Below are 143,760 nucleotides of genomic sequence, written 5' to 3' on the forward strand. Positions count from 1 at the left end.
GGAAGTTGTTGTGAGGAGGTTCTTGATATGGCTTCGTTTTGCCATCTCTTCTTCTTCGATTAACCGGATTAGGGGCACGTCCGATAGTGTTGGGTCTGGAGGAGGTGATGGAGCATGGAGGAAGTCAGTGACCTTACTCCGGCGCGGAGTTGAGTATCTATATGTTGGGACGTAACCGAGTAGCTCGTTACAATCCCGGTGGTGGTAGCGGAGCATGGTCTGGATGGCTTCTTCGTTGGGGTAGTGGTAGTTGGCTTGTAAGGCTTGGATCGCTGCAAAGGATAGAAGAAAAATGTTAAAATACAGAATATGGAACAAAAGCAATTAACCGAGCCAGTTAGCCTGGCTTACATGTCTCGCTGAAATTCTTGCTAATGAACCAGCCCGGTACGTCGGCTGTTTCATAATTGCCGGACACCCAGAAGAAGTTGTCGTCGTGTAAGTCTTTGTCTGGGGTACCGGTCACTATTTTTTCTTTGCCTGGCCTAATCTTTAAGTAATAGGTGAGGCCATCGCCGGTGTGCCCAAGGGTGTACTGTCGCAGCATCTCGGCTAAACCTAAGTTGGTCCCTAGCCGGTTATTTAGCTCATGGATGCCGTTGATTATTCGGTAGGTGTTGGTTGATACTTGTGTGGGTGCTAGCCCAGTACGGCGCAGGAATTTGGTCAGCAGAGGGTTGACCGGGAAGCAGAGGCCTCCTTTAATGATGGAAAGCACGGTGAAGGGGCACTTGTCTAATCTGCTCCAAGGGATTGTCTCAATTTCGGCGAGCTCTAGGTGAACGTCTGCCGGGATACCGTAGTCTTCCTGGAACGCAGCCAAGGCAGCCGGAGTGTCAACCAGGAAACGGAAGCGCCCCATGTGTAGCCGGCTAGATTAGCTCGACCGAGGTGGTTTGGCACAGACTGGTGTCTTGATGGCTGTTCGGTCTTTGAGAGCCTCAATATTTGGTCAGTGGTCCCCTTGGACTCTGCAGGAAAATGATGGCAGTTGAAAGTGTGAGCGCGGTCACGCAAAACGAGCTTGACTTTAGCTCGGTCATGAAGAGTGCCAACCATCTCGGTTGTGAAGGTGAACCAAGGAGCTCGGTCGCTCAAGCGGACCAGATGTTAGCCCGGTCGAGCAGCTAAGTTCCCTGCCTACCCCAGTTTCTGCTAAAGGTTTTGGTAAACTAGTAAATTGCTCGGTCTTATTGTATTTTGGGATCAAAAGGCGACCTGGAGCCCGATCCGTCCCAGTTCTTCGTGTATTCATGTGTTCATTACTGGGATTGAAGAACAACGAAGAGAATAGGGGCGAATGTGGGTTTTGAGAGGGTTATGTCCTAAAACCTACGGATTTGGTGCTCTAAAAGGAGTAATATCAAATGAAATGACAATAAGAAGAGTTGAACGACTTACCAGTTGAGGGCAGGGATTACTTCTTCGAGCACGAGTGCAAGAAAGGGCAGGAGTAAAGCTTGCTGGGGATGCTTGAGCTCTGGAACGTTGAAGGTTTAAGGTGAGACAGTAAGAATGGAAGGAAATGAGATGGGGTATGTTTATAGGGGTGGAAAGGCCACCCAAAATTTGAATTGAAGGGACGTGACTGTTGGCGGCTTGAGGCCAATCAACGCACGACGCGTGTCTCCATTAATGGCAGTGTCAAAGCTGAAGAGACAGGAAGGTCAGACGAGGCGTCGACCGAACAAGTCAAGCTACAAGAAGGTCAGACGAGGCGTCGACCGAGCAAGACAAGGAACCGAGCGCAGAAATTAGCCCGGTCGACTTCTTGCAAAACTGAGAACCGAGGAAGTGTTTACCCCGGTTATACCAGGTAATCCCAGTCACACTTTGGCGAACAGAATTAAGGGGCAATTGAGAGGGAGATTTATGGTCTGGTTTGGGCCGTGGAAATGGCCGGGCAGATTTGGGCTGAACAAGTTTGGGCCGCGGTGAAACAGCCCTATCCTGAAGTGTCTTGCTCGGTTAAGGCAAGGCGTGGTTAGACCGAGCTATTTGGCTTCATGGTATAGAAGCCGGTCAAGCAAGATGACCGGCGCCAGGCAAGGCGTGTAGGTTCCACGGTTCATGAGTTAGCTTGGCAGGAAAGCCGGTGGCAAACTAATATGAGCTGTCCCGAGCTTGGCTATGCCGGGATGCAGCCGAGCCCAGTCCTCAATGAGCTTGGTTATTGGAACGGTTGGGCTTGAAGTGCAGCATGGCCGTTGGCAGCCGGGATGCTACAATTCCGCTGCCGAGCTCCCAGTAGAGTGGGCTGGCAGTTGGGTTAGGTGATGTTTAGCAAGATTTGTGCTGACAGATGGGATATCAGCACCACGTGTCGAGAGACTAATGAGAGTAGATTTGGAGCGCAGAAGGTATATAAGCGAGTCTGCGCCCCCCATACTAGACAGATGACATTTTGGTGAGAAAAACACTAAACACAACTCAGTCCTCTCTCTCTCTATCCCTGTGTGTGTGTCTAACTTGATCGTCGGAGGGGTTTTCCGGCCACACATCGCCGGGTAGCTCACCACCGTTGTGCTCGCAGATCGATCAGACAGAAAGGGACTTGAAAGAAAAGAGTGCGGGCTTGTCTGAATATTTACTCCCTGCACAATGATAATTCCAATTTAAAAAAAAAAAAAAAAAAAAAAAAAAAAAAAAAATAAGAAATCCATGAAATTCCCAGTGAACCAATCCTAAAAAGCAACAGGGTTCTTTCTCTATACATTCTATACGGGTTCAACAGAAGTCTCTAGAATCCGAAACGCATCTCTCTCTCTCTCTCTCTCTCTCTACCTCTACACATACACAGCCCTGTGTGTATATATATATGTATCTATAATTTCTCTTCAACTTCCGAGTCTGTTGGTTTCCTGAATTCACAGTTGTTTCGTGGTTTCTCCAGAGAAGCTTTCTGTGCTGTAATGGCGACTGATCTCGCAGAAAAAGCTAAAGAAGCATTCGTTGACGACGATTTTGACTTGGCCGTCGATCTCTACACGCAGGCGATTAATCTCGACCCTAAGAGCGCTGATCTCTTCGCTGACCGCGCTCAGGCCAATATGAAGCTTAACAACTTCACCGGTACTACAAATCCCCTTCTTTCTCTCTCTCTCTCTCTTCATATATGTATGTGATGAATTGCGAGATTTGATCTTCGTCTCTGTTTGTGGTTTAATTTGAATGTATTATTGTTAAATTGGAATTTGCAATTCGGTTAATTGTGTTTATCTCTATATTGTAATTTACTTGCATGTATATTGTATTATATATGGTTCATACTTGTTACTTGGAGCTTGTGATATGAAATACTTGATAGTTTATGACAGCTTGTTTGTGGATTTTATGTTAATTATACTATATCTGCTTGGTTCATACTTGTTACTCCGAGTTTGTGATATGAAACGCTAGATACATTTACATTTATAAATATGGATTAAAAAATAAGTATTTTCATATAAATAATATATATATTGCAAAAATAAGCTAATAAATCATATAATCAATGACCAAATTGTTCAGTAAGGTGTATATAAATTCAATCAAATTAGATTCAAGCTACCAGCTTTACGAGTCCTTGATCCGTATCTTTTTTTATACAACATGTAATGATGTGTCATACGATTTTGACAACACTTGTTTGTGGGTGGATTTCTGTTAATTCTTCATCCTTTTATTTTGTTGTTTTGAAGATATTGTTCTTTCCATAAGAACATCCGTGCGGAGGTGTATTAACTAGAAATGTGCCTATGTTTATTTTTTTGCTACGATCTTCATTTCGAGTTCTGAAATTAACTTGCAATTTATGTGCATCCGATGAGCAGAAGCTGTTGCTGATGCGAATAAAGCAATTGAGTTGGATCCTTTAATGGCCAAGGCATACTTTCGCAAAGGGTGAGTAAACTATACTCCCTTTTCCTTAAATTTTTTATGCATGAGATCAAGCTCGAACACACATATAACTCATCACTTCCATCAGAATTAGTTCTTGTATTAGTTGTCTATATCTATCCTTGGCTTTGCTTCCTGTGCAAAATGGCTAAGATTCTTTGCAAACTGGTGTAGTTGTCTACATATCCTTTTCTGAGTTGTCTACACATCTAACTCACTTTTTGTACCCATTGTGAAGCTGCTCCCCCCCCCCCCCCCCCCCCCCCCCCCCCTCAATTTTTTAATCTACTTTATCTAGACCATTTATGTTGTGATATGAATTGATTCCATTTAAGTAGTTGCATATTATACCCCTCAGATTTTTCTTGAAGTGGATTAATATTATTCTAACTATCACGCAACTGCATGATATCAAACATCCCTCTTCAAAACAATCCTTTCAATAATTAATTTTGTAACTTACCCTTTTCTCCAGCACTGCATGCTTTAAGCTTGAAGAATATCATACTGCCAAGGCAGCTCTGGAAAAGGGTGCTTCTTTAGCACAAAATGATTCAAGATTCACCAAATTGATTACAGAGTGTGATGACCGTATTGCAGGTATGTACATGCCCATACCTACATTTGGAACTAGCTTTGATCATCTGCTGTATACTTATCCCATACAATCACAAACACATACAAAATGAAAAATTAATTTGCAGTAAGCTATATATTATTATTCTAGGTCAGATGTCAGATTGTGAAGCATCCCTCACCTAGAGCACACTTGTTCGGGAGAGTTTTCTTGTAAGTTTAGAATCTTACCATGTAATACTGATCTAATGGATTTTATTTGCTGTTTCAGAGGAAACCCGTGATGTGACTACATCCTTGACACGGAATGTGCCCCCAGTTGCTGCACATGCTTCTGTGGGGTCTCAATCATCAGATAAAACGGTTGGAGATCTGGAGGAAGCTGAGCAAGGACACAGTGCACGTGAGGTGAAAGAGTTTGAATCAGTCAAACCAAAGTATAGGTAATGCTTAACATGCCATGTTACTTCTATGTTGAATAACAGAACAAGCCTTTAATATATAGTTTTTAGTTCCTTCTTATTTTCTGTTTAACTTATGGGCATAACCTCTCTTTTTTTCTGCACTACAAAAGTGCATTGCAGATCTTTTTTCCCCTTTTGTTGTTTTTTTTTGTTTTTTTGGAGGATGGGGGGAGGTAGGGGGAAGTAGACTTGTGTAATGGATATTAATGGTTTTTATTGGTCAGTTTTTTTTTTTTTTACTAAATTATTTTTCTGATATGCATTAGAAGTGTAGTTCTTTTTTTTTTATTATTTATTTTTTGTGTATTTTATTTTTATTTTTATTTTTAATCTGTTGTTTCAATTGCTGCCTTTATCATTAGACCGCTGCTAATGCTTGCTGCCATTGTGATGGCAGCACTCTCTTTGCTTCTGTTGCTGTCAGCACCAATGCCATCATTTATTTTCCTTGATTGATGTTAATTTATTGTAACCGATATCAGTTTGTTAGATTGTTTTTTAATCCTGGATGCAGTATTCTGCCTCTGGAGATACTGTCCCAGCTCCATACAGTTTTTTTGACAATGATTAGTTAAACAGGCATTCATACTATCAGAAGCCTGAAGAAGTGGTGGTGACAATATTTGCAAAGGGTGTACGAGCAAAAAATGCTTCTATCAACTTCGGAGAACAGATAGTATGTCAGATCTACTAGACAATTTCTTTTCTTATGTCTTGTTAAATACTTCTTCCAATCATTATTCTTGAATTTTCAGCTGCCTAAGACTTCATTATCTTCTAATGACAAGTTGGTAGGCTAATCAATTCTATTTAACTTTTTTGTGCAGCTAAGTGTTGCTATTGATGTCCCTGGTGAAAATAAGTATCATTTTCAGCCAAGACTATTTGGAAAGGTATTGAATTTTACTTTTTTACATGTTCAACTCTTTGTTGTCAAGTTCTGCTACCCTTCTAACACCTATCGCACTATGTTGTCCCTGGAGAGTTAACCTTCTCTTTTAGCCTAGCTTCCTTCAAAGTCATCCCCATAATAGCTACGATGGTATATCTCTATATTTAGATCCCATGAGGAGGGGAAAATTGGTTTAAAGCTACGCAATCTGTCATTGTTACGTTTATCGTTTCATTATCCTAGCTAGCCTGTTTTTGAAGCTACAAGCTAGTTGTCATTCTGAATATTTTTACCGCACTTCTGTTAACTGAACTGCCAAGTCCTATTACCAATGTAAGGTTTTCAGTGTCCATACAAAATTGATATCGTTGCTTAACTCTGATTGTGTTGGGCTGCATGGAAAACAGATAGTACCTGACAAATGCCGGTTTGAGGTATTATCGACCAAAATTGAAATCTGTCTTGTGAAAGCAGAAGCAATTAACTGGACATCTCTTGAATATAGCAAGGAAGTTGCAGTAGTACCACAACGCATAAATGTATCATCAGGTAGGTCTTCAAACTTGTATGATACTTGTATGTATGTTAGGTTGGTCAAATTTGCTTCGATAGCCACAGGAACATCTGTACTGTATATACGGTCTTTGTTATAGCCCAGTGAAATAAACAAGTTGTCCAATATTTCTTTCTGGTACAGTAGTTCTTTTGTTCATGAATTTGTAGGTCCAGGATTGCAAAGGCCAAGTTACCCATCTTCAAAACCAAGGACCACAGATTGGGATAAGTTGGAGGCCCAAGTAAAGGAGGAGGTTTGCAGATCTTCACCATCCTTTATTTTATATTGGAGAATACTTCTTTTATTTCATTCATTTTCAATTTTGTCTGCAATTTTGTTTCCTTCAAACCACTTCCTATGCAAGGCATTGATTGCATGCTAATTTGAGTTTCAGGAAAAAGAAGAGAAGCTAGATGGTGATGCGGCTTTGAATAAATTGTTCGGGGACATATATAAAAATGCAGACGAGGACATGCGAAGAGCCATGCTGAAATCTTTTGTGAGATCTTCATCCCCCGCTATCCATTTGTCTAGTTTATTATGTCTTGCAGGTTGAGTGTGTATCAACTAGAAGGGTGGTGTGGTATATTAAGGGGTGGTGTGGTATATTAAGGGGTGGTTTGGGATGATCTAAATAAGTGTACTTTTTGACTATTTATGAAATATGGGTTGGGTATGGGTTGGGTTTGAAATGATGTGTTAAAAGGTAATGTGACTAATATAAGATGATGTGGCTTAAATACGATAGTGACTTTTTAACTTTTTGGCTTTTTTAGATCATGCCAAACAAGGCCTAAATCTATTTTTTTTTGGGGTTCTTTTCCTTCTAATTAGTTATTTTTACTTTTTCTCCCATTAACCCATCTCCTGATTCTTTTCCTTCATAATCTAGTCATTACTACTTATGCTCTAATTAACCCACTTCTCATGAGGGACTTATCCACAAAATGTGGGTGGTTGACTTATAAATTACAGGAAGAATGTGGAAGTTTTTCTATTAGCACATATTTTATCATTCATTAGTAGTTATGAAATTACATCTTTTAATCTTTCACTAATTAAAGCACAACATTTCTTTTCGTAATACGCCCTTGCATTAATTCACTAACACCATGTTTGGTTGGGAGATTTGGGAAGGGGTTTGAAAAGAAAAAAAGAAAAGGTAGGTGAAATATGAATAAAATATAGTTACATTTCACTTAGTTTCACACAACTTTTCATTTTTTCTTTCCAAGTCTCTTCTCAAATAATTGTAGTTGGCTTAAAATTGGTCTTTTGGCATTGCAGGTGGAGTCTAATGGGACTGTGCTGTCAACAAATTGGAAAGAAGTGGGCTCTAAGAAGGTGGAGGGTAGCCCTCCTGATGGTATGGAGTTAAAGAAGTGGGAATATTGATGTCTTGCTCTTGTGGAATTTTACAGTTTGAAGCATATCTATTTCTGTTTCTCCATAGACACTTTAAAGTACTTGCTGTTGTGTTGTGAAAATCTTTTCTCGTTATAGGAGTTGGGAAGGAACCGGAGTTTTGTTTTGATAGGTGCATGACAATATATTTGGCCTAGCTTTTTGGATTATTTATAAATTTTTCTTTTAACTGAGAATATATGGTTTACTATGGATTTTCCAAATACCTTCAACGCTTTGTTTGGAAACTTAATGAAACTGAAGAAAAGAAGTGCTTACATAAGTTAGGAAAGGAAAAAGAAAAAAAAAATTGTGCTTTTTTTTTTTTATTTGCATAAATAGGAGAGATTCCTCTTTAATTGTGTTTGATAAAAACTACATAAAAGGAAAAAATAAGGGCAAATTGTACTAGTGTACTTTGATTATTCCTGTGTCATTTGTTTCTTCTTGTGTCATTTTGAGCTTTCTAATTTTAATTAATTTTGATTTTGAATTTATGATTTTTTAAAAAATTAGTCTTATTAATTACAATTATTAGTATTTTTGATGAAAAATGTGGACATGTGCTTGACATGTGCTGTGTTTTTATAGGTAAATTTGTTCAACAAAACTCAGTAATTACTTACAAAAATCGGCATTATTAATTGAATTAAATTAATATAAAATTTAAAATTAATGATAAAAAACAAGTTGATTGAAGTACTATAAATTAAAATGATACAAGAGATAAAATATAAATTTTTTATATAAAAAAAAATAAATTGTTTCCTGTTATATTTGAAAATAATCTTTTACAAGTGTCATATATATATTTTATGTTATAAAAAGTATGTATTATAAAACGATAGTAAGTTGTTGGTTCTGTCTCGTAATCTCTCTGCTTTTTGAGTACCCTAGCCAAAAGGATGCATCATCACCTTTTATTTACTTATTTATTTATTTTTTTTTTTTAGGGGCTGGTTTCCTCTCAGTCTGGTCTGCACTGGAGGGTGGCATTGGATCTCGTTTTGATAATTTAAATTGTTTAATGTGTAAAATTCATTGAGTGTATTATATGTCTATAAAAAATTACGTTGATCGAATATTAATAGCTATTCTATCGAATCAATTTTTCGTTAACCTTTTATTTTTTTACTGTTCATTTTTTTTCAAAAAAATACTTGGAATCTTTTTTTTTTTAAAGACTCACAACCACCTTTGAATCTTAACTATTGATGTATGTATAAGACACACTCATGTATATATGAGACTCACATCATCAATGATTGAAATCCAAAAGAATTTGTAAATGTCCCCAAAAAAGGTCACAATCAATTTTTTTTTTTAAATACAAAATTAATTTAATCACGTAATAATCGATATCCAATAAATATAATTTTTTACAAATATATAATACTCAACAAAATTTACACATTAAACAGATGAAATTATCGAAATGAGACCATAATAAGCCCTCACCCAACAACACCCTCCAGTACCAGGGAGCCAGTGCCTTTTTTTTAGGCATGCCTTCTTCAATTATTATAAAGTTCAGCTGACATGACTTGCTACTAGAAATTTGCAACTAAAGTTTTTGCCAAGCAAAAATGAGATAAGGTAAAGCTGATTGGTGCCACAGGCACGAGTATCGATTCGACTTAAAGCTCATGCAGGCTTTCAGCAGTTTTTACTAATCTGTTCCCTCCTCAAAATCATGTAAAAACAATCATCACTGGTCATAAAACTTTCAAAAGACACATCCAACCACAAACAAAATGCTTCAAAACCACAATTCAAAATAAGAAACGCAGCATAATAATTCCAAAATAGTAGCAAACCAACATAATCAGTTGCATTAAAAAGGTGTTACCCATTTGGCAAGTAACAGAAAATGAAAAATATCACAATAACACAAGATTGTGTCGAGAATAACAGTTCAACCTAACAAAGTCAAATTCCATTTTGCACAATTTAAGAAACCTGAATTGTACATTTAGCAGGTGCCTGAGCTTTTCCCAAAATGGCCCAGTTTTCCATGCAAACCATCAGTCTGAAAAGATGGCACACACTTAACCCATCAACTTTACGATTAAGGAAAAACCCTGCGCAGTGCCACAAACACCGCACAAAATGATTCAGTAGACTGCAGCCGGACAAGAGGCATCAAATGGGGTTGGTCCTGTTTGCTGTGCTCTTTTGATCATATGGCAAGTGCTGGTGCAGATTATTCAACCCTTCCCGCCCTGAAAATGAACCATCAAACACACGTGTACATGTAAGAAAATCCACAATTTTATATTTGTAATGGGAAAAAATGCTCCTGTCATCATATTTCTCCATGTTGAATGTGTGAAGCACGATTTGCTCCTGTCGTGAGTAAGCAACACGACAAAAACCAATCATAGTTCATGCATCAATCACAATCAAGGATATGCCTAATATATAGAAAATAGACTCAATCAGAAAGATGAGTCACTGCCTGAAATTAAGCAAAAAGATTTACCCAGACATGAATGTGATATACCTTATGCGGTGGCGTTCCTGGTCTCAACATGTTGCCAAATCCTGTTTTCCCTTTCTTATCCGAGGGTTTAAGAATCTGAAAGGAACATGTTAGCGTATCATCCACACTCATCATTGCACCAGCATTATCAAACTCACCACAGTAATTGGGTGCTGAGAATATGGTCACAAGCTGTCGTTTAGCAAAAAATTCGTACCCATCTTCCACAACCTGATTAATAGTAGCAAAGGTCAAAGCCAGAGATAAATTAATTTAACGAAATAAAAAATTATACACAAAAAAAAGACCACCACACCACGAAGTTACAGATCAGCCATCCTCCCAAAACATAAACAAATGATGCTACATTGCAGTCCTCACATCATCTATACAGAACTAAGGCATAAAATAGCAAGATATCATCCTTCTTTTCCCTTTTTTTCATTTTTGCTCCACCAAAAAGGTAAATCTATATATTGGGGCTGTCACAACAACTCACTCCCAATGGAAGACACACAGGAAATAAATAATATTTCTCAATGCAATATTGCTGAACATTCACTATTGCACAATAAAAATCACCTAAGCAAACAGTTTCACTTAGCACCCACCAAAAGAGGAGGGGGGTTACAAGAAACTGCAACTTTTTCAGCAAATTTCCCCCCTTTTTCCCTATATTTTTTTGGGTACAGCAACACAGCAGTAATGTATACAGGGGGGATAAACAGTGTTAATTGTTAATTTTTCCCCCTTGCATTTGGTGAGACGAGCAACTGAAGCAAGTCTGGCTTTAACAACAGGTGCAGATGTGTGTGTGTTTTTCTCTTTCCACCCCAAAGCTCCCAAAATTCCTTTCATCCCCTTGCCCCCTTAAAAGAAAAATTATAATAATATAAAAGCAAAATAAAATGTCACATATTTTCACTAGTGCCCAATGGTTCAATGGTTAAGATCTGGCCTAATAACCTTAAGGTTATGGGTTCAAAGTCTTGGACCACCATTTTGTGCATTATGCCAAAGGTTAGGTATTCATTCAATCTTTCTCCTCCCAAACACACATTAATGTGTACTACTTTGGGAGTTTTTTTTTTTTTTTATATTATATTTTCACTAGTGCCCAAATCTCATCATTAGATATTTCCCTAAGGGAAAGGTTTTTCTTGCAAATGGCCCTAAGTCCACATCGCATTGCAGATTCTTAGTGATCTAAGTTTCTAACAGCGTGTGCATGCAAAGACCAAAAATTATAAAGTACACACGCATGCATGACTAACGAATTTGATTAATAGGTGGCTCCAGATATGTTTACCTGGTGAGCTCGGCAGACGAGATCCAGATCATGCTTCTGAAGGAACTCGGAAACCTTATCAGCCCCAAAGGTATATGACACACCCCTGTCATTCTCTCCCCATCCTTCAATATCTTTATCAGGGTCAGCCCACAGTAGGTCACAGATCAGGCCCTGATCTGGCACATCAACAGGGCGAGCTATATTCCTAATTTGATCCAAGTTTCTTAAGTCGGGGGACAATCCTCCATGCATGCAGAGGATCTTCTCATCAATTAAAGCAGCAACTGGCAGGCAGTTAAAGCAATCAGTAAATGTCTTCCAAACACGGACGTTAAACCTCCTCTTGCACTCATCATAAAACCCATATATACGGTTAATGGAAGCACATTCATGGTTGCCCCTGAGAAGGAAAAAGTTCTCCTTGTATTTGATCTTGTACGCAAGGAGAAGGCATATTGTTTCTATGCTCTGCTTACCACGATCAACATAGTCCCCCAAAAATAAATAATTTGCCTCAGGTGGATAGCCCCCATACTCAAACAGCCGCAGAAGATCAGAAAACTGACCATGAACATCCCCTGCACAAGTAATAGAAATGACATCACGTCACTATCTTATCAAATCAACAAAATAGAAGTACACTTCAAAGAACATATGTAACACCGAACAGAAACAGGAGAATGTTGTGTATACCATAAATGCACATCATTTAATGAGCCCCCAAAACAAAATTTTATGTTCCTTCGCCCAAAGGTGGTGATAATACACATGAAGAGACCATAGGCCATAGACTACAAACTATTCATTATATTATTCATTGAAATGAAAAGGAAATCAAAATTCCAATCCATACTCCAATACAATATCAATTTCTGAAATAACCAGAATATCAAAAGATAATAACGAAACAGAACAGTTCATTCATTAATCACACAAGCAGTTCAGGCTCAAGTAGCAACAACAGCTGCTAACTTGTCGAGCTACTTTTGTCACTTAATTCATTCAAAAGCCTAAAGAAGCCAGACAAAACTCAAGTTTCAAGCTCAAAGATCAACAGGCCACACTTTCAGGCATGATCAAAATCTATCTCAGCCTTGCACCTCCCAAAAGAGTTCAAACTCTAACACATCCTGATTTTGCTCATCCAAGTTCAAGGTAGAACTCATAAAAATGGAATAAAACAACCTGTCAAGTAAACTTGCACAAACAAAAAATACCTAAGAGAATTCAATCAGTAGATAAAATAAAACTAATAATTTATTATGGATAGCTTTTGAAATAAGTAGTATTCAATTTGCACAGGTAAACATTGAGGTGCCAGATCGCCTCATTGTAATAAATATTAATTTACTTATAATGAGCAACCTTTACTAAAGCTAAAGAAAACCATTCAAAACCCCTATATTCGGGCGTGGTAAAGCTAGCTTGCATTAACAATTGAACCCCACTGCTGGGATAGCACTGATTTTATATCAATTAGCTGTCAAACTGTTGTGGAAGCAAGTGTGACTGAAAAAGATCACAAAAATATTTGCCTAGATTTAACTATATTAAAATAAAAACACAACAGATACCATTATGAATCTGCTTGAAGTATCACAAAAAAGCCATGAAGTTGTTAATCATTTCAGGGAACAACCTACTGGAAACAGGATGCAGTTTCATGTAGGATACACCATCTTATATATTTATCAGATGTACTGATTTTATTAATGCAGTCCTGTTCAAACATACAAGTGCATGATGAGAAGTCCAATTAAAGAAGAAATAAAACGTAGCAGCTGAAATTGCACATGAACTCAAAATATTTTGTATCTACCAAGAACACTAGTTTCTGTTATATAAAATAAAAAAATAAATAATGGTATAATCAAAACAATACTAATCTAACCTGATCAACTCATAACTACCCATAATTCATTTTCAAATTTCAGCCTATATATTCAAATTTAGCACATAAACAGCCAATTAGTAATTTCAATCAATTCCAAAAAAAATTAAAAAAAAAATTTATTAAGGACAAACAGATGAATCAATTGAAAACCATAGAGTGTTACCGCAAATTTTGATAGGAGCTTCGAGTTCAAGAAGATTAGGCTGCCTGAGAAAGATTTCCTTGGAAGCGACACAAAGCTGCCGAATCTCCGCCTCCGTAATCTGCACCTGCTTCGGCACACGGCCGTTCTTCGCATCAAGAAGCCTCCGAATGATGTCGTCGATCAACGCCTCATCCATCGCCGCCGATTCAAATTATCAATCGAATACACAAATTATCTAAACCCTAGTTTCTCTCTCTAGTGCAAAAAGAAAAAAGAAAAAGAAAAAGAAAATGTATGGGTTGAATGGTGGTTTGAGAGAGATCGTGGAAGTGTTTACGATTGAGTAATAAAGTTGTAGACTTTTCTTGGTCTGTGTGGATTGTTAGGTCATGGAGTTAGGTCAATAGGGGTGCTTTTGGGGTGTGTGGCCGCCATTGCTCGCACCGTCTCTCTCTCTAGAAGTTGCTCTCTTCTCTGTCTCTCTCTCTCTCTCTCTCTCTATATCTAAAGAGTACTCCTTTTATATATGAGTGGTGGTGGGGAACCTGAAGGAACGAGAGAGAGGTAACCCTATCTGATATGGTTTGTGGAGCACGTGTGACTTGCACGTGATTCACTTGGGTCAACTCGCTTAACATGTCTCGTGTAATCGATGGCCCTTCACAACAGAAGGAAAGCGTGTGCTAAGGGCCTGTTTGGTAAACATCCAAAAGTTTTATTAAAAATTTTATTATGAGTTTCATGAATATTATATATTTTTTATCTTATAAAATTTTAATATCAGAAATTTTTTTTAAAAATTCTTTCATTTTCTATATGTCAAAATAAACAAATAATCATCTTGCATAATGGCAAAAAATATTAAAAAATTAAAATTAATTTAGCTCATAATAAAATAATTATCATGAGTAATATACATTATGCACTTTGTTACATACTATCAAAAAAAATTAAATGTAAATTTGTGTCTTAAATTATATATATATATATATATAATAACAATCACTATAGGAATTGTTCTAGGGTATTGTGATTGATGAAAAAAATAGAAACGATTTTGTGTTGAGTAATTGAAAAATATAAAAAGATATAATGTATAATGATTAGTGGAAGAACATAAATACGTGACGCTTTAAGAACACGTAATAATTTTTTGAGTTACTCCCATATACGAACCTCAATAATTCATCACACACTCATCATATTTAGTTTCATAATCCAATGAAATTTTAAGCTGTCTTTGATGTAAGTTACTTTAACAATGTCACTTAAAAAAAATTCTAGGATTGTCAAGTTCAGTTAGTCATTGAAGAACATAAAATTGAGCTTTGGCAATAACAAGTCTTTTAGCATACCATTAGAGAAGGTAGGTGGGTTACCAAAATTCAAATGCAAAAAAATTATCTTTAGTTCTATAAACTAATGTAACGATATTTTTTGAAAAAAAAAACAAAAAAATCCTGAAAATTACAAACATGAAATAGGCATTAATATATTAATTTCATTTATTCAAATTGAGATATAAGATACCAACAAGGATAACACAAGATAAATTAAGTTCAAAACTACAAGACTGTAAAACCCATAAATATTCTTATCCAACAACCAGAGACATACTTTAAAAGGAAAAGAAAGATTCAAGAACCACAAGGCAAGAAGATTAAGCAGCTTTCAATGTATTCCCTATATCAATCACAAATCGATATCGAACATCAGCTTTTACAAGGCGCTCCATTGCAGTATTCACATAATTCACTGGTATCACTTCAATGTCTGACGTTATGTTGTGTTTTGTTGCAAAATCTATCATCTCTTGCGTGTCTTTTATGCCTCCAATGCCATTTCCAGCCACTATCTTTCTTCCTGTCATTCGAAGAGCCAATAAGAATTAAAGACATAGAAATGTGGGCATGGCATTTTCAAAATTAATTCATTAAGCAACAAACACCAACTTTACCGATATGTTTATGCCCAAGAAAAGTCAGGTACACAGAATTCAATCTATATTGAATGCTCACATGGGTGCATGTGAATGTTGAATTTTTTGTATGTAAAAGTGAATCATGAATCTATTTACATTCCTAAAAACAAATTAGTTTATGTTAAATGCTTACCCATGAGCAAGGGAAAGACTGGAAGCTCAAGTGGCTTCTCTGGTGCACCAACCAAGATGAGCTTTCCATGAGATTTCAACAGACCAATCAATGGTAGGACAGGGTGAGATGCAGAAACAGTATCTATGATACCGTCCATTGTACCCATAGCAACCTATTTACATAATCAACAAGAAAATAAGTATCTAATCAAGAATACCCGAGAATTTGTAATCATAACAATATTCTTAACTTGAAAAAATCTTATGAGCTACCCAATATACGAGACTCCTGCTAGAGTGGGGTAGAGGGTAAAATGTACCCCAAAAAAAATTTCTCCATTTTTGGAAAGTGTTCCATGACTTGGGAAAAAAAAAAAAAAAGGGCGGTTACCTGCATCTGATCTGGGTCATGGCTAACCAAAAATGAATCTGCACCAAGTCGTTCAACAGCTTCCTTCTTCTTGCCACGGGAGGTACTAATCACTGTTACTTTAACACCTAAGGCCTTGACAAATTTCACAGCTGCATGGCCAAGACCACCAAGACCAACCACACCCACCTGCATACCAGGCTTGTCGAGTCCAAAGTATCGTAGAGGGCTATAAGTTGTGATTCCAGCATAAAGAAGAGGAGCACAGGCATCAAGAGGAAGGTTGTCGGGGATGCGAATCACAAAGTGCTCATCAACCACCATGATATCAGAGTAACCTCCATAGGTTGGGGTTCCATCATAGTATGTGGAATTGTATGTGAGTAATACTTTGGGACAATAGTTTTCAAGATCTTTGGCACAACCGTCGCAGAAATGACATGATTCAACCATACACCCCACCCCAACTTTGTCCCCAACTTTAAATTTTTGTACTTTTCTACCCACCTCAGTTACTACACCCACAGTCTCATGTCTGCATTTATCAATTCAATAGACACATATCAAATTGTATTAACTAAGGAGTACAGAGTAAGCATTGTCATGTCCATTCATATATAGGATTTCATTAATTAATTGATTAGAGTTTCATCACTGGAACTCAACAGTGTGCATAATTGAAGAACTCGCATGAGACCTGTTGGATCCCATCGCTATTGATGCTATGGGAGTCAATTGGGAAAAACTTGTTTGATATAAAAATAAATAAATTATATACCAAAATTTATATCTATGAAGGGGCTAAATAAGAAATGGGTCGGACCCAAGCCTTGGGCCGGTCCAATCCCCCAAGCCCAAATCCAAATAGGTCAGATGAGCATGTGGGCAACCCAACTAAGTCCAGCTCCGTTACTAATAGTCCACCCAAGTCCTCAAGCACTTGGGGCCCAACTCGCAGTGGAAAGGCCAGTCCAGCTGTGATACTGGGCTAGGGTCAAGCTGAAGGACCCATTCTATGGGCCGAACTGATAGGTTGAACCCATCATCAGAACCAAAGTAGGCCGAATGCGTACACAAATATCTGAATGAGCCAGTCCATCCCAACAGAAGCCTCGCAAAGGGCCGAGCCGGGGTATTACGGTGCCGAGCTAAGGGAACCTCTCGAAGAAACGTGGAAGTTATGAGTATATGCATGTGCAAGTTGCCACCTCAGCTGGTCCTAGGGATGGCAATCTGAAACCGGCCCGACGGTGACCTGACCCCCCGACCCCGAATTCAGCGGTTATTCACCGAAAAATATCCCCTACGGGCCGGGGACGGTATTCAAAAATCCATCCCCGATGATATCCGGGCCGGGGACGGGGATATGTGTTTCAGAACCGGACCCGCCCCGGCCCCTGACCCCGGCCCCGCCCCGCATGGTCCCCGATGTAAAATGACCCTTTTGTCCCTGGATATATATATAGGCATAAGCTTGTCTTTGTTAGGGTTTCACTTTCACAGACACACACACTTAAGCCTCCCACACTCACGCCGCTCCTCTCTCTTTCTCTCTCGCCACTGGTCTGTTCCTCTCTCTTCCTTCCGTCACCGCCGCGCCTCCCTCCGTCACCGGCGATCCTCCCTCCGTCACCGGCGATCCTCCCTCCGTCACCGACGATCCTCCCTCCGTCACCACCGCGCCTCCCATCTCTGTTTAGGTATCTCTCTCTCTCTCTCTCTCAGCTGGATTTGTGTTTTTTTTTAATCTATTTTATAGATCTGTATTTTTTTTAATCTATTTTATAGATCTGTCCCTGGATATATATAGATCTTTTTTTTTTTTGAATCTATTTTATATTAAACCTTTTTCAACCGGATTAGGAGTCTTTGAATCTGTTTTTTTTTTTTTTTTGTCTTTGAATCTATTTTATATTTTTTACAATATAGATCTGGTTTCCCAGATTTCAATCTATTTTATATTGATAATCAGTTGGATTAGGAGTCTCTCTAATCTTCTGGATGCTTTGAATTTTGATCTTGATCATGATATGGAACAAAGATTGGTTAGCTAATCTGTAGATTTACATTTATGGAGCTTATTTTTGTTGTTGTTGTAGGTTTACAGGTTTGGCTTGATAGAAGATCAATCTTGTGAAGCTCTTGAAGTGGATTTTGCTAACAAGTATCTTGGAGGTGGTGCTCTTCACAGAGGTTGTGTACAGGTTTGCTTTCATGGAAAAGATGAACCCTTATTCTGATTATCAAATTATTTGGTCAATTAGAATTGTTCATGACTTGTACTACTAGCCTTGTTTTATTCTCCTGCACATGTTCATGAAACCAGATTTAATTCAATTTCACTTATCCATGAAATAGCACTAATTGATTGTAGAGTTTAAGAAAAATTTAAAATAGGTTCAAATCTTAGTCTCCAGAAATGTAAATTATTTGGTGAAGAATGGGAAAGTTTCTACAAATTGGCTATGTTTCAGTAAAGTAAAGCTAGTTTTACACTATGTTTGGCAAGCTAGAATAGAAAAGAAAAGAAATAATTTGTCAAGTTAAGAGAGAGAAGAAAATAAGAGAAAAGATTGTGTTTTTTTTTTTAAACTACATAAAAAAAAATTTAAAAAAAAAGGCCCTCTTACAGCCAATATTACTAAATAAACTTTGATGTTTTTATGCATCACAACACTTCTTAGAAAACAAGGAACGATTATTGAGTACCAAGTGCTCTACTTTTGTAGGTCACAAAATGTTTATTGGTAGGAAACAAGAAAGGCTTATTGAATATCAAGTGCTCTAGTTTTGTAGATCACAAATTATGTATTTCTCTTTCAAGGGCATAGAACATTCATTTATTTTTCTTAATTTCTTAATCTGGTTTCTTTGCCTCTTTAATTTATATTGTAGTGTTTTATTATCTTCATGAGAGATTAGTTGTTAATTCTATGCTTCCATGATTGCAATTTCTTTTACTTAGTTGGATTAGTGTCTTCAATGGTTAGTTTTCATCCAAGTTTCATTATTTCAAATTGATATTATATATTACAGTGTGGTAATTTCTTCCCTTGTTCTTTTTGAGACCTCAAACAGCAGGTCTATTTGTTGTAATACAAGCTTCTACATGATGTAATATAGGCTTCTAATGGTTAGTTTTAATGTTGTGTGCTTTCTTCCTATTTTGGGGATATTTTTATTTTTATTTTTAATTTCAATTTTTGGGTAACTTATCCCTTGCGGGTTGTGCTTGGGATTAATTATTCTCTTTGCTACTTGTTGAATTTTCTTCTGTGATGCTGGACACATGTTTTGGTTGTGTTATTTTGTTGCTATAGGATGCTTTGTGTGTGGGTTGTGTATGTATGGGCTGCTGAATTAATGTTTATTGATGTTTTGCTACAAGATGTTTATTGATATTTATTGATTTAAATGGATGTTGCTACAGATTTATGGATGTTGCTACAGATTTATTGGTGTTGCTACAGATTTATGGATGTTGCTACAGATTTATTGATGATAGCTTCATTTATGGATGTTGCTATAGAAGATGTTTTTTAAATGGATGTTTATTGATCTTATTAATTAAAAAAATGATATTCCAACTGATGGATGTTGCTACAGATTTATGGATGTTGCTACAGTTCTAATTAATTAAAAAAATGAAACTATTAGGGTTAATAAATTTCAAAATTTATACATCCAATAGTGAAGGGTGATTGAGAATGTTAATTGATGTTTATAGATTTTCACATATATAAAAAAAAAAAAACCGGGGATTATCCGGGGTCGGGGATCCCCGATCCCCGATCCCCGATCGGGGGCGGGGATGGGGCCGGGATAGGGGTCCCCGTCGGGGATCGGGGACGGGGACGGGGGGAGTATTACTTTCGGGGATCGGGGACGGGGGGGTAGTCCCCGGCCCCGCCCTGCCCCGCCCCGTTGCCATTCCTAGCTGGTCCCCTATACCTAGAATCACAGAAACAGTTAAACAAAAAGAATGTGGTTTGTTATCAGCATGACCACAATGAGTATAAGCACCTTTTGACAACTGCCAGATGGTCCCCCACCGAGGGCCATGCTAAAAGGAAATTGGGCAGTACCAAAGCTCCATGAAATCATCTTGGGAAACAAGCAAGGAACTCTATATATATTACATAAACTTCATATTGAAGGTAACCGATTCAAGCTGAACCCTACTTACTTACAAACTCAACTCTCTACACTTCTTCCCCGATCACTGATTCCCACACCGGAGGGGTTATCCGGCTAACCCCGGCCTGGTAGCTTTTACGGTGCTTCTTGCTGCAGGGACCTCATTCCCTGGATAGTCCAACCGAGTGTGGAGCCCTGATCCACTTTCATCTAGTGCGGTATCCGGTACGCACAATTGGTGCGGTGAGCGTGGATCACTTTGTCTCTGAGCTCTGCACTCAGTTCCGGCGATGGGGATTGAGGACATCCCACCTTCGGCACATACTCCACAGACAGAGAAGACAAAGGACAAAGGCTTGGCACTTCCGACAGTCTTAGAAGAACAAATTGGAAACAATAACCGGACTCCTGAATCTGTTGAGCATCGATTGCCCTTCGCTGGAAGTTCTTCTCATCACTTTCTACTGGAAAAAGATTACAGAGATCGTATCATAGATTCTATGGGGATGAAGATACAAGAGCTAAAAGTGCAACTTAAAAGGGTGCTAGGCGATCCAACGGAGAAGAGAACTGAAGCAGAGCCCTCTCGCTTACGACGGAGGAGCTTATCCAGAGAACCACCAGTGAAGAAGTTTCCCAGAAATGAGTCTGGGCAACAAAGCCAACCAATCCCGGTACAGAGTGAAGCGGCGAGCAGCCACACTCGTGGGTCACGCCGGAGAAGGGCTAAGAGCATCTCCAACGGTAGTAGCCATTTTACCTATCCAAATATTACTATAAAGTATATATTTTATTTTGCCTATCAACTGTTTTATGTTTTTACTCCAACCATGCTCTTTATTTTAGCTATTTATCCAAATACTATTAATTTTATAGAATGCCACGTCAACAATAAAGATGGAGGGAAATGATCCTAATGATTGAATACATTTTGCCTAGCGTTGAAGGCTAGCTACATGTAGCTAGTGAATATGAGTTGAGCCAAAATGCCTAATCATATGCCTAGTGCATTGGAATTGAAAAAAGTGAATCACACTAGGCATTTTAACTAATAAGTATTATATGCCTAGTGCATTGGAGATGCTCTAAGAGGTAGAAAACAGTTAGCCAATAGACTGAGTACCCTCCTTAAGACCTTCTTACTTGGCTAATGGGCAACAAGTAGAACGAACAACGCCGAGATCATTTAGACCATACCATCCACCAGAGAGAGCACCGAGTGTTGGATAGGCTTGTCTCCTCCTCATTCTCCCCGGAAATTGAGGCCATGAGATCCCCAAAGAAATTCACCGCGCCAAAGTATACGTCGTATGATGGGAAGTTAGACCCATTGACGTATATTAGTCATTATAGACAGATGATGTCTCTATGGAGCCGAGATGAGGCACTGATGTGCAAAGTCTTTCCATCCAGCTTGGGGGAAACTGGACTTCGATGGTTCGATCGACTCCCAGCTGGATCAATTTATAACTGGAAGCAGCTCTCCGAAGAGTTCTTAGCCAGGTTTGTCTCCAACACTAAGATCCCGAAAGAGTCGGATACACTGTTCGGTCTCCGAAAGGAACAGGAGAAAACGCTGCGCAGTTATGCTAGGAGGTATTGGGAAGAATACAATGACTTAGAGGAAAACGTTTGCAGTGAGCAGATGGCTGTTATGTCCTTCAAATATGGACTGCGCTCGGAAAGTAAATTGAGACAGTCACTTACCAAGCGCCCGCCTACAGCACTGAAAGATTTACGTGCCAGGATTGAGCAGTACGTTCGCCTCGAAGATGACCAAATCCCCATCAAGGAAGCATCTGTGGAACAAACAGCTCAGCACAAGAAGAAAGTAGACCGAGGAGAACACCAGGGACTCACAGTGAATGAGGTAGATAAGTCCAAGTCTCATAAAACAGTCATGACTGTATTCAAGGAACCCATCTATCGTATCCTAGAAAAGATCAAGAGGGACCCCTTCTTTATTTGGCCGCCGAAAATGTTGAGAGATTCCGCTCGGCATAATCAGAAGCTTAGATGCACCTATCACCAAGACAGGGGGCACATGACTCAGAATTGTAGAGCACTGAAGCAATACTTGGAAGACCTAGTAGCAACTGGACACCTCTGGGATTACATTGATCAGCACTGAAGCAACACTTGGAAGACCTAGTAGCAGTTGGACACCTTTGGGATTACATTGATCAGGATAAAGCAGTGACCGAGCCCGGGAACCCACCACCAGAACCGAACACTGAGCACCCACCTCGGCTGATAATAAATGTGATCCATGGAACAGCGACCCAGGAATGTGAAGAGGTACTGAAAGAAGAGATTGCAAAGGCTGTGCAAATTTAGCAGGTCATGTCAGTAAAGCCTGCATCGAAAAAGGTACGCACGGCACCCAAATTCCCCTTGTGCACAGTTTCATTTACTAGAAAGGATTTAGAAGGCATATAGCACCCACATACTGATGCACTGATTATAACTATGGGAGTTGGGAAACGGTTTAACGTAAAACGAGTCCTGGTAGATCAAGGCAATGCAACAGACATATTGTATTATGACTTGTTTAGAAAGCTTGGCCTCTTCAAGCAACATCTCACCCCAGCGGCAGCTCCGTTAGTTGGCTTTAATTCACAGCCAGAATGACCGCTTGGCAGAATAGTGTTGCCAGTTGTGGTAGGAACGAAGACCCTCCAGACAGAGCTTCTAGTTATTAATACACCTTTCCCTTACAACGCCATACTAGGCCGTCTATGGATTCACCAAATGGAAGCGGTCCCTTTAACTTACTACCAGCTCATCCGTTTCCCAACGGAACACGGAGTAGAGCAGATCTCAGGGGATCAAGTTGCGTCCAAACATTGCTTCATGGTAGCATTAAAGGCTAAGCAACTTTGTAACCGGGTACAGACAGTGGAAGTGGCCAAGCAGCTAGCCTTGGAAGATGTAGGGGGAGCCCTAGAGGAAAAGATGGTAGAGGATTTGGAGAAAGTCCTGGCAAAGAAGGATGATCTAGAAAAGTACTTCCTTATCGGTACCTCGCTAGGCGCTGATGAGAAACTTCGGCTGCTTGAACTGCTGAGGGAAAATATGGAGGTATTCGCGTGGTCAGCATATGACACCCCAGGACTGAACCCAAAATTCACTTGCCACAAACTCAACATCAACCCTTCCACTCGGCCTGTCGTACAGAAAAGTCGGAGATTCTTAGTTGAGCACTGTCACGACCCAAACCCGTCCCTATGGGTTTAGCACTGTAACCGGCCAGTAATCCGAGATTACCGAAGGCCTGCTTAACAGTAATACAGAGTACAGGGGCTGGCGGAAGCTAATACAGTAAATAAACAAAGTCCAATGAGCTGTGATAATCTGTATGCAAAAAGACTTTTCATTTAAATATATACAGTCAGACAAAACAGTATGTACATATATACAATCATTCAGTCAGGGACCTAATCCCTATTAAACAGTACAGTACAAAAAACAAACAGTTACAGAGACAGAAGGGGGGGGGACTAAAACACCCCTAAGCCATAACTAGACAGGCTCGGAACCTCGCATTGAGGCACATAGGCTGGCTCAACAAAACTGGAGTTTACCCCGACGCTCCTAGCTACGGTCTGGTGCTTGTACACCTACATATATATATATATATAAGCAGTGAGCTAAAGCCCAGTGAATAACACAATGCGTAAAGGGGTTAAGAATGAATGTCCTTACAGTAATGAAAATAGTTTATTAAACCAGTATTTTAGTCGTTTAGTCAGTACAGTCATATGTGGTACATCCATTAGCATAACATTACAGTGAACAGTAGGTCTTAAAAGACCGAGCAGTAAACGATGGCCATCAATCAGTAAACAGTAGTGGTTCCAACAAAGGGACCGACAGAGATCTCTGTAACAGTAACAGTAAACAGTAGGTGCTAAGGATGCCATAATACAGTTCAGAATATAGGACATACATTCAGTCAATTAACAGTATCAGTTCAGAAAGCAGTACGATTCAATTGTTCAGAAGATAATCATTTTGAACATATCTTTACACAGTTGTTACTCACAGAGTTCTGGGCTACAGTAAAGCTAGAGCGCATCCCCCGTCGCCAACCCTACACAGGTACAGATTGAACACACACTAAGCTACACAGTTGGGAAAGATAACAGCTTAATCCCTAATTTGCCTCAGTGTGGTTCTACATCTATATCCTCATTAAGATGTCTTAAACTAGGCCTAAGAATGCCTAGAATGAGATGAGGATGTAAAGAAGGTTTCCGCTCGGGCGTAGACTTACCCGCTCAAGCGGACATGCAAACGAAGGTTTCCGCTCGGGCGTAGACTTACCCGCTCAAGCGTTCTGCAAAACAGTCAAAAGTGCTGGATAGGCGAAAATCACGCTCGATTGGGCGCTCGACACCTGCTCGAGCATGAGACACAATGTCCCGCTCGAGCGTCAATTATTCCGCTCGAGCGGACTTCAAAACAGAACAAAATGCTGGGAGCACGATTTCCACGCTCGAGCGCCAGTCACCCAGCTCGAGCGTGAGTCCAAGTTCTGGAAATTCCAGATTTGAACCTCAAGCTCAAAACCACGTTTTAAACCATAAATTTCGATCCTCTTGGGCCAATTTTTCCAGAAAACACATCAAAACTCATACTTTAACATGATTCAAAGCTCAATTTGTAAAATCAAAACCCAATGGTGTTTCAAATAAATCCAATTTAAACCAATTTTCATGAATATGAGGAACATGCAAACATGCATGAATTTAAACACTTCAAAGCTTCAAATACTAGCTCAATTGAGTCAATTCTTTCTAAAAACACGATGAAATCATGGACTACTCTTAAAACATGGACATGCATGTGAGGAATGTGAACTACAACCTCAAAACTTCAATATATATACATGCATGCAACAATTAAGCTTCAACACAACAATTTGAGCCATAAGTTGGCTCTAGTCTCCAACTTAGGTCTAAACCATGCAAGAAACAATTTAAACACAAGAATGAGAAAATGAATTTCTACCTTAAGTCTCCAATTCAAGGAAGGGAAGCTCAAATATGCAATTTCTTCTTCAATTCTAAGCAATTCACAAGCTAAAGTGAGATGAAATCCAACTCTCCCCCTTATCTCCCTCTCTCTAGTCAGCAAAGGCAAGGAATGAGCTGAGCAAAAGTGTGCCTAGGTGTATACTAAGGCTCAAATGTTGATCATGGTGTGGGCCACTCATGTGGCAAAATGGTAAATAAGGCCAATTATGCAATTTAGCTCATTTTAATCTAATTTAATTGTACCTAATCAGTTCTCAGGTAACTACACCATAAAATCACATAAATTACGATGATCATAAAACACTAATCGGTTTCCGGTTCGGCTGCCGATAAGGCCTTCAATTAGTAGTTTAAATATAAAAACTGAACAGATAATTAAATAGTCAACAGATAGACATACAGTTAAACAGATATACTTAGTCAATTCAATTCCATATTTCAGTCAGTCTGTTCAGTATTTCAATCAGTTCAATTATCAATCATAATCAGTTTCAATTTAACGGTAATCAGTGGTTATTCGGTAAACAGTGACGAGGGTTGTTACAAGCACACTGAAGTAGTAATTGTCGAAGTTGAAAAAATCCTAGCTTCGGGAGCGATCAGAGAAGTTCAGTACCCACAATGGTTGTCCAACACAGTTGTAGTAAAAAAGAAGAACAGAAAATGGACGGTCTGCGTTGACTTCACCTGCCTAAACAAAGCTTGTCCCAATGACAGTTTTCCTCTGCCTCGTATCGATCAGCTGGTAGACTCAACAGCAGGGCATGAGCGCATGAACTTTCTAGACGCTTATAGCGATTATCACCAGATACCACTGTTCGGTCTGGATTAAGAGAAAACAACATTTATCATTCCAAGGGGCACTTATTGCTACAAAGTAATGCCGTTCAGCCTCAAGAACGTTGGAGCAACCTACCAGCGAATGATCACTCGAATGTTCAAGGACTAACTCGGAAAGACCATGGAAGCATATATAGATGATATGGTAGCAAAAAGAAAGCTCTCTACAAACCATCTTACGGACTTAAGAGAAGTCTTTGGTAGCCTGAAGAACCATCAACTTTGCCTTAATGCCTCGAAATACACTTTCGGGGTAGGAACAGGAAAGTTCTTGGGGTATATGGTCATTCACAGAGGGATCGAGGCAAATCCAGATCAAATCAAAGCAATACAAGAGCTTGAAGTGCCAATAAAGGCTAAAGAGCTACAGAAGCTAGCCGGAATGGCGGTCGCCCTGAATCGGTTCATCAGCAAGTCGTCAGATTAGATGAAGCCTTTTTTCCAGCTGTTGAGAAAAAAGACAGCGTTTGAATGGAATCCCGGGTGTATTGAAGCATTGCAAAGTCTCAAAAGATACCTCAGTACTCCACCTCTTTTGTCCCCTCCAGAACTAGAAGATGAGCTGTACCTATATCTAGCAGTCTCAGATCACGCCGTAAGCACAATATTAATTCGAGAAGTTAACAAGGAACAGAGGCCAATATACTATGTTAGCAATACTTTACTAGATACCGAGACATGATATCTACCATTGGAAAAGTTAGCTTACGCGCTGCTTATCACCATAAGAAAATTGCAACACTACTTCTAGGGGCATACCATCAATGTCCTCACTGAATTCCCCCTCAGATCTGTATTCAGCCGAGCTGATTTTTCTGGCCTAACAGCAAAATGAGCGGTAGAACTTGGTGAGTTTGACATTCGGTATCAACCTAGGACAGCAATCAGGGCCCAGGTCTTAGCAGTTTTTTTCGCAGAATTTGCTCCCACCCAGAGTACCGAGCTAGGGAGCCCCAGTCCAGCACAAGTGCCACGCACCACCGAATAGGGAAAGCATTGCGCTTCGGAAGCATAGAAACTCTTTATTGGGAACATCTGACAGCTTTATGTCGATGAATCATCCAATAAGCGAGGCTCGGGGGTAGGAGTAGTACTTATCTCACTAGAGGGATTTATTTGGGAACAGGCTCTGAGACTCGGTTGGAAGGCTTCCAACAATGAGGTGGAATACGAAGCATTGTTGGCTGGCTTACGTAGTGCCAAACACTTCAGTGCAGAATAACTTCTTATTTTCAGCGACTCACAACTGGTGGTAAACTAGCTTTCTGGGGTCTATGAAACACGAGATGAAAGAATGACTATATACGCAGGCAAGCCAAAGATCTACTCAAAAAATTTCGATCCATATGAGTGGAACGAATCAGTCGGGGCAAAAATAGCCACGCTAATGCTCTGGCTTGCCTCGGCTCATCAATAGATACCAAAGATGCTAGAAAAGTTTGGGTTGAGTTCGTACTAGAATCAAGCATTGCATCTCCAGTCCTCTGCAGCAAATTAGAGCCAAGCTGGATGGATCCGATGCTTGTTTTTCTGAAATCTAGCACTCTCCCCGAAGATAAAAAAAGCCAACAAAATCAGACATAGGTCAGCTCGGTTTTGGGTCTCACCATCTGGGAAGCTGTAAAGACGCTCCTATCTTGGCCTTTATCTTCTTTGTGTGCATCCAAATCTAGTTGAGAATGTTCTCTACGAAATTCACGATGGGATTTGTGGATGGTACGTTAGTGGAAGGTCACTGGCGCACCGAGACCTCACTCACGGGTACTGGTGGCCACGGATGCAACAAGATACACAACAGTACGTTCAGAAGTGCGATAAATGTCAGAGGTTTGCTCCACTAATTCATCAACTAGCCAAAACTCTCGCTCCACTCACCAGCCCATGGCCTTTTGCCCAATGGGGTCTAGATATTGTCGGACCGTTGGCACGAGGCACTGGGAACAGACGATTCTTCATTGCTGCAACCGACTATTTCACCAAGTGGGTTGAAGTCGAAGCGCTGGCAAGTATCAAAGAAGCGGACACAAAGCGATTTGTCACGAGGAACGTTGTGGTGCGTTTCGGCATCCCGTGGGTACTGATTGCGGATAATGGAACGCAATTTGATGGAAAGATCTTCATAAAGTTTTGCACCGACCTCAGAGTCGAGTATCAGAACTCTTCTCCAGGGTATCCACAAAGTAATGGACAAGCAGAAGCGTCAAATAAAACCATCATCAACGGAGTAAAGAAACGGCTTGAGCATGCGAAAGGAAAATGAGTTGAAGAATTACCTCACGTACTATGGGTATACCGAACCACAGCACGACGCTCAACAGGGGAAACAGCTTACTCCTTGACTTATGGAATGAAGGCCATCATCCCACTCGAAGTAGGTCTCTCAACCCTTCGGTCTGAATTGTTCGAAAGCACCAGTAATGAGGAAGCTATTGCACAGGCATCGGATATGACAGAAGGCTGAAGAGAAGCCGCATTGATCAGACTTGTAGTATATCAGCAGCAGCTCATCAAGAGTTTCAACCAAAAAGTTCTCCCAAGGCAATTTGCACTTGGAGAACTGGTTTTGAGGAAAGTTATGGATCATAAAAGAGTGCCTGGCGAAAGCAAACTTCGGCCTAACTGGGAAGGTCCGTACAAAGTCACAGTTGTTACTGGAAATGAGCTTACTACTTAGAGGATCTCAAAGGTAGAGCCATACCTCGGCCTTGGAATGTAGCAAATCTCAAGAAATATTATCAATAGAATTAAACCCTAACTTCTTTATCAGCATGTAAAGACATTTACCTTTTGGCCAATACAGACGCCTCCCCACTTCTCTCAAGACTATCAAATTTTTGTAATTAGCTTTTGGTGCTTACCAAATGGAAACAACTTTGATGTTTATCAAACAGAATTAGCTTTGGTACTTACCAAACGGAAATAGTTTTGATGTGTATCAAACGGAATTAGCTTTGATGTTTATCAAACGAAATTAGCTTTGGTTTTAACCCAAATGGACTTAGTTTCAGAACGACTGAATGGAATTAAAATTTAGTTAGCACTTAAACATGCTAAGTGGAACTACTTGGTGGAATTATGTTTGGCAACTAAATTGGACTGTAGCCAAATGGAATTGCTTGGTAGAAACCGCACTAACATATCTTAAGTAAACATCTTTGAGTCTACAAAATCTCTTAAGTATCATCACATCAACACTTCGGTACTGTTGCATACAAACAGAGTTGGAACAAACTAAGCTATATTCTATCGGGAGCAAACTTCCAGCACTAGTCTTACTCAACTCCAGCTGGGGGCAAACAATTGTTTTTTCAAACCAACCTGGACCTGAGTAAGACACCTCTTCATGCCTTTATCCCATCCAAATGTACTCATGCTATCAAAGTTGAAACAGACTTAAGCAGTTCTACCTAAGAGCACAATTTTCAGTACCAATCTTATTTTGCTCCAGGTGGGGCAAACAATTGTTTTTTAGAACCAACCTGAACCTAAGTAAGACCCTCTTCCTTTCATTACAAAATCAAGCACAGCCATGCAAGATATTCGTTAACCAAACCGAGCATCTGTTCGGCCCCGAGGTCCCAACAGTGCTCGGCCGGGGACAAGCAGTACAGAACTAGACAGAGCATCTATTCCAAGCAGTACAGAACTAGACAGAGCATCTATTCCAAGCAGTACAGAACTAGACCGAGTATTTGTTCGGCCCCGAGGTCCCAACAGTGCTCGGCCAGGGGCAAACAATGCAGAAAAACATTCAGATGTAAAAGCCAGAAAGCATTAGATTGCAAAATCAAAAGAAAATTTCCATCATCTACCAAAGGCACAGATGACCTCATAGCCAGCAACAAAGAAAAGAAGAAAAATTGTCTTGGCAGCATAAAGAGAAAACTCGTCAAGAGGACCGAGCCACAGTACATCAGAAACATGAAAACAAAAGAAAGTCCAGAAAACAGAAACTTCAAATCTTTCCAAAGAAAACTTCAGCTTTCATCAACAGAGGGAACCTTAGGAGCAGCGTCCACAATCTTGTCCAGGTCGTCTTGGGGAGGAAAAGTAGAGGCAACTCCAACTTCCTGAGAAACAGAAGTTTCTTTAACCACATCTCCCACGGCTTTAGTCTTCAGGGTTCCACCCCCTTTAACATTCACCGTTTCAATGGCAACATCACTCTCTTGAGTCTTGTTTGCAGAATCAATTTCTGGGAAAACCTCAGCCGGAAGAACTGTAGGGGCAGAGACAGAGACAACCTTTGAACCCAAGGACTTTGAGGGAACTGGGACATCCTAAAACAGGGGAGAGCCTTCAGGAACCAGAGCAGCAGCTAAAGCATTCGTCCAACCCTTCAGAAAGAGCTTGTCTCGCATTACCAGCACATTCTCTTTATAGGCAGCCCCAGCCTCATCCCAACCTTGTTGCCAATACTTGGCCTCCAACATAGAACGCTTAGCAGCCATCACCGTGATAACAACCTCCAGCTCTGCCACTTTTCCTTCAAGCTGGGCCTACGCGCCAATGGTAGCCTCCTTTGACTTTTTAGTCGAAGCAACAACCTTGTTCAGACGGAATGCCTCCCTCTCGACAGTTTTGCGTCCTTCTTTCTCAGTCTCCAGGCTCACCGTCAGTCTCTCAGCGTTCATAGCGGCCTCCAGTATGGCCTTTCCTAGTTCCTCCGCTTGGGTGATGGACAGATGCATCTTCTGAATACACTACAACGAATTACAAAGTATTAAAAGAAAGAAAGCAACAGTATAACACCAAAAACAAGCAAAACAAGAAAGCACTTACAACAGTCATCACCTTAAGGGTCCCCTTCAGAACAGGAATATCGCGGGGCCTGTTATGGTCAGCCATGTCCACCGGCATCAACAGAGTCTTAGTCAAGTCAAAAGCAAAATCTTTGGAAGCAACAACCGAATTAGAAGTAGAAATGGGCCTACCTTGATGCAATATTGGCGGCTCCCACTTCTCAAATACCTCGTCCTCAACAGGATCCTCAGAAACTTCCCTAACCATTGCCTTGCCAATCTCTCTCATTTTCTTCTTTGCTCTCACAACAACTGAAGCGGAAGGCTCAACAGTAGTAGCGTGAGTTCCAGAAGCTCCCACCTCTAATATCACATCCATGAGGCTCTTCGCCTCGACCATCAACAAAGGAGTCTCTAAAGCACCAGAGGCGCCAAAAGCCTCAGCCTCCAAATCCACTAGCACTCTTCTCTTCGACACAGACCCGCCCCTTACGAAACTAGGGGTAGGAGAAGGCGTCCTTTCAGATGGTGCACCCTGGCTTCGGCGGCGATTCATAACCAGAGGGATGGGGGATGTATGAGTCTCAGTGTTAGAATCTAGAAGGGATGCAACAAGCCTCGCCTTCTTCGGAATGGTGGAGCGATAAGTCGATTGGTAATCCAACAGCTCGGGCGCGGATCTCTTTTTGTACCTCAGAGCAGCTTTGATGGCCTCAGTGTTTTCCCGGTTCGGCCTGCGCTAGAAACGGGAAGCCTCTGCAAAAAAGAAGTAACACATTAAAGCAACATCCAAAATAAGACAAGAAATACAAAAGACACTAGAGGGAAGAACCTGAACCTTGGTAGCCATCTTTCTGAGGCATCCATTCTGACTGGAATTCAGTCCCAGCAAGGAACTCCTAATTGCCACCAACTTACAGAAAATCATTGTTATGTTTGTCCGAATCAAGCAAACCAGTCACCAGATGACAATCGACTGAACGAACTCGCATGTGGTACGTGCTGTGGTCCTTGTTGTGTGAAAGAGTGTAGCAGCCTAAAATGTCCCAGATATCAAGATTCAAACCCAACCGCCTATTGAGAATGGACGCACCACAGACGACATGGAACAGGTTCACGAACACTTGCATCGCGGTAAGTTGAACTTGGTGCAGAAATCAGCGCACCAAAGGATCGAGGGGAAACCGAACCCCTCCCTCAACGATGGCTGCTATCGGAAATGCAATGGTACTCCTAGTGCCCATACGCTTGGTATCAACCTTTGCCAGCGAAAGGGTCACATCATCGGGGATATTATAGTCAAGGTGAAACATGGCCATGGCCTCGGGAGTATCAACTAATGAACGGAACTTCCCCATCAAACAAACCTAATGGGACATGAGTAGAACTCAGATAATAAGATGTGGAACACAACGGTGCAAGGGCCAAATGAGACGATCAAAACAGAAAAAGAGAGGGAAGCAGAATCACATGAGAACTTACGGAGATCAGAGGAGCAGTGGTGAACAGGCGGCGGTGAAACAAGAACGGCAGCGGAACGTCTGGACAGAGCACCAATGAGACTGGCTCAGAGAAATGGAAAGGGTTTTTTGAGACTCTCTAGAAGAATGAAAAGCAGATAAAGGGTTTTGGATTGACAGCCCAAAGCATTTATTGCAACAGCTGGTGTGAAGGTACACGAAGCACGACCGTCGATATGGAATCGACGCACTATCTCTGCGCACCTATCCCACGCCGCCACGCGTCACCATGAGAGGACGCATGCAGGGGTTATGTGTCAGGATTGAACCGTCACCAAGGCCGAACTGGGGTAAGCAATGCGACGCTTGGAGTACAGAACCGTAGTTCCCCCCAAGGAGAACCTTAGCGCGAGCTAAGAGGCAAATAAAATGGGCTAAATAAGAAATGGGTCGGACCCAAGCCTTGGGCCGGTCCAATCCACCAAGCCCAAATCCAAATAGGTCAAATGAGCATGTGGGCAACCCAACTAAGCCTAGTTCCGTAACTAACAGTCCACCCAAGTCCTCAAGCACTTGGGGCCTAACTCGCAGTGGAAAGGCCAGTCCAGCTGTGATACTGGGCTAAGGCCGAGCTGAAGGACCCATTCTATGGGCCGAACTGATGGGTTGAACCCATCATCAGAACCAAAGTAGACCGAATGCGTACACAAATATCTAAATGGGCCAGCCCATCCCAACAGAAGCCTTGCAAAGGGCTGAGTCGGGGTACTACGGTGCTGAGCTGAGGGAAACTCTCGAAGAAACGTGGAAGTTATGAGTATATGCATGTGCAAGTTGCCACCTCAACTGGTCCCCTATACCTAGAATCACAGAAACAGTTAAACAAAAGGAACGTGATTTGTTATCAGCATGACTACAATAAGTATAAGCATCTTTTGACAACTATCAGATGGTCCCCCACCGAGGGCCAAGCTAAAGGGAAATTGGGCAGCACCAGAGCTCCATGAAACCATCTTGGGAAACAAGTAAGGAACTCTATATATACTACATAAACTTCACATTGAAGGTAACTGATCTAAGCTGAACCCTACTTACTTACAAACTCAACTCTCTACATTTCTTCCCCGATCATTGATTCTCACATCGGAGGGGTTATTCGGCCAACCCCGGCCGGGCAGCTCTTACAGTGCTTCTTGCTGCAGGGACCTCATTCCCTGGATAGTCCAACCAAGTGCGGAGCCCCGATTCACTTTCATCTAGTACGGTATCCAGTACGCACAATTTAAAAAAGTGAACACAACTTGTAAATTTTAGCTTGGTGTGGTATATCCTGTCAAATAAGTCTAATTCACACATTTAAAATTTTAAATTCTTATTTGAATAAACATTTAGAATTCGTAGAATTGCTACATCTTAAATGACATTTACAATATAACATTATAGATGCACCAAATACATAAAGTGGTAAACAAAACACAGAAAGTGATACAAATCTCTTTGTATCCTTGGGTTGTTTGATAATTCAGATAAAGTTCATCCTTTTTAAATTTAAATCAAAATTCGCAATTATGGTCTATAACTACAAAAAAAAAAAAAAAAAATACTACTACATATGAAAAATCAGAATGCCAATTGTATACTTATTAAATGTTTAGAGTAGAACACATAGAGAAATTGCATGCAATCATACCAGGTAGGGAAGGATAGCTAGTGTTGCCCCATTCATTTTTGATCATGTGAAGGTCAGAATGACAGATCTTACAATATAATATTTTCAACGTCACGTCTTTTTCCCCAGTCGCCCTGCCACACACAAAACAATGATGCTCAATTAAGATCGATAAATACACATTTTGTTTTGTGTCATTTTCATAATATGTTTTTTGAAAGACACTAAAAATTAATTTGATGAAAAAAGAAAAAACACTCATCATATTCTTTCTTCTTCTTCTTCTTCGTCTTTTTATTTTTTATTTTTATTTGTATTTTTATTTTTATGGTGCAAAATAATTTTCAAAGTAATAAACATATCATGTTAGTGTTTATATTCACTGAACTAGAAAATTTTCGATTACACAGTACCACATAATACTATATCAGAATCCAAATAAAGAGAATAGTAATAAATTAGCTTCTGGAGAATTTGAAAGGAAAGAGGACACCCTGTGTGTCTCTTGCTGCCCATCCAAAGGCCTCCACTGGGTGTGATTTTTGCATGATCTACCTCTTGTTTTCACCACTAGATTGATTGAATATGTAAATAGAGCGACAGAGAGAGTTATGTAATTTATAGAGAGAGAAAGAGAGCTACTGCAAAGCACTGACTTGTGTGTTGAAGGAGTTTCATAGCTATATATTGGGGCTATTTGCTACGACTTATAATATTCTTCTTCTTTTTTTTTTAAATTTTAAAATTAAAATCGCAAGGAATAATTTTGACTTAAATTTTTTAATTATTAATTTTTTATTCATGATAGGTCTATTAACTTTGGCTTCTTATAGGACTGTTATAAATTAAAATAATTCAAAAGTACTTATCTCATAACTTTTTAGTAATTAATTAATTTAAATTAAACAAAATTATAAACAACTCAAAACTGGCCCGTATAGAGATAGGTGGGGGATGAGATGACTTTGTCGGTAGGTTTGGCAATTCTAAATGTCTTTCATATGGAAATGGAATAAAGTCCTTGACTTCACCGTCCCCATAGCAGTAGTGGATCTACTTTCAGATTCGATTGAGAATATTTGGATGCATTGCATTTTTTAGCCAGCCTTCTAAACCTGAAAACTTAGCCCCGTTTGGAGACTTACTTTTTTAGTCAATTAATCAAAAAATTATTAAATTAGTCAAAAAGTCAACAATTCATACAAAAAAGTCAAAGATTTTCTTTTCTCTCTACTTTTTGCACATCTTTTCGTAATTAGCCAAAAAATCATTCCAAACATACAAGTTTTTTTTATCTACCTTTTTAGCCAAATAGCCAAAAAGTTACTAAATTAGCCTGTTCCCAAACGAGGCCTTATACTCGTTTTGGTGTTTGGGAAGTAATTTATTTTAGTAGATTATTTTAATTTTTAGTTATTTTAGTAGGCTAAATTTTTTGTGTTTAGAAAGATGATTAGATTTTTTTGTAATTAGATGTGATATTTGTGAGAGAAAAAAATGAAATGATTATAAATTAGATGTGACATTTTGTCTTATTAACTATTTTAGCCTATGTTATCTTTTGTGAATTTTCGCTAAAAAATATCTCAAACCCAACTTGCCAAACAACCTATAATCTAAATAAATTAGTCAACTTTTATTTTGTATAGTTTTGGAGAAAAGGGACTGATCAGTTAGTTTTACAGGGTGCTCTTTTTTTCTTTTAATTCAAATAAAATAAATATGGCATCCCTTGTAACCCTAAGAATACAATTTGGGAAGTGATTTTATTTACCGGAAATCATTTGATTGGTGTTTAGATCGGGGATCAATCATGTGTAACCAATTACTTGATCGACATAAGAACTATGGCCATTGTTCCTCTCATAGTTGCCAATTTTTTGAATAATTTTAGGAATTATTTTTTTTTTAAAAAAATAAAGAGTTATTGGTGTGAGGTTTGATTCTTTCCTATTTTTCAAGCATGCTTAAAAATTCCCCTCTTTCATTCCCATACCAACACCATGAGCTCGCTCCATCAACATTCAGCTAGAAAAATCTGAGATTTGTATATGAATTGTAAGTAAATGAGTTTTGTTTTGGAGAATAAATTGCAGAGCTTTATTCTGACAAAATTAACAATATATAGTTTATTGAATATGATACTTAATACATTGTTGAAAATTTGAGTGCCAAGAAGTAAATCCCAACAACAGCAATACAAGGCAAATTAAGTTTAAAACTTCAAGACTCTAAAATCTCTGCATATCTATATCCAACAACATGACACACTCCTAAAATAAAAGTAAAATTCAAAGTCACGTGTCAAGAAGATTAAGTGATTTTTAATGTATTCCCTATATCAATCACGAATCGATATCTAACATCGGCTTTCGCAAGACGCTTCATTGCAGTGTTCACGTAGTCCATTGGTATCACCTCGATGTCAGCCGTTATGTTGTGTTTTGCTGCAAAATCTATCATCTCTTGCGTCTCTTTTATGCCTCCAATGCCACTCCCAGCCACTATCTTCCTCCCTATCATTTAAACATTGTGTATTATTACATATCATTTCTAATTCAAAGAGCCAAGAAGGATAAAAGAGACAGAAACATGAGCATGACACCTTAAAAATTAATGCATGAAACAACATACACTAACTTAAGCCTTTCGATATATTTATGCCAGAAAAAAGTTAGGTACACAGAATCTAATCATAAAAAATATACCGAATACTCCATGGGTGTATGTGAATGTTTGGTATTTTTTACGGTTCAATTCTATGTGTATGAAAGTGTTGTTTATTTATACACACATTCCTCAAAACAAATTAGTTATGTTAATGCTTACCCATGATCAAGGGAAAGACTGGAAGCTCAAGTGGCTTCTCTGGTACACCAACCAAGATAAGCTTTCCATGAGACTTCAACAGACCAATTAATGGTAGGAGAGGGTGAGGTGCAGAAACAGTATCTATAATACCATCCATCGTGCCCATAGCAACCTATTTACATCCAACATATCAAATCAACAAGAAAATAAGTATCTAATCAAGATTCTTAACTTTAAAAAAATAAAAAATAAAAATTTGAGCCACCCAATAGATGAGTCACACTAAAGTGGGGTAGAGGGTAAAATGTATCCAAATTTCTTTTCTCTCCCTTTTTAGAGTGTATCCATGACTTGAAAAAGAAAAAAAAAAATGGTTACCTGCATCTGATCTGGGTCATGACTAACTAAAAATGAATCTACACCAAGCCTTTCAACAGCTTCCTTCTTCTTGGCAGGAGAAGTACTGATCACTGTTACTTTAACACCCAAAGCCTTGGCAAATTTCACAGCTGCATGGCCAAGCCCACCAAGACCAACCACACCCACATGCATACCAGGCTTGTCTAGTCCAAAGTATCTTAGAGGGCTATAAGTTGTGATCCCAGCACAAAGAAGAGGAGCACAAGCATCAAGAGGAAGGTTGTCAGGGATGCGAATCACAAAGTGCTCATCAGCCACCATGATGTCAGAGTAACCTCCATAGGTTGGAGTTCCATCATAGTATGTGGAATTGTAGGTGAGTAATAGTTTGGGACAGTAGTTTTCAAGATCGTTACCACAACTGTCGCAGGAGTGACATGATCCAACCATACATCCCACCCCAACTTTGTCTCCAACTTTAAATTTTTGTACCTTGCTACCTACCTCAGTTACTACACCCACAATCTCATGCCTGCATTTGTCAATTCAATTGGCATATATCAGATTGTGTTAATTAAGCAGTTCGGAGTAAACATTTTCATGTCTATTCATATATTAGATTTTATTTATTGATTCGAATTTCATAATCCAACCAAGTACATTCTTTCTAATTAAGGTACACCAAATATAGAAAGTGTTACACAAAACACAAAAAATGACAGAACTCTAGTATCCTTGGGTTGTTTGGTATTTTAGATAAAGTTTATCTTTTTTATTTAAAACAAAAAATTCACAATTATAGTCTATATTTTAAAAAATACTGCTGTATATGAAAACAAGATTATGCCTAGTAAGTTAGTAACCTTTCAGAATGTTTATATGTATTTCTGCTTGTATAAATAAATATATATAAAGGAAGATTGAGAGAAAGTGCATGCAATTGTACCCAGGAAGGCAAGGATAGCTGGTGTTGCCCCATTCATTTTTGATTGCATGAAGGTCGGAGTGACAGATCCCACAATACAACACCTTAAACGCCACATCTTTTTCTCCAGTTGCTCTGCAACACACAAAACCACCATGCTTGATTAAGATCAATAAATATCGTCTTTCCGATTAAACAGTATCACGCAATTGGATTGTTTGGTACACCTTACATGGCTGCTTACATTTTTTTTTTGGTTAAGACTAAAGTGCTACTGTTAGTTTTTTCATCCAAATTAACGGAATGTGTATTACATACATCATTTTCTAGAGTAGGTTTTATTTTCTAAAAAATTAGAATAAAATTACTACAACAAAAGGGCAATTTTACCCTCACTTTCTCAAAACCTAAAATTATATTAATATGTTAATTAAAATAAAATAAAATATAATATAATTAAGAATTGATCTACAATATAAAACATAATTAAGCATTGATTTAAAATATAATTAAATAAAATATAAAATAAACAATAATTAAGAATTGATCTAAAATGTAATTAGATTAACATGTTACAAATTATAATAAATAAAAAATAATTTAGGATTAATTGTGATCAAAATATAATTAAATTAAAATTAGATAAAAAAGTTAGTAATTACAATAAATAGTTAAGAATTTAGGATTAATTGTGATTTAATTGAATCAATACTAGACATTGTAAATTATGTGTATGAGAGATGAGAGAGAAAGAAAATAACAAAAAAATATTAAGTTTGAGTACATTATAGTTATTTCATATCTATAGTTGATTGTGCTAATAGTTATATTTTAGTCTAAAACCATGAGTGAGGCATATGACTATTTTTAAAAAGAGAAAAGTTAGGCATCATGAAAGAGTTATGATCCTTCGATTATCTTGATTAGTGCGTGGTGCTTTATTCTAAATGTAATCCAAGGGTTACAAAACTTTCATGATTAATTTTATGAAAGGTTTTTCATGATACCTAACATTGCTATTTTAAAAAATGGGGTAAACTGCTATCAAATCATACCACAGAGGTCAAATTAAATTTTCCCCTTTTTTAAAAAAAATCTGTGCTAAAGCTTTTGGTGCATCTTTTGCTTATAATTGACTAGACAAAAATAGCTTAAATATTGTTATTATTTTGTGAGTATTAGCAAATACAAAAAATTGTAAGTATTTACCATTTTATCTACAGTTATTGTTATTATTATTATTATTATTTTAATGGCCAATTTTTAGTTAAAAAGATCAAAAAGTTAATAAACTATTTGCTATAAGCTATAAAAAAAAGTTAAATATCACATTAACATTTTCGCTAAGGTTATGTTTGAATTATCAATTTAAATAGAAATAATAAAAAAAATTCAAAATGGATAAATTTTTATCAACATTTTTCATTCTCCTTTTTAAATTCCTTCTTAAATCCGTAATCCAAATACAACCTAAAACAATAACTATTTTAGTTATTTCCTAAACAAAAGCTATCTTGGCTCATAAAAAAAAAAAAATTAAAAAACCAAAAAATCATAAAAGTAAAGTTGTGTTTAGTTTATGAATTTTGAAAAGATACATTTCACACATTTTTTTTTTATTTATAATTTCTCTTTCCAAATCTTGAACCAAACGCAACATTACTCTGTTATAAAATATGAGTTCACCTAGGCCCCGTTTGTTTTTAGAGGTAGAATGGAGGAAATTAATAGTGAGGAGATTAAGTAAAATTATGTTTGTTTTGTTAAATTATTACCTTATAAAAAAATATAAAATATTAAAATAAATAAAACTATGATTTGTACTTAACAAAAAATACAAAAACATTAAACATTAATGTTAAAAAAAAAAGCTCAATATGTTAAAAAAAAAAAAAAAAAAAAACTAATCCCATGGACTAATTTTCTAATACCACTTCTACCTTCTCCATCTCGATCCTAACACCAAGGACTATCCTAATCCTATGGGATTATGGATCCCCTCTCCATCTCTCAAAACAAACCCAACATATAGTGGATTCCATATCCATCTCAATCTCAATTTCAATCCGACCTTTATCCCCAAAATAAACGGGGTCCTAGAGCGTTCGACAAGAAAAGGGGAAATTTCAATTTCAGTTTGAATTATAAAAAATAATTAGTCATAAAACTTAAAAACAATATTTATTAAAGTCATAATCTTTTTAACATTTTTTTGAATAATTTCCCCTAAGGAGATGGATGTAACAAATTACCTTCTGGAAAATTGGAAAGGAGAGAGGACACCAGATGTGTCTCTTGCTGCCCATCCAAAGGCCTCCACTGGGTGTGATTTTTCCATGATCTACCTCTTGCTTTCACCACTTGACTGAATGAATATGTAATTTAGAGAGAGAGAGAGAATGCAAAACAATTTGGGCATATATACAGGGTTGGTTGCGGTTGGCATTGAATGGGATGACGTAGTCGATGACATCAGCCATTTTCTGGTAGGTTTGGGTACTTTCAAATTTCTTTTCACGAAAATAATTCTCACATTATTCACGTGTCGTTTGGGAAATAGATTCACTTTTTTATTTTTTGATTTTTTTAATTATTTTAACTTGAGCCTAAAAAGTCTGATTTGAGAAATTTTTTTTTGATTTTTTCAGTTTTTTGACTTTTTGGTAAGGTGTTTTCATGTTAAATAACCGAACTGTCCTTAAAGTAATTTTTACATTTCAACTCCTTATCGTCCTTCTTCCACGTCAGCGTCATTGTACTGCTTTTTGTTATTTATTTATTATTTTTTTTATTAGGCGTATTTTTATGGTTCTTTTTTTTTAATTTATGTTTCTTTTCTTTTTTTTGTATACATTAATTTGTTTTTTTTTAATTTATGTTTTTGTCATTTTTATTTTTATTGGCATACATTAATTTGTTTTTATTTTTCAAAAATGGGTTTTCATGTGTTTTATTTATTTTTAAATCATGTGACAAATGCTAATTTCTGTTTTTATTTTTTTGGATGAGGTGTATTTTTGTGGTTGTTTTTTTTTAATTTACGTTTTTCTCATTTTTTTTATTTGTATACATTAATTTGTTTTTATTTTTCAAAAATGGGTTTTCATGTGTTTTATTTTTTTCCAAATTACGTGGCAAATGCTAATTTTTGTTTTTAATTTTTTTTTTTGGATGAGGCTTATTTTTGTGGTTCTTTTTTTTTTTCATTTACGCTTTTGTCATTTTTTTTTATTTGTATACATTAATTTGTTTTTAGTTTTCAAAAATGGTTTTGCACATGTTTTCTTTATTTTTAAATGCTGTGGCAACTGCTAATTTATGTTTTTTTTTTTTTGTTTTTTTTGGAAAAACGTTTTTTCATGTAATTTATTTAAAATGATGTGAAAAATCATAATGTATTGCCATGGCACATGATAATTTGTGATGTCTATTTTGCATTTTTGTTTTAAACAGGTCTTTTTATATTTTTAAATGACGTGGCACATGATAATTTTTGATTTTTTTTTTCCTTATTTGTTTGACCTTGTTCTTTTTTTTTGAAAAGGCTTTTTTCTATGGTTTTTTTTTTTTTTAAAAATTAGGCACGTCACCAACTGAAAGGGATTATATTCCCGTGTAAACACATACATATTGTACATGATAATATATTTGAATACAGTCTGTTCCACATGTGTTACCAATGTTAGAACCCTATGAATATTAGGTGGACTATTATATATTTCCTAACGTTCCGTTATTACGCAACTACACTAACTTGTCGCGTATGCGAAGTCGCACCAATGTCATATGCGGGTCTTCATCCCCAACTATTAAACCATCCTCGTCATGTTCAACTTCTGGTATGGCATTTTCTATTGTCATAGCCTCTTCCTCGTTGCAGATTGGGTGAACAGTTGGATTACTTGTATTTCGCCGTATATAATTATGTAATGCTATTGACACACCTACTAATTGAACTTGCACATTTGCCAAGTCGTACCGAGGCATGTCTCTAATAAACCCCCATCGATTTTTCCAAGCACCGAAAGTGCATTCCATAACACTGCGTAACGACGAGTGAACTTTGTTAAATAATTCCCTTGGGGTTTTTGCCGTCCTGTTCCGTTGACTACTTCGGAATTGTTGTTGGTGGTAACGGCTGCCTTTGAAAGGTGCTAGGTAACCTACCTGCTTTGGATAGCCAGCATCGATAAGATAATATTTTCCTGCAGACAGTACAAGAATTTATGACACGAAAATCAACATTGTACTTCATTTTGAAGTAACAATGTTTGTCGAAAAATTATACCCCCATCGATTTTTCAATGCAATGTGTTACCTTCTTCAGGATGTGGAAATAGGACATTGTCATTTGTTAGTATCTTGTTGAAGATGCGACTATCGTGCATACTTCCTTCCCATCCGCACGAAATAAAGATGAAACACATGTCAAAATCGTACATGACCATGATATTTTGTGTGTGACAATATTTCCTACCGAAATATGTTGCTGCATCTGGCCTCGTAACCTATGCACTTATATGTGTTCCGTCTATGGCTCCAATACAGTCCTGCCAACAACCCAATTGTATTGTTACTCCTATGGGTACATGTAATGGTTATTTTCATACGTCACGTCCACTTAAAAATAAAAACAACATAACTAGACTTGGCACAAATAACTGGGCGAGATTTTTCAATAGTACCTTGAACGGTAGGTATTTCCGTTTAGACCGTACGTATGGATGTATACGATGCTGACTATATGTGGGCCGGCAATGAACAATAGTGAACTCTTTCATGGAAGTTAATACGTTATGCATGTGCCGAGACACAGTCTCCCCCAAATGTTAGAACCGTTCTTGGATTTCCTGATTTTGCATCCCTTTCAACACGTGGATAAACATTGCAATGGTTTCTTCAACAGCTAATCCATGTGGACGTTGCAGTACTTGTAACCCAAAATCATTTACTAATGTCTCACACAAAGCGGCAAAAACTTGCTTCGGCATGCAAACATTTTTCTCAAATCGACTCATATGGCCCGCATATAGTTCTGATATCCATGCATGCCGGGTCAATATAGATGTGCGACATGGCGTTTTAGCCATGTGTTTTTGGTACCACTCTTTGACATACTGGCATGCTTGTAGAAATGTCCAGTTGTTTTGTTATTGCAGCTGTACGGCCATTTGATTAAGCATTTCTCTTAAATCGTCATTGTTGCTTCCATCCCAGGGATTCATTACGTCTTGGTTCTTGCGAAACCTACAACAATGGCACGATTTCAATCAGTTTGCACATGATGCATTGACTCAAATGTAATAACAGTTTGCAATTACAGAATGCCGACATAATTCTTAATGTAAAAAATTTGCGTCACCAATGCCATTACTAACACGTAACATTTCATATAACTGCACGTGCAATGATATGAATTAAACAAATAGTGAACCTGGTCTTAATTGTTTAGAGGGGGACCATTAACACAACAATGGCATTACTAACACAACCACAAAAGATGACGTCAATCTAACATAACGGTTTTGCAAACAAAATAAATAAATACAAAAGCACCACACGCAGCCCGTCATTGTGCATTTCATTTCCATAAATAAAATTCAAACACAGCCATCCCATTCCATCCCAAAAAACCACACAACCATTCTTCCATCCTAAACTCGGACAAACATGCAAACCTTTGTTCACCATAGCTAGCAAAAAAAAAAAAAAAAAAAAAAAACTGAAAGAAGTTTGAAACATGCACACACAACCATCATGTTTTAGTACAATTTCAACAATAACTTAAATAAAAGTTTTGCAAAGCAAGAGAAGGGCAGGCATCGTCAACATTACACCGCTATATCACATTCGGCGAGCCCCAAACAGGTTCGCAAATGGCGCCGACGCAGTACACTGGAGCTGCTTCTGTGTAAGCCACCCTATAATGTGGTTGTCATCAGGCTGACACATCATCACCTCCCGGTAATCTGTGTTATCCATAAGTGTCGAGGCGAAATAAAATAGCAGCGTACCAATAAGGGATGGAATATTCGTCAGCCGATGCATGCACTCCGAAATTGTGTACAGTGATTCGTTACCTGTGAGGTGCCTCACCGTAACCTGTTGATTCTGGGTACGAACCACATTTGTTAGATTGTTCATGCTTTCCGCAATAACTAACGCTCCATTTGTTGCCTTCTTCGACTTTGAAACACTTGTTGATGGCGTCCTTCTCCTTTTTCCCTTTTCAGTCGAAACAGCTTCGAGTGAAGAATCTGAATCCACGTCCTGTACTCCTGCGGGTATCGGATCAGCAAATGGCTGTGCTCCCAAACTGTGCACAGAATCATATGAGTCATCGGTAACTTCAAGAAGTTTCTCTCCTGGGGTCCAATGGTGCTTACCAGTAGCTGATGCCTCGGTAAATACCGTCTCCATTAACTCACGATGTTCCAAAGTTTTTTTCTTGAACTTGGCACACACATTGTTTATCTGCACAATTAGAGATTTATGAAAGCGCAAGACGTTAAATTTCATATAACAAGTAATGCAGTTAACGAAAAAGGTTAAATTTACTGGTAACAGACAAATATAAAACGAAACAAACATGTACTTACCGATTCCATCTTGTCCCACTACTCCTTAGATGCCTAAAACATGCCAGTTTCGCTGTCAAACCCTATCCCTAACACTCATTTGCTTGAATCCATCAACTTTGTCCACGCTTGCCACTCTTTTTTCAAACTCATGTATTTATTCTTCAACAGTTTAAGGCCATGTTTTCTTCCTATTTTTTTCTCAAATTTCCTTGCCAACGACTTGTACCCTGCTTGGCTGAGGACTAGGAATGACCGATTTCCTTTTGTAATCTCATTTGCAATCAATTGCAGGAAAATTCAGATTGAGTCACTGTCCCATGAGGCCTTGTGGCTGAACAGAGTTTGTGTCTCTTCAAGACTGCTTGACTTCTCTGTCACAATGCCTTTGCTTTTGGATTGGGTATGTGGAGAAGTACGTATGGAAGCCATTACCAACAACGACGCAACTAACTAATGTACGGTTACAAAATATCACCATCACATATTTTTGTTGTTATATACAAACGTATAAGCCCATAGCAGAATAATTTAAATTGGTTGCACGATGCACAATCTATGCCCATGAACAATAAACAGACAAATAGGATGGTAAATTTGACAACATATAACCATTGCACATTAATAAAATATATAAATAAACATGCAACTGAGCGGTAGACATAGTTATGATAGTCATTAATACGTCTACCCTTTTCTAGTGGAGGAACGCAAAGCAAGCTTATAGCCATACTAAAACATACTAACAACATACTAACAACCTCCTAACGTTTCAAACATATTAACAACATCCTAATGTTCCTTACATACGCAACAACAAAATTACAACGACAATGCATAGCACAGACACAATGGTCTTAAGGAGACGCAAGAATTGTTGAATGTGTATGACATCATCCCGCAATTACATGACAATGTCGTTTCTGGATGACGCATAGTCCGTGCTCTCTCGCCTTGGTTCTTCGCACCAACCAATCCAACTGACACAGGGCTGATGAGTGCAAATGATGAAACCATTAGTTAATGGGTTCTTAGTGTTCATGCAATTATGACCGGTAATGAATTGGGCACTCACCACAGGATGGGGACATGCAAAGTAGGGACGCCCTGGATTTTTGGTGGACCTTGAAATCTTAACAATACAGGGGCCATGTCCACAGCCACACATTCGACGTGGCCATGTACTGGAAGTTGCACTAGATGTAAACGAAGCCATGCTATGTTTGACAAACATTCGAAAGTAACAATGAATCATAGCAGTAATTAGTTTATGATATCCATATTTCAGGTTAAACATGAATTGAATACGCTGATGCACAAGTTTCATAGGATGGGTATACAAACTCATTATTTTATTCATTTTATATTAAAGAAAAGTAGCCTACCAGTTATGGTTTCACTGTCAACGTGTTTTTAAAATGAAAATTTAAACTAAAATTATGACAAATCCCCTCATTATATAAACTGGATATTTTCCTTCCTCACATTCTCACCTTCAATTAAAATTATGACAAATCGCATGCACTGAAATCTTTTTCTACATTTCTGATAAATATGTCAATGAAAACAAAAATCAATTACTTTCTGCCATATGCAATCTCATGCTCCAATTGCAAGTTTACATTTATGAATCCACAGTATAATAATAGTGTAGTTAAAGTTCCATAGATTTTCTAATAACAGTTTATAATAACAGTGTAATAAGAAGTGAAGTTGAATAACCACACACAAAAAAAAACTCAGATATATGAATCAAGCTAGATATGAAGACAAATTTTTTGAAGAGACATGGAGACATTCTCAGATTTATGAAGACAAAAGCAAAGGGTTTTATTCAGATTTCAGATTATTATCAATACATAAATTTAGATTTCATATTTCAGCAAAAAAAAAATTGATTAGAAATTCCAGATTTCCAAAAAAAAAAAATCAGAAATTCAGATTTCATAATTCAGAAAAATTAGATTTCATTCAGCATTCAGAAATCAATAACACTTTGATATGAATTTTTTTTTAATGAGAATTATAAGAAATCAAATAAAGAATTTACAAAACTCAAATTTGTTTTGTAAATTCAGATTTTTTGAAAAGACATGGAGACATTCTCAGATTTTTGAAGACAAAAGCAGAGGGTTTTATTGAGATTTCAGATTATTATCAATACATAAATTTAGATTTCAGCAAATAAATTGATTAGAAATTCCAGATTTCAAAAAAAAAAAAAACAGAAAAAATTAGAAATTTAGATTTCATAATTCAGGAAAATCAGATTTCATTCAGCATTCAGAAATCAATGAACACTTTGATATGAATTTTGTTCTTTTTTAATGAGAATTATAAGAAATCAAATAACCAATTTACAAAACTAAAATTTGTTTAAGACACATGGAGACATTCTTTTTGTAAATTCAGAATTTTTTAAGACACATGGAGACATTTGCAGATTTATGAAGACAGAAATTTAGATTTTAGATTTCAGCAAAAAAATTGATTAGAAATTCCAGATTTCAGGAAAAAAAAATCAGAAAACATTAGAAATTTAGATTTCATATTTCAGAAAAATTAGATTTCAGCATTCAGATTTTAGATTAGGCACAACAATCAGATTTATGAAGACAGAAATTTAGATTTCAGATTTTAGAAAAAATCATATTAGAAATTCCAGATTTTAGAAAAAAATAGAAAATCAGAATTCAAAAAAAATCATATTTCGTAAATTCAGATTTCATATGTGTAGAACACCTCAAATAATCGTTAAAAAAAATGTGTTTTCCACCACTAATCGGCCGTGACGACCAGTTTCCATGACTGAGCGTCCATCAGAGTGAGGTTTTGCAGTGATTGCCACAGATGTAACAGTGGGTTTCCCATTGTGCAAACTGAAATGAACAAAATGTAACCCAACTAATTGGAGGAAAATTTTGAAGCAGCAACAACAATGGGTTTCAAAGATAAACCGACCAGATCGAGTTAAAGGATAGGCTATTCCGCAAACAAACCAAAAAAAAAAAGAAAAGAAAACCAACCATTACCTCAAAATCAGTCGTGTTTGAGAGATTGAGTTGCAGGGTCGCCGCCGATACGAACTCCGGTGGCGTTGGCCTGTCAGAAGTATCGCTATTCTTCTTTCCTGAGCAATGCTGTTTAGATCGCCTCCTTCGCTTCAGCGGTTGTGGATGACCTAATTGGTGCGAAATGTGTGTGTGGAGGGGGTTAGAGGCTGTGATGGTGTGAACACAGTGCCAGGGGTAGTTTGGTACTTTCACCCCGCCTTGTATGTAAGTTATGCCTGTGAACCCATTTTGTCGGTTAGTGGCTAATTTAGCCTATTTTGGACTGTAGTGGCTATTTTAGCCCAAAACTCTATTGCCAAACAGAGCTTCAAGTGGAAAATGTTATCGACTCAAACAATTTGTCAATTTTTTTTTATTAAGGGTTTGTTTGGCATGTCCATTAAGACTAAAATAATCATATAAGATAAAATTGATTATTTTAGTTAAGGGCAAATTGTAAACACATATGTGATTAAAACACAAATCGCCCTATGTGGTTTTAAAAATTACATTCCACCCCCTGAGATTTTTAATTTCATAACAAATCGTCATTTTTATTAATAAATCATTAAGTCAATTAACAGTTTTTAATGATGTTAAAAATATGTTTCAATTAATAATTTAGGTAATTTTATTATTGTATAGGAGAGCAATTATGAATTTTATTTTTTTAGTTAATTCTATTAAATAAAAAATTCTAATAAGGGATTGTAATTTATTAAACCATAGGGGGTAATTTGTATTTTAAGCAAATCTCAGGGGGTGTATTAGTAATTTACCCTTTAGTTAAATAGGATAAAATATCACATTCAAATCATAATTATTCATTTTTTCTCTTACGAAAGTCAAAAAAACTAAAAAACATATCCCAAACAAGATTTTTTAGTCCCAGACTAAAATAGCCAAAAAGTTAACTCACATCCTAAACGAAGTCTAAATCTGTTATGGTGTGGAATTCATATAAATTCACATGTCATATAAAATATTTTATAAAAAATTTAATAAATTATTTGAGATTCTTAACATAATCCCTCACAGAATTGAAATTGACCACATATCAAATCACTTCACTCTTTTTAACATTTAAAAAAAATGTGTAAAGGAATATATTTAAAAAAAAGGACAAACTTTACTTTACTTCTTGTGATTTGAGTCATGTGCAGTTTACCTCCTAATATTTTGAAATGACCAAATAATCCCTACGTGATTTATGGACTGAGGTGCACTATTAAACATTCCGTCCAACTTAATAGTAAATGTAAAATACGTAGAAGATATAATGAGTTATACACTCATTTTCAAATTTTAAAAAGGTAATCGAATATGGAATAAAGTACGGGGGTTAAAGTGTACTTTACCTTTTAAATAAATGATAAAAATATCCGTAGTTTATGCACTGAAGTTACTTTTATACAGAGTATTTTAATCTTTTTCATTAAATTATTAACGGACCTAACGATGCACTTCAGTTCATAAATAATGTGGGATTATTTGATTATTTCTAAATATTAAGTGAGTAAATCGCACATAATTCAAATCACAAAAAAATAAAATAAAATTTATTCTAAAAAAATTTATTGTGTAATTCAAATTTAATTCGTGCATGGTAAGGTTTAGGCATAAAATATATCTTAGTGGCTGTTTGGATAGATCTAAAAAAGGCAAAAAGTTTATACTATTCACAATTTTTTTTGGCAGGAAAGCACCAAGGTCTTGTCAGATGGTAAAATGACCGAAATGCCCTTTCTTTTGTCCTTTCCTCGCAGAATGGGGGAATAATACAGCTAGGGCACAGAAGTGAGAAACCTCACATGGTCACCTCAACATTTCCTCTTGTTCTCCATACACACGCGTTTATAGTCGCCATTGAAGCCGTAATAGTCCATGACGCACACACCGCCGACTGCCAGAGCTCTACCAAAACCTCCCCCTTACAGTATCACTGAAGCCGTCTCAACACGCGACTGTCCGTCAGGCACACACTGGAGCTCCGCCACCACTTCCCCCTTACAGCATCAGCAGTATTGGATGAGAAAGACCAGCCGGTATGCAAATCTGCACCACCGCTGAATAGATCTTGACCATTTCAGCCCACCCCCCCAATGTAGAAGGTAAGAGCTCTGTTTGTGACTCTATTTTTCCCTATGTACGAAATCCGTAAGAAATCCCCCTTTTGTTAACATTGTTTAACTTTTTTTTTTCCTTACATACTTCGGATTGGCATATGAATTTGTGTTTGCACTTATTTGGGTTTGCCAACCATTTGGCTAAGTTGGTGAAATTTGTGGCTTTTGTTTTGTATTTATGTCAGCTTTCCCCCTGAAATTTGTGGCCTACGTTTTTGTGAATTATTTTGTAATGTTTACTGAAATTGAGTGAAGTGGGAAATTACTTACACTTTCAGACTTAAAACTATTTTTGTTGGCCTACGTTTTGTGTTTTGTAGTTTGTAATTATTTCACAGTTTCATACTTTTACACATTAAGAGTTAAAATTTATATATGAATGATGAATTTTATTTTAGAAAATAACTATATCATCACATATCTTAGAAAATGAATTAGTTAAAGTCAGCGTAAATTTGTCCGTAATGGATGATCAAAAATATAAATAAATCTCTTATGCAGCTAACAGATTAAAGATACAATATGAAAATATCATTTTTTCAATTAAAATCATGGCTTAATCTTTGCTGGAGATAAAATTCATGGTCCTTGTTTTCTAAGAAATTATTATTATTATTATTATTTAGTTTTAGAGGTGTGATATTATTTTGTAATTTGTGGCCTACGTTTTTGTGAAAATTATTTTGTAATTTTTGTGAGTTATTGAAACAATCCTAGTTTTTGCTGAAGTATGAAATTACCTACACTTTCAGACTTAAAACTGTAAAAGGTCACAACTGCCTCACCTTAAAGTGTAAATGGCATGACATATTTGCCTTCTGTTGAATTTTGTGAATAAGTGTATCCAAACACTTGTAAAAGAGGGAAAAAAATTAATAAGACAGTTTGTTGTGTGCAAAATAATTACACTGACTGTTTATTAAAATGTTTTTTTTTTTTTTTTCATGTTTTGCAAAAGACTTTTTCACCTCCAAAAACAGTTGCTCAAATAAATGTTTAAGAATTATTAGATTATATTTATACATTCTTGTTTCTGCTAATATGTACATGAGTCCCAGTTATGGTAGTATGAAATCTAAACTTATAGGCCACTAAAAACAACACTTGATTACCTGTGAAATTAATCACACACACTTACAATCTAACCAAATTACTTGCGGCACTTGAAAGTCTTTGTCTAAAAATTCCCATTATTGTAGGACTAAGGTATTATGAAGAAATAAAGTACATTAACAAATTAATCTCACACATAATTGCACATAGACACTATGTCCACACAAGGCGCATTGCATATATAAGAGAACTTGTAAACCATGTCCATGTTGTCATTTCATTGCTTTCATCTATGGTTGTTCCCAAAACAAACGATGGCTTCGTTTGTTTCCTCTGCCACATCAGTGCGTACAGCGCCGTTCTGTGCCTGTGGCTTTGGGATGTGTGTTATGAAGATTTCAAGATCTTCAAGAAATCTGGGTCGTGCCTACTACCAATGCCCTCGTGCAGTGGTGAGTATTCACATGCACAAGTCCATTTACATGTTTTAGAACTACGCTAATATATGTGTCTATTCAGCCATGTCATTCTTGGATTGGCTGGTGTGACGAATTTGGCCAAACGTCAGTGCCTGACACTCAACAATCACTTAAGGACATGGTCTTCTAGTTACTGGCGGACATCATCAACCTGCAATACTCTTTTCATCTCCTACAAATTGTTACGTTCATCTTGTCTCTTACCGTTGTTATTTTGTTATTTCGTAGTTGATTTGATTCTGTTCGTAGGGAATATGTATGTATTTGCCACGTGATACTTTTCATGTTTTTCGACTAGTACAATGTGTGGTATGCTAGTTTCATGTTGAGAATGCATTCTTCTCTTTATTTGCTTTGCTATTATTTGCTTCTCCTCCATATTCATTAATTCTGATTGTGCATGTTATGTTTTACATTATATGATGCACGTATGCCACAATTGTTGCTCCAATGTTGTAGCCACATGGATCAATCCTGAACACTGTCTACGCAATCAAAAACTTGTATAAGCGGGGCAGCAGTCAACCGCACCCACAGTCCGTATATGTGCAAAAAGTAGTTTGGGACTCCGACACAGTCAGGCTATTCTTGGAACTTGTTATGAAGGAGTTGGAATCCGGTTACAAGGGATGTGTCCATACGGTGACAATGCATGGCTACAGGGCTGTGTCCAAGGCCTTCCAGGAACGTACAGGTAGGTTCCATGAGGTGAAGCAACTCTAAAACAAGTATAGCTTGGTTAAAAAGGACTGGCAGTCCTGGGCATGCCTTATGGACACAAGGCACGCCCCAACCGGCATACGTTACAACAAAGAAACCTAGTTGATACAAGCATCGAACGATTGGTGGGCCAAATATGAGAAGGTAACGTTTCCAACTCTTGTGTTTTCCTTAGCGGCACAATTCCATGTCAAACTATCTGCATGTTAGGTTCAATCTTTTTCACTATAATTGTTTTTTTTCATACAAGTTTGACAATAAATTTTCTATGAAGCACAATGACTAAACTGACCAACAAAAAAAAAAAACAAAATAAAAACATAGGCTATCAATTGTGGTTTTAATTATATGTTTGTGCCGTTGTAGTATGCTACTATAATTTGTAAGGAGTATAGTATGGGTATAATTTGTCTGGTTTGGGGCATCATTTGTCATATGGGTATAATATGGCTTAAGCTACAAACACATAGCTTGACAAGAAAAAACAAATAGCGGGCCCTTTTTTAGTCTTCTAACAGAGATGTGCTGGAGGCCACAATGGATAAAGACTTGTACAAGTTGTCAAGACCAATACGAGTAAATAAGAAAAGTAAATGAAGTAAAAGTGAACGCACTATTTTGCCCTTAATTTCGATCTAACAATTAAAGGGATGCTATCCGTTAGATTGTATTGACACGGTGTACAAAATTCAAAAGTAAAATAGACGCAATTGGAATTACAAAATAAAATTGACATAAGATGAAAATTACTGGAACTATTGGTGTAATTTATGCCAATTTTTAGAGTAGAAAAATAAAATTAATTATTGAGAAGATGAAAGAAATATGTTGATAACTTGTATTGTTTAATTTTCAAATACATAAGTTGTAAAAGGTTGCATCAAACAGAGATAATAATGTTCCACTGTGAGTTGTTTGAGATTACAAATAATGTTTAGGTTTTCCTGGAATTATGTTTCACACATGTCACTAACGGACAGTTTGATGTTAGCTTTGAAATCATTAATATATAATCTATCGGAACATAATATATCAGAAATTATTCATTCGGAGTAAATCTTTGTGATGCTCCAATAGTTGTTGAGTTAATACTATCAATCAGGTACTTTTCAGTTTGTGAGCTATCAGTTAATTAAACCTGACTGCCACATTGTGAGCTGCAAGGTCGCAGATGCAAATTAATGGTATTTTGGTGTTAACTTTATATTACCCAGTTTTGTGCTAGTGTTGTATGGATCCATCTACTCCTCTCAGCAACCATATTGTTGTTAATTTTATTCACAGAAATAAAAGCTTGCCTTAGGTTGAGCCACACAATTATGGTTCTATAAGAGCTCTTATATTTGCATACTTTGACAAGCCCCATTTTATGTGCTACCTTATTTAAAGGTCTTACACATCTATGTGCGCAGGGATATTCGCTCGGAATGAAATTTTTTCCATAGACCTATTGCTAAATAATTTTGTGAATTTGTAATTGAGATTTTATTTCAGTTTTAGGTTGGAATATATTGCTTCCTTTCCTTTCAAGCTACACCAATGCAGAACAACATATTTGAAATGTGGTGCATTGTATGTGTTCTTTGTTATTAGAAATTTGTGAATTATTTTCCATAGACCTGTCGCACTCCGACTGTTGGTTGACAGTTGTACTTATAAATGTGACCTGGAGAATAGCCATTCATATTTTTCTGAACCATTTATTATTTACTTCCATGTGTGTAATGTTGTTTTTTTCTTTTCTTTCCAAATTGATAAGAATGCTGTGAAGTTCAAAACGAAGCCGTTGGAGCACGTGGAACTTATGCGAAGGGTGTACGAAGATGCCACGACAACAGGAAATTTTGCTTGGACACCCAATGCTAATTTCGACCCGGTGGCCACGGATGACGTGCCATCCTTTATGGATGCAGAAGACTGCAAGGATAGTAATGGGCTGCCACCTTTCCAGCCTGCTACCCACAGTGAGCACACAGTTGATTACTGTGTCGTGTCTGTGGAACAAACTCCAATGGCTGGATTGATGAAATGAAAATTCGAAGCAAGTAGTCAGGGGCAGCGAAAAAAAAGGCAGAGCGAGGGAGCTTCGAAGTTGGCGAGTAGCATGGAAAACCTTGCGTTGTCAGTTAAATCACAACAATGCGAGGTCCGAGTCCATCATGATTACCCACATTTGACGCCGAAGGTGATTGGCAAGTGCCTAGCAAGGGTGTACTCCTTCAACGGTCTTGGCCCGGATGACCCGCTCATTGATCTCACTGTTTCCCTAATGGACAACCCAGAAAATCAAGCCATCATGTTGCAGATTCCCACGGACGACGCTGTAATTCGTTGGCTTCGAGTGAAGCAGTCTCAGATTTCGGGAGGTCCATTCGAAATGAGGGGGTTGGTGTTGAGGAGTTGTTAAGCCATCATAGTTCCTGCAGTGGAGTGTAAAACTGTTCAAGAGTGTATGCTAATTTTTTTTTCTGTTTTTTTTTTTTTTTTCTCTCTCTGTTGTGCTTCTATAGCTGAATAATTGTGTGTTGTGGCTTGATGTCTGTTCTAATTTAATAGTAAGCAGGTTACTTTTTGAGTGAAGTGGACTATAAAGCAGCTTGTTGGAGGATTTGCACTTGTGTTGCTTTTGCTCAAACAAATTTGAGTGGGTGTGTTGTATGGTTTATTTCTTGCTTGATATCGGATAGTTTAATGGAGGTGAATTATGTTCTTATTATTGGTAAGATGAAATGTGTAATTTGAAATTAGCAAGTTTGACAGATTAGAGGTGGCTAATGTATGAGTTCTGATGGGTTCAAATGAGTTGGGCATTTAAAATAACTCAAATGAGCAAGTTTTTCTTTGGGGTTAAATTTGATACGAATTGGTCAAATTAATCCAACCAACCCTCTTATTCTAAAGCTCCTAGTAAAATTATAGATATTTTGTGTATCAGGTGACCTTTTATCTTTTATAGGGTTGTGAACTAATGGAATCAAGTCGAGTAATGTATATTGAAGTTTCAAAATATATTCAAGTTTAACTTGTTTATAAAATAAGACAATTACAAATGAAATTTTAACGAGTTAAACACATATCAACTCAAGTAGGTTATTCAAATTTCATTTTAAAACTTAATGGCTCTGTTTGGTTCAATTTTAGAATCAATTTTCTTAAATTTTTTTGAGAAAAAATAAAAATTGATTTAACAAAAATAAAATACCATAAAAGATATTTTGAAAATTTATTTTTATTTTAAAAAAAAGAGAGCAAAATTATACAAAAATGATGAGTATTTTTTATTTTTTTAAATTATTTTTCATTATATTAGTTTTTAGTATTTTTAAAAAAATAAAATAAAATAAGGTTTCTAAAAATCAAATAAAATTAACAAATTTTAAAATATGTTAAAACTTAATTTACTTTCATAATAATTTAATCTTAAATAAATTTTGAACAATCGAATCCAAATTATACTATTATTTTAAATAAATTTTAATCTTGCTCTCTCCAAGCAAGTCATTTTTTTTTTTTGGGGGTAAATTACACTATTATTTTGTTAAGTTTGCAAAAAAAAAAAATTATAGATTTTTATAAGTTTGACATAATTACTTTATGCTGATTTTTATCAATAATTCATTAACTGTTTGGATGAAAAACGTTATTGTCATCTTTTATGTGGTCTCAAACTGAACAAAATATCACTGTGATGTACAAAAATATTACATTTTGTGCTTAAAAAAGTTAAATCATTTCATAATTCATGTACAATTTTTTTTTCCATAACAGTACAGAAATTATTATACACAAAAATGAAAAACATTGGAAAGGCCACCCACGTGGGGCAACAACTTGTGTCCTTACCCATCTTTTCCTTCACATGAAAAAAATCTTCACTTTTCCATGCACTTGCTTTGAACAAAAAAATTATTTGACAAAAAAAATTATTTGACAAAAACAAGGTAATTGAAAAAAAAATTATAATGGACAAAAAATTAAATTGAAAATTTTTTCAACGCAATCCACGTGAGGCTGCTAATGTTGTCCTTGCCCATCTTTTGTTCACATGAAAAAGAATCTTCATTGTGCATGCAAAGTTGTTGAAAAAACAAATTTAATTGAAGAAAAAATAAATTAAAAAAACAAATTAATAATTGCAACAAAAATTTTAATTCACAAAAAAATATTTTTAAAAGATTCAATTTGTTTGTTAAATTTCTATATTTCTATTTACAAACTAACGTAAACTCATTTTTGTAGCTTACGGTTTTTTCCTCAAATTTATAAAGTGAGACAACTATTTACAAACCCCCCCCAAAAAAAAGCAAGTACAAGTTTTTATGACAGCTTTTTTATTTTTTTTTATTTTTGTAAATATAAACTGCAAGAACGGAAAACGAAATGGTTACGAAACAAGTCCTTTATAATTGTTGAAATTATTTTTTGAACATAATGATGAGTACTATGTTTTTTCAAAATCATTTTCGATAAAAATTACAATATATAATGATGAGTATTTTTTTTATGAAGTCCCTGAGTGATTGGTGTTCAGTTCAATTTATAGTGTGTGCCTTACAAAAAAAAAAAAAAAAAAATTATATATGATTGTACTGAATGAAAATGTTTATATTTCAAAGTGAACAAAATATAATTGTCATGTACAAAATTATTATATTTAGTGCTGAAAAAAATTATATCTTTTCAAAAAGATGTAAAATGTTTTTTCATATTAGTACAACATTGTTAGTGTATTATGCACCCCATTGAAATCCTGAACAAGGCAACCCACGGGGGGTTGCCAAAAACTATTGTCCTTGCAAATAGTTTCGTTCACATTGGTTTTAAAATGAAATTTTGGTTGCAAGGTTGGCAGAGGCCTTCTCTCCCTCCTCTCTCTCTCTCTCTCTCTCTCTCTCTCTCTCTCTCTTCCTTCCTCCATTGTTGGTAACCCTTTTAGGTTCGCATACATAACATGGTGGATGAAGCCGATCCTAGTAACATTCACGGAAATGCACCATTAAAGGCAGCAATCGATGAAATTGTGCGGGAAATGGTTGTAGAAACTGACCACAACTTGGTAGAAGCATGGAACATTGCAGCAACGTATTATTACAACAATTACTACAAAGTCCCGCAAAATACATAAATCTTGTCGGGATGATTATGGATGTACGAGTTGTTTAACGGCCACAAGATCTGATTTGAAGATGTAGTAAGTATGACCCAACCAGTGTTCTTGAAGTTGTGCAAAACTCTACACGATTTTGGGTTGACAGTGCCGCAGCGGGAGCATGGGGTGCCGCTCGAAAAGAAGGTAGCGATTTTCATTTATGTTTTGCAGGGAATTTCATGGAGGAATTTGCAAGAACGGTTCCAACACTCAAAGGAGACATTGTCACGGCATTTTCACGAGGTTTTGCAAGTTATGATACCATTTACGTCAATTTATAGTAGGAGTCTTGAGCCTGATCAAGTCCAACAAGGTGGCCATCCACATTTACGCTCCAAGTGGCAATACCGGCCATTCAAGGTGACTCTGTGTAATACTTTTTCTTTGACAAAGTAATTCATAACATTTGCAATAAGAAGTTACATTTTGCAATTTGTACTTGTTTAGGACTGCATTAGGGTACTGGACGGCACTGAACGACACTCACGTTATGGCCCGTGTGCCAAATGAATACGCCTCTTCATTCTATGACCGGAAAGGCGTGCCAACACAAAATATTATTGTCGTATGTGACTTTGATTTGTGCTTCATGTTTGTGTCCGCCGGTTAGGGCGAGAGCATGCACGACAGCAGGGTGTTGCACTATGTCACAACCAAGTCTAAACATTGATTCCTACACCCCGCGTCTGGTAACAAATTCCCGCTTGACAATGCACTTGACAACATGTACAAAATTAATCACATAGATGATGGTAACAAAAGGTTTTTTGGTACAATAAAAACCATCTTATACCAATTTTGTAATATCAACTAAAAAAATTTAGGAGTATGTCCTAACAAAAAACAAGCAGGGGGTACACAGGTACGAACAATACATGTTTTCTTTACTGGTCCCACAAACGATTTGAAGTGTCAAATTGCGACCGATTTAAAGTGAAAGAGTCATTATATGATTTAACAAAAAAAATCATTTCATATTTGTCAGTTATATTGTTGTACATGTGCAGGCAAATACTACTTGGTGGATAATGGGTACAGCAACAAGACAGGATATCTAGCCCCATACAAGGGGTATCGATATCACCAAAATGCCCATCGCAACTGAATACCACAAAACGAGTTTGAACAGTTTAACAAGGCACATTCGTCCTTGTTTAGTTTTATCGAGCGGACATTCGGTGCTTGGAAGTCGAGGTGGGGGGCATTGCGGGATATGCCAAAGATAAACTTTTATGATCAAGTGCCCTTTGTATGTGCGTCGATGGCTTTACATAATTTCATACGCCGGCACAGTGAAGCTGACCCAATCGCACAAGAAATCCTAGACGACGATGAGTACGTTGCGCCGCAAATGGCCAACCACCCCGAATACACCCAGGTTGGCGATATCATGGAGCTAGCAGACTCAGATCCTCACATGGCAACTGTAAGAACGTATATTACATACGCACTGCGACAGCAAGTCCACGTTTAAGGCCAATGCAATTGTTGTTGTGGCGGGTCTTATATTCGCTGTATGTTGTGCAACACTGATGTATGTTATTGAAAGTGATTCTATTATTATATCATTAATTACAATGAAATATTTTGTTATACCAAATTCACAACAACTAAAAAAAATATTGCCATAATCAACACGCTACATTTCTTACAAAATCAAAATAATAAAACATAAAATAAAACTTACCAAAAATAATACATTGTAATTGTTTTTTAAATTTTGTTACATAATTAAAATAATTACAAAAAAATTAAATATACTATTTACATAGGCGGGTGAACATAAAAAAAACAAAGTGGGCCACAAATTGAAGTGAAGTGTGAGAACCATGTACAAACAAAACAGAAAGAAAAATAAAAAATAAATAAATAAAATTGCCAGTTATATTGTTCTCTGAGCCATCCCACCACTGATCCAAAAAGAAAAGGACCCATCCCACCACAGTACTGGCCTTCACGTCAGGCATCGTCTGTACAAAAAGGGACTAGGGGCAATATGGTCATTTGCATATTTATTACAATATTATAATACACATTTTTTCGTAAAAAGTCAAAAAGTTATCCTAAACACTAATCTTTTTTTCCCTAATTTTTTTAGCCAAGAAGTCAAAAAGTGCACTTATATAGATCATCCCAAACAACCCCTTAGTCATATAATAACTTTTTTGATATATTTATGTGGATGAGTTCAGTGTAAATATTATTTTCGATTAAAAAATAGGTGTAATGGTAATGTCTAACTAATGTGGGTAAAGATATAGACTACACGTGTTATAATGTTTTGGGTGTGAGATTTTGAATTTAACATTTATATGAAGAAAAATTTGATATTCTTTATTATGACATTTATTTCTCTTCTATTATGAGGGTTATATGTGATTACTAGCTATTTACCAACTACTAGATTTTGAATAGTTAGTTTTTGCTGTTAGGGTCCAGGCCCGACTCAAAGGGAAAGTGGTTGAGTTGGAGGTGGTTATTGCAATGATGGCTACTGAACGTTCAACCTTAAAGGCCAAGCATTGGCAGCAGGGCTGGGATGAAGCTAGAGCTGCCTATAAAGAGAAGGCGTTGGTACTCCGTGACAAGCTCTTCCAGAAGGGCTGGGTGAGTGCTTTGGCTGCTGCTCAAGTTCCTGAAGAATCCTTTTTGTTTCTGAACGTTCCCGTTCCTTCAAAGTCCATGGGTCTGAAGACTGCTGCCACCTCTGCTACCCTTCCAGCAAGGATTTCCCCAGGAATTGATTCTGTAAACAAGACTCCGGAGAGCGGTATTGCCAGTGAGGCAGTAAATGTTGAAGGGAGTGGGAACTTGGAGATTGAGGTCATGAAAGACGTGGTTAAGAAGGCTCCTACTTCTCAGGAAGTTGGGGCTGCCTGTACTTTTCCTCCCCAAGATGACGTGAACCAAATTGTGAATGTATAACGACCCCACCACGTATAATAATTAGCATTTAATTAATCAAAGAGATTTGAATTTAATTGCCCATTACTTTGATTTAATCCGGGATTTATGAAAATTATGGAGACTGATTCGTATATGATTCTATTAAGGATTTATTTAGAATTAGAAATTGAAAACCTAAATAACTCAAGAGAGTACAAATGGTGAATTGAATTATTTTAATTTGGAGTATCGGACCATATGAGAGTTTAATTAAATATTCGATTTAGATTTATAAAATTGAGATTTGATTAATTGGGTCCGAATTGGAGTTAATTAAGTTAAGAGGATTGGGAATTAAGATTATTACGAATTAAATCCATTTATGTGGTGCCTAATTTGAATATGTAATTTATTGACGGAATTTTGAGTCTGATTAGAAATTGAAGGCTTAAATGATTTAAGAAACCAAAATTGAGGATGAAAATAAGTTTAATTTAATATTTGGAGCTTTTTGGGAGTTTGATTAAAAATCTGATTCGGATTGATAAATTTAAATATATTTAATTAGGCTCTAATGGAAGTCAATTAGATTAATTAAATTATGTGGAATTTATGATTAGTTACGATTGATTTAATTATGCACTAATTAAGATTTATTAAGACTAAGTGTTATTTAATTAAGCTAATTTTAATCATAAACTAAATTATGAGAGAATCTAGAATTATGGGTGAATGTGGGTATGGGTGTAGTGAGCAATTTTGTGGGTGTAATGACAAGTGTGCGTGCACGTGTCATGTTGATGGGCAAGAAGTGAGGTGTGTGTGAGTGTATAATCTGGTGGGTTCAAAACTTATACTCAGCCATGAGTAGAAAACACAAAGTAAGAGAGAAAGAAAAGGAAAATGAATGCATTCATGTGTATGTGCTGGAAAGAACAAAATTGTGTGTGTGTGTGAGAGAGAGAGAGAGAGAGAGAGAGAGAGAGACCAACTCTATGTGCTGGAATCGTGAATGAAAGCAAGGGGAAAGCTTGGGGAAAAGTGAAGAATTGAAGAAAGACTCAAGAAATTGTGAAGAAACTCATCAAATTGAAAGTTTTAGGTAAGAAATTAAAGCTCAAATCTTATAGATAAATTATCTAGAAGTTGAAATTAAGAGGTAATTAGATTCAATTACATGCAATGGAAAATAAATTAGCAAGAAAATGAGTTAGGTTCATGATTATGGAAATTAATTTGGAAAATTAATTATTTTGGGTTTGTTGATGTAATCTTGAATAAATTAAGCCTCATTGTTACATGCATGGACAAACTCTACAAGATTAAGACTTCAATTAAACATGCATTGTAGAATTTCAAGGTTTTGAGATTTTAATTTATGTTTAAAAGGTTTATGGATTTGAATTTGGGTCTAATATGAAGAAAATTAAAAATAATCAAAATTAGAGCTATTCTAATTAAAATTATTTAGTTTTGATCTTAATTTCATACCTGCAAAGTTTCATGACTCCAATTTCATGATTTAAAAGAAAATAGTAAGATCTTGAAGTTAATTTTATGTAATCAAAAAGAAAATGAGAAATTGGAGTTATGTTCGAATTTATGAAAATTTATTTAGAAATTAATTATTTTGGGTTCGATTTTGGAATATCATGCACGAATTGAGTCTAATTTCTACATGCATGGACAAGTTCTACAAGTTTTAATATTCTGATTGTACATACATCATGGATTTCTAATAATTGATTTCTTGTTTTGATGATATAAGAATTAAGCTTTGGAAATTTATGAGTTTATGAACAATGAGCTTAATTTATAAATTAAAGAAGTTTTGATATAAATGATTTAAAATGGATCATATTTTCTTGATTATTTAAGAGTTTGTATGTTTTTAGATAAGCCATGTATGAACCCAAGTCTTGAAATTATTTTGAAAGCTCAATTCAAGTTTTAGAATTCGTGAGTTATGAAGTTTAAGGAAATGAATTTGAAGTAATTTGGGCTTGTATGATGAATCCATGGAGATATGAACTTCGAATCTTATAGAACTGGCATTATATCATGATTACAAGTTGTATGGTTGATATATGGGACAAAACGTGTAAGTTGTATCATTTAAAGTTATGTTTTGAAGCACAATCAACATTTTAGAAAACCCATAAATCGACTTCGTCGCTCGAGCGGAGAAGTTGCCGCTCGAGTGTAGAATACAAACAACCAACACTTTTGCAAACCAAAAGGGTCCGCTTGAGCGGCCGAAGCTATGCTCGAGCGGAGGGCCCTGTTTCAGAAATTTTAAAAAGATGTTTTATGCTTCGTTTTTCGTTTTCTTTCATTTCTAAGCACTCTTAGGCATATATTGAGCATTATAAAAGGATTAAAAGAGTAGAAAAGAAGCATAAGAGAACTAAACAAGTTAAGAACGAAATAAATTGTCTTGTGACTCGATTTCTATGTGTATGATGAATTGTGTAGGGTCAACTACAAGGGCGAACCAGGCATTTGAACGCTGTGAGTAATAACTCTGTAAAGCTATGTTTAATTACAAGTATTTTCTGACTGATATGATACAATCTGTTTTCTGAAATGCTATTTCATGAATTATGAATGAATGTCCATTTTTTCTGAAATGTATTTGTGGCACCCTTAGTTCATGTGGCCCTCGCCTGGGGGTAATAATACCGTGGCCAATATGTACGTGGCCCTCGCCCAAGGGTAACAATATTGTGGCTTATATTCACGTGGCACTTGCTCGGGGGTAACAATACCGAGGCCTGTATTTATGTGGCCCTCGCCTAGGGGTAACAATACCATGGCTACTTGTGCAAGATATGGATCATTATGGTCGTCAGTACTGACTATACATGTGGGTCTCAGGACCAAGTTGATATGAAAGCTAAAGGGTGTATCACGTATGATCTTATGTAAAAGCTAAATATGAATATGAATATGAACATGTATCTTAATCTATTTCTGATTTAAAACCTGAATATGCATAAGACTCTGTTTCTGATAAGAATATGTTTTTGATATAAACTATAATTTCTAACTCTGTGATGGACATCATTCATTAAAACCCTTTACTCTGTTATTATTCACTAGGCTCTAGCTCACTGTATTATTTATGTATGTAGGTGATCAGGCACATGATCAGGCTTAGAGGCATCTGCCTGGAATTTATTTTTGTCAGCCAACTTGTGTGTCTCCTGTGGAAGTTCCGGATATGTCAAGTGGTTTTGGTTATGTGATTAAAATTTAAGTTTTGTTTTCTTGTTTGGTTAAACAAGTCTTTGTTTATTTTGTAAATAGGGCTAAGTCCCTTTTTGTCTAGTTTGTATATATATAATGACCCAAGGATGATGTGTAGATATGTATATAAAAAGTTTCAAATTTTTCTATCTCATGTAAGTCTGCACAGCTCAATGGACGTTGTATTTTTGTTATTTGCTTCCGCTAGCCCCTAATATTATGTTAATCTGTCTCAGAGGCCGTCGGTAATCCCAGGATTACTGGCCGATTACAATGCTAAACCTATAGGGACGGGTTTGAGTCGTGACAAAATATTGCCCCTGAAGTTTCTCATGTTGATGAGAGTTAAAGTGGTTTTTATTTGAAAAGACCTGAAGTTGTTTTACAATTTGCTTTTTCTTTTTTTCGTTTTTTGCTATTCTAGAGCTCAATCTTCCTGACGAGTTACCCCCTGATGCTTGTTAAGACAATTTTTCTTCTTCTTGATGCTATTTTGTGAGGCCAATTGTGCCTTTGTTGAATGATGGAATTTGTTTTTTCTTCTAACTTTGCAATTTGATACTTTTTTGCTTCTATGCTTGCATTAACTATACTGTTTGCCCCCGGTTGAGCATTGTTGGGACTGAAGGCCGAATAGATGCTCGGTCTGGTCACGTGATATGCTTGTCTTGAAAGCGAAGAAGAATATCTTACTTAGGTCCAGGCTGAGTCCAAGAAAAACAATTATTTGCCCCCACCTGGAGCTGAGTAAGACTAGTACTAGAAGTGTGGTCCTAAGAAAATTTATTGATGATAGCTTCATTTATGGATGTTGCTATAGAAGATGTTTTTTAAATGGATGTTTATTGATCTTATTAATTAAAAAAATGATATTCCAACTGATGGATGTTGCTACAGATTTATGGATGTTGCTACAGTTCTAATTAATTAAAAAAATGAAACTATTAGGGTTAATAAATTTCAAAATTTATACATCCAATAGTGAAGGGTGATTGAGAATGTTAATTGATGTTTATAGATTTTCACATATATATATAAAAAAAAAAAAATCGGGGATTATCCGGGGTCGGGGATCCCCGATCCCCGATCGGGGGCGGGGATGGGGCCGGGATAGGGGTCCCCGTCGGGGATCGGGGACGGGGACGGGGGGTAGTCCCCGGCCCCGCCCTGCCCCGCCCCGTTGCCATTCCTAGCTGGTCCCCTATACCTAGAATCACAGAAACAGTTAAACAAAAAGAATGTGGTTTGTTATCAGCATGACCACAATGAGTATAAGCACCTTTTGACAACTGCCAGATGGTCCCCCACCGAGGGCCATGCTAAAAGGAAATTGGGCAGTACCAAAGCTCCATGAAATCATCTTGGGAAACAAGCAAGGAACTCTATATATATTACATAAACTTCATATTGAAGGTAACCGATCCAAGCTGAACCCTACTTACTTACAAACTCAACTCTCTACACTTCTTCCCCGATCACTGATTCCCACACCGGAGGGGTTATCCGGCTAACCCCGGCCTGGTAGCTTTTACGGTGCTTCTTGCTGCAGGGACCTCATTCCCTGGATAGTCCAACCGAGTGTGGAGCCCTGATCCACTTTCATCTAGCGCGGTATCCGGTACGCACAATTGGTGCGGTGAGCGTGGATCACTTTGTCTCTGAGCTCTGCACTCAGTTCCGGCGATGGGGATTGAGGACATCCCACCTTCGGCACATACTCCACAGACAGAGAAGACAAAGGACAAAGGCTTGGCACTTCCGACAGTCTTAGAAGAACAAATTGGAAACAATAACCGGACTCCTGAATCTGTTGAGCATCGATCGCCCTTCGCTGGAAGTTCTTCTCATCACTTTCTACTGGAAAAAGATTACAGAGATCGTATCATAGATTCTATGGGGATGGAGATACAAGAGCTAAAAGTGCAACTCAAAAGGGTGCTAGGCGATCCAACGGAGAAGAGAACTAAAGCAGAGCCCTCTCGCTTACGACGGAGGAGCTTATCCAGAGAACCACCAGTGAAGAAGTTTCCCAGAAATGAGTCTGGGCAACAAAGCCAACCAATCCCGGTACAGAGTGAAGCGGCGAGCAGCCACACTCGTGGGTCACGCCGGAGAAGGGCTAAGAGGTAGAAAACAGTTAGCCAATAGACTGAGTACCCTCCTTAAGACCTTCTTACTTGGCTAATGGGCAACAAGTAGAACGAACAACGCCGAGATCATTTAGACCATACCATCCACCAGAGAGAGCACCGAGTGTTGGATAGGCTTGTCTCCTCCCCATTCTCCCCGGAAATTGAGGCCATGAGATCCCCAAAGAAATTTACCGCGCCAAAGTATACGTCGTATGATGGGAAGTTAGACCCATTGACGTATATTAGTCATTATAGACAGATGATGTCTCTATGGAGCCGAGATGAGGCACTGATGTGCAAAGTCTTTCCATCCAGCTTGGGGGAAACTGGACTTCGATGGTTCGATCGACTCCCAGCTGGATCAATTTATAACTGGAAGCAGCTCTCCGAAGAGTTCTTAGCCAGGTTTGTCTCCAACACTAAGATCCCGAAAGAGTCGGATACACTGTTCGGTCTCCGAAAGGAACAGGAGGAAACGCTGCGCAGTTATGCTAGGAGGTATTGGGAAGAATACAATGACTTAGAGGAAAACGTTTGCAGTGAGCAGATGGCTGTTATGTCCTTCAAATATGGACTGCGCTCGGAAAGTAAATTGAGACAGTCACTTACCAAGCGCCCGCCTACAGCACTGAAAGATTTACGTGCCAGGATTGAGCAGTACGTTCGCCTCGAAGATGACCAAATCCCCATCGAGGAAGCATCTGTGGAACAAACAGCTCAGCACAAGAAGAAAGCAGACCGAGGAGAACACCAGGGACTCACAGTGAATGAGGTAGATAAGTCCAAGTCTCATAAAACAGTCATGACTGTATTCAAGGAACCCATCTATCGTATCCTAGAAAAGATCAAGAGGGACCCCTTCTTTATTTGGCCACCGAAAATGTTGAGAGATTCCGCTCGGCATAATCAGAAGCTTAGATGCACCTATCACCAAGACAGGGGGCATATGACTCAGAATTGTAGAGCACTGAAGCAATACTTGGAAGACCTAGTAGCAACTGGACACCTCTGGGATTACATTGATCAGCACTGAAGCAACACTTGGAAGACCTAGTAGCAGTTGGACACCTCTGGGATTACATTGATCAGGATAAAGCAGTGACCGAGCCCGGGAACCCACCACCAGAACCGAACACTGAGCACCCACCACGGCTGATAATAAATGTGATCCATGGAACAGCGACCCAGGAATGTGAAGAGGTACTGAAAGAAGAGATTGCAAAGGCTGTGCAAATTTAGCAGGTCATGTCAGTAAAGCCTGCATCGAAAAAGGTACGCACGGCACCCAAATTCCCCTTGTGCACAGTTTCATTTACTAGAAAGGATTTAGAAGGCATACAGCACCCACATACTGATGCACTGATTATAACTATGGGAGTTGGGAAACGGTTTAACGTAAAACGAGTCCTGGTAGATCAAGGCAATGCAACAGACATATTGTATTATGACTTGTTTAGAAAGCTTGGCCTCTTCAAGCAACATCTCACCCCAGCGGCAGCTCCGTTAGTTGGCTTTAATTCACAGCCAGAATGACCGCTTGGCAGAATAGTGTTGCCAGTTGTGGTAGGAACGAAGACCCTCCAGACAGAGCTTCTAGTTATTAATACACCTTTCCCTTACAACGCCATACTAGGCCGTCTATGGATTCACCAAATGGAAGCGGTCCCTTTAACTTACTACCAGCTCATCCGTTTCCCAACGGAACACGGAGTAGAGCAGATCTCAGGGGATCAAGTTGCGTCCAAACATTGCTTCATGGTAGCATTAAAGGCTAAGCAACTTTGCAACCGGGTACAGACAGTGGAAGTGGCCAAGCAGCTAGCCTTGGAAGATGTAGGGGGAGCCCTAGAGGAAAAGATGGTAGAGGATTTGGAGAAAGTCCTGGCAAAGGAGGATGATCTAGAAAAGTACTTCCTTATCGGTACCTCGCTAGGCGCTGATGAGAAACTTCGGCTGCTTGAACTGCTGAGGGAAAATATGGAGGTATTCGCGTGGTCAGCATATGACACCCCAGGACTGAACCCAAAATTCACTTGCCACAAACTCAACATCAACCCTTCCACTCGGCCTGTCGTACAGAAAAGTCGGAGATTCTCAGTTGAGCACTGTCACGATCCAAACCCGCCCCTATGGGTTTAGCACTGTAACCGGCCAGTAATCCGAGATTACCGAAGGCCTGCTTAACAGTAATACAGAGTACAGGGGCTGGCGGAAGCCAATACAGTAAATAAACAAAGTCCAATGAGCTGTGATAATCTGTATGCAAAAAGACTTTTCATTTAAATATATACAGTCAGAAAAAACAGTATGTACATATATACAATCATTCAGTCAGGGACCTAATCCCTATTAAACAGTACAGTACAAAAAACAAACAGTTACAGAGACAGAAGGGGGGGGGGACTAAAACACCCCTAAGCCATAACTAGACAGGCTCGGAACCTCGCATTGAGGCACATAGGCTGGCTCAACAAAACTGGAGTTTACCCCGACGCTCCTAACTACGGTCTGGTGCTTGTACACCTACATATATATATATATATATATATAAGCAGTGAGCTAAAGCCCAGTGAATAACACAATGCGTAAAGGGGTTAAGAATGAATGTCCTTACAGTAATGAAAACAGTTTATTAAACCAGTATTTTAGTCGTTTAGTCAGTACAGTCATATGTGGTACATCCATTAGCATAACAGTACAGTGAACAGTAGGTCTTAAAAGACCGAGCAGTAAACGATGGCTATCAATCAGTAAACAGTAGTGGTTCCAACAAAGGGACCGACAGAGATCTCTGTAACAGTAACAGTAAATAGTAGGTGCTAAGGATGCCATAATACAGTTCAGAATATAGGACATACATTCAGTCAATTAACAGTATCAGTTCAGAAAGCAGTACGATTCAATTGTTCAGAAGATAATCATTTTGAACATATCTTTACACAGTTGTTACTCACAGAGTTCTGGGCTACAGTAAAGCTAGAGCGCATCCCCCGTCGCCAACCCTACACAGGTACAGATTGAACACACACTAAGCTACACAGTTGGGAAAGATAACAGCTTAATCCCTAATTTGCCTCGGTGTGGTTCTACATCTATATCCTCATTAAGATGTCTTAAACTAGGCCTAAGAATGCCTAGAATGAGATGAGGATGTAAAGATGCACTTTCAAAACATTTTCAGACTTTTCAGAAAACAGGGGTCACGCTCGAGCGTAGGTTACTCCGCTCGAGCGGACATGCAGACGAAGGTTTCCGCTCAGGCGTAGACTTACCCGCTCAAGCGTTCTGCAAAACAGTCAAAAGTGCTGGATAGGCGAAAATCACGCTCGATTGGGCGCTCGACACCTGCTCGAGCATGAGACACAATGTCCCGCTCGAGCGTCAATTATTCCGCTCGAGCGGACTTCAAAACAGAACAAAATGCTGGGAGCACGATTTCCACGCTCGAGCGCCAGTCACCCAGCTCGAGCGTGAGTCCAAGTTCTGGAAATTCCAGATTTGAACCTCAAGCTCAAAACCACGTTTTAAACTATAAATTTCGATCCTCTTGGGCCAATTTTTCCAGAAAACACATCAAAACTCATACTTTAACATGATTCAAAGCTCAATTTGTAAAATCAAAACCCAATGGTGTTTCAAATAAATCCAATTTAAACCAATTTTCATGAATATGAGGAACATGCAAACATGCATGAATTTAAACACTTCAAAGCTTCAAATACTAGCTCAATTGAGTCAATTCTTTCTAAAAACACGATGAAATCATGGACTACTCTTAAAACATGGACATGCATGTGAGGAATGTGAACTACAACCTCAAAACTTCAATATATATACATGCATGCAACAATTAAGCTTCAACACAACAATTTGAGCCATAAGTTGGCTCTAGTCTCCAACTTAGGTCTAAACCATGCAAGAAACAATTTAAACACAAGAATGAGAAAATGAATTTCTACCTTAAGTCTCCAATTCAAGGAAGGGAAGCTCAAATATGCAATTTCTTCTTCAATTCTAAGCAATTCACAAGCTAAAGTGAGATGAAATCCAACTCTCTCCCTTATCTCCCTCTCTCTAGTCGGCAAAGGCAAGGAATGGGCTGAGCAAAAGTGTGCCTAGGTGTATACTAAGGCTCAAATGTTGATCATGGTGTGGGCCACTTATGTGGCAAAATGGTAAATAAGGCCAACTATGCAATTTAGCTCATTTTAATCTAATTTAATTGTACCTAATCAGTTCTCAGGTAACTACACCATAAAATCACATAAATTACGATGATCATAAAACACTAATCGGTTTCCGGTTCGGCTGCCGATAAGGCCTTCAATTAGCAGTTTAAACATAAAAACTGAACAGATAATTAAATAGTCAACAGATAGACATACAGTTAAACAGATATACTTAGTCAATTCAATTCCATATTTCAGTCAGTCTGTTCAGTATTTCAATCAGTTCAATTATCAATCATAATCAGTTTCAATTTAACGGTAATCAGTGGTTATTCGGTAAACAGTGACGAGGGTTGTTACAAGCACACTGAAGTAGTAATTGTCGAAGTTGAAAAAATCCTAGCTTCGGGAGCGATCAGAGAAGTTCAGTACCCACAATGGTTGTCCAACACAGTTGTAGTAAAAAAGAAGAACAGAAAATGGACGGTCTGCGTTGACTTCACCTGCCTAAACAAAGCTTGTCCCAATGACAGTTTTCCTCTGCCTCGTATCGATCAGCTGGTAGACTCAACAGCAGGGCATGAGCGCATGAACTTTCTAGACGCTTATAGCGATTATCACCAGATACCACTGTTCGGTCTGGATTAAGAGAAGACAACATTTATCATTCCAAGGGGCACTTATTGCTACAAAGTAATGCCGTTCAGCCTCAAGAACGTTGGAGCAACCTACCAGCGAATGATCACTCGAATGTTCAAGGACTAACTCGGAAAGACCATGGAAGCATATATAGATGATATGGTAGCAAAAAGAAAGCTCTCTACAAACCATCTTACGGACTTAAGAGAAGTCTTTGGTAGCCTGAAGAACCATCAACTTTGCCTTAATGCCTTGAAATACACTTTCGGGGTAGGAATAGGAAAGTTCTTGGGGTATATGGTCATTCACAGAGGGATCGAGGCAAATCCAGATCAAATCAAAGCAATACAAGAGCTTGAAGTGCCAATAAAGGCTAAAGAGCTACAGAAGCTAGCCGGAATGGCGGTCGCCCTGAATCGGTTCATCAGCAAGTCGTCAGATTAGATGAAGCCTTTTTTCCAGCTGTTGAGAAAAAAGACAGCGTTTGAATGGAATCCCGGGTGTATTGAAGCATTGCAAAGTCTCAAAAGATACCTCAGTACTCCACCTCTTTTGTCCCCTCCAGAACTAGAAGATGAGCTGTACCTATATCTAGCAGTCTCAGATCACGCCGTAAGCACAATATTAATTCGAGAAGTTAACAAGGAACAGAGGCCAATATACTATGTTAGCAATACTTTACAAGATACCGAGACATGATATCTACCATTGGAAAAGTTAGCTTACGCGCTGCTTATCACCATAAGAAAATTGCAACACTACTTCTAGGGGCATACCATCAATGTCCTCACTGAATTCCCCCTCAGATCTGTATTCAGCCGAGCTGATTTTTCTGGCCTAACAGCAAAATGAGCGGTAGAACTTGGTGAGTTTGACATTCGGTATCAACCCAGGACAGCAATCAGGGCCCAGGTCTTAGCAGTTTTTTTCGCAGAATTTGCTCCCACCCAGAGTACCGAGCTAGGGAGCCCCAGTCCAGCACAAGTGCCACGCACCACCGAATAGGGAAAGCATTGCGCTTCGGAAGCATAGAAACTCTTTATTGGGAACATCTGACAGCTTTATGTCGATGAATCATCCAATAAGCGAGGCTCGGGGGTAGGAGTAGTACTTATCTCACTAGAGGGATTTATTTGGGAACAGGCTCTGAGACTCGGTTGGAAGGCTTCCAACAATGAGGTGGAATACGAAGCATTGTTGGCTGGCTTACGTAGTGCCAAACACTTCAGTGCAGAATAACTTCTTATTTTCAGCGACTCACAACTGGTGGTAAACTAGCTTTCTGGGGTCTATGAAACACGAGATGAAAGAATGACTATATACGCAGGCAAGCCAAAGATCTACTCAAAAAATTTCGATCCATATGAGTGGAACGAATCAGTCGGGACAAAAATAGCCACGCTAATGCTCTGGCTTGCCTCGGCTCATCAATAGATACCAAAGATGCTAGAAAAGTTTGGGTTGAGTTCGTGCTAGAATCAAGCATTGCATCTCCAGTCCTCTGCAGCAAATTAGAGCCAAGCTGGATGGATCCGATGCTTGTTTTTCTGAAATCTAGCACTCTCCCCGAAGATAAAAAAAGCCAACAAAATCAGACATAGGTCAGCTCGGTTTTGGGTCTCACCATCTGGGAAGCTGTAAAGACGCTCCTATCTTGGCCTTTATCTTCTTTGTGTGCATCCAAATCTAGTTGAGAATGTTCTCTACGAAATTCACGATGGGATTTGTGGATGGTACGTTAGTGGAAGGTCACTGGCGCACCGAGACCTCACTCACGGGTACTGGTGGCCACGGATGCAACAAGATACACAACAGTACGTTCAGAAGTGCGATAAATGTCAGAGGTTTGCTCCACTAATTCATCAACTAGCCAAAACTCTCGCTCCACTCACCAGCCCATGGCCTTTTGCCCAATGGGGTCTAGATATTGTCAGACCGTTGGCACGAGGCACTGGGAACAGACGATTCTTCATTGCTGCAACCGACTATTTCACCAAGTGGGTTGAAGTCGAAGCGCTGGCAAGTATCAAAGAAGCGGACACAAAGCGATTTGTCACGAGGAACGTTGTGGTGCGTTTCGGCATCCCGTGGGTACTGATTGCGGATAATGGAACGCAATTCGATGGAAAGATCTTCATAAAGTTTTGCACCGACCTCAGAGTCGAGTATCAGAACTCTTCTCCAGGGTATCCACAAAGTAATGGACAAGCAGAAGCGTCAAATAAAACCATCATCAACGGAGTAAAGAAACGGCTTGAGCATGCGAAAGGAAAATGGGTTGAAGAATTACCTCACGTACTATGGGTATACCGAACCACAGCACGACGCTCAACAGGGGAAACAGCTTACTCCTTGACTTATGGAATGAAGGCCATCATCCCACTCGAAGTAGGTCTCTCAACCCTTCGGTCTGAATTGTTCGAAAGCACCAGTAATGAGGAAGCTATTGCACAGGCATCGAATATGACAGAAGGCTGAAGAGAAGCCGCATTGATCAGACTTGTAGTATATCAGCAGCAGCTCATCAAGAGTTTCAACCAAAAAGTTCTCCCAAGGCAATTTGCACTTGGAGAACTGGTTTTGAGGAAAGTTATGGATCATAAAAGAGTGCCTGGCGAAAGCAAACTTCGGCCTAACTGGGAAGGTCCGTACAAAGTCACAGTTGTTACTGGAAATGGAGCTTACTACCTAGAGGATCTCAAAGGTAGAGCCATACCTCGGCCCTGGAATGTAGCAAATCTCAAGAAATATTATCAATAGAATTAAACCCTAACTTCTTTATCAGCATGTAAAGACATTTACCTTTTGGCCAATACAGATGCCTCCCCACTTCTCTCAAGACTATCAAATTTTTGTAATTAGCTTTTGGTGCTTACCAAATGGAAACAACTTTGATGTTTATCAAACAGAATTAGCTTTGGTACTTACCAAACGGAAATAGTTTTGATGTGTATCAAACGGAATTAGCTTTGATGTTTATCAAACAAAATTAGCTTTGGTTTTAACCCAAATGGACTTAGTTTCAGAACGACTGAATGGAATTAAAATTTAGTTAGCACTTAAACATGCTAAGTGGAACTACTTGGTGGAATTATGTTTGGCAACTAAATTGGACTGTAGCCAAATGGAATTGCTTGGTAGAAACCGCACTAACATATCTTAAGTAAACATCTCTGAGTCTACAAAATCTCTTAAGTATCATCACATCAACACTTCGGTACTGTTGCATACAAACAGAGTTGGAACAAACTAAGCTATATTCTATCGGGAGCAAACTTCCAGCACTAGTCTTACTCAACTCCAGCTGGGGGCAAACAATTGTTTTTTCAAACCAACCTGGACCTGAGTAAGACACCTCTTCATGCCTTTATCCCATCCAAATGTACTCATGCTATCAAAGTTGAAACAGACTTAAGCAGTTCTACCTAAGAGCACAATTTTCAGTACCAATCTTATTTTGCTCCAGGTGGGGGCAAACAATTGTTTTTTAGAACCAACCTGAACCTAAGTAAGACCCTCTTCCTTTCATTACAAAATCAAGCACAGCCATGCAAGATATTCGTTAACCAAACCGAGCATCTGTTCGGCCCCGAGGTCCCAACAGTGCTCGGCCGGGGACAAGCAGTACAGAACTAGACAGAGCATCTATTCCAAGCAGTACAGAACTAGACCGAGCATTTGTTCGGCCCCGAGGTCCCAACAGTGCTCGGCCAGGGGCAAACAATGCAGAAAAACATTCAGATGTAAAAGCCAGAAAGCATTAGATTGCAAAATCAAAAGAAAAATTCCATCATCTACCAAAGGCACAGATGACCTCATAGCCAGCAACAAAGAAAAGAAGAAAAATTGTCTTGGCAGCATAAAGAGAAAACTCGTCAAGAGGACCGAGCCACAGTACATCAGAAACATGAAAACAAAAGAAAGTCCAGAAAACAGAAACTTCAAATCTTTCCAAAGAAAACTTCAGCTTTCATCAACAGAGGGAACCTTAGGAGCAGCGTCCACAATCTTGTCCAGGTCGTCTTGGGGAGGAAAAGTAGAGGCAACTCCAACTTCCTGAGAAACAGAAGTTTCTTTAACCACATCTCCCACGGCTTCAGTCTTCAGGGTTCCACCCCCTTTAACATTCACCGTTTCAATGGCAACATCACTCTCTTGAGTCTTGTTTGCAGAATCAATTTCTGGGAAAACCTCACCCGGAAGAACTGTAGGGGCAGAGACAGAGACAACCTTTGAACCCAAGGACTTTGAGGGAACTGGGACATCCTAAAACAGGGGAGAACCTTCAGGAACCAGAGCAGCAGCTAAAGCACTCGTCCAACCCTTCAGAAAGAGCTTGTCTCGCATTACCAGCACATTCTCTTTATAGGCAGCCCCAGCCTCATCCCAACCTTGTTGCCAATACTTGGCCTCCAACATAGAACGCTTAGCAGCCATCACCGTGATAACAGCCTCCAGCTCTGCCACTTTTCCTTCAAGCTGGGCCTATGCGCCAATGGTAGCCTCCTTTGACTTTTTAGTCGAAGCAACAACCTTGTTCAGACGGAATGCCTCCCTCTCGACAGTTTTGCGTCCTTCTTTCTCAGTCTCCAGGCTCACCGTCAGTCTCTCAGCGTTCATAGCGGCCTCCAGTATGGCCTTTCCTAGTTCCTCCGCTTGGGTGATGGACAGATGCATCTTCTGAATACACTACAACGAATTACAAAGTATTAAAAGAAAGAAAGCAACAGTATAACACCAAAAACAAGCAAAACAAGAAAGCACTTACAACAGTCATCACCTTAAGGGTCCCCTTCAGAACAGGAATATCGCGGGGCCTGTTATGGTCAGCCATGTCCACCGGCATCAACAGAGTCTTAGTCAAGTCAAAAGCAAAATCTTTGGAAACAACAACCGAATTAGAAGTAGAAATGGGCCTACCTTGATGCAATATTGGCGGCTCCCACTTCTCAAATACCTCGTCCTCAACAGGATCCTCAGAAACTTCCCTAACCATTGCCTTGCCAATCTCTCTCATTTTCTTCTTTGCTCTCACAGCAACTGAAGCGGAAGGCTCAACAGTAGTAGCGTGAGTTCCAGAAGCTCCCACCTCTAATATCACATCCATGAGGCTCTTCGCCTCGACCATCAACAAAGGAGTCTCTAAAGCACCAGAGGCGCCAAAAGCCTCAGCCTCCAAATCCACTAGCACTCTTCTCTTCGACACAGACCCGCCCCCTACGAAACTAGGGGTAGGAGAAGGCGTCCTTTCAGATGGTGCACCCTGGTTTCGGCGGCGATTCATAACCAGAGGGATGGGGGATGTATGAGTCTCAGTGTTAGAATCTAGAAGGGATGCAACAAGCCTCGCCTTCTTCGGAATGGTGGAGCGATAAGTCGATTGGTAATCCAACAGCTCGGGCGCGGATCTCTTTTTGTACCTCAGAGCAGCTTTGATGGCCTCAGTGTTTTCCCGGTTCGGCCTGCGCTAGAAACGGGAAGCCTCTGCAAAAAAGAAGTAACACATTAAAGCAACATCCAAAATAAGACAAGAAATACAAAAGACACTAGAGGGAAGAACCTGAACCTTGGTAGCCATCTTTCTGAGGCATCCGTTCTGACTGGAATTCAGTCCCAGCAAGGAACTCCTAATTGCCACCAACTTGCAGAAAATCATCGTTATGTTTGTCCGAATCAAGCAAACCAGTCACCAGATGACAATCGACTGAACGAACTCGCATGTGGTACGTGCTGTGGTCCTTGTTGTGTGAAAGAGTGTAGCAGCCTAAAATGTCCCAGATATCAAGATTCAAACCCAACCGCCTATTGAGAATGGACACACCACAGACGACATGGAACAGGTTCACGAACACTTGCATCGCGGTAAGTTGAACTTGGTGCAGAAATCAGCGCACCAAAGGATCGAGGGGAAACCGAACCCCTCCCTCAACGATGGCTGCTATCGGAAATGCAATGGTACTCCTAGTGCCCATACGCTTGGTATCAACCTTTGCCAACGAAAGGGTCACATCATCGGGGATATTATAGTCAAGGTGAAACATGGCCATGGCCTCGGGAGTATCAACTAATGAACGGAACTTCCCCATCAAACAAACCTAATGGGACATGAGTAGAACTCAGATAATAAGATGTGGAACACAACGGTGCAAGGTCCAAATGAGACGATCAAAACAGAAAAAGAGAGGGAAGCAGAATCACATGAGAACTTACGGAGATCAGAGGAGCAGTGGTGAACAGGCGGCGGTGAAACAAGAACGGCAGCGGAACGTCTGGACAGAGCACCAATGAGACTGGCTCAGAGAAATGGAAAGGGTTTTTTGAGACTCTCTAGAAGAATGAAAAGCAGATAAAGGGTTTTGGATTGACAGCCCAAAGCATTTATTGCAACAGCTGGTGTGAAGGTACACGAAGCACGACCGTCGATATGGAATCGACGCACTATCTCTGCGCACCTATCCCACGCCGCCACGCGTCACCATGAGAGGACGCATGCAGGGGTTGTGTGTCAGGATTGAACCGTCACCAAGGCCGAACTGGGGTAAGCAATGCGACGCTTGGAGTACAGAACCGTAGTTCCCTCCAAGGAGAACCTTAGCGCGAGCTAAGAGGCAAATAAAAGGGGCTAAATAAGAAATGGGTCGGACCCAAGCCTTGGGCTGGTCCAATCCACCAAGCCCAAATCCAAATAGGTCAAATGAGCATGTGGGCAACCCAACTAAGCCTAGTTCCGTAACTAACAGTCCACCCAAGTCCTCAAGCACTTGGGGCCTAACTCGCAGTGGAAAGGCCAGTCCAGCTGTGATACTGGGCTAAGGCCGAGCTGAAGGACCCATTCTATGGGCCGAACTGATGGGTTGAACCCATCATCAGAACCAAAGTAGACCGAATGCGTACACAAATATCTAAATGGGCCAGCCCATCCCATTAGAAGCCTTGCAAAGGGCTGAGTCGGGGTACTACGGTGCTGAGCTGAGGGAAACTCTCGAAGAAACGTGGAAGTTATGAGTATATGCATGTGCAAGTTGCCACCTCAACTGGTCCCCTATACCTAGAATCACAGAAACAGTTAAACAAAAGGAACGTGATTTGTTATCAGCATGACTACAATAAGTATAAGCATCTTTTGACAACTATCAGATGGTCCCCCACCGAGGGCCAAGCTAAAGGGAAATTGGGCAGCACCAGAGCTCCATGAAACCATCTTGGGAAACAAGTAAGGAACTCTATATATACTACATAAACTTCACATTGAAGGTAACTGATCTAAGCTGAACCCTACTTACTTACAAACTCAACTCTCTACATTTCTTCCCCGATCATTGATTCTCACATCGGAGGGGTTATTCGGCCAACCCCGGCCGGGCAGCTCTTACAGTGCTTCTTGCTGCAGGGACCTCATTCCCTGGATAGTCCAACCAAGTGCGGAGCCCCGATTCACTTTCATCTAGTACGGTATCCAGTACGCACAATTTAAAAAAGTGAACACAACTTGTAAATTTTAGCTTGGTGTGGTATATCCTGTCAAATAAGTCTAATTCACACATTTAAAATTTTAAATTCTTATTTGAATAAACATTTAGAATTCGTAGAATTGCTACATCTTAAATGACATTTACAATATAACATTATAGATGCACCAAATACATAAAGTGGTAAACAAAACACAGAAAGTGATACAAATCTCTTTGTATCCTTGGGTTGTTTGATAATTCAGATAAAGTTCATCCTTTTTAAATTTAAATCAAAATTCGCAATTATGGTCTATAACTACAAAAAAAAAAAATACTACTACATATGAAAAATCAGAATGCCAATTGTATACTTATTAAATGTTTAGAGTAGAACACATAGAGAAATTGCATGCAATCATACCAGGTAGGGAAGGATAGCTAGTGTTGCCCCATTCATTTTTGATCATGTGAAGGTCAGAATGACAGATCTTACAATACAATATTTTCAACGTCACGTCTTTTTCCCCAGTCGCCCTGCCACACACAAAACAATGATGCTCAATTAAGATCGATAAATACACATTTTGTTTTGTGTCATTTTCATAATATGTTTTTTGAAAGACACTAAAAATTAATTTGATGAAAAAAGAAAAAACACTCATCATATTCTTTCTTCTTCTTCTTCTTCGTCTTTTTATTTTTTATTTTTATTTGTATTTTTATTTTTATGGTGCAAAATAATTTTCAAAGTAATAAACATATCATGTTAGTGTTTATACTCACTGAAGTAGAAAATTTTCGATTACACAGTACCACATAATACTATATCAGAATCCAAATAAAGAGAATAGTAATAAATTAGCTTCTGGAGAATTTGAAAGGAAAGAGGACACCCTGTGTGTCTCTTGCTGCCCATCCAAAGGCCTCCACTGGGTGTGATTTTTGCATGATCTACCTCTTGTTTTCACCACTAGATTGATTGAATATGTAAATAGAGCGACAGAGAGAGTTATGTAATTTATAGAGAGAGAAAGAGAGCTACTGCAAAGCACTGACTTGTGTGTTGAAGGAGTTTCATAGCTATATATTGGGGCTATTTGCTACGACTTATAATATTCTTCTTCTTTTTTTTTTAAATTTTAAAATTAAAATCGCAAGGAATAATTTTGACTTAAATTTTTTAATTATTAATTTTTTATTCATGATAGGTCTATTAACTTTGGCTTCTTATAGGACTGTTATAAATTAAAATAATTCAAAAGTACTTATCTCATAACTTTTTAGTAATTAATTAATTTAAATTAAACAAAATTATAAACAACTCAAAACTGGCCCGTATAGAGATAGGTGGGGGATGAGATGACTTTGTCGGTAGGTTTGGCAATTCTAAATGTCTTTCATATGGAAATGGAATAAAGTCCTTGACTTCACCGTCCCCATAGCAGTAGTGGATCTACTTTCAGATTCGATTGAGAATATTTGGATGCATTGCATTTTTTAGCCAGCCTTCTAAACCTGAAAACTTAGCCCCGTTTGGAGACTTACTTTTTTAGTCAATTAATTAAAAAATTATTAAATTAGTCAAAAAGTCAACAATTCATACAAAAAAGTCAAAGATTTTCTTTTCTCTCTACTTTTTGCACATCTTTTCGTAATTAGTCAAAAAATCATTCCAAACATACAAGTTTTTTTTATCTACCTTTTTAGCCAAATAGCCAAAAAGTTACTAAATTAGCCTGTTCCCAAACGAGGCCTTATACTCGTTTTGGTGTTTGGGAAGTAATTTATTTTAGTAGATTATTTTAATTTTTAGTTATTTTAGTAGGCTAAATTTTTTGTGTTTAGAAAGATGATTAGATTTTTTTGTAATTAGATGTGATATTTGTGAGAGAAAAAAATGAAATGATTATAAATTAGATGTGACATTTTGTCTTATTAACTATTTTAGCCTATGTTATCTTTTGTGAATTTTCGCTAAAAAATATCTCAAACCCAACTTGCCAAACAACCTATAATCTAAATAAATTAGTCAACTTTTATTTTGTATAGTTTTGGAGAAAAGGGACTGATCAGTTAGTTTTACAGGGTGCTCTTTTTTTCTTTTAATTCAAATAAAATAAATATGGCATCCCTTGTAACCCTAAGAATACAATTTGGGAAGTGATTTTATTTACCGGAAATCATTTGATTGGTGTTTAGATCGGGGATCAATCATGTGTAACCAATTACTTGATCGACATAAGAACTATGGCCATTGTTCCTCTCATAGTTGCCAATTTTTTGAATAATTTTAGGAATTATTTTTTTTTTAAAAAAATAAAGAGTTATTGGTGTGAGGTTTGATTCTTTCCTATTTTTCAAGCATGCTTAAAAATTCCCCTCTTTCATTCCCATACCAACACCATGAGCTCGCTCCATCAACATTCAGCTAGAAAAATCTGAGATTTGTATATGAATTGTAAGTAAATGAGTTTTGTTTTGGAGAATAAATTGCAGAGCTTTATTCTGACAAAATTAACAATATATAGTTTATTGAATATGATACTTAATACATTGTTGAAAATTTGAGTGCCAAGAAGTAAATCCCAACAACAGCAATACAAGGCAAATTAAGTTTAAAACTTCAAGACTCTAAAATCTCTGCATATCTATATCCAACAACATGACACACTCCTAAAATAAAAGTAAAATTCAAAGTCACGTGTCAAGAAGATTAAGTGATTTTTAATGTATTCCCTATATCAATCACGAATCGATATCTAACATCGGCTTTCGCAAGACGCTTCATTGCAGTGTTCACGTAGTCCATTGGTATCACCTCGATGTCAGCCGTTATGTTGTGTTTTGCTGCAAAATCTATCATCTCTTGCGTCTCTTTTATGCCTCCAATGCCACTCCCAGCCACTATCTTCCTCCCTATCATTTAAACATTGTGTATTATTACATATCATTTCTAATTCAAAGAGCCAAGAAGGATAAAAGAGACAGAAACATGAGCATGACACCTTAAAAATTAATGCATGAAACAACATACACTAACTTAAGCCTTTCGATATATTTATGCCAGAAAAAAGTTAGGTACACAGAATCTAATCATAAAAAATATACCGAATACTCCATGGGTGTATGTGAATGTTTGGTATTTTTTACGGTTCAATTCTATGTGTATGAAAGTGTTGTTTATTTATACACACATTCCTCAAAACAAATTAGTTATGTTAATGCTTACCCATGATCAAGGGAAAGACTGGAAGCTCAAGTGGCTTCTCTGGTACACCAACCAAGATAAGCTTTCCATGAGACTTCAACAGACCAATTAATGGTAGGAGAGGGTGAGGTGCAGAAACAGTATCTATAATACCATCCATCGTGCCCATAGCAACCTATTTACATCCAACATATCAAATCAACAAGAAAATAAGTATCTAATCAAGATTCTTAACTTTAAAAAAATAAAAAATAAAAATTTGAGCCACCCAATAGATGAGTCACACTAAAGTGGGGTAGAGGGTAAAATGTATCCAAATTTCTTTTCTCTCCCTTTTTAGAGTGTATCCATGACTTGAAAAAGAAAAAAAAAAATGGTTACCTGCATCTGATCTGGGTCATGACTAACTAAAAATGAATCTACACCAAGCCTTTCAACAGCTTCCTTCTTCTTGGCAGGAGAAGTACTGATCACTGTTACTTTAACACCCAAAGCCTTGGCAAATTTCACAGCTGCATGGCCAAGCCCACCAAGACCAACCACACCCACATGCATACCAGGCTTGTCTAGTCCAAAGTATCTTAGAGGGCTATAAGTTGTGATCCCAGCACAAAGAAGAGGAGCACAAGCATCAAGAGGAAGGTTGTCAGGGATGCGAATCACAAAGTGCTCATCAGCCACCATGATGTCAGAGTAACCTCCATAGGTTGGAGTTCCATCATAGTATGTGGAATTGTAGGTGAGTAATAGTTTGGGACAGTAGTTTTCAAGATCGTTACCACAACTGTCGCAGGAGTGACATGATCCAACCATACATCCCACCCCAACTTTGTCTCCAACTTTAAATTTTTGTACCTTGCTACCTACCTCAGTTACTACACCCACAATCTCATGCCTGCATTTGTCAATTCAATTGGCATATATCAGATTGTGTTAATTAAGCAGTTCGGAGTAAACATTTTCATGTCTATTCATATATTAGATTTTATTTATTGATTCGAATTTCATAATCCAACCAAGTACATTCTTTCTAATTAAGGTACACCAAATATAGAAAGTGTTACACAAAACACAAAAAATGACAGAACTCTAGTATCCTTGGGTTGTTTGGTATTTTAGATAAAGTTTATCTTTTTTATTTAAAACAAAAAATTCACAATTATAGTCTATATTTTAAAAAATACTGCTGTATATGAAAACAAGATTATGCCTAGTAAGTTAGTAACCTTTCAGAATGTTTATATGTATTTCTGCTTGTATAAATAAATATATATAAAGGAAGATTGAGAGAAAGTGCATGCAATTGTACCCAGGAAGGCAAGGATAGCTGGTGTTGCCCCATTCATTTTTGATTGCATGAAGGTCGGAGTGACAGATCCCACAATACAACACCTTAAACGCCACATCTTTTTCTCCAGTTGCTCTGCAACACACAAAACCACCATGCTTGATTAAGATCAATAAATATCGTCTTTCCGATTAAACAGTATCACGCAATTGGATTGTTTGGTACACCTTACATGGCTGCTTACATTTTTTTTTTGGTTAAGACTAAAGTGCTACTGTTAGTTTTTTCATCCAAATTAACGGAATGTGTATTACATACATCATTTTCTAGAGTAGGTTTTATTTTCTAAAAAATTAGAATAAAATTACTACAACAAAAGGGCAATTTTACCCTCACTTTCTCAAAACCTAAAATTATATTAATATGTTAATTAAAATAAAATAAAATATAATATAATTAAGAATTGATCTACAATATAAAACATAATTAAGCATTGATTTAAAATATAATTAAATAAAATATAAAATAAACAATAATTAAGAATTGATCTAAAATGTAATTAGATTAACATGTTACAAATTATAATAAATAAAAAATAATTTAGGATTAATTGTGATCAAAATATAATTAAATTAAAATTAGATAAAAAAGTTAGTAATTACAATAAATAGTTAAGAATTTAGGATTAATTGTGATTTAATTGAATCAATACTAGACATTGTAAATTATGTGTATGAGAGATGAGAGAGAAAGAAAATAACAAAAAAATATTAAGTTTGAGTACATTATAGTTATTTCATATCTATAGTTGATTGTGCTAATAGTTATATTTTAGTCTAAAACCATGAGTGAGGCATATGACTATTTTTAAAAAGAGAAAAGTTAGGCATCATGAAAGAGTTATGATCCTTCGATTATCTTGATTAGTGCGTGGTGCTTTATTCTAAATGTAATCCAAGGGTTACAAAACTTTCATGATTAATTTTATGAAAGGTTTTTCATGATACCTAACATTGCTATTTTAAAAAATGGGGTAAACTGCTATCAAATCATACCACAGAGGTCAAATTAAATTTTCCCCTTTTTTAAAAAAAATCTGTGCTAAAGCTTTTGGTGCATCTTTTGCTTATAATTGACTAGACAAAAATAGCTTAAATATTGTTATTATTTTGTGAGTATTAGCAAATACAAAAAATTGTAAGTATTTACCATTTTATCTACAGTTATTGTTATTATTATTATTATTATTTTAATGGCCAATTTTTAGTTAAAAAGATCAAAAAGTTAATAAACTATTTGCTATAAGCTATAAAAAAAAGTTAAATATCACATTAACATTTTCGCTAAGGTTATGTTTGAATTATCAATTTAAATAGAAATAATAAAAAAAATTCAAAATGGATAAATTTTTATCAACATTTTTCATTCTCCTTTTTAAATTCCTTCTTAAATCCGTAATCCAAATACAACCTAAAACAATAACTATTTTAGTTATTTCCTAAACAAAAGCTATCTTGGCTCATAAAAAAAAAAAAATTAAAAAACCAAAAAATCATAAAAGTAAAGTTGTGTTTAGTTTATGAATTTTGAAAAGATACATTTCACACATTTTTTTTTTATTTATAATTTCTTTTTTATTTATAATTTCTCTTTCCAAATCTTGAACCAAACGCAACATTACTCTGTTATAAAATATGAGTTCACCTAGGCCCCGTTTGTTTTTAGAGGTAGAATGGAGGAAATTAATAGTGAGGAGATTAAGTAAAATTATGTTTGTTTTGTTAAATTATTACCTTATAAAAAAATATAAAATATTAAAATAAATAAAACTATGATTTGTACTTAACAAAAAATACAAAAACATTAAACATTAATGTTAAAAAAAAAAGCTCAATATGTTAAAAAAAAAAAAAAAAAAAAACTAATCCCATGGACTAATTTTCTAATACCACTTCTACCTTCTCCATCTCGATCCTAACACCAAGGACTATCCTAATCCTATGGGATTATGGATCCCCTCTCCATCTCTCAAAACAAACCCAACATATAGTGGATTCCATATCCATCTCAATCTCAATTTCAATCCGACCTTTATCCCCAAAATAAACGGGGTCCTAGAGCGTTCGACAAGAAAAGGGGAAATTTCAATTTCAGTTTGAATTATAAAAAATAATTAGTCATAAAACTTAAAAACAATATTTATTAAAGTCATAATCTTTTTAACATTTTTTTGAATAATTTCCCCTAAGGAGATGGATGTAACAAATTACCTTCTGGAAAATTGGAAAGGAGAGAGGACACCAGATGTGTCTCTTGCTGCCCATCCAAAGGCCTCCACTGGGTGTGATTTTTCCATGATCTACCTCTTGCTTTCACCACTTGACTGAATGAATATGTAATTTAGAGAGAGAGAGAGAATGCAAAACAATTTGGGCATATATACAGGGTTGGTTGCGGTTGGCATTGAATGGGATGACGTAGTCGATGACATCAGCCATTTTCTGGTAGGTTTGGGTACTTTCAAATTTCTTTTCACGAAAATAATTCTCACATTATTCACGTGTCGTTTGGGAAATAGATTCACTTTTTTATTTTTTGATTTTTTTAATTATTTTAACTTGAGCCTAAAAAGTCTGATTTGAGAAATTTTTTTTTGATTTTTTCAGTTTTTTGACTTTTTGGTAAGGTGTTTTCATGTTAAATAACCGAACTGTCCTTAAAGTAATTTTTACATTTCAACTCCTTATCGTCCTTCTTCCACGTCAGCGTCATTGTACTGCTTTTTGTTATTTATTTATTATTTTTTTTATTAGGCGTATTTTTATGGTTCTTTTTTTTTAATTTATGTTTCTTTTCTTTTTTTTGTATACATTAATTTGTTTTTTTTTAATTTATGTTTTTGTCATTTTTATTTTTATTGGCATACATTAATTTGTTTTTATTTTTCAAAAATGGGTTTTCATGTGTTTTATTTATTTTTAAATCATGTGACAAATGCTAATTTCTGTTTTTATTTTTTTGGATGAGGTGTATTTTTGTGGTTGTTTTTTTTTAATTTACGTTTTTCTCATTTTTTTTATTTGTATACATTAATTTGTTTTTATTTTTCAAAAATGGGTTTTCATGTGTTTTATTTTTTTCCAAATTACGTGGCAAATGCTAATTTTTGTTTTTAATTTTTTTTTTTGGATGAGGCTTATTTTTGTGGTTCTTTTTTTTTTCATTTACGCTTTTGTCATTTTTTTTTATTTGTATACATTAATTTGTTTTTAGTTTTCAAAAATGGTTTTGCACATGTTTTCTTTATTTTTAAATGCTGTGGCAACTACTAATTTATGTTTTTTTTTTTGTTTTTTTTGGAAAAACGTTTTTTCATGTAATTTATTTAAAATGATGTGAAAAATCATAATGTATTGCCATGGCACATGATAATTTGTGATGTCTATTTTGCATTTTTGTTTTAAACAGGTCTTTTTATATTTTTAAATGACGTGGCACATGATAATTTTTGATTTTTTTTTTCCTTATTTGTTTGACCTTGTTCTTTTTTTTTGAAAAGGCTTTTTTCTATGGTTTTTTTTTTTAAAAAAAATTAGGCACGTCACCAACTGAAAGGGATTATATTCCCGTGTAAACACATACATATTGTACATGATAATATATTTGAATACAGTCTGTTCCACATGTGTTACCAATGTTAGAACCCTATGAATATTAGGTGGACTATTATATATTTCCTAACGTTCCGTTATTACGCAACTACACTAACTTGTCGCGTATGCGAAGTCGCACCAATGTCATATGCGGGTCTTCATCCCCAACTATTAAACCATCCTCGTCATGTTCAACTTCTGGTATGGCATTTTCTATTGTCATAGCCTCTTCCTCGTTGCAGATTGGGTGAACAGTTGGATTACTTGTATTTCGCCGTATATAATTATGTAATGCTATTGACACACCTACTAATTGAACTTGCACATTTGCCAAGTCGTACCGAGGCATGTCTCTAATAAACCCCCATCGATTTTTCCAGGCACCGAAAGTGCATTCCATAACACTGCGTAACGACGAGTGAACTTTGTTAAATAATTCCCTTGGGGTTTTTGCCGTCCTGTTCCGTTGACTACTTCGGAATTGTTGTTGGTGGTAACGGCTGCCTTTGAAAGGTGCTAGGTAACCTACCTGCTTTGGATAGCCAGCATCGATAAGATAATATTTTCCTGCAGACAGTACAAGAATTTATGACACGAAAATCAACATTGTACTTCATTTTGAAGTAACAATGTTTGTCGAAAAATTATACCCCCATCGATTTTTCAATGCAATGTGTTACCTTCTTCAGGATGTGGAAATAGGACATTGTCATTTATTAGTATCTTGTTGAAGATGCGACTATCGTGCATACTTCCTTCCCATCCGCACGAAATAAAGATGAAACACATGTCAAAATCGTACGTGACCATGATATTTTGTGTGTGACAATATTTCCTACCGAAATATGTTGCTGCATCTGGCCTCGTAACCTATGCACTTATATGTGTTCCGTCTATGGCTCCAATACAGTCCTGCCAACAACCCAATTGTATTGTTACTCCTATGGGTACATGTAATGGTTATTTTCATACGTCACGTCCACTTAAAAATAAAAACAACATAACTAGACTTGGCACAAATAACTGGGCGAGATTTTTCAATAGTACCTTGAACGGTAGGTATTTCCGTTTAGACCGTACGTATGGATGTATACGATGCTGACTATATGTGGGCCGGCAATGAACAATAGTGAACTCTTTCATGGAAGTTAATACGTTATGCATGTGCCGAGACACAGTCTCCCCCAAATGTTAGAACCGTTCTTGGATTTCCTGATTTTGCATCCCTTTCAACACGTGGATAAACATTGCAATGGTTTCTTCAACAGCTAATCCATGTGGACGTTGCAGTACTTGTAACCCAAAATCATTTACTAATGTCTCACACAAAGCGGCAAAAACTTGCTTCGGCATGCAAACATTTTTCTCAAATCGACTCATATGGCCCGCATATAGTTCTGATATCCATGCATGCCGGGTCAATATAGATGTGCGACATGGCGTTTTAGCCATGTGTTTTTGGTACCACTCTTTGACATACTGGCATGCTTGTAGAAATGTCCAGTTGTTTTGTTATTGCAGCTGTACGGCCATTTGATTAAGCATTTCTCTTAAATCGTCATTGTTGCTTCCATCCCAGGGATTCATTACGTCTTGGTTCTTGCGAAACCTACAACAATGGCACGATTTCAATCAGTTTGCACATGATGCATTGACTCAAATGTAATAACAGTTTGCAATTACAGAATGCCGACATAATTCTTAATGTAAAAAATTTGCGTCACCAATGCCATTACTAACACGTAACATTTCATATAACTGCACGTGCAATGATATGAATTAAACAAATAGTGAACCTGGTCTTAATTGTTTAGAGGGGGACCATTAACACAACAATGGCATTACTAACACAACCACAAAAGATGACGTCAATCTAACATAACGGTTTTGCAAACAAAATAAATAAATACAAAAGCACCACACGCAGCCCGTCATTGTGCATTTCATTTCCATAAATAAAATTCAAACACAGCCATCCCATTCCATCCCAAAAAACCACACAACCATTCTTCCATCCTAAACTCGGACAAACATGCAAACCTTTGTTCACCATAGCTAGCAAAAAAAAAAAAAAAAAACTGAAAGAAGTTTGAAACATGCACACACAACCATCATGTTTTAGTACAATTTCAACAATAACTTAAATAAAAGTTTTGCAAAGCAAGAGAAGGGCAGGCATCGTCAACATTACACCGCTATATCACATTCGGCGAGCCCCAAACAGGTTCGCAAATGGCGCCGACGCAGTACACTGGAGCTGCTTCTGTGTAAGCCACCCTATAATGTGGTTGTCATCAGGCTGACACATCATCACCTCCCGGTAATCTGTGTTATCCATAAGTGTCGAGGCGAAATAAAATAGCAGCGTACCAATAAGGGATGGAATATTCGTCAGCCGATGCATGCACTCCGAAATTGTGTACAGTGATTCGTTACCTGTGCGGTGCCTCACCGTAACCTGTTGATTCTGGGTACGAACCACATTTGTTAGATTGTTCATGCTTTCCGCAATAACTAACGCTCCATTTGTTGCCTTCTTCGACTTTGAAACACTTGTTGATGGCGTCCTTCTCTTTTTTCCCTTTTCAGTCGAAACAGCTTCGAGTGAAGAATCTGAATCCACGTCCTGTACTCCTGCGGGTATCGGATCAGCAAATGGCTGTGCTCCCAAACTGTGCACAGAATCATATGAGTCATCGGTAACTTCAAGAAGTTTCTCTCCTGGGGTCCAATGGTGCTTACCAGTAGCTGATGCCTCGGTAAATACCGTCTCCATTAACTCACGATGTTCCAAAGTTTTTTTCTTGAACTTGGCACACACATTGTTTATCTGCGCAATTAGAGATTTATGAAAGCGCAAGACGTTAAATTTCATATAACAAGTAATGCAGTTAACGAAAAAGGTTAAATTTACTGGTAACAGACAAATATAAAACGAAACAAACATGTACTTACCGATTCCATCTTGTCCCACTACTCCTCAGATGCCTGAAACATGCCAGTTTCGCTGTCAAACCCTATCCCTAACACTCCTTTGCTTGAATCCATCAACTTTGTCCACGCTTGCCACTCTTTTTTCAAACTCATGTATTTATTCTTCAACAGTTTAAGGCCATGTTTTCTTCCTATTTTTTTCTCAAATTTCCTTGCCAACGACTTGTACCCTGCTTGGCTGAGGACTAGGAATGACCGATTTCCTTTTGTAATCTCATTTGCAATCAATTGCAGGAAAATTCAGATTGAGTCACTGTCCCATGAGGCCTTGTGGCTGAACAGAGTTTGTGTCTCTTCAAGACTGCTTGACTTCTCTGTCACAATGCCTTTGCTTTTGGATTGGGTATGTGGAGAAGTACGTATGGAAGCCATTACCAACAACGACGCAACTAACTAATGTACGGTTACAAAATATCACCATCACATATTTTTGTTGTTATATACAAACGTATAAGCCCATAGCAGAATAATTTAAATTGGTTGCACGATGCACAATCTATGCCCATGAACAATAAACAGACAAATAGGATGGTAAATTTGACAACATATAACCATTGCACATTAATAAAATATATAAATAAACATGCAACTGAGCGGTAGACATAGTTATGATAGTCATTAATACGTCTACCCTTTTCTAGTGGAGGAACGCAAAGCAAGCTTATAGCCATACTAAAACATACTAACAACATACTAACAACCTCCTAACGTTTCAAACATATTAACAACATCCTAATGTTCCTTACATACGCAACAACAAAATTACAACGACAATGCATAGCACAGACACAATGGTCTTAAGGAGATGCAAGAATTGTTGAATGTGTATGACATCATCCCGCAATTACATGACAATGTCGTTTCTGGATGACGCATAGTCCGTGCTCTCTCGCCTTGGTTCTTCGCACCAACCAATCCAACTGACACAGGGCTGATGAGTGCAAATGATGAAACTATTAGTTAATGGGTTCTTAGTGTTCATGCAGTTATGACCGGTAATGAATTGGGCACTCACCACAGGATGGGGACATGCAAAGTAGGGACGCCCTGGATTTTTGGTGGACCTTGAAATCTTAACAATACAGGGGCCATGTCCACAGCCACACATTCGACGTGGCCATGTACTGGAAGTTGCACTAGATGTAAACGAAGCCATGCTATGTTTGACAAACATTCGAAAGTAACAATGAATCATAGCAGTAATTAGTTTATGATATCCATATTTCAGGTTAAACATGAATTGAATACGCTGATGCACAAGTTTCATAGGATGGGTATACAAACTCATTATTTTATTCATTTTATATTAAAGAAAAGTAGCCTACCAGTTATGGTTTCACTGTCAACGTGTTTTTAAAATGAAAATTTAAACTAAAATTATGACAAATCCCCTCATTATATAAACTGGATATTTTCCTTCCTCACATTCTCACCTTCAATTAAAATTATGACAAATCGCATGCACTGAAATCTTTTTCTACATTTCTGATAAATATGTCAATGAAAACAAAAATCAATTACTTTCTGCCATATGCAATCTCATGCTCCAATTGCAAGTTTACATTTATGAATCCACAGTATAATAATAGTGTAGTTAAAGTTCCATAGATTTTCTAATAACAGTTTATAATAACAGTGTAATAAGAAGTGAAGTTGAATAACCACACAAAAAAAAAACTCAGATATATGAATCAAGCTAGATATGAAGACAAATTTTTTGAAGAGACATGAAGACATTCTCAGATTTATGAAGACAAAAGCAAAGGGTTTTATTCAGATTTCAGATTATTATCAATACATAAATTTAGATTTCATATTTCAGCAAAAAAAAAATTGATTAGAAATTCCAGATTTCCAAAAAAAAAAAAATCAGAAATTCAGATTTCATAATTCAGAAAAATTAGATTTCATTCAGCATTTAGAAATCAATAACACTTTGATATGAATTTTTTTTTAATGAGAATTATAAGAAATCAAATAAAGAATTTACAAAACTCAAATTTGTTTTGTAAATTCAGATTTTTTGAAAAGACATGGAGACATTCTCAGATTTTTGAAGACAAAAGCAGAGGGTTTTATTTAGATTTCAGATTATTATCAATACATAAATTTAGATTTCAGCAAATAAATTGATTAGAAATTCCAGATTTCAAAAAAAAAAAAACAGAAAAAATTAGAAATTTAGATTTCATAATTCAGGAAAATCAGATTTCATTCAGCATTCAGAAATCAATGAACACTTTGATATGAATTTTGTTCTTTTTTAATGAGAATTATAAGAAATCAAATAACCAATTTACAAAACTAAAATTTGTTTAAGACACATGGAGACATTCTTTTTGTAAATTCAGAATTTTTTAAGACACATGGAGACATTCGCAGATTTATGAAGACAGAAATTTAGATTTTAGATTTCAGCAAAAAAATTGATTAGAAATTCCAGATTTCAGGAAAAAAAAATCAGAAAACATTAGAAATTTAGATTTCATATTTCAGAAAAATTAGATTTCAGCATTCAGATTTTAGATTAGGCACAACAATCAGATTTATGAAGACAGAAATTTAGATTTCAGATTTTAGAAAAAATCATATTAGAAATTCCAGATTTTAGAAAAAAATAGAAAATCAGAATTCAAAAAAAATCATATTTCGTAAATTCAGATTTCATATGTGTAGAACACCTCAAATAATCGTTAAAAAAAATGTGTTTTCCACCACTAATCGGCCGTGACGACCAGTTTCCATGACTGAGCGTCCATCAGAGTGAGGTTTTGCAGTGATTGCCACAGATGTAACAGTGGGTTTCCCATTGTGCAAACTGAAATGAACAAAATGTAACCCAACTAATTGGAGGAAAATTTTGAAGCAGCAACAACAATGGGTTTCAAAGATAAACCGACCAGATCGAGTTAAAGGATAGGCTATTCCGCAAACAAACCAAAAAAAAAAAGAAAAGAAAACCAACCATTACCTCAAAATCAGTCGTGTTTGAGAGATTGAGTTGCAGGGTCGCCGCCGATACGAACTCCGGTGGCGTTGGCCTGTCAGAAGTATCGCTATTCTTCTTTCCTGAGCAATGCTGTTTAGATCGCCTCCTTCGCTTCAGCGGTTGTGGATGACCTAACTGGTGCGAAATGTGTGTGTGGAGGGGGTTAGAGGCTGTGATGGTGTGAACACAGTGCCAGGGGTAGTTTGGTACTTTCACCCCGCCTTGTATGTAAGTTATGCCTGTGAACCCATTTTGTCGGTTAGTGGCTAATTTAGCCTATTTTGGACTGTAGTGGCTATTTTAGCCCAAAACTCTATTGCCAAACAGAGCTTCAAGTGGAAAATGTTATCGACTCAAACAATTTGTCAATTTTTTTTTATTAAGGGTTTGTTTGGCATGTCCATTAAGACTAAAATAATCATATAAGATAAAATTGATTATTTTAGTTAAGGGCAAATTGTAAACACATATGTGATTAAAACACAAATCGCCCTATGTGGTTTTAAAAATTACATTCCACCCCCTGAGATTTTTAATTTCATAACAAATCGTCATTTTTATTAATAAATCATTAAGTCAATTAACAGTTTTTAATGATGTTAAAAATATGTTTCAATTAATAATTTAGGTAATTTTATTATTGTATAGGAGAGCAATTATGAATTTTATTTTTTTAGTTAATTCTATTAAATAAAAAATTCTAATAAGGGGTTGTAATTTATTAAACCATAGGGGGTAATTTGTATTTTAAGCAAATCTCAGGGGGTGTATTAGTAATTTACCCTTTAGTTAAATAGGATAAAATATCACATTCAAATCATAATTATTCATTTTTTCTCTTACAAAAGTCAAAAAAACTAAAAAACATATCCCAAACAAGATTTTTTAGTCCCAGACTAAAATAGCCAAAAAGTTAACTCACATCCTAAACGAAGTCTAAATCTGTTATGGTGTGGAATTCATATAAATTCACATGTCATATAAAATATTTTATAAAAAATTTAATAAATTATTTGAGATTCTTAACATAATCCCTCACAGAATTGAAATTGACCACATATCAAATCACTTCACTCTTTTTAACATTTAAAAAAAATGTGTAAAGGAATATATTTAAAAAAAAGGACAAACTTTACTTTACTTCTTGTGATTTGAGTCATGTGCAGTTTACCTCCTAATATTTTGAAATGACCAAATAATCCCTACGTGATTTATGGACTGAGGTGCACTATTAAACATTCCGTCCAACTTAATAGTAAATGTAAAATACGTAGAAGATATAATGAGTTATACACTCATTTTCAAATTTTAAAAAGGTAATCGAATATGGAATAAAGTACGGGGGTTAAAGTGTACTTTACCTTTTAAATAAATGATAAAAATATCCGTAGTTTATGCACTGAAGTTACTTTTATACAGAGTATTTTAATCTTTTTCATTAAATTATTAACGGACCTAACGATGCACTTCAGTTCATAAATAATGTGGGATTATTTGATTATTTCTAAATATTAAGTGAATAAATCGCACATAATTCAAATCACAAAAAAATAAAATAAAATTTATTCTAAAAAAATTTATTGTGTAATTCAAATTTAATTCGTGCATGGTAAGGTTTAGGCATAAAATATATCTTAGTGGCTGTTTGAATAGATCTAAAAAAGGCAAAAAGTTTATACTATTCACAATTTTTTTTGGCAGGAAAGCACCAAGGTCTTGTCAGATGGTAAAATGACCGAAATGCCCTTTCTTTTGTCCTTTCCTCGCAGAATGGGGGAATAATACAGCTAGGGCACAGAAGTGAGAAACCTCACATGGTCACCTCAACATTTCCTCTTGTTCTCCATACACACGCGTTTATAGTCGCCATTGAAGCCGTAATAGTCCATGACGCACACACCGCCGACTGCCAGAGCTCTACCAAAACCTCCCCCTTACAGTATCACTGAAGCCGTCTCAACACACGACTGTCCGTCAGGCACACACTGGAGCTCCGCCACCACTTCCCCCTTACAGCATCAGCAGTATTGGATGAGAAAGACCAGCCGGTATGCAAATCTGCACCACCGCTGAATAGATCTTGACCATTTCAGCCCACCCCCCCAATGTAGAAGGTAAGAGCTCTGTTTGTGACTCTATTTTTCCCTATGTACGAAATCCGTAAGAAATCCCCCTTTTGTTAACATTGTTTAACTTTTTTTTTTCCTTACATACTTCGGATTGGCATATGAATTTGTGTTTGCACTTATTTGGGTTTGCCAACCATTTGGCTAAGTTGGTGAAATTTGTGGCTTTTGTTTTGTATTTATGTCAGCTTTCCCCCTGAAATTTGTGGCCTACGTTTTTGTGAATTATTTTGTAATGTTTACTGAAATTGAGTGAAGTGGGAAATTACTTACACTTTCAGACTTAAAACTATTTTTGTTGGCCTACGTTTTGTGTTTTGTAGTTTGTAATTATTTCACAGTTTCATACTTTTACACATTAAGAGTTAAAATTTATATATGAATGATGAATTTTATTTTAGAAAATAACTATATCATCACATATCTTAGAAAATGAATTAGTTAAAGTCAGCGTAAATTTGTCCGTAATGGATGATCAAAAATATAAATAAATCTCTTATGCAGCTAACAGATTAAAGATACAATATGAAAATATCATTTTTTCAATTAAAATCATGGCTTAATCTTTGCTGGAGATAAAATTCATGGTCCTTGTTTTCTAAGAAATTATTATTATTATTATTATTTAGTTTTAGAGGTGTGATATTATTTTGTAATTTGTGGCCTACGTTTTTGTGAAAATTATTTTGTAATTTTTGTGAGTTATTGAAACAATCCTAGTTTTTGCTGAAGTATGAAATTACCTACACTTTCAGACTTAAAACTGTAAAAGGTCACAACTGCCTCACCTTAAAGTGTAAATGGCATGACATATTTGCCTTCTGTTGAATTTTGTGAATAAGTGTATCCAAACACTTGTAAAAGAGGGAAAAAAATTAATAAGACAGTTTGTTGTGTGCAAAATAATTACACTGACTGTTTATTAAAATGTTTTTTTTTTTTTCATGTTTTGCAAAAGACTTTTTCACCTCCAAAAACAGTTGCTCAAATAAATGTTTAAGAATTATTAGATTATATTTATACATTCTTGTTTCTGCTAATATGTACATGAGTCCCAGTTATGGTAGTATGAAATCTAAACTTATAGGCCACTAAAAACAACACTTGATTACCTGTGAAATTAATCACACACACTTACAATCTAACCAAATTACTTGCGGCACTTGAAAGTCTTTGTCTAAAAATTCCCATTATTGTAGGACTAAGGTATTATGAAGAAATAAAGTACATTAACAAATTAATCTCACACATAATTGCACATAGACACTATGTCCACACAAGGCGCATTGCATATATAAGAGAACTTGTAAACCATGTCCATGTTGTCATTTCATTGCTTTCATCTATGGTTGTTCCCAAAACAAACGATGGCTTCGTTTGTTTCCTCTGCCACATCAGTGCGTACAGCGTCGTTCTGTGCCTGTGGCTTTGGGATGTGTGTTATGAAGATTTCAAGATCTTCAAGAAATCTGGGTCGTGCCTACTACCAATGCCCTCGTGCAGTGGTGAGTATTCACATGCACAAGTCCATTTACATGTTTTAGAACTACGCTAATATATGTGTCTATTCAGCCATGTCATTCTTGGATTGGCTGGTGTGACGAATTTGGCCAAACATCAGTGCCTGACACTCAACAATCACTTAAGGACATGGTCTTCTAGTTACTGGCTGACATCATCAACCTGCAATACTCTTTTCATCTCCTACAAATTGTTACGTTCATCTTGTCTCTTACCGTTGTTATTTTGTTATTTCGTAGTTGATTTGATTCTGTTCGTAGGGAATATGTATGTATTTGCCACGTGATACTTTTCATGTTTTTCGACTAGTACAATGTGTGGTATGCTAGTTTCATGTTGAGAATGCATTCTTCTCTTTATTTGCTTTGCTATTATTTGCTTCTCCTCCATATTCATTAATTCTGATTGTGCATGTTATGTTTTACATTATATGATGCACGTATGCCACAATTGTTGCTCCAATGTTGTAGCCACATGGATCAATCCTGAACACTGTCTACGCAATCAAAAACTTGTATAAGCGGGGCAGCAGTCAACCGCACCCACAGTCCGTATATGTGCAAAAAGCAGTTTGGGACTCCGACACAGTCAGGCTATTCTTGGAACTTGTTATGAAGGAGTTGGAATCCGGTTACAAGGGATGTGTCCATACGGTGACAATGCATGGCTACAGGGCTGTGTCCAAGGCCTTCCAGGAACGTACAGGTAGGTTCCATGAGGTGAAGCAACTCTAAAACAAGTATAGCTTGGTTAAAAAGGACTGGCAGTCCTGGGCATGCCTTATGGACACAAGGCACGCCCCAACCGGCATACGTTACAACAAAGAAACCTAGTTGATACAAGCATCGAACGATTGGTGGGCCAAATATGAGAAGGTAACGTTTCCAACTCTTGTGTTTTCCTTAGCGGCACAATTCCATGTCAAACTATCTGCATGTTAGGTTCAATCTTTTTCACTATAATTGTTTTTTTTCATACAAGTTTGACAATAAATTTTCTATGAAGCACAATGACTAAACTGACCAACAAAAAAAAAAACAAAATAAAAACATAGGCTATCAATTGTGGTTTTAATTATATGTTTGTGCCGTTGTAGTATGCTACTATAATTTGTAAGGAGTATAGTATGGGTATAATTTGTCTGGTTTGGGGCATCATTTGTCATATGGGTATAATATGGCTTAAGCTACAAACACATAGCTTGACAAGAAAAAACAAATAGCGGGCCCTTTTTTAGTCTTCTAACAGAGATGTGCTGGAGGCCACAATGGATAAAGACTTGTACAAGTTGTCAAGACCAATACGAGTAAATAAGAAAAGTAAATGAAGTAAAAGTGAACGCACTATTTTGCCCTTAATTTCGATCTAACAATTAAAGGGATGCTATCCGTTAGATTGTATTGACACGGTGTACAAAATTCAAAAGTAAAATAGACGCAATTGGAATTACAAAATAAAATTGACATAAGATGAAAATTACTGGAACTATTGGTGTAATTTATGCCAATTTTTAGAGTAGAAAAATAAAATTAATTATTGAGAAGATGAAAGAAATATGTTGATAACTTGTATTGTTTAATTTTCAAATACATAAGTTGTAAAAGGTTGCATCAAACAGAGATAATAATGTTCCACTGTGAGTTGTTTGAGATTACAAATAATGTTTAGGTTTTCCTGGAATTATGTTTCACACATGTCACTAACGGACAGTTTGATGTTAGCTTTGAAATCATTAATATATAATCTATCGGAACATAATATATCAGAAATTATTCATTCGGAGTAAATCTTTGTGATGCTCCAATAGTTGTTGAGTTAATACTATCAATCAGGTACTTTTCAGTTTGTGAGCTATCAGTTAATTAAACCTGACTGCCACATTGTGAGCTGCAAGGTCGCAGATGCAAATTAATGGTATTTTGGTGTTAACTTTATATTACCCAGTTTTGTGCTAGTGTTGTATGGATCCATCTACTCCTCTCAGCAACCATATTGTTGTTAATTTTATTCACAGAAATAAAAGCTTGCCTTAGGTTGAGCCACACAATTATGGTTCTATAAGAGCTCTTATATTTGCATACTTTGACAAGCCCCATTTTATGTGCTACCTTATTTAAAGGTCTTACACATCTATGTGCGCAGGGATATTCGCTCGGAATGAAATTTTTTCCATAGACCTATTGCTAAATAATTTTGTGAATTTGTAATTGAGATTTTATTTCAGTTTTAGGTTGGAATATATTGCTTCCTTTCCTTTCAAGCTACACCAATGCAGAACAACATATTTGAAATGTGGTGCATTGTATGTGTTCTTTGTTATTAGAAATTTGTGAATTATTTTCCATAGACCTGTCGCACTCCGACTGTTGGTTGACAGCTGTACTTATAAATGTGACCTGGAGAATAGCCATTCATATTTTTCTGAACCATTTATTATTTACTTCCATGTGTGTAATGTTGTTTTTTTCTTTTCTTTCCAAATTGATAAGAATGCTGTGAAGTTCAAAACGAAGCCGTTGGAGCACGTGGAACTTATGCGAAGGGTGTACGAAGATGCCACGACAACAGGAAATTTTGCTTGGACACCCAATGCTAATTTCGACCCGGTGGCCACGGATGACGTGCCATCCTTTATGGATGCAGAAGACTGCAAGGATAGTAATGGGCTGCCACCTTTCCAGCCTGCTACCCACAGTGAGCACACAGTTGATTACTGTGTCGTGTCTGTGGAACAAACTCCAATGGCTGGATTGATGAAATGAAAATTCGAAGCAAGTAGTCAGGGGCAGCGAAAAAAAAGGCAGAGCGAGGGAGTTTCGAAGTTGGCGAGTAGCATGGAAAACCTTGCGTTGTCAGTTAAATCACAACAATGCGAGGTCCGAGTCCATCATGATTACCCACATTTGACGCCGAAGGTGATTGGCAAGTGCCTAGCAAGGGTGTACTCCTTCAACGGTCTTGGCCCGGATGACCCGCTCATTGATCTCACTGTTTCCCTAATGGACAACCCAGAAAATCAAGCCATCATGTTGCAGATTCCCACGGACGACGCTGTAATTCGTTGGCTTCGAGTGAAGCAGTCTCAGATTTCGGGAGGTCCATTCGAAATGAGGGGGTTGGTGTTGAGGAGTTGTTAAGCCATCATAGTTCCTGCAGTGGAGTGTAAAACTGTTCAAGAGTGTATGCTAATTTTTTTTTCTGTTTTTTTTTTCTCTCTCTGTTGTGCTTCTATAGCTGAATAATTGTGTGTTGTGGCTTGATGTCTGTTCTAATTTAATAGTAAGCAGGTTACTTTTTGAGTGAAGTGGACTATAAAGCAGCTTGTTGGAGGATTTGCACTTGTGTTGCTTTTGCTCAAACAAATTTGAGTGGGTGTGTTGTATGGTTTATTTCTTGCTTGATATCGGATAGTTTAATGGAGGTGAATTATGTTCTTATTATTGGTAAGATGAAATGTGTAATTTGAAATTAGCAAGTTTGACAGATTAGAGGTGGCTAATGTATGAGTTCTGATGGGTTCAAATGAGTTGGGCATTTAAAATAACTCAAATGAGCAAGTTTTTCTTTGGGGTTAAATTTGATACGAATTGGTCAAATTAATCCAACCAACCCTCTTATTCTAAAGCTCCTAGTAAAATTATAGATATTTTGTGTATCAGGTGACCTTTTATCTTTTATAGGGTTGTGAACTAATGGAATCAAGTCGAGTAATGTATATTGAAGTTTCAAAATATATTCAAGTTTAACTTGTTTATAAAATAAGACAATTACAAATGAAATTTTAACGAGTTAAACACATATCAACTCAAGTAGGTTATTCAAATTTCATTTTAAAACTTAATGGCTCTGTTTGGTTCAATTTTAGAATCAATTTTCTTAAATTTTTTTGAGAAAAAATAAAAATTGATTTAACAAAAATAAAATACCATAAAAGATATTTTGAAAATTTATTTTTATTTTTAAAAAAAGAGAGCAAAATTATACAAAAATGATGAGTATTTTTTATTTTTTTAAATTATTTTTCATTATATTAGTTTTTAGTATTTTTAAAAAAATAAAATAAAATAAGGTTTCTAAAAATCAAATAAAATTAACAAATTTTAAAATATGTTAAAACTTAATTTACTTTCATAATAATTTAATCTTAAATAAATTTTGAACAATCGAATCCAAATTATACTATTATTTTAAATAAATTTTAATCTTGCTCTCTCCAAGCAAGTCATTTTTTTTTTTGGGGGGTAAATTACACTATTATTTTGTTAAGTTTGCAAAAAAAAAAAATTATAGATTTTTATAAGTTTGACATAATTACTTTATGCTGATTTTTATCAATAATTCATTAACTGTTTGGATGAAAAACGTTATTGTCATCTTTTATGTGGTCTCAAACTGAACAAAATATCACTGTGATGTACAAAAATATTACATTTTGTGCTTAAAAAAGTTAAATCATTTCATAATTCATGTACAATTTTTTTTTCCATAACAGTACAGAAATTATTATACACAAAAATGAAAAACATTGGAAAGGCCACCCACGTGGGGCAACAACTTGTGTCCTTACCCATCTTTTCCTTCACATGAAAAAAATCTTCACTTTTCCATGCACTTGCTTTGAACAAAAAAATTATTTGACAAAAAAAATTATTTGACAAAAACAAGGTAATTGAAAAAAAAATTATAATGGACAAAAAATTAAATTGAAAATTTTTTCAACGCAATCCACGTGAGGCTGCTAATGTTGTCCTTGCCCATCTTTTGTTCACATGAAAAAGAATCTTCATTGTGCATGCAAAGTTGTTGAAAAAACAAATTTAATTGAAGAAAAAATAAATTAAAAAAACAAATTAATAATTGCAACAAAAATTTTAATTCACAAAAAAATATTTTTAAAAGATTCAATTTGTTTGTTAAATTTCTATATTTCTATTTACAAACTAACGTAAACTCATTTTTGTAGCTTACGGTTTTTTCCTCAAATTTATAAAGTGAGACAACTATTTACAAACCCCCCCCCCAAAAAAAAGCAAGTACAAGTTTTTATGACAGCTTTTTTATTTTTTTTTATTTTTGTAAATATAAACTGCAAGAACGGAAAATGAAATGGTTACGAAACAAGTCCTTTATAATTGTTGAAATTATTTTTTGAACATAATGATGAGTACTATGTTTTTTCAAAATCATTTTCGATAAAAATTACAATATATAATGATGAGTATTTTTTTTATGAAGTCCCTGAGTGATTGGTGTTCAGTTCAATTTATAGTGTGTGCCTTACAAAAAACAAAAAAAAAAATTATATATGATTGTACTGAATGAAAATGTTTATATTTCAAAGTGAACAAAATATAATTGTCATGTACAAAATTATTATATTTAGTGCTGAAAAAAATTATATCTTTTCAAAAAGATGTAAAATGTTTTTTCATATTAGTACAACATTGTTAGTGTATTATGCACCCCATTGAAATCCTGAACAAGGCAACCCACGGGGGGTTGCCAAAAACTATTGTCCTTGCAAATAGTTTCGTTCACATTGGTTTTAAAATGAAATTTTGGTTGCAAGGTTGGCAGAGGCCTTCTCTCCCTCTCTCTCTCTCTCTCTCTCTCTCTCTCTCTTCCTTCCTCCATTGTTGGTAACCCTTTTAGGTTCGCATACATAACATGGTGGATGAAGCCGATCCTAGTAACATTCACGGAAATGCACCATTAGAGGCAGCAATCGATGAAATTGTGCGGGAAATGGTTGTAGAAACTGACCACAACTTGGTAGAAGCATGGAACATTGCAGCAACGTATTATTACAACAATTACTACAAAGTCCCGCAAAATACATAAATCTTGTCGGGATGATTATGGATGTACGAGTTGTTTAACGGCCACAAGATCTGATTTGAAGATGTAGTAAGTATGACCCAACCAGTGTTCTTGAAGTTGTGCAAAACTCTACACGATTTTGGGTTGACAGTGCCGCAGCGGGAGCATGGGGTGCCGCTCGAAAAGAAGGTAGCGATTTTCATTTATGTTTTGCAGGGAATTTCATGGAGGAATTTGCAAGAACGGTTCCAACACTCAAAGGAGACATTGTCACGGCATTTTCACGAGGTTTTGCAAGTTATGATACCATTTACGTCAATTTATAGTAGGAGTCTTGAGCCTGATCAAGTCCAACAAGGTGGCCATCCACATTTACGCTCCAAGTGGCAATACCGGCCATTCAAGGTGACTCTGTGTAATACTTTTTCTTTGACAAAGTAATTCATAACATTTGCAATAAGAAGTTACATTTTGCAATTTGTACTTGTTTAGGACTGCATTAGGGTACTGGACGGCACTGAACGACACTCACGTTATGGCCCGTGTGCCAAATGAATACGCCTCTTCATTCTATGACCGGAAAGGCGTGCCAACACAAAATATTATTGTCGTATGTGACTTTGATTTGTGCTTCATGTTTGTGTCCGCCGGTTAGGGCGAGAGCATGCACGACAGCAGGGTGTTGCACTATGTCACAACCAAGTCTAAACATTGATTCCTACACCCCGCGTCTGGTAACAAATTCCCGCTTGACAATGCACTTGACAACATGTACAAAATTAATCACATAGATGATGGTAACAAAAGGTTTTTTGGTACAATAAAAACCAGCTTATACCAATTTTGTAATATCAACTAAAAAAATTTAGGAGTATGTCCTAACAAAAAACAAGCAGGGGGTACACAGGTACGAACAATACATGTTTTCTTTACTGGTCCCACAAACGATTTGAAGTGTCAAATTGCGACCGATTTAAAGTGAAAGAGTCATTATATGATTTAACAAAAAAAATCATTTCATATTTGTCAGTTATATTGTTGTACATGTGCAGGCAAATACTACTTGGTGGATAATGGGTACAGCAACAAGACAGGATATCTAGCCCCATACAAGGGGTATCGATATCACCAAAATTCCCATCGCAACTGAATACCACAAAACGAGTTTGAACAGTTTAACAAGGCACATTCGTCCTTGTTTAGTTTTATCGAGCGGACATTCGGTGCTTGGAAGTCGAGGTGGGGGGCATTGCGGGATATGCCAAAGATAAACTTTTATGATCAAGTGCCCTTTGTATGTGCGTCGATGGCTTTACATAATTTCATACGCCGGCACAGTGAAGCTGACCCAATCGCACAAGAAATCCTAGACGACGATGAGTACGTTGCGCCGCAAATGGCCAACCACCCCGAATACACCCAGGTTGGCGATATCATGGAGCTAGCAGACTCAGATCCTCACATGGCAACTGTAAGAACGTATATTACATACGCACTGCGACAGCAAGTCCACGTTTAAGGCCAATGCAATTGTTGTTGTGGCGGGTCTTATATTCGCTGTATGTTGTGCAACACTGATGTATGTTATTGAAAGTGATTCTATTATTATATCATTAATTACAATGAAATATTTTGTTATACCAAATTCACAACAACTAAAAAAAATATTGCCATAATCAACACGCTACATTTCTTACAAAATCAAAATAATAAAACATAAAATAAAACTTACCAAAAATAATACATTGTAATTGTTTTTTAAATTTTGTTACATAATTAAAATAATTACAAAAAAATTAAATATACTATTTGCATAGGCGGGTGAACATAAAAAAAACAAAGTGGGCCACAAATTGAAGTGAAGTGTGAGAACCATGTACAAACAAAACAGAAAGAAAAATAAAAAATAAATAAATAAAATTGCCAGTTATATTGTTCTCTGAGCCATCCCACCACTGATCCAAAAAGAAAAGGACCCATCCCACCACAGTACTGGCCTTCACGTCAGGCATCGTCTGTACAAAAAGGGACTAGGGGCAATATGGTCATTTGCATATTTATTACAATATTATAATACACATTTTTTCGTAAAAAGTCAAAAAGTTATCCTAAACACTAATCTTTTTTTCCCTAATTTTTTTAGCCAAGAAGTCAAAAAGTGCACTTATATAGATCATCCCAAACAACCCCTTAGTCATATAATAACTTTTTTGATATATTTATGTGGATGAGTTCAGTGTAAATATTATTTTCGATTAAAAAATAGGTGTAATGGTAATGTCTAACTAATGTGGGTAAAGATATAGACTACACGTGTTATAACGTTTTGGGTGTGAGATTTTGAATTTAACATTTATATGAAGAAAAATTTGATATTCTTTATTATGATATTTATTTCTCTTCTATTATGAGGGTTATATGTGATTACTAGCTATTTACCAACTACTAGATTTTGAATAGTTAGTTTTTGCTGTTAGGGTCCAGGCCCGACTCAAAGGGAAAGTGGTTGAGTTGGAGGTGGTTATTGCAATGATGGCTACTGAACGTTCAACCTTAAAGGCCAAGCATTGGCAGCAGGGCTGGGATGAAGCTAGAGCTGCCTATAAAGAGAAGGCGTTGGTACTCCGTGACAAGCTCTTCCAGAAGGGCTGGGTGAGTGCTTTGGCTGCTGCTCAAGTTCCTGAAGAATCCTTTTTGTTTCTGAACGTTCCCGTTCCTTCAAAGTCCATGGGTCTGAAGACTGCTACCACCTCTGCTACCCTTCCAGCAAGGATTTCCCTAGGAATTGATTCTGTAAACAAGACTCCGGAGAGCGGTATTGCCAGTGAGGCAGTAAATGTTGAAGGGAGTGGGAACTTGGAGATTGAGGTCATGAAAGACGTGGTTAAGAAGGCTCCTACTTCTCAGGAAGTTGGGGCTGCCTGTACTTTTCCTCCCCAAGATGACGTGAACCAAATTGTGAATGTATAACGACCCCACCACGTATAATAATTAGCATTTAATTAATCAAAGAGATTTGAATTTAATTGCCCATTACTTTGATTTAATCCGGGATTTATGAAAATTATGGAGACTGATTCGTATATGATTCTATTAAGGATTTATTTAGAATTAGAAATTGAAAACCTAAATAACTCAAGAGAGTACAAATGGTGAATTGAATTATTTTAATTTGGAGTATCGAACCATATGAGAGTTTAATTAAATATTCGATTTAGATTTATAAAATTGAGATTTGATTAATTGGGTCCGAATTGGAGTTAATTAAGTTAAGAGGATTGGGAATTAAGATTATTACGAATTAAATCCATTTATGTGGTGCCTAATTTGAATATGTAATTTATTGACGGAATTTTGAGTCTGATTAGAAATTGAAGGCTTAAATGATTTAAGAAACCAAAATTGAGGATGAAAATAAGTTTAATTTAATATTTGGAGCTTTTTGAGAGTTTGATTAAAAATCTGATTCGGATTGATAAATTTAAATATATTTAATTAGGCTCTAATGGAAGTCAATTAGATTAATTAAATTATGTGGAATTTATGATTAGTTACGATTGATTTAATTATGCACTAATTAAGATTTATTAAGACTAAGTGTTATTTAATTAAGCTAATTTTAATCATAAACTAAATTATGAGAGAATCTAGAATTATGGGTGAATGTGGGTATGGGTGTAGTGAGCAATTTTGTGGGTGTAATGACAAGTGTGCGTGCACGTGTCATGTTGATGGGCAAGAAGTGAGGTGTGTGTGAGTGTATAATCTGGTGGGTTCAAAACTTATACTCAGCCATGAGTAGAAAACACAAAGTAAGAGAGAAAGAAAAGGAAAATGAATGCATTCATGTGTATGTGCTGGAAAGAACAAAATTGTGTGTGTGTGAGAGAGAGAGAGAGAGAGACCAACTCTATGTGCTGGAATCGTGAATGAAAGCAAGGGGAAAGCAAGGGGAAAAGTGAAGAATTGAAGAAAGACTCAAGAAATTGTGAAGAAACTCATCAAATTGAAAGTTTTGGGTAAGAAATTAAAGCTCAAATCTTATAGATAAATTATCTAGAAGTTGAAATTAAGAGGTAATTAGATTCAATTACATGCAATGGAAAATAAATTAGCAAGAAAATGAGTTAGGTTCATGATTATGGAAATTAATTTGGAAAATTAATTATTTTGGGTTTGTTGATGTAATCTTGAATAAATTAAGCCTCATTGTTACATGCATGGACAAACTCTACAAGATTAAGACTTCAATTAAACATGCATTGTAGAATTTCAAGGTTTTGAGATTTTAATTTATGTTTAAAAGGTTTATGGATTTGAATTTGGGTCTAATATGAAGAAAATTAAAAATAATCAAAATTAGAGCTATTCTAATTAAAATTATTTAGTTTTGATCTTAATTTCATACATGCAAAGTTTCATGACTCCAATTTCATGATTTAAAAGAAAATAGTAAGAGCTTGAAGTTAATTTTATGTAATCAAAAAGAAAGTGAGAAATTGGAGTTATGTTCGAATTTATGAAAATTTATTTAGAAATTAATTATTTTGGGTTTGATTTTGGAATATCATGCACGAATTGAGTCTAATTTCTACATGCATGGACAAGTTCTACAAGTTTTAATATTCTGATTGTACATACATCATGGATTTCTAATAATTGATTTCTTGTTTTGATGATATAAGAATTAAGCTTTGGAAATTTATGAGTTTATGAACAATGAGCTTAATTTATAAATTAAAGAAGTTTTGATATAAATGATTTAAAATGGATCATATTTTCTTGATTATTTAAGAGTTTGTATGTTTTTAGATAAGCCATGTATGAACCTAAGTCTTGAAATTATTTTGAAAGCTCAATTCAAGTTTTAGAATTCGTGAGTTATGAAGTTTAAGGAAATGAATTTGAAGTAATTTGGGCTTGTATGATGAATCCATGGAGATATGAACTTCGAATCTTTTAGAACTGGCATTATATCATGATTACAAGTTGTATGGTTGATATATGGGACAAAACGTGTAAGTTGTATCATTTAAAGTTATGTTTTGAAGCACAATCAACATTTTAGAAAACCCATAAATCGACTTCGTCGCTCGAGCGGAGAAGTTGCCGCTCGACTGTAGAATACAAACAACCAACACTTTTGCAAACCAAAGGGGTCCGCTTGAGCGGCCGAAGCTATGCTCGAGCGGAGGGCCCTGTTTCAGAAATTTTAAAAAGATGTTTTATGCTTCGTTTTCCGTTTTCTTTCATTTCTAAGCACTCTTAGGCATATATTGAGCATTATAAAAGGATTAAAAGAGTAGAAAAGAAGCCTAAGAGAACTAAACAAGTTAAGAACGAAATAAATTGTCTTGTGACTCGATTTCTATGTGTATGATGAATTGTGTAGGGTCAACTACAAGGGCGAACCAGGCATTTGAACGCTGTGAGTAATAACTCTGTAAAGCTATGTTTAATTACAAGTATTTTCTGACTGATATGATACAATCTGTTTTCTGAAATGCTATTTCATGAATTATGAATGAATGTCCATTTTTTCTGAAATGTATTTGTGGCACCCTTAGTTCATGTGGCCCTCGCCTGGGGGTAATAATACCATGGCCAATATGTACGTGGCCCTCGCCCAAGGGTAACAATATTGTGGCTTATATTCACGTGGCACTTGCTCGGGGGTAACAATACCGAGGCCTGTATTTATGTGGCCCTCGCCTGGGGGTAACAATACCATGGCTACTTGTGCAAGATATGGATCATTATGGTCGTCAGTACTGACTATACATGTGGGTCTCAGGACCAAGTTGATATGATAGCTAAAGGGTGTATCACGTATGATCTTATGTAAAAGCTAAATATGAATATGAATATGAACATGTATCTTAATCTATTTCTGATTTAAAACCTGAATATGCATAAGACTCTGTTTCCGATAAGAATATGTTTTTGATATAAACTATAATTTCTAACTCTGTGATGGACATCATTCATTAAAACCCTTTACTCTGTTATTATTCACTAGGCTCTAGCTCACTGTATTATTTATGTATGTAGGTGATCAGGCACATGATCAGGCTTAGAGGCATCTGCCTGGAATTTATTTTTGTCAGCCAACTTGTGTGTCTCCTGTGGAAGTTCCGGATATGTCAAGTGGTTTTGGTTATGTGATTAAAATTTAAGTTTTGTTTTCTTGTTTGGTTAAACAAGTCTTTGTTTATTTTGTAAATAGGGCTAAGTCCCCTTTTTGTCTAGTTTGTATATATATAATGACCCAAGGATGATGTGTAGATATGTATATAAAAAGTTTCAAATTTTTCTATCTCATGTAAGTCTGCACAGCTCAATGGACGTTGTATTTTTGTTATTTGCTTCCGCTAGCCCCTAATATTATGTTAATCTGTCTCAGAGGCCGTCGGTAATCCCAGGATTACTGGCCGATTACAATGCTAAACCTATAGGGGCGGGTTTGAGTCGTGACAAAATATTGCCCCTGAAGTTTCTCATGTTGATGAGAGTTAAAGTGGTTTTTATTTGAAAAGACCTGAAGTTGTTTTACAATTTGCTTTTTCTTTTTTTCGTTTTTTGCTATTCTAGAGCTCAATCTTCCTGACGAGTTACCCCCTGATGCTTGTTAAGACAATTTTTCTTCTTCTTGATGCTATTTTGTGAGGCCAATTGTGCCTTTGTTGAATGATGGAATTTGTTTTTTCTTCTAACTTTGCAATTTGATACTTTTTTGCTTATATGCTTGCATTAACTATACTGTTTGCCCCCGGTTGAGCATTGTTGGGACTGAAGGCCGAATAGATGCTCGGTCTGGTCACGTGATATGCTTGTCTTGAAAGCGAAGAAGAATATCTTACTTAGGTCCAGGCTGAGTCCAAGAAAAATAATTATTTGCCCCCACCTGGAGCTGAGTAAGACTAGTACTAGAAGTGTGGTCCTAAGAGAATTTGGCCAAGTCTATACCAACTTTTTCTTGTATGGAGTGGTACTGCGGTATTGAGGTATTTATACTTAAGAAATTCTGTGATTTCCAAAAAAGAAATGATCAGTAACAAACTCGTTAGTGTGGTTTCCACCAAGCAATTTCTGCTTGGCCAAGATCCATTTTAGTTTGCCAAACATAAATCAACCAAGTAATTCCACTTTAAATTTCGTTCGGTCACTTCGAGACGAAGTCCATTTGGTAAAAACCAAAGCTAATTCTGTTTGGTTAACACTAAAGTTAAGTCTGTTTGATAATCATCAAAGCTAAGTCTGTTTAGTTAACACCAAAACTAAGTCCGCTTGATAATCATCAAAGCTAAATCCGTTTGGTTAACACCAAAGCTAAGTCCGTTTGATAATCATCAAAGTTAAGTCCATTTGATAATCATCAAAGCTAAATCCGTTTAGTAAACACCAAAGCTAATCACTCTTATTTTGAAATATGCCCCCAGGGCTTGGATTAAAATAATTTGTTCTGACCTCAAAGTTGTATGGGTGTTGAAAACAAAAGCTCAAAGAAGTGAAGAAGCATTCTCATTAAGCAACAGATAAATGCTCGTACACCTGACGAACAAATTTTGGGGGTCTAGTCTATTGATAGTATTTCTTGAGGTTCACTACATTCCAGGGCCGAGGTATGGCTTTGCCTTTGAGATCTTCCAGGTAGTATGCTTCGTTTCCAATTATAACTGTAACCTTATAGGGACCCTCCCAGTTAGGTCCTAACTTCCTTTCTCCATGAACCTTTTTGTGCTCCATAACTTTCGTTAGAACCAGCTCTCCAGGTGTGAATTGTCTTGGAAGAACTTTCTTGTCAAAACTCTTGATAAGCTATTGCTGATAGGCGACAAGTTTGATTAGTGCTGCCTCCCTTTAGCCTTTCGCCATGTCCAAGGCTTGTGCGATAGCTTTTTCATTACTTGCATCTTCAATCAATTCCGATCGGAGGGTTAGGAGATCGACTTCTAATGGAATAACAACCTCTATTCCATAGGTCAAGGAGTATGGTGTTTCTCCTGCTGAACGTTGTGCTGTGGTCCGGTAGGCCCATAACACATGGGGCAGCTCCTCGACCCATTTTCCTTTTGCACTTTCAAGATACTTTTTTACCCCGTTAATGATGGTCTTGTTTGACGACTTTGCTTGCCCATTGCTCTGTGGGTAACCTAGAGAGGAATTCCGATATTCAATCCTGAGATCGACACAGAACTTCTTGAAAATCTTTCCATCAAACTGCGTTCTATTATCTACAATCAGTACCCGTGGGATGCCCAAACGGGCCACGACATTCCTCATAACAAACCACTTTGTGTCTGGTTCTTTGATGCTTGCCAGTGCTTCAACTTCCATCCACTTAGTGAAGTTGTCGGTAGTAACAATAAAGAAGCGTCTGTTTCTAGTCCCCCGTGCCAAGGGTCCAACGATGTCCAAGCCCCACTGAGCGAAGGCCATGGGCTAGTAAGCAGAGTAAGATTTTTGGCTGGCTAATGAATTAGTGGAGCAAATCTCTGACACTTATCACACTTTTGCATGTACTATTGTGCATCTTGCCGTATCTGTGGCCACCAGTACCTATGAGTGAGGACACGGTGTGCTAGTGACCTTCCACCAACGTGGCTTCTACAAATCCCCTCGTGAATTTCATAGAGAAAATTCTCGACTAGATTTGGATGCACACGTAGCAGATAAGGGCCAAGGTAGGAGCGTCGGTACAATTTCCCAGACGATGAAATCCAAAACCAAGCTGATCGGTGCCGAATTTTGCTGGCTTCTTTCTTGTCTTTGGAGAGAGTGCTTGATCTTAGAAAAACAAGTATTGGATCCATCCAGCTCGGTCCCAGGTTAGTGTAGAGGACCGGATCTGGAGATGCAATGCTCAGTTCTGGCACAAACTCAACCCACATTTTTTTAGCATTTCTAATGTCCACTGATGAGCCAAGGTAGGCAAGGGCATCAGCATAACTGTTTCTGTCCCGATTGATCTGTTCTATTTATATGGATTGAAATTTCTTAAGTAAATCTCTTGTCTTGTCTACATACATGGCCATTCTTTCATCTCTTGCTTCATAGACCCCAGTAAGTTGATTGACAACCAACTGAGAATCACTGAAAACCAAGAGTTGATATGCACTAAAGTGTTCAGCACTACGCAATCCAGCTAGTAAGGCTTCATATTCTGCCTCATTGTTAGAGGCTTCTCATCCAAGCTTTAGAGCCTGCTTCCAGATGAATCCTTCTGGAGATATAAGTACCACTCTTGCCCTCGAGCCTTGGTTATTGGATGATCCGTCAACGTAAACCTGTCAAATGTCCCTAATAAAGAGTTTCCAGGCTTCCGAAGCACACTATTTGCTCAATTCGGTGGTGCGTGGCACCTGTACCGAGCTGGAGTTCTGATGTTCAAAGCTCTGGGCGGGGGTGAATTCGGTGACAAAATCCGCTAAGACCTGGGTCTTGATTACTGTTCTAGGCTGATATCGTATGTCAAACTCACCAAGCTCAACTGTCTATTTTGCTGTTCGGCCCTAGAAATCAGCTTGGCCAAAGACAGATCTGAGAGGGAATTTAGTGAGAACATTGATGGTATGACCCTAGAAATAGTGTTGTAGCTTCCTCAAGGCAATGAGCAGAGCATAAACTAGTTTTTCCAATGGTAGATACCGTGTCTCAACATCTAGGAGAGTCTTGCTGATATAGTACACTGGTCTCTGTTCCTTTTAAACTTCATGAATTAGTACTACGCTTACCGCATGATCTGAGACTGCCAGATATAGGTATAACTCTTCCCATGGTTCTGGAGTGGAAAGGAGAGGTGGTGTGCTGAGATATTTCTTGAGGTCTCGTAGTGCTTTAGTACATTCAGAACCCTACTCGAATGCAGCCTTTTTTCTCAATAGCTGAAAGAAAGGCTTCATTCGGTCTGAAGATTTGCTAATGAATCGATTCAAGGCTGCCGCCATCTCGGCTAATTTATGTAGTTTCTTGGCCTTTGTTGGTATCTCGATTTCTTGTATTGCTTTGATTTGATCCGGATTAGCCTCAATTCCTCTGTGAGTCACCATGTACCCCAAGAACTTCCATGTTCCTATCCCAAAAGCGCATTTCGAGGCATTGAGGCGAAGCTGATGGGTTTTCAGGATGTTGAAAACTTCTTTTAGATCTGTAAGGTGGTTTGTAGCAAGCTTGCATTTTTACTACCATATCAGCTATGTAGGTTTCCATAGTCCAGCCGAGCTGCTCTTTGAATATTCGAGTTACCATTCGCTAGTAGGTTGCTCCGGCATTCTTAAGGCCGAATGGCATTACTTTATAGCAGTAGGTGCCTCTTGGAGTAATAAATGTTGTATTCTCTTGATCTGAGCTGAATAGTGGTATCTGGTGATAGCCGCTGTAAGCATCTAGAAAGCTCATACGCTCATACCCTGCTTTTGAGTCTACCAGTTGATCTAAGCGAGGCAAAGGGAAGCTGTCTTTTGGACAAGCTTTGCTAAGGCAAGTAAAGTCAACGTAGACTTTCCATTTTCTATTTTTCTTTTTGACTGAGACTGTGTTAGATAGCCATTGTGGGTATTGAATTTCTCGAATTGCCCCCACCACTAGGAGTTTGTCGACCTTCGTAATCACTGCTTCGGTGTGCTCAATTGAAGATCTTCAGCTTTTTTGCACAATGGGCTGAGCGAAAGGGTTGACGTTGAGTTTATGGCAAGCAAATTATGGGTTCAACCCTAGAGTATCATATGCTGACCATGCGAATACCTCCATATTTTTCCTCAGCAAATCTAGTAGCTGAAGCTTCTCATCAATGCCTAGCGAGGTACCGATAAGGAAGTACTTTTTTGGGTCATCTTCATTTACTAAAACTTTCTCCAGATCCTCTACCATCTTCTTAGTTGGGGTTTCCTTGACATCTTCCAAGACCGACTGTTCTGCTACTTCAACTATCTGAACCCGATTGCAGAGCTGTTTAGCCTTCATGGTTGCCATGAAACAATGCTTTGATGCAACTTGGTCCCTTGAGATCTGCTCTACTTTGTGTTTTGTCAGGAAACAAATGAGCTGGTGGCAGGTTGAGGGGACTGCTTTTATTTAATGAGTCCAAGGCCAACCGAGTATAGTGTTGTAAGGAGACAATGTGTTAATAACCAGGAATTCTATCTGAAGGATCTTTGTCCCAACCATAATTGGCAACACTATCCTGCTAAGCGGTCATTCAGGCTGCGAATTAAAGCCAACCAACGGAGCTGTCGCTGGGGTGTGGTGTTGCTCAGAGAGACCAAGTTCCCTGAACAAGTCATAATATAATATATCTGCTGCGTTACCCTAGTTTACCAAGACTCATTTCACGTGAAATTGTTTTCCAATTCCCACAGTTATAATCAATGCATCAGTATGTGGGTGCTGGATGCCTTTTAAGTCCTTCTTAGTAAATGAAACAGTACATAAGGGGGTCTTAGGTATTGTTCGTACCTTTTTTGGTGTTGGTCCCATTGACATGACTTGCTAAATCTATACATCTTTTGCAATTTCCTCCTAAAGTGTCTATTCGTGCTCGCGACTGGTTTGTGCCATGAATTATATTTATTACCAATTGTGGCGGATGTTCATCATTTGGTTTTGGTAAAGGGTTCCCTTTTTCAGTCACTACTTTGTTCGGATCGATGTAATCTTGGAGGTGCCCTACAGCTACCAAATCCTCCAGGTGTTGCTTCAATGTTCTGCAATTTTGAGTCATATGCCCCCTGTCTTGATGATTGGTGCATCTGAGCTTTTGGTTACACTGAGCTGGGTCTTCTAGCATCCTTGGTAGCCAAGTAAAGAACAGCTCTCTCTTGAATTTTTCCATAATATGATAGATAGGTTCCTTGAAGACTGTAGCGATTGCTTCATAGGATTTAGACTTGTCTACTTCATTCACTGTGATTCCTCGGGGTTCCCCTCGGTGCGCTCTTCTTTTGTTCCCCTAAGTTGTCTATTCAGCTGATGCCACCTCAATGGGGATTTGATCATCTTCGAGGTGAGCGTATTGCTCAATCTTGGGGCGCAAGTCCTTCAATGCTGTAGCTGGGCGTTTGGTAAGTGACTGTCTCAACTTGCTTTCCGGTCGCAGACCGTGTTTAAAAGACATTACAACCATCTGTTCACTGCAGAAATTTTTCTTCAAATCATTATACCCTTCACAACACCTTTTTGCATAATTACACAGTGTTTCCTCATGTTCCTTTCAGAGACCGAACAAGGTGTTCGGCTCTTTCGGGATTTTAGTTTTGGAAACAAATCTGGCCAAGAACTCTTCGGAGAGCTACTTCCAGTCGTAAATAGATCCAGCGGGGAGATGATCGAACCATCGAAGTTCGAATTCTCCCAGGTTGGATGGAAAGACTTTGCACATTAGTGTCTCATCTCGGCTCCATAAGGACATCATTTGTTGATAGTGGTTAATATGTGTTAGCGGGTCTGACTTCCCATCATATGACGTGAATTTTGGTGGAGTGAACTTCTTGGGGGGTCTCATAGCTTCGATATCTGGGGAGAAAGGGGAGGAGACAAGCCGATCCAGTGCTCGGTGCTCTCTTTGATGGACAGTACGATCAAGGTGTTGAGTCTAACGCTCTTGTCGTTACTCATTTTGTCTATTCCCGACCAACCAAGTATGGAGATCCTGAGGAGGATTCTCTGTCTATTGGCTGGCCATTTTCTACGTCTTAGCTCTTCTCTGGTGTGAACCACGGGTGTGGCTTCTAGTTGCTTCACTTTGTACTGGGATTGGCTAACTTTGTTGCACAAATTTGTTTCTGGGGACCTTCTTCATTGGTGGTTCCAAGGATGGGCTCCTCGGGTGCAGACAAGAGGATTTTGAGTTGGTCCTCTTCTCCGTTGGGTCGCCCATCATCCTTTTGAGTTGTACTTTTAGTTTTTATATCTCCATTCCCATGGAATCTGTGATACGATCCCTATAGTCTTTCTTCAATAGGAAATGGTGAAAAGATCCACCAGCGAAGGGCTATCAATGCTTAACAGATTTTGGAGTCTAGTTGTTATTTCCGGTCTGTTCCTTCAAAGCTGCTGGCAGTGCCAGACCTTTATCCTTCGTCTTCTCCATTTGAGGAGTTAATGCCAAGGGTGGAATATTCTTAATTCCCATTGCTGGAATTAGATGTAGAACTTTGAGATAAAGTACACGCTCACCGCACGAATTGTGCATATCGAATACTGCACTAAATGATTGTAGACTGAAGATCCACACTCGACCGGACTATCCAGGAATTGAGACCCTACAACAGTGAGCACCGTTAGATCTGCTCAACTGGAGCTAGCCGGATAACCCCTCCGGTGTGAGAGTAAGTGTTTGGAGAAGATGGAATGTGCTCTCTAAGTGTAGAGAGTTGTTTTTCAGTGAGTATATTATAGCTTAACTTAGTTACCTTCAATGTGAAGTCCTTGTAGTTTATATAGAACTCCTTACTGCCCAAGATGGTTTCATGAGACTTTGGTGCTGCCATGCTCCCTTTAGCATTGCTCAAGGTAGGGAACCATGAAGTAGTTGAAAATGGATGCATATACTCGTTGTCACCATCTGATAATAGACCACATTCCCTTAACCAACCATTTCCGTGATTCTAGAGGGAGGGGACCAGCTGAGGTGGCAGTTTGCACATGCATGCATTCATAGCTTCCACATTTCTTTAAGAGGTTTCCTCAGCTCGGTACCGTTGTAACTCAGCTCAACCCTTTGTGAGACTGCTTATAGAGATGGGTTGGCCCATTTAGATATCTTTGTGTAGGCTTGGCCCACTTACGTTTTTTGGTGATGGGTTTAGCGCATCAGTTCGGCCCAAAGATTGAATCCTGCAGCTCGGCCAAGGCCATCGTCATTGCTGGACTGACCTTTCTACTTCGAGTTGGGCCTAAGCACTTGAGGGCTTAGGTGGACTGTTGATCATGGAGTTGGGCTTGATTGGCTTATTCACACATTCACCTGACCCACTTGGACTTGGGTTTACTGGATTGGGCACGCCCAAGGATTTGATTCGACCCGTTTGTATTTTGCCCCTTCACATACTTTAAAAAGAAAAGAAAATAAAAATTCAAGAACCACAAGGCAAGAAGATTAAATAGCTTTCAATGTATTCCTATATCAATCACAAATCGATATTGAATATCAGCTTTCACAAGGCGCTCCATTGCAGTATTCACATAATCTATTAGTATCACTTCAATGTCTGCCGTTACGTTGTGTTTTGCTGCAAAATCTATCATCTCTTGCGTCTCTTTTATGCCTCCAATGCCACTCCCAGCCACTATCTTTCTTCCTATCATTCGAAAAGCCAATAAGAATTAAAGACATAGAAATGTAGGCATGGCATTTTCAAAATTAATTCATTAAACAACAAACACCAACTTTAAGTCTTCCGATATGTTTATGCCCAAGAAAAGTTAGGTACACAGAATTCAATCTATATTGAATGCTCACATGGGTGCATGTGAATGTTGAATTTTTTGTATGTAAAAGTGAATCATGCTTCTATTTAAATTCCTAAAAACAAATCAGTTTATGTTAAATGCTTACCTATGAGCAAAGGAAAGACTGGAAGCTCAAGTGGTTTCTCTGGTGCACCAACCAAGATGAGCATTCATGAGATTTTAACAGACCAATCAATGGTAGGATAGGGTGAGATGCAGAAACAGTATCTATGATACCGTCTATTGTGCCCATAGCAACCTATTTACATAATCAACAAGAAAATAAGTATCTAATCAAGAATACCCAAGAATTTGTAATCGTAACAATATTCTTAACTTGAAAAAAACTTATGAGTTACCTAATAAACAAGAGTCTTGCTAGAGCGGGGAAGAGGGTAAAATGTACCCCTAAACAAATTTCTTCATTTTTGGAAAGTGTTTCCATGACTTGAACAAAAAAAAGAAAAAAAAGAAACAGGGTTACCTGCATCTGATCTGGGTCATGACTAACTAAAAATGAATCTGCACCAAGTCATTCAACAGCTTCCTTCTTATTGCCAGGGGAGGTACTAATCACTGTTACTTTAACACCTAGAGCCTTGGCAAATTTCACAGCTGCATAGCCAAGCCCACCAAGACTAACCACACCCACATGCATATCAGGTTGGTCAAGTCCAAAGTATCGTAGAGGGCTATAAGTTATGATCCCAGCACAGAGAAAAGGAGCTCAGGCATCAAGATGAAGGTTGTTGGGGATGCAAATCACAAAGTGCTCATTAACTACCATGATATCTGTACGAGAGAGAAATATTCGCCTCACTCTGTACCTCCTTGCTACCAAGCTTGTTTCATTCAGTTTGGACTCTATCACACTATGAACAAAACAAAGGTGAGCTACCCGGTGGATGGGTTTGCCGGAGTACCCCTCCGACAGTCAAGTTAGCTTTCTAGGATAAGAGAGAAGGTAGAACACTCTTAGAGAGAGAGACAGTTCAAGATTACTTCAGGTTGCTTACCTCCAACGTCTGCATTTTCCTCATTTTCAAGGCTAGCCATGCAGTCTCAAAGATTGTGTGTGCACTACGCCTATTGTCCTTCCTAGATAGGTGGTTGTGCTCCGCTCTACCTTTCTTACATGTGTAGAGACCGAAACCGCCAAATAGTGTTTGTCGCACCGCCAAACAATATTGATGCATACCAAGAGTGGATTCCCTTCTTCTCGTCATTGGTCCACGTAGAATATTGAACCGAGCTATTACTTGGCAAAATATAAACATCATGTTGGATTGCTTAATGTTGAGCAGAACCAAACAGACCTATCAGCGCCAACCGAAGTCGGGCACATTGTTCGGCATCTCGGTTGCACATCGCGGTCTCATGGACCGTCTATCTTCACAACTGCAGTCCGAACCGTCTACAGCTCGGCCCCCGCGGTGAGCCTGTTCGGCCAAGTCTGGCCTAACACCATAATCCGTGTGGGTCAAACTTGGTCTGACATCGTGTTCCGTGAAGTCTTAGCTCGACCCAATACATCTCAGACAATCCTAATCTGGCGTTACACCATATTCAGTGCGGATGCAATTCGGCCTCACAACGAGCCCCGAGTTCTCCTTTCACGGCCCAACACCATATTCCGTGTTAGTGTAGCTTGGCCTACTGTTCGGTACAAATCTCCCTCTGAATTGCCCTTTAATCCCATCCGCGCTAAGCGTGATTGGGATTATTATTTTTGACCGAGCTATCAGCTTTGGTCAGTCATTGAGACTTACGCCGGTCGTCTTGTCATCAATCAATCAACCATACTGACAAACCATCTTTTTGATGCCATGTGGCCCCCTTTGATTGGTTCCATGCAACCTCACAGCTGTCCCCACTTTCTCTGAAATTCGAAAAGTTGGTGCCTCTTCATCATCATCTATATATATGAAAGGTCAGACCATAAACCCCTTCACTGTTCATCTTCTCTGCGTAAAACCCCAAACTCTTGAGTTTCTGCCACCCTCGCTACCATCGTCGTCGTCGTCACTCCCACTTGTACCGCTTCCAACGTTCTCCATCTTCGTGGACATCCTAGCAGAGGTCAAGGTCGATTGGAACTCAATTTGACACCTAAATCTGTAAGTTTTTCTTGCCTTTAACTGTTTTCCATTGTTGTTCTTCGAGTTTTTTCATTTTTCTTTATTCAGGATTGTCGAAACACTGTCGATGCCCCTCTCATAGGGTAAAATCGATAGGCATCTATAGAAATTAGGCAAAACTGGAATAAAAAAACATACAAGGGGTCACCGTGCCCCTCATTCTCCTTAGCTTCAGTGTACAAACTTCACATTTAGGATGAACAATGTAGATTCTGGATAGAGCTGAGCATAATCCAACTTTTAGATCCAAAAATACGATTTAGCTGGGCTAAAACTAGTTTGTGGTCTTACCAAGGGGCGGTGACCATGCAAGAAGCTTTGTAGGGGGGCAAATGGTCGAGATAAACACCAAGCACTTAGGATGAAGGCCCAGAACCGACCTAACGCCTTAGGCTCCATGACCGAGCTAAAATGGCAATTGAGTTAAGGCTTATAGCGTAGTAGGAACTATTGTAGCCGAGCTAGGCATATTTTGATAGCCGCGCACTTGCTACTGTGCTAATACTTGCACTTATTTTTTAATAATGCAGAACAAACTAGGACCGACCAAGCACATGCAAGATCACGGTCGGTGAGGCTCAAAAACTGAGCAAACGATCAATAGAGTCACCCAATTTTGACCGAGCTATTTATCATACAAAATAAAACCAGGATAAATAGGAAAATACCGATTTATGCTTAGTTCTCCAGGCGCCATGGCCGAGTTCCGAAGGGAATTCAATATTCCAAATGACGTCCATCTTAAGCTAGCCAAGAAAGGGGCATTCCCTGGGGCAAATTGGACTCCTGCCCCTTCGTGGTTGTATCCATTGTGGAAGGCAGCCTACGCTTCCCGGTCCAACCCTTAGTCTGCGAATTTTTTAGGCAGACCAGGCTGTGTCCAACCCAAGTGTCCAATAACACATACAAGATAATAAACGGCGTGGTCGTGCTGAACCAGATCCTCGGTTTGAACCTTGCCCTCGCTGAGATATTCTACCAATACACACTTAGTAAAAATAAAAGAGGCTTCTGCTGGTACCTCGAGGTTAGAAAGGGCCAAGCAAAACTCATAGAGGGCAATCTGGACAAAAAGTTGAATGACAATAACTTTTTGTGGGTGTTTGGAAATTACAAAGACATCGAAGCGCCCGTACCGGGCTGGTACATACGAAAAAACTTTAGGAGCACTGGTGAGCAGCTCAGCACGATTTTGATTTTGTATCTGCTCTGCCTCTGCCGATCTAATACTTGCTTTATTTTTGCAGATTACAAACTCCTAGTAGATGATTATTCTCACGCCAACCAAGAGGCTATCAGGGTTGCTTTGCGGTATCCTGTCGATGAGAGAGGACTCCAAAAGTTACTTAGATATGAACCGAGTTATCGGCACATAACACTGCGCAAGAACAGGGTCATCGATTTTCTTTGTGCCCTCTCTCTAGAGCCAGATCCAACCCTTCTGCTGATCAAACTTGTCCCCTTGATAGCCGAGCAAGAAATGGTGAAAATTCGCGCCATTAAGTCAATGATCACAGGTGAGCCGAGCGATTCGTAGCAGGCCAAAACAGCTGGAGGCCAATCCTCTATGCTAGCTGTGCAGGAAGGAGGACCAGTGCTGGCTCTAGCCAGTGAGCAAGTTGCTGGTCGATTGAAGAAGAGGCCAAGACGAGCTTTGACCGAGCAAAGATTGGTTGACGAAGATTCCTCCAAGCTTCCGTCTACTAAATAGGGAGAGCAGACCGAGCAAGCTATAGTTGATCAATCACGCCAAATCGCTTCCCTCCCAGAGTGTCGCCCGAGCTCAAATATAAGGGCCGAGCTGTGACCACTACTGACTCCGTTTATGTGGATAAGAATTATTCCCTGGGCTTCAACATGACCAAGGGTCTGCTCCTCCCAGCAGATATGAAAAAACACGAGGAACTGACTGACCTAAAGGTCCTCAGGTCGGTGGCAAAGTTGATCATGCTGGTAAGTGAACGAATCTCTGATTTATCTTGTTATTGGTTGGTTTTAGCATATTGACTTCAATTTTGTTTCAGGCCGCGCAGAAAAATTATTTAGCCCACGAGCGCATGATTTCTGTCCGGGAAAGCTTATGGGATGCCATCGCTGACAACAAGGCCAAGACTGCCAAGCTAGAAAAATTGAAGACCACGCACAAGGCATTCGCAGCCGAGCGGGATCAGATGGACAAAAAACTTGCGAAGGCCAAAAAGAATAAGCAAGAAGGTGGTATAGGCCAAGAAGGACAGATATTTGGCTGAGCTTCACAAGCTCCGCACTGCACATAAGGCCGAGTTAGAGAAGCAAGTCGACGATGTGGAAGATAACGGCTATGCTGAAGGAGAGAAGGTGTATGAACTGCAAGTGGAGGGAACAAAAGATATCTTTGTTCAATGCGGCTGGAAAGCTACCGCAGAAAAGCTTGGTCGTGGTCCTGACTCTGATGTTTTCAAGAATCCTCAACTTGCCTTCATTTCACCTTACATGCAGACCTACGCGACAGTTGTACAATAGAAATTGATCAAGGCAGCAAACGCGGCTAGTGCGGCTGAAGCTGCACTCCCCCTATCAACCGATGAGAATCGACAACTGATCAATGAGGAAGACGACTCTTTGGGCGGCGACGGGGCCGAGCTGGGATCTGATCTGAACCCCATTATCGAAAAGGAGGCCATGGTGCACTAGGCACTTTTTTATTCTTTCTTTCTCTTTTTTTTTTTTGTGTGTGTGTGTGTGTAATCAAGCTGGCGGCCCCATTTTTTGTAATCAAACTCCAGTAGTAATGAAAATCACAATCTTTTTGCTCGCCATGTGCATGTGTCTTCAAATCATCTGCTTTGTTTTCAATTAGCTTATCGAAATAAAACTGATCAGTGAACTTTGTTGTGCCAAATTTGCACGTCGTCGAAATAAAACTGCTCGGTGAACTTTGTTGTGCTAAATTTGCATTTGCGTACATGTAAAATTCTTTTTCAAAATTGGGGAGCACAACTGTCTCCCCAGTGATCAAATTCATCTCGGTTCAAAGCAGAAGTTGGGCAAAACATCAACCTTTTCCCAGGGCGAGCAAAACCAGCTCAGTTTGAGGGATCCTTGAGTTTGGACAAAGCGTGTACTCATTTTTGGCGAGCAAAGTTAGCTCTGGTTAACGAGCAAAGTCAACTTGATTTTAGAGCGGAAGTTGGGCAGAACACCAACTTTTTTCCCGGGCGAGCAAAACTAGCTCGGGGGAAAGCGATTGCAGCTCGGTTGATGCAAAGGTTAGGCAGAACACCAACTTGTTTTATACATGAGTAAACTCAGCTCAATGATGGCGAGCAAAATCAATTCAGAGCAAGCGAACTTTTGCATGGCAAACAAAGTTAGCCTGGTTTGAGCAAAGTCAGCCCAGTCTTGTGCCCTAATTTTCTACACGGTGGACCGTCGCAGCTAAGGCTGAATTGCCTCTAGTACTCAATAGCTTAATACTTTAATATAGAAACACATAATACAAGAGAAAGAAGTAGCTATTTTCCATTGCACATCATACATTACATGTAGTAACAAAAGGCAAAGTTTCAAATAAAAAAGGAAAAAAAGATTATATTTCAAAAGTAAAATAGCTTGAGGTTGGCCGTATTCCATGGCCTTGGTATGGCTTTGCCGTTCAAGTCCTCCAGATGGTATGCCCTTTTGCGGGCTAGGCTTACTATCTTGTACGGCCTTTCTCAATTTGCACCTAATTTGCCTTCTACAGGGACTAGTGTGTTACCCATCACCTTCCTCAAAACCGAGTCCCTAACTTTGAACAGACGTGGATGCACGGTCTTATTGTATTTCTTGGAGAGCTCTTGTTGGTAGATCGCAATGTGGATTAGTGCCCGTTTCCTACTTTATTTAGCCAGGTGTAACTCTAGGGCAATAGCTTCACCATTCAAGTCAGGCTCAAAATTTTCAGATCGAATGGTTGGCATGCCGATCTCCAGGGGTATAACTGCCTCCATGCCATAAGCTAGGGCGAATGGAGTCTTCTCAGTCGAACGCCTCGGGATAGTTGGGTATGCCCAGAGTACGTTGGAAAGTTCTTCAGACCACCTCCCTTTGGCCTTCTCTAGCCTTTTCTTTAGCCCGTCCAAGATAGTCTTGTTTGAAGCCTCGACTTGACCATTTGACTGAGGGTAGGCCGGTGTGGAATCGTAGAACTTAATCTTCAACTCATCGCAAAATCTGCAAAATAGTTTCCCATTAAATTGCGTGTCGTTATCCGAGATAAGGGCATTTAGGACGCCAAACCGAATGATGACATTTTGCCAGACGAACTTCTTTACATCTTTCCCTTTGATCTTGGCCAATGGTTCGGCTTCCACCTGTTTGGTGAAGTAATTAGTAGTGGCAATGAAGAACTTGCGGTTGTCCAAAGCCATTAGGAGTGGTCCCACGATGTCCAGCCCCCAAAATGTAAATGGCCATAGGCTAGTCAGAGGGAGCAACTCTCTGGCCGACTGGTGGATCTAATGAGCGAACTTTTGGCATTTCTCGCATTTGTGAACATATTTCTACGCGTCAACCTGTATACACGGCCACCAATAGCCTTGAGAAATGGCTCAGTATGCTAGCGATCTGCCCCCAATGTGGCTACCACACATTCCCTCGTGAATTTCAAAAAGGAAAGCTTCAACCTTGTTGGGGTGGACACATTTTAGGTATGGTCTAGTGAAGGACTTTTTATACAAGGCGCCAGATGGAGAGAGGCAAAATCACTCAGACTTGGCCCTTATCTTTTTGGTTTCCTTCTTCGGTGGATAAAACCTGATCTTTCAGGAAGGCGATGATTGGATCCATCCAGGATGGTCCTAAGTTGGCACAGAGTACCTCAGGTGCCTCTGGTTCCTCAATGCTTGGTCGGGGTAAGAACTCAATCATTAAACGATTTGGAAAGGTGGTTTGCATGGATGCCAAACTGGCCAACTCGTCGGCTGGACTATTCTCTTCTCGGTTGATTTGTTTTATTCTTATTGCAACAAACTTTTTGACCTCAGTGCGTACCAGCGCTTGATACTTGGCCATCATTTCATCCTTGGCCTCATATTTCCCTGATTGACCACCAGTTTAGAGTCACTGAATACCATAAGCTCAGATGCTTTCATTCGTAGAGCGCTCTTCAGGTCGACGAGGAGGGCTTCGTATTCTGCCTCATTGTTGGATGCTGGGAATCCAAGCGTGATAGCATGCTCAATGGTCAATCCATCTGGCGAGGTCAACACGACCCTCAGCCTGGCGCCATGTCTGTTGGAGGCTCCATCGACTAAGAGCTTACACATCTCACTAACGAACAATTTCCAATAGTGGAAGGGGTTTTGAGGGTTTCTCAAATCAAAGGCACTGGTCGGCTGTGTGCGCATCTTTTTCGTATGCGCATTTATTTGGTCGGTTAGTAGGTCGGCCTGCTCTTACTCTGCTTGCTTAGAATTGTCTTGCTTGGTTATTGCTTGCCCCTTATCTTCTTGTGGCAACATCAACATTATGAGCTGTGCAAAATCCGCACTAACCCAAACGGGTGGGTGCCCGGTGCAAATTTCGCAACAAAATCAGCCAAGGCTTGTGCTTTGATAGCTATGGGTGGCTAAAACTTGATGTCGTACTGTCCCAGCTCTACTGCCCACTTCAAAATTTTACCGGTAAAATCTGCCTTCTCAAAGGGCACCTTAAGTAGGAATTCGGTTAGCACTACTATTGTGTGGGTGTGGAAATAGTTTGCCAACTTTCTGGAGGCCATCATGAGGGCTAGAGCCAATTTTTCAAGCAGCAGATATCTTGATTCAGCTGGGAGCAGTGTCTTACTAACATAGAAGATGGGAAGATGTTGAATCCCCTCAGCTCGGACAAGCACCGCGCTTACTGTGTGTTGAGAGACAGCCAGGTATAGATAGAGTTCTTCGCTGGGCTGCGAGGTTACCAGAATCGGAGCAAAAGAGAGATAAGCCTTCAAGTCTGTTAAAGCGTGGTCGCATTCTGCATCCTAAAAAAACTTGGCCTTCAAACTTTTGAAGAAGGGCCTGCAATGATCTAATGACCGGCTAATAAATCTATTCAGCACGGTTACCATTTCGGCAAGATGCTACACATCCTTTACGGAATTTGGTCGCTCCAACTCTTGGATTGCCTTGATTTGTGAAAAGTCGGCGTCTATACCCCCGGTTTGTTACTAAAAAGCCCCAAAACTTTCCTGTACCCACACCAAAAGCGCACTTAGAAGCATTCAAGCACAATTTATGGTGCTTGAGGATTGCAAACATTTTTGCTAGGTCAGAGAGGTGTTGGGACTTAGCTTTGCTCTTCACCACCATGTTATCAATATAGGCTTCCATAATGTGGCCGAGAAGATGAGCGAACATTTTCGTCACCATTCTTTGGAAAGTCGCCCCGGCGTTCTTAAGACCAATGGCATAACCTTATAACAATACAAGCCTCTTGGCGTGGTGAAGGATGTGATCTCTCTATCCGGCTCGTACATAGTGATTTGGTGGTAGCCGTGGTATGCATCAAGGAAGCTAAATCTCTAGTGACTAGCGGTAAGATCCACCAGCTGGTCAATCCTTGGGAGCGGAAAGCTGTCCTTTGGGTAGGCACGATTGACCGTCTTGTAGTCAATGCATACTCGGCATTTCGCATTCTTCTTTGGCACTATTAGCGTGATAGAGATCCATTTGGGGTATTACACTTTTTCAATTGCCTCAGCCTCCAGCAAGTTTTTGACCTTCTCTGCCACTACCACCTCGGCATGGTGTAAGGCCGAGCGTTGTGTTCTCTGTATGATTGGCCATGAGTTGGAAAAGACATTCAACTGGGGGCAAATGAAGCTGGGGTCGATGCCACGCATATCGTAAGGCATGCATGCAAAGACTTCAATGTTGGAGACCAAGAAGTTGACATAGTTCATCCGCTCGGTGCTAGACAATGATGAGCCCGAGAGGAAGAATTTGATTGGATTGTTCTCATCAATTCGAACCTCCACCAAGTCTTCAATTAATTTCTCTTTGGCTTTTCGGCCCACTTCTTCCAGGACCTCCTTGCCTTCTGGTCCTTTTATCATCTGAACGAAACCTTTCGCCGCCTAGCTTCCGTTAACCACGATGAAGCATTATTTTGACATGACTTGGCCTCTCCTGACCTCTTCAATTTGTCCGGTTGGGGCGGGAAAGCACATGACCTAATGATAAATCGAAGCCACTGTCTATATGGCATGCAACCAACCCCTCCCCAAGATCAGATTGTACGTCGATAGGACCTTCAGCACCCATAACTCTACTTGCTTTGTTACTGTCCTCATTTTGACTAGCAAAATGATCTTTTTGATCTGTCATTCTGGTTGTGAGTTAAAGCCGACCAAAGAAGATGTTGCGGGAGCCAAGTCCTTGCCCTCCAATTTCATCTGCTTGAATGCGTCGTAGTAAATGATCTCGATCGAACTACCCTGGTTGATCAAAATTTGCTTGATGTCAAAATCCTTGACACGAAGCGTTACTACCAAGGCATCGTTGTGTGGGGTTTGAATTCTCTCCAAGTCTTTGCTCAAAAAGGTCATGATGTCCTACACCTCGGTCTTCCCTTTTTTCACGGTAGGCTGAATAGAGAGCACTTCCCTCATGTGCTCAGCCTTCTTAATCATCCTCTTGAACTTGTAAACTCGCGCGGGCTCGATGATACCGTGAATAACATTGATGACTCCTTGGGGTGCTACATCCAGGACGGCAAGGCCATTTGGCTCAACTTGCCCTTGTGGAGCGACTCTCATGCCTCTGTCTATGTACTGGTCTAAGTGCCCAGCCGCAACCAGCTCTTCCAGGTGTTGTTTCAGCGGTACACAGTCCTATGTGCGGTGCCCCCTTTCTTCGTGGAAAATGCAACGATATCTTAAGTTGAACCTTCTCTGTGCATTCTCTAACTTTGCTAGCCAACGGACGTATGGTTCACCTCGGATTTCACTAAGGATGCGATAGATTAGAATCTTAAAAACAGTGGTGATGCCGGTCCGTGCCTTCAATTTTCTCTTGGCGTCCTCCTCTTACGTCGCGGAGAGCATTAGCCCAATCACTCTTGCGTCCTTTGTTTTTGTCATTACGGTTAGCACCGCAATGTTGTTCTCTAGCTCGATTATTTGGGCGATTATCCACTTGCCCTACTGAGTGAACCTTCCTAGCCACACGTGTGTCCACCACAACTAGATTTTCCTTCTCGATTGTGGTGGTAATGGCGGCGACGGTGGCATCATCATCAACTCGGATGTGTTCATTTATCCGCTACAACAATGATTCCATGGTTGTGGGCTAGTGCATCGTGAGCGAGTCTCGTAGTCTATGTCCGATTGGCAGACCTCGCTTGTATTAGGTGATTGCCAAACTGGTGGGGCAATCTAGAATCTCATTGTAAGTCTCCCAATACTTGGCATTGTATGCCTTCAAAGAACAGCTTGCCTCCATTTTGATGCCCAGGAGGTGGTCGACCTCTTTAGGCATTCGAGTGTTGGTCTTGAATCTGGTGAGCCTTTCGAACCATTTCAGCCCCAATTCTCCCAAACTTGATGGGGATATGAGGCACATCAAGGCATCGTTGCGCTGATGGCCTGCCATTATTTGCCAGTAATGACTAATGTGCATGTATGGATCCGTCTTCCCATCATACAACGTGAACTTTGCTTGATGGAATTCGATGAGGAGAGATGTGCTCTCTATCTCAGGAGACAGTGGCATGGCGGTGAGTCGTGCCAAGTCTCTGTCCACCAGTGCTGGAATCACCACTCTAGGCGGTGGCATGACCACCTCCTCATCACAACAGATTTGGGGACTTAGCCTTTGCAACGCTGGCACAGTTGGGCCTCTTTGGAACGAGCTCGCTCATCTAGTATGTCCTTTAGGTCCTCTGAACAGGCGGAGTAAGAGTATCTCGACATCGTCGGTGGACGTAAAGGACGGTAACTATTGTTGTGTATGTGGGACCTCTCCACCGGTGGGTCGGAATCGCCAACGCCATAGCTTCTGGTGATGGAGAACGAGGGTGTCCCTCGTTGGTGATGACTATTGGAGCGACAGGGTTGGGTGGGTTCACTGCGGTCGCCCACTCCAGCAACACCTTTCCCTTTGATTTGTCGCTTCAACGTCTCCATCTTAGCTGCCATCTTCCAAATGAGGGCGTCCCGGTCCCTAAGTTTGTGCTCCAGACGCAGAACATGCAATTCTCCTCGTCGTCAGCGACCTTTAGGATTCTTCGAATAGTTAGTGCTCCTCTCACATTTGTCTTATGCATTCCTGGGCTGTCCTCTTAAGGAGGTCTCCAGGCCCGCCATGGTCGGAATAACGGGGGGGCCATCTCTTCTCCGGACTGACTCTGGAGTGATTCCGTCAATGACGGACAACGGTGTTTCATCGATGTTCGCCATAGAAGACAGTCAACAAGGCTAGTAGAACAAGGTTTGTCTATCAAAGAACTTCCCACAGAAGGCGCCAATTGTATACGAGAGAAATATTTGTCTCACTTCGTACTTCCTTTCTACCAAGCTCGTCTCACTCTATTTGGACTCTGTCACACTGTGAACAAAACAAAAGTGAGATACCCGACAGGTGGGTTTACCGAAAAATCTCTCCTATGGTCAAGTTAGCTTTCTAGAAAAAGAGAGAAGGCAGAACACTCTTAGAAAAAGAGAGAGAGAGAGAGAGAGAGAGAGAGAAAGATTGCTTTAGGTTGCTTACCTCCAACGTGTGCCTTTTTCTCCTTTCCAAGGCTGGCCATGCAGCCTCAAAGATTGTCGGCGCATTACCTCTGTTGTCCTTGCTGGACAAGCGACTGTGCTCCCCTCTACCTTTCTTACACGTATAGAGACCGAATCTGCCAAACAGTGTTTGTCGCACCGCCAAATGATATTGACGCATACCAGGAGTGAATTCCCCTCTTCTTGTCATTGGTCCACGTGGAATATTGAACCGAGCTATTTCTTGGCAAAATATGAACATCACATTGGACTGCTTAATGTTGAGCTGAACCAAACCGACTTATCAGCGCCGATCAAAATCGGGCTTCGACATCTCGATTGCGCACTGCGGTCTCATGGACCATCTATCTTCACAACTGCAGTCCGAACCATTTACAACTCTGCCCCCGTCGTGAGCCTGTTCGGCCAAGTCTGGCCTAACACCATAATCTACGTGGGTCAAACTCAGTCTGACATCGTGTTCTGTGAAGTCTTAGCTCAGCCTAATACATCTCAGACAATCCTAATTCGACGTTGCACTATATTCAGTGCAGATCTAATTTGGCCTCACAACGCGCCTCGAGTTCTCCTTTCATAGCCCAACAACATATTCCGTATTGGTGTATCTAGGCCCACTGTTCGACACAAATCTCTTTCTCAATATCAGAGTAACCTCCATAGGTTGGGGTTCCATCATAGTATGTGGAATTGTATGTGAGTAATACTTTGGGACAATAGTTTTCATGATCATCGGGACAATTGTCTCAGGAGTGACATGATCCAACCATACACCCCACCCCAACTTTATCCCCAACTTTAAATTTTTGTACTTTTCTACCCACCTCAATTACTACACCCACAATCTCATGTCTGCATTTATCAATTCAATAGACACATATCAAATTGTATTGACTAAGAAGTACAGAGTAAGCATAAAAGCAGGGCACCCTTGTGGGTTTGAGGTAGGTTCTTTCTTGTGAGCTTAAGTATAATTTGCTATCTTTAAGAGATATTGATTATTAACTTGATCGTCGGAGTGCCGCTGGGAAGTAAACCACCATGGTATTCTTGTCTTTTTGTTATAGGTTGTTGGGCTTAATCTATTCTGTCGGTGCTCTCCAACTGAGTTCCTTCTTTGGTTGTATGGTCAAAAATCAATACCGACAATTTGATACTATCCGTGAGAACTTAAAGAGAATAGATGGCCAACGAAGGGTAGGAAGAAAAGATTGGGGATGACATCCACAGTGAAAGTGGTGAACATACAAACCCTAACGTTGGAGTGGAAAATCGTAATGAAGGAACACAGAATCTGAATCTTGTGTAGAAGGACGTCGGCAAGGAAGGTAACACCTCGAAGAAAGCAGGCTGGGATGAGTATTACAATAAGAGCGACCTCCAGGTATGGAGTAATAGATGCCTGAGTTGGGTCGGCGAGATGAAAGGAATGGCAAACAAGTTGGCAGACCTACAATCAGTTGTCAACTTCATGATGCAGAACAACGTCATGCAACCACGTTTTCGTTGTAGGACACGCCGATACCAGTGGCCAAGACTAATGCCCAAAAAGGGGGGCAGAAAACAATCCCAGCAGTCCCGCAGCATGGCAAGGAAAATGAGCGCTCACATCGGCCTTCTTGGGATGTCGGAGGACGCCTTATGTTAGGGGAACTTATGTCAAAGAACCCCAGCATATCTAGGGGAAGGGCCTGTGTTTTGACACGGTGAATGAAGAGAAGTCCAAGAGGACACATAATGACACCGGGAGCAGTACACTAAAAAGGCTTAAATTTGTTGACAGCCGAGCTCATGGTCGGACGAAAGATGATTTTAGGGACTACCTTTAGAGGAAGCGGCAGAATGCCGAGGTCACATCCCCCGTCAAGCCGAGAACGCTGTTCTCAGTGGAGTTGGATAGGTTTGAGGCCCCAAAGACGTTCCATATGCCAATGTTCCAGATTTATGATGGTAAATCTGATCTGAACTTTCATGTTGGCTTATATTTGAATTTAATGGCTTTGTATACCGGGAACAAGCAGTTGCTATGTAAGGTGTTCCCCTTATCCTTTGGGGAAATCGCATCGGATTAGTTCCACATGTTGCCGAAAGGAACTGTGAAGAGTTAGGAAGGCCTGGCCGAGATGTTTGTGGCCAGGTTTGTTACGAACAAGTTGCAGCCACTAAGGGTAGACTCCCTGATGGCTCTGAACATTAGCGAGGGTGAAAGCCTCAAGGCTTATGCCAAAAGGTATTATGAACTGAATACCGGGATACAACCAAGAGCTGGCGGTCGTTTCTTTTAAGAATGGTCTGCAGGATGAATGCCTTCTTCAGAAATCATTGGTGAAAACTTTACCAAAAAGTATGGAGGAGCTTGTGGCACGGATTGAAAAATATACCAGAGCATAAGAGGATACGTTGGGAACTAGGGGTGCAAAACAAACTGAGCCGAGCCGAGCTTTGTTGAGCTTGAGCTCGGTTCATTTACTTATTGAGCTCGTTTATTGAGCTTGAGCTCGGCTCGACAAGGAACTGGGCTCGAGCTCGGCTCTACCGAAGCAAGGCCAAGGTAACACTGGTTTTAACAGGCAGGAGACAAGGTTGAGGGCTGCACATGCAGTCACCACTGTGTTCCGAATCTCGGTTTACAAAGTTCTAGAAAGAATTAAGAACTAGCCATATTATAGAGCGCCGGAGAAGATCCTTGGTGAGTTTATAGGAAGGAGCCTTGGGAAGTATTGTGCCTACCACAATGAGGATGGATACTTGACACAGGGGCGTAGGGCTTTGAAGATGCACTTGGAGGATCTGATTAGATAGGGTCATTTGAGAGACCTAGTAGATGTGGCCAGAACAAGGGAAGAGCAGGCAAGGCTGCCCAAGGCATCGGCAGCACTACCTCCACCACCGCTACCATAACAAGCAGATGGACCTCGGGTGATCAATGTGATTCACTCGAAGGTCAATAAGAATGAGGTGTGTAAAGAGACTCAGAAAGTGAGGCACCTGCAACATGTGTATTAGGTCTAGTAGAAGAAGCCTAGGACCAATGAGTACCAAGGACCAATGGTCTCTTTTACTGAGGCAGACCTGGATATGGTGCAGCATCCACACAATGATGCCTTGGTGATAACGCTGAAGATTGAGAAGTGCCAAGTAAGGGGCATACTGGTTGATCAAGTAAGTTTTTGTGACATAATGTATGTTAGATGTTATAAGGAACTTGGCCTTCACCCAGATGATCTGGAACAGTCCAACAGCCCGATGGTTGGGTTTAAGGGAATGTCGATGTGGCCTCTAGGAGCCACGAATTTGGAGGAGCAGGCAGGCACAAAAAAGGTAAGCACGGAGTTCACGGTAATTGACACCCCTCCCCTTACAATGTTATCTTGGGTAGACCGTGATTGCATGCAATAAGGGTTATTCCCTCAACATTGCACCAGCTGTTGCGATTCCCAACTGAACATGGGATTGAAGAGGTCAGAAGGGGTCAGGTGTAGGCAAAAGATTACTCCATGGCAGCAATGAAGTCCACCTGTAATGTGCGAGAAGCAGAGATAGTGGAAATTGAAGATGAGGACATTGAGGTCCTAAATGAAGTCAGCAAAGAACCAGCTGATAAGAGTGAGGAGGTTTTGAAGAAAATTCTGTTTTAAGAAGATGACGAGGAGCGCTTCTTTCTTCTCGGCTCAAGTTTAGCCGAAGAGGAAGAAAAAGAGTTAGAAGTTTTCTTGCCAACAAACATAGAAATGTTTGTTTGGACGCCCTATGAGATGCCAGGCATTGACCCCGAGGTCACCTGCCACAGGCTCAATGTAGATAGGTCAGAAAAATCTGTCATTTAGTGGGAAAGGAGGCCGATATTGATTCATATGGAGGCAATAGAGGAGGAAGTGGACAAGCTATTGGAAGCCAAGGCCATTCAGGGGGTGAACTACCCAACCTGGATGTCCAACACAGTAGTTGTGAAAAAAAAAAAAGGGGAAGTAGAGGGTCTACGTGGACTTCACCAGCCTGAATATAGCTTGTCCCTAAGACAACTTTCCTCTGCCTAAAATCGATCAGCTGGTGGATGCCACTTGAGGGCGTAGGAGGATAAGCTTCCTGGATACTTACAGGGGATATCACCAAATAGCAATGTATTCCCCTAACAAGGAGAAGACTGGATTCATCACCCCCAAAAAGGTTGTACTGCTACAGAGTGATGTCTTTCAGGTTGAAAAATGCAGGAGCAACCTACCAGAGGTTAGTGACCAAGATGTTTAAGCATCTGGTTGGGAAGACAGTAGAGGTCTACATTGATGATATGGTTTTGAAGACCAAAGAACTTGAGAATCATCTGGCCAACTTAAAGGCAATTTTTGATATCCTGAGAACATATCGGCTCCGACTCAATGCTTCAAAATGTGCATTTGGAGTAGGGTCTGGTAAGTTCCTGGGATAGTTGGTCACCAGAAGAGGCATTGAGGCAAGCCCAGATCAAATCAAGGCCATCATTGACTTGAAAAACTCGATGTCAGCCAGGCATGTCCAGATTTTGACCGGCAAGGCGGCAGCCCTAAACAGGTTTATCAGCCGAAGTTCTGATAAGTGTAAACTATTTTTTAGTTTGTTAAAGAAAATCACAGATTTTTTGTGGACAGAAGAATGTGAAATCGCCTTAGCCGACTTGAAAATATACCTAACAACAGCTCTAGTTTTATTAAATCCAATACCTGGGAAAGAGTTATTCCTATACTTGGCAGTTTCAGAGCACGCAATGAGTGTAGTGGTAATCAAAGAAGAGAAGGGAGAGCAAAATGCAATATACTATGTAAGTAAGACCCTAGCAAGTGCAGAAACCAGGTATCTGTCCTTAGAGAAATTGACACTAGCCCTGGTGATAACTTCGAAAAAACTAAATCACTACTTCCAAGCCCACAAGATTGTGGTGCTGATTGAGCATCCTTTGAAGTCCCTGTTGCAGCAAGGAGATCTGACAGGCAGAGTAGCCAAATAGGCAGTAGTGTTAGGCTAATATGGCTTGGAGTTTAGGCCCCAAACAGCAATTAAGGGCCAGGTTCTGGCTGACTTTATGGCCAAGTTCACCCCGGGTGCCATCCCACATCGGGCTCCAGTGAGTCGCGGCTTAAGATGTCTAGGAGAACCAGAAGAAACTCAACTGGGGCCAAAGGACCCCACGCTAGCAAAACAAAAGAAGGCAGAGCAAGCAAGACCCTGTGACATCTACATCGGCGATTCCTTTCGCCTGTTTGTTAATAGAAGTTCAAACCGTTAAGAAGCGGAGGAAGGAGTAGTGTTAGTATTGCCAGATGGGCGAATGATAGAGCAACCTATTCATTTGGGATTCAAAGCCTCAAACACTGAAGTAGAGTATGAGGCATTGATTATAGGATTGAAACTAACAGCAACCATGGAAGCTGATGATGTGGTAGTCTTCTGTGACTCCCAGCTTATTATGAATCAAACAACGGGTGAGTATGCAGCCCAAGATGAAAGAATGATAGCCTATGTCAAAGAGGTTGTCAGATTGCTAGCATTGTTCCAGGATTGCTAGCTATAACAGGTTAGCCGAGATAATAATAGCCATATTGATGCCTTGGCTAACCTGGCTAGTGCGATGAAATCAGGAGAGGCAAGGACAATAATGGTTGATTACTTGTTAGGCCCAAGTGTAGAACCACTGATCACAGAATACGAAGCAATATATGTGGAGATGGGTCCAAAGTGGATTGATGTAATAGTGATGTTCCTCAGGGATGGCAAGCTGCCAGATGACCGAAAAAAGAAGAACAAGACTAGATTGAAGTCGGCCAAGTTCAGCCTGACAGCAGAACGTCATCTCTACAGAAGGTCCCTTACTGAGCCCCTTTTGAGATGTATGCACCCATCTCAGGTAGAGGACTTTCTGTACGAGATCCATGAAGGTGTATGCGGAAGCCATGCTGAGGGCAAATCACTTGCTCATAGGGCCATAACTCAGGGGTACTGATGGCCCTACATACAAAAGGATGTTGAAGCCTACATGAGGAAGTGTGAAAAGTGTCAAAGGTTTGCACCTTTGATACACCAGCCAGCTGCAGATTTGAACCCAGTATCCAGCCTCTGGCCATTTGCCCAGTGAGGCATGGATCTTATTGGGCAATTGCCCCAAGCGACTAGACAGAGAAAGTTCTTGCTAGTAGCTACTGATTATTTCACAAAATGGGTAGAGGCAAAACCCTTGGCCAAAATCAGAGATATGGATGTAAAGAATTTCATCTGGAAGAATATAATCATCAGGTTTGGGATTCCAAGAGCCATTGTGGCAGACAATGGCACCCAATTTGACAGTAAATTGATCAAAATCTTTTGTGCCAAGTAAAATTAAGAACTATTACTCTACTCCTAGTTTTTCCTAGAGTAATGATCAGGCAGAAGCATCCAACAAAACCATCTTGGATGGGACCAAGAAGAGGCTGGAAGCAGCAAAAGGACAATGGGTGTAAGAGTTGTCCAATGTGCTCTAGGCATATTGAACTACGTCGAGAAGATCAACTGGGGAGTCTCTTTTTGCCATGGCTTAAGGCACTAAAGCAGTTATCTTGCTGGAGGTCGGCATCCTTGGAATCAAAACCCAAGGAGTGGAGAATGGGCCCAACAAGGCATTCCTGGCCCAAGATCTGGACCTACTGGAGGAAAGAAGGGAGAGAGCAGCAATTCGGTTGGAGGCATACCAGTAGTAGCTTGCTAGGGCTTACAACAAGAAGGTCAACCTAAGGGAGTTCAAGGTTGGGGACCTCGTCCTGAGGAAAGTTGTCAGCAACAAGAAGGATCCTAGGGAGGGCAAGCTTGGCCCAAACTAGGAAGGGCCTTACAGAATTATCTCAGTTGCCGGCAACGGAGCATATCGGCTAGAAGACAGTGATGATAAAGAGTTGCCACGACCTTAGAACACTTGCAATATGAAGTTTTTCTATCATTAGTTTTTTTTTTAGATTTATGTATTGATTTTATTAGCCGAAGTTTTAAAAAAACACTTGTTTGATTTTGTTTTTATTATTGTTAATATTTGTGCGATAAGACTGAAGTAGTCTTATGACGATCTTTCTGAATGAAACATGACGAATAAGTTAAACTTATCGTATGATAGAGTTGAATTATACTTTCCATATGATAGAGTTGAACTAAGTTTGTTATGTTTCCAATTGAAACATGACGAATAACTTAGATTTATCGTATTGTAGAGTTGAATTATACTTGCCATATGATAGAGTTGAACTAAGTTAGTGATGTTTTCGATTGAAACATGATGAGTAACTTAGATTTATCATATGGTAGAGTTGAATTATACTTGCCATATGATAGGGTTGAACTAAGTTGGCAATATTTCCAAATAAAACATGACGGGTAACTTAGACTTGCCACTACGGCAGAGTAAACCTAAGTTTGATCTAGAAACCGAGGTCACAAGACTCGGCTAATCTTTGTTTGAATCAGACCTCGGCAAGAATTGGAGTTTCTTACTTAATGTGAACATAAGTGGTACTTAAGTTCACATTATGGGGCAGGAAGCAGGAATAGGCTTGACACTTGTTGAAATTTTTTAAAATTTACAAGTTGGAATCAGCCAAGGTAAATAGTTAAGGGGTTACCCGAAATATTTGTTACCCAGGATAAGTACATAGTTTGTCAAAGTTTGAAAGGGTTAAAAGAATGAAGTATAGATAAAAGACAGCAAGTACAAGTGAAGGAAGAACACTTGTAAAAATGTTTGAATAAAATATTTTTAAGTGTTGTTTGGCCGAGATCACAGTAAAAGGTGAACTCCCAGGTAAATTGGTCCGAGGTGATACATGTCAGATGTATTCTCACCCGAAATGATGGGAAAATTGCAAAAATATTCTAAGAGTGGAAACATGCAAGGCACAGAAGGAAAGCAATGAAGTAAGCATTTAACACTTAGAGAAAAAAAAAACATGCATTCATAGAAGCAATTTGTTCAAACTACAGAGGAGAGGGCACATCGGCCAAATTAAAACTGTCATTGTTCAAATTCCTAAAAAAAAAATTACAACTGTTCAAGAAAAAAGTACAAGCAAAGAAAAAAATCCTAAGTACTGGAAACATGGGCGTTAACGTTGGATTGCTCAACCTCAGCTATTGGCGTTGTGTCGATCTTGGTTAGCAGAGCTACCTCCTTCTCGGTCGTTATCTCGGCATCAATTTCAAGAATGGTCTGGTCCAAACTCTTCTCGGTAGAAACAGTCTTAGCCTCAGATACAATATTTCAACAGAGATATTTTTAGAGACCTCATCCTTCTCTTCATCCTAAGTTAAGTCTAGGACTTGCTCATTTAGAGTTGGGGACTGGACCCCAACAAATTCCTCAACATCGGCTTTGACCTGGGCTTTTTATTCTCTCTCAACCTCATCCTCGGATTGGCTTGGAGTATGAGGGAATAACATGACAAGTCGACTAGCGTCATGAAGAGGAGAGTCATTGGGAATTGATAGCTCCTTCAAAGTGGCCATCCAGCCAAGGGTGTACCCCTTGTTGCACGCCTGGTTGACTTGCTTCTTATATGCATCAAGGACGTCAGCCGCCCTTTCTGTGTAGGCCTTCTCATCGACGACTTTGATGTCGACCTCTTTTGTGGCAAGCGTTGTTTGAAGCTCGGTCTGGGCCTGTGCCTCTTTCTCCTTTGCTTCTTTTGCTTCAGCCTTGGCCACCTCGGCAACGTTCTTAGCAACTTCAGCATGATCCTCGACTTTACTTTGGGCCAATTGGGCTACTTTGGCCTGGTCCAACAAGCTTTGGATGTGAGCCTCGGCTTAGTTTAGTGAGGTAAGGAGCTTGGCTCCCTCTTTAGTCTTCTTGGTCAACTCCTTTTTAAACTCCTCGGTTTTGACCGCAAATGAGTGACTTTGCAAGAAGGAAAATAGAAAATTCGTTAGTACAAAACTCATAAGTTGGAAAATTGAATGAGAAGGAACAAAGTATAAAGACTTACCAGAACGCAGAGTTGCATCATTAGAGCATAGTTCTCATACTTTGTTAGCTCGGCCATTCGGTTGAGGTCGACTGGCAAGAGAACGACGATAGAAAGGACGGCGCCAACTTCCACGTTGTCAAGCATGCTATCCCCGACTAGCAAAGATTGGTCTCCCACCATGATTGTCGGAGTCCAGGGCTCGTCGGCATGAAAAACGCGTAAATGAGCTGTGTCCCTCAACCTTGGCTTCTTTAAGGAAGGTTCCTCGGATGATCAAGCCTTGAAAGGCCTCTTCTCAGAGGCAGATGATTGTTTCTTGATCTTGGCCAACTTTGAGATTGGCACGGTGTCCTCATACTCGACTTTCATGGCAGTGGCCTTTGCCTTAGCCCTTTTTACCCTTTTGACTTTTGGCTTGGGCTAGATTTGAGAAGGAGAAGAGGAGTGGACAGACACCACCCTAGGGATGTTGGCAAGAAGGTTGTCTGGAACTATTTTTGCGCAGCCCATTATGTCGATTATAGCGGCGACAGTGACTCTGGAGCCTAAATGAATTGATGGTAGGGCAATTGGAGGGTTGGTTAGGTCAATCAACGAGGTGTCGAAACCCCGACGCCTTCTGCTACGAGTTCTTCCGGCTAAGGTGTTAGGTGGAGCATGATGTCGGCGTTGGCGCTAAGGTGGTGGAACCAGTTGAGGTGAAAAGGTTGATGGTTGTTCCACTGGATCAGATTTGGAGGCCTGGTTTGGCCTTGTTGATGAGGTGGTTGGCGGGGTTGTTGCAGATGGAGGAGATTTCTTTTTTCAAGGAACGTTGGGCAAAGGGCTCCAGTATGTTGGTGTAGACGTGCCCTTGGGCCCCATGCTACAGTTCGGACTCGATTTGTGTCGGTTCTTAATCTGATCTCACAATATGCAATGTGAGATTGATAAATCACCAAAGAGTCCAAATCCGGCAAATCGTTTTGGAAAATAGATTTTTGTAAAGAAGTGCCAAACATGGACTACTTTGCCAGATATAGAGTCGTCACCTAAATATTTTATTTTGGGAGAATTTAGGAAACCCTGACTCGTTTGCCTAAGGCCACGTGTCCGTCATCACCAAAGTTGCCTTGGCTCGGGAACTTGGGTACGATTGGGGAAGGTCAGCTATGAGCACCCCCTCTCGCCCGATCCGAAGATCGGTCTCTACTAACCATGATATCTAGTTTTGAAAACACATGCGTTCCTATTTCAGTTAATTAGCCTAGAATTACTATGTGATGCACGCAGCAAAACAAGTATAGACTAGATCGCCTAATTTGGAACAAAGCATCGCATATCCGTTTGTTTGAAAATGATTTGAAATTTGCTACTCACGAGTAGGCTAAAACACAGATTTCAATGAGTTGTTCCAACTTAAACAATCCAACCTTCACCCACAGACATTCAGGCAGTAATATCATGTAAGCATATAGCCACATGGTAGGCATGCTGTTATGTTAACATTCACATTCATGCGAGATGCTAAAGCATAAATACTTACATCGTACTCCGCGCCAAAACAATGAACTAGTCAGTAATCATGCATGATCCTAGTTTAAAAAAATGGCTAATGCATCGCATACAAAATGTCATTAGAATAGGTTCGGCTAATCTAAGGATGACATGTGAAATACAACAATTTTGATGCACGTATTCAAGTTTGGAATTCGAAATACTATGCAGTTAACATGATGCGCCGAGCCTAGTGCATGCAAAACTGATGAATGATGCACGCATGCACAGCATAAGGTATGCTAAATTAAACGTGCCCTAACACTGACCATCAAAGCAGGTATGTAAAAGGGAGAAAGAAGTGGGGGTTGGAAGACATGCACACACGCACCCACACTTATTACAAATTTGCCCTCGCTCGGAGAGACCAAAAGAATAATACAATTTAATTAACCTACAAGCTAATTAAATATTACAGACAATTAACTAGTTAAGCAAATTAACTAAGCTAATTAAGCAGTAAAAATCAGCCTCGAGAAGAGGGTCCAATGCATGCACGCTCGGTTTCGCTCGGAAATCCGCCACCATGCACAAGTTGCCTCTGTTTTCCCTGCTCTGCTCTTCTGAAAATGGCACAATTCCCAAGGAACACTCTCTGGACATTGTGGAACACCACCGGCCAAGGGGAATGGTCACCGGCCATGACAGGGTGGTCATCGACCATCCATGGAGCCATCGGCCATCCATAAATGGTCGATCAGCACTTGGTGTAGTCGACCGACCAAAGCTTTCTGCAGAATCTGTTTTGACAGCAGCAGAGGGCAAAACAAGGCATGGCAATGCATTTCAAGCAATGTTTGCACCAACCACACTCCTTATCATATTCATGACTCAAAGGGGCATGGTACTCGATTCCTGGACCACCAATCGCGCATTTCAATGCGTGATGGCCCAAGAACCAAGTATGCATTTTCAATGTGGGATGAAATGCACACAAACAAACAATGAGCTCAACCTCTATCATACTCAATTCAAGAGGCAAAGCATGCATGCCAATGACATGCAACCTAGGCATGTGAGCTAGTATGCAACATGGCAATGCAAACAAACACACAAGGCATGAAACATCAATGCTAGCCAACAAACATACAAGATGTAATACGGATGTTGAAGCACACAAACAAGCATGTGATGGGCCAAGTATGCAATAACATACAAGGCTAATGGACATGCAAGACATGATGCAATCAAAACATGCAAAGTGTAAGACATGTAACAACATGTAAAGAGTGGGAGTGGACTTAGACTAATTTGGGCAGCTCTCAACTAGGTCCAAAACAATGGCCAAAAGCCATAGAAATGAGGACCAAAACACATACAACCATGCATGCATACAAGGTCCAACACTTAGACATATAGAGACAACTTTTAAGCACACTTAAAAGAGGAACATCATGGGCATATGACATGCATCATAAACTCTGAAATCATGTTATAAAATGATGCCTAATCAATCTAAACAAGGCAATGAAAGCATGCAAGCAAAGTCCGAGGTCTAAGGCTCACCAAAGAGGTATTGAACTACCCTTAACAAAACCAAACATGGCATGAATTGAATGACCAAAATCAGAGTTTTAGCATGCTAAAACAAAGCCAAAAACACAACGACGTGGCATCCTAGAGGCCTACACATGATGGCATACGCAATGGCACATTCATGGAGCATTAAACATGAACTCTTTAAGGCTTTGAAGGAACACCAAATGCAAGCATACAAGCATGCCAAATGGACTGAAATGGCATGACAAGTGGTTCCAAACCACTGAAACAAAGCAAGGATGGCATGCTAGAAGGGTCAATGCTCAAGGCATACAAGGGGAATTACATGGTAGTTATACAAAGCAAAGCATGGATGACCCAAATGACCAAAAACAGACCTTTAGCATGCTAACACACGCATAAAAGCTTCACAAAGCTAGGCCTAAATCATGCTAGAACAAGGCTCAAAGTACAAAGCATGTTAAGGCTAAAACATGGCATTACAAGACAAGTATGCAAGGCAAGCATGGTGTGTCTAAACTAAGTAAAAATAAAGGTAAAACATGGTAAAATACTACCAAATACCTACTGAAACATGGCCAACATGGTCTCAAAAATGTTGCTCACACATGAGGCTTAAATGGCACATATTGAAGACAACAAGGAGAGGGGGTGGCCCTCTCCTTCTTGGGACCTTAAACCATCATCCTCACCACTGAAATCCCTCAAGATTTCAGTGGTGAGGAGGCCCAAACAATGTGGTCCCGGAGCTCCCCAAAATAGCACAAAAATATGGCCTAACAAGGCTTAAGAGGGGTCAAACAACCCCAAAGCTAAAAGTAACCTTAAACAACTATTTTAAGCAGGTAAAAAAAAAACTTTTATATGTTATACACTAAGCTTAAAACAGCAAGCAAGGTAGGCAAAAAGACTATGCAAAGATGGGGTAAAAAGGGCAAGAATCTTACCCTCGAAGACCTTCTTCACAAGGATCACTCTAGCAGCTTTCTTAGCTCCAAACCAGCTCAAAAACTTCAAGGACAACCCCCCAATGCCTCAGCAACCAAGGTAAGGTGTAATGGTAGGTATTTGTGTGCAATAGTAAGGACAAACGCACACTTAACTTACAAGGGAGGGAGGTATAGAGATAGAATAGACACACACTTCTAACCCTTAAAAAAAAACCCAGACCTCTGGAGCTTTTTTTCCCTAACCCTAGAGGAGGGAGGAGAGGCCTCCTCTTTATAGAAGATCACTCTTGCAAAGCTTACAAAACAAGTTTGGCAAGAGTGAAATCCCTCCATACACATGTATGGAGAGGGGAAAAGGTGTATGCCAGCTAGCACAGCTGGCATAAAAATATTTGCAAAAGCAGATGCACAGTGATCGGCCAGCCAAAAATGCTATTTTGACAAAATAAATGGCCGACCGACCACCTAGAGTGCCGACCGGCCAAACATCTGGCCGATGGCAACAAAACACTAGCCGGTGGCCTCAAGCCATGGCCGGTGATGTGTGGGGATGGCATGCAAGCCATTCCCTGCCCCTCCAAGGCAAAACACAAGTATTTGGTGCAAATCCAAACACAAAACAGTCGAGTCAAGAGATCCTGAGGCAAGGCGCGTGGCCGAGACCTCTGGGAACTCAAGACAAACACAAACGTAGATGATCACCGAGTGTTCAAACGGTGACGTCCAAGTCTTGAGGACAGTCAAAAATGGGGTGTCTACAGTTGGTATGTAATTAAAACGGAGTGGGGCTTTACAGTCGTCAATGGGAAGGTGGAGATGTCATGCCCCAGATTTTTGGAACATCAAGGGAAATTAAATAAACAAATGACTTAGTAAATCAAAAAGTTGACATCTTAATTGGACATTCTAACTCTTGTACATAACCAAAGGCTGAAACAACAATAAATAAAAACTTAAAATTATCCAAATATAACATCAAACGAAATTATAAAGTCCTTCATAGTTATTATATAAAATAATAAAATTTATTCGGCTCTAATCAGGGTTTCAAGTTAGCCAAGGCTCTACGTTAGCGTCAACTCCATTTCAGCTTCAATTATTTCCTCGCCAAACCTGGCATAAAATGCCAGGATAACAAAAATATATGCCATGAGTTTTGCAACACAATAAGAAAACATAACCAACCTACCATTCTTTTTAAGAGAAAAATAATGAGATTATAAACATGAGATAACAATATAGTTATAAACATAAATTACTACCATTAAAATAATTTTAATAATTCTAATAAATTAGGTGACACTCAAAATCTCACCAAAGAGATTTAGCTTACCAACCACTAAGTATGACAACGGTTAATTTGAAACCCCCCCCCCCCATGGTCAAATATTCAAGTGTTACCAACCGTAACTACCAGGGATACCCACGTCCGGAGTTATATACCCAAGTAGTGGTATCCGTGGTCTGCCCCAAGGAAACGGTCTGCTAGGGGTATGTAACCTCCCTGTGTGCCACCTGCACATCCACCCTTATTCCAAAACCGAATACCGAAAAAGGTTCAAATAAGTCCCATGCCATCTTAAGGTTTCGCGACACAATTTATGTGAGAATTCTCAAAACTAGGGCTCACCCTAAACAATCGGTATTAACCGTCAACCCTTAATTTCGTACACTCTTTAAAACCAAGACTCACCCTGAACAACTGGTATTTACAGTCAATTGTTAACTTTGTATATGCCGTTAATCATTTCAGTTAGTTGATATTAATCACAAATAATGTTATACCAACTCAATAAATTCCCAACATAAAATATTACACATGTCACACAATAATAAATAATTGTACAAAATTTAAATAAACAATTTATTTAAACCTTGGTATGAAATAATAATTTAGATACAAAGAAAATAAACCATAATCACATGTTGGAACAATCTTCTGTGTAAATAAAAAAATATGAAACAATTCAAAAAAAATAAAATAAAAATTACAGTATTTATTTTGTAAAACCGAATAAATAATTCAAAGACCAAGTCGAGTGTGTGACACTCTATCCTTAAGACAGATTCGCCCCACTACGGTGCTTGCGGTTGAGTGGTGTCTATCTCCCAGGATACAATGATCTTCACAAACTTGTAGAAGCACTTCAAACAAATTTGTTCGGCGAACCAAACCTGTGTTCTATACTCTCTTTAATTTATTCTAAATCTAATATGAAGAATATATGCTCTTGAAGAGAATTGGACAGCAAAAGGTATTTTGCAGACTGATTTTTCGAACTATCTGGGCTGCTGAAAATTGATTGTATTTATAGGCAAACATTTGACCCGAACAGGTATCAAATAGAAGTGGAAAGGCGCACAATAACTTGAACAGGTGCAACCACTATTCAAACAGATAACTGTTGAATAGTTGGTTTGACCGTTGCTAAGACCAAATTTTCAAATCATTTGAAAAAAGGATCCGTTGGTTGTAACAGTTTCAAAACTGTTGGAATGCTTTTATTAAACTATCTTAAATAGTTTAATCAATTTTAGGAAACCACTTAAGGAAACCAAAAATAAATTTATTTAAAATTAAATTCCCACAATAATTTTTTATTGAAAAAATTCAAATGAATTTTGTCTAAAAAATTAATGTTAAACCCGAAAACAACGTCAACTTTCCATTCACTCATAAATGGTTTTGACGTTCCGTCTTCACCGTGTGACTTGCCACGCGGCAAGGAACGCGTCACCTCTTTGGACCCACCCCAAAAGACGTTTGGGGCCTACTTAATTTTGGCCTTAAAGTTGGCCCCAAATAAGCCATATAAAAGACCATTTTTTCCAACAATCCCCCACATGAATGGAATTTGACGGAGAGAAAATGCAACAACATGATCTAATTACAGAGAGTACAGAAATTGGAAATATTCTGCAAAGGATAGGTAGCTTTTGGCTTTGAACCTTCCTTTGTGAGACGCTATCGGATTTACTAGCTAACCAGTGAACATGATGTCTTGAACTGTTCAGCCGTTTGTGTAAACCAAGACAATAAAACTCACACGGTATATCCCCAGACACAGTTTAGTTCTCACTATTGTTTTCATTTTGGTCCTGAACAACCTGGTCTTTCATGAGTGCTCTAGAGAATTGTAGCCCTTCACAAATCTCATAGAACCGGCCCAGTTCACACTCTCATAGG

General features: G+C 38.6%; 9 protein-coding genes, 2 long non-coding RNA genes and 1 pseudogene across 17 annotated transcripts; 6 read left to right on the forward strand and 6 right to left on the reverse strand.

Annotated features, from left to right (window-relative positions):
- The first annotated feature begins 2,651 nt into the window (after positions 1-2,651).
- Positions 2,652-7,997, forward strand: LOC114320827 (protein SGT1 homolog B). The gene is made up of 10 exons (XM_028267890.2): positions 2,652-3,072; positions 3,813-3,882; positions 4,355-4,479; positions 4,727-4,898; positions 5,499-5,595; positions 5,747-5,812; positions 6,219-6,360; positions 6,535-6,620; positions 6,762-6,866; positions 7,655-7,997. Exons 1-10 carry the CDS (start codon positions 2,913-2,915, stop codon positions 7,760-7,762), a joined length of 1,131 nt encoding a protein of 376 aa, XP_028123691.2. The 5' UTR covers positions 2,652-2,912; the 3' UTR covers positions 7,763-7,997.
- Positions 7,998-9,577: 1,580 nt separating this feature from the next.
- On the reverse strand, positions 9,578-14,131 carry TOPP7 (Calcineurin-like metallo-phosphoesterase superfamily protein). The gene is made up of 4 exons (XM_028267891.2): positions 13,602-14,131; positions 11,563-12,122; positions 10,275-10,484; positions 9,578-9,993 (listed from the first exon to the last, which is right to left on the reverse strand). The coding sequence occupies exons 1-4, from the start codon at positions 13,777-13,779 to the stop codon at positions 9,979-9,981; spliced, it is 963 nt and encodes a 320-aa protein (XP_028123692.2). The 5' UTR covers positions 13,780-14,131; the 3' UTR covers positions 9,578-9,978.
- Positions 14,132-15,064: 933 nt separating this feature from the next.
- Positions 15,065-78,793, reverse strand: LOC114320826 (putative mannitol dehydrogenase). Of its 5 annotated transcripts, none has more exons than XM_082896150.1 (5): positions 78,671-78,793; positions 78,137-78,249; positions 16,070-16,583; positions 15,698-15,851; positions 15,065-15,446 (listed from the first exon to the last, which is right to left on the reverse strand). In XM_082896150.1, exons 3-5 carry the CDS (start codon positions 16,499-16,501, stop codon positions 15,244-15,246), a joined length of 789 nt encoding a protein of 262 aa, XP_082752276.1. In that variant the 5' UTR covers positions 16,502-16,583; positions 78,137-78,249; positions 78,671-78,793; the 3' UTR covers positions 15,065-15,243. The 5 variants fall into 5 exon arrangements, with proteins under 5 accessions (XP_082752276.1, XP_082752275.1, XP_082752274.1 ...); XM_082896149.1 differs by having other exon boundaries at positions 78,529-78,793; XM_082896148.1 differs by lacking the exons at positions 78,137-78,249; positions 78,671-78,793 and adding exons at positions 33,957-34,069; positions 34,491-34,582.
- On the forward strand, positions 22,655-26,056 carry LOC145802873 (uncharacterized). Its single transcript, XM_082895674.1, has 3 exons — positions 22,655-22,785; positions 22,828-23,277; positions 25,753-26,056. Exons 1-3 carry the CDS (start codon positions 22,655-22,657, stop codon positions 26,054-26,056), a joined length of 885 nt encoding a protein of 294 aa, XP_082751800.1.
- LOC114320821 (putative mannitol dehydrogenase) lies at positions 36,035-40,443 on the reverse strand. The gene is made up of 5 exons (XM_028267885.2): positions 40,284-40,443; positions 38,053-38,166; positions 37,125-37,638; positions 36,765-36,918; positions 36,035-36,451 (listed from the first exon to the last, which is right to left on the reverse strand). The coding sequence occupies exons 1-5, from the start codon at positions 40,367-40,369 to the stop codon at positions 36,249-36,251; spliced, it is 1,071 nt and encodes a 356-aa protein (XP_028123686.2). The 5' UTR covers positions 40,370-40,443; the 3' UTR covers positions 36,035-36,248.
- LOC145803349 (uncharacterized) lies at positions 60,818-63,515 on the forward strand. Its single transcript, XR_014345456.1, has 3 exons — positions 60,818-61,177; positions 62,551-62,586; positions 63,210-63,515. It is a non-coding gene; the product is annotated as an uncharacterized LOC145803349 (long non-coding RNA).
- LOC145802874 (uncharacterized) lies at positions 66,828-70,273 on the forward strand. The gene is made up of 3 exons (XM_082895675.1): positions 66,828-66,958; positions 67,001-67,450; positions 69,970-70,273. The coding sequence occupies exons 1-3, from the start codon at positions 66,828-66,830 to the stop codon at positions 70,271-70,273; spliced, it is 885 nt and encodes a 294-aa protein (XP_082751801.1).
- On the reverse strand, positions 74,014-78,029 carry LOC145803350 (uncharacterized). 3 transcript variants are annotated; one of them, XR_014345457.1, is made up of 3 exons: positions 75,185-78,029; positions 75,045-75,081; positions 74,014-74,953 (listed from the first exon to the last, which is right to left on the reverse strand). XR_014345457.1 is itself a non-coding variant. In XM_082896618.1 (3 exons), the coding sequence occupies exons 2-3, from the start codon at positions 75,546-75,548 to the stop codon at positions 74,750-74,752; spliced, it is 708 nt and encodes a 235-aa protein (XP_082752744.1). In that variant the 5' UTR covers positions 75,549-75,748; positions 75,831-78,029; the 3' UTR covers positions 74,014-74,749. The 3 variants fall into 3 exon arrangements, 2 of the variants coding, with proteins under 2 accessions (XP_082752744.1, XP_082752743.1); XM_082896618.1 differs by having other exon boundaries at positions 75,045-75,748; positions 75,831-78,029; XM_082896617.1 differs by having other exon boundaries at positions 75,045-78,029.
- Positions 78,794-80,214: 1,421 nt separating the features above from the next.
- On the reverse strand, positions 80,215-84,641 carry LOC145803014 (putative mannitol dehydrogenase). The gene is made up of 5 exons (XM_082896147.1): positions 84,482-84,641; positions 82,233-82,346; positions 81,305-81,818; positions 80,945-81,098; positions 80,215-80,631 (listed from the first exon to the last, which is right to left on the reverse strand). The coding sequence occupies exons 1-5, from the start codon at positions 84,565-84,567 to the stop codon at positions 80,429-80,431; spliced, it is 1,071 nt and encodes a 356-aa protein (XP_082752273.1). The 5' UTR covers positions 84,568-84,641; the 3' UTR covers positions 80,215-80,428.
- A 20,477-nt stretch (positions 84,642-105,118) lies between these two features.
- LOC114320819 (uncharacterized) lies at positions 105,119-107,585 on the forward strand. The gene is made up of 3 exons (XR_003650043.2): positions 105,119-105,333; positions 106,707-106,742; positions 107,366-107,585. It is a non-coding gene; the product is annotated as an uncharacterized LOC114320819 (long non-coding RNA).
- Positions 107,586-115,287: 7,702 nt separating this feature from the next.
- LOC114320833 (putative mannitol dehydrogenase) lies at positions 115,288-116,549 on the reverse strand (annotated as a pseudogene).
- A 16,383-nt stretch (positions 116,550-132,932) lies between these two features.
- LOC145802875 (uncharacterized) lies at positions 132,933-133,604 on the forward strand. The gene is made up of 2 exons (XM_082895676.1): positions 132,933-133,133; positions 133,179-133,604. The coding sequence occupies exons 1-2, from the start codon at positions 132,933-132,935 to the stop codon at positions 133,602-133,604; spliced, it is 627 nt and encodes a 208-aa protein (XP_082751802.1).
- The last annotated feature ends 10,156 nt before the right edge of the window (positions 133,605-143,760 follow it).

This window comes from Camellia sinensis, chromosome 11 (genome assembly GCF_055761805.1).
Source record: "Camellia sinensis isolate YWXY chromosome 11, ASM5576180v1, whole genome shotgun sequence".
NCBI lineage: Eukaryota > Viridiplantae > Streptophyta > Magnoliopsida > Ericales > Theaceae > Camellia > Camellia sinensis.

Excerpts from the sequence above, each read along its gene's own strand:
- LOC114320827 (XM_028267890.2), top strand. The coding sequence starts at position 2,913 with ATGGCGACTGATCTCGCAGAAAAAGCTAAAGAAGCATTCGTTGACGAC. Across the intron at positions 4,480-4,726 it reads GTGTGATGACCGTATTGCAG|AGGAAACCCGTGATGTGACT; the intron begins GTATGTACATGC and ends TTGCTGTTTCAG. Across the intron at positions 6,867-7,654 it reads GAGCCATGCTGAAATCTTTT|GTGGAGTCTAATGGGACTGT; the intron begins GTGAGATCTTCA and ends TTGGCATTGCAG.
- TOPP7 (XM_028267891.2), bottom strand. The coding sequence starts at position 13,779 with ATGGATGAGGCGTTGATCGACGACATCATTCGGAGGCTTCTTGATGCG. Across the intron at positions 12,123-13,601 it reads AGCTCCTATCAAAATTTGCG|GGGATGTTCATGGTCAGTTT; the intron begins GTAACACTCTAT and ends TTACTTGTGCAG. Across the intron at positions 10,485-11,562 it reads TCGTCTGCCGAGCTCACCAG|GTTGTGGAAGATGGGTACGA; the intron begins GTAAACATATCT and ends ACTATTAATCAG.
- LOC114320826 (XM_082896150.1), bottom strand. The coding sequence starts at position 16,501 with ATGGTTGAATCATGTCATTTCTGCGACGGTTGTGCCAAAGATCTTGAA. Across the intron at positions 15,852-16,069 it reads ATGACCCAGATCAGATGCAG|GTTGCTATGGGTACAATGGA; the intron begins GTAACCGCCCTT and ends TTATGTAAATAG. Across the intron at positions 15,447-15,697 it reads AGTCTTTCCCTTGCTCATGG|GAAGAAAGATAGTGGCTGGA; the intron begins GTAAGCATTTAA and ends TTCGAATGACAG.
- LOC145802873 (XM_082895674.1), top strand. The coding sequence starts at position 22,655 with ATGGGAGTTGGGAAACGGTTTAACGTAAAACGAGTCCTGGTAGATCAA. Across the intron at positions 22,786-22,827 it reads CTCACCCCAGCGGCAGCTCC|AATAGTGTTGCCAGTTGTGG; the intron begins GTTAGTTGGCTT and ends ACCGCTTGGCAG. Across the intron at positions 23,278-25,752 it reads AATATGGAGGTATTCGCGTG|TGACGAGGGTTGTTACAAGC; the intron begins GTCAGCATATGA and ends TTCGGTAAACAG.
- LOC114320821 (XM_028267885.2), bottom strand. The coding sequence starts at position 40,369 with ATGGAAAAATCACACCCAGTGGAGGCCTTTGGATGGGCAGCAAGAGAC. Across the intron at positions 37,639-38,052 it reads AGCTATCCTTGCCTTCCTGG|GCATGAGATTGTGGGTGTAG; the intron begins GTACAATTGCAT and ends TGACAAATGCAG. Across the intron at positions 36,452-36,764 it reads AGTCTTTCCCTTGATCATGG|GGAGGAAGATAGTGGCTGGG; the intron begins GTAAGCATTAAC and ends TTTAAATGATAG.
- LOC145802874 (XM_082895675.1), top strand. The coding sequence starts at position 66,828 with ATGGGAGTTGGGAAACGGTTTAACGTAAAACGAGTCCTGGTAGATCAA. Across the intron at positions 66,959-67,000 it reads CTCACCCCAGCGGCAGCTCC|AATAGTGTTGCCAGTTGTGG; the intron begins GTTAGTTGGCTT and ends ACCGCTTGGCAG. Across the intron at positions 67,451-69,969 it reads AATATGGAGGTATTCGCGTG|TGACGAGGGTTGTTACAAGC; the intron begins GTCAGCATATGA and ends TTCGGTAAACAG.
- LOC145803350 (XM_082896618.1), bottom strand. The coding sequence starts at position 75,548 with ATGAATCGCCGCCGAAACCAGGGTGCACCATCTGAAAGGACGCCTTCT. Across the intron at positions 74,954-75,044 it reads TTCTGAAGGGGACCCTTAAG|TGTATTCAGAAGATGCATCT; the intron begins GTGATGACTGTT and ends AATTCGTTGTAG.
- LOC145803014 (XM_082896147.1), bottom strand. The coding sequence starts at position 84,567 with ATGGAAAAATCACACCCAGTGGAGGCCTTTGGATGGGCAGCAAGAGAC. Across the intron at positions 81,099-81,304 it reads ATGACCCAGATCAGATGCAG|GTTGCTATGGGCACGATGGA; the intron begins GTAACCATTTTT and ends GGATGTAAATAG. Across the intron at positions 80,632-80,944 it reads AGTCTTTCCCTTGATCATGG|GGAGGAAGATAGTGGCTGGG; the intron begins GTAAGCATTAAC and ends TTTAAATGATAG.
- LOC145802875 (XM_082895676.1), top strand. The coding sequence starts at position 132,933 with ATGATAGAGCAACCTATTCATTTGGGATTCAAAGCCTCAAACACTGAA. Across the intron at positions 133,134-133,178 it reads TGATAGCCTATGTCAAAGAG|GTTAGCCGAGATAATAATAG; the intron begins GTTGTCAGATTG and ends TAGCTATAACAG.